Genomic DNA, 127,484 nt, shown 5'->3' with positions numbered 1-127,484 from the left:
AACACAATTACTGCGTATATATTAATATAGACGTTAACTTACGCGTATTTGCCTGAAAAGCTTAGGCTACGTTATTATTGTAGAAATATGATAAATTAATATAGAAATATTTAAAAAAACATGTAAGTACATATAGAAGTATTTATGTATGTTATATATATGTTGTTATGGGTATTAGACAACAGATAGCTGTTGTTTAATACCCATAACATCACCTCTTCGCAATGATGAATATGTAGATTTACGTCTAGAATTAAATAAACTAAAGCACATAGTATTAATGCCTTTGTCTTTATCTTCATCATTTGTCATAATAAATATTATTTATAACTTACTAATCTATTTAATCTTAATTCTATAATAAAATAATAAATATATAGCAGTCGCGTAGCTACTTGTTCATTATTACAGTTTATTAGTTCAGTGTTACTAACTATATACTTTATTAGGTTAGAGTAAATAATTGTCGACCAATTCGTCAATAACAAAACAAGAATTTTTATATTTCTGAAAGGGATTGGAGTCGTGTCGTATCAGCAACTAAAGAGATTTGATGGAAAATCGTGGAAAATAGCATGAGCTCCAACGACAAGCGCGGCTCCTAAATTATGAATGAACGAACGAACTAGCTGTGCCCGCGACTTCTGTATTTCAGCATGGAAAAAAAAAATTATTTCATATGAGACTATTGTTTCTTCATTATAAAATAAAATCAACAAAATAGTATTCGTATTATACATAATACTGGCTGTCGCGCGTGTAAAGATTCGTATTTAGTTGTGGGACGTTATATATCCTAAACCTTCCTCTTGAGTTACTCTGTCAATTCTGTCTCTTAAACAAAAACGCATCAAAATCTACGTAGTTTTTTTAAGATGAAAACATACATAGGTCTATCGTATCGTATCGTATCGTATGTTGGACTCTATTCTCCGCAATTAGCCTCACATTCGGGCCGTTGTGCGTGTAGAGCCAGACTACTAACGTAGCCAGCCAAGCTCCTCCCAAAAGCGCAGAAGACTCCTGGTGTCTTCGCAGGCTTCACGGAGCGACCTCACCGTTCCGAGGATTTGTTTTCGTTGTTGGGCCACTGCCGTGCACTCCAGGATTACGTGAGCCGCCGTTTCTTCAGCTTCAAAGCAGCCCCGACAAAGGGGGCTGTCTGTAGCATCAATTTTGTATAAGTGTTTGTTTAAGGAACAATGGCCCGTTATTATCCCTATCATTATTTTGAGGTTTTGTCTATCTAGATTAAGTAGACGTGTTGTTAACCGATGGTTCGTTTTTGGAATTGCCACTTTAGATTGTTTGCAATCAGTGGTTAGGTTCCATCTTTGGTTTTGTATTTCGGTGGATCTCTGGCGAATCCAGGTGCGAAATTGCGAGAATGGTATTGGCATAAGCGGGAGGGGGCCTGCAACCACCATACCGGATCCTACTCTCGCTAGTTCGTCCGCGGCGTCATTGCCATATGATCCGCTGTGCCCCTTTATCCACTGGATAATTACTCCGTTGTGCGTTGCAATTTTTTCCAGGGCGATGTGGCACTCGATTATTAGTTTGTTGTTGGATTTTCTGTTCTGTAGTGCTTTAAGCACGGCTGCACTGTCCGATATGAATTTAATGTTGAAATTGTTGACCCCTAACCTGTACACGGCTTTTGCTGCCTCGGTCAGGGCAACACATTCGCACTGAAAGATCGAACTGTGTTTGCCGAGCGGTATAGGTATAGCGGTATATACATAGGTCTATTACATAGAAGATATTTTAACCGGAAATTGGAGCCTTTTAAATGGTTTTGGCAGATCAGTTGAGATCATCTGTATTCTTAGTATATGAGCTAGTTGCCCAGCAGCCGTGGTCCGTGCCGGTGGTAATGGTCGCTACAATTAAATTGTCCTTCAATTCCTCAGTAAGCAGTCTCTGATGGGTTTACATTTCTCAAAATCATGATTGGATCATGCTTTTGAGAAATTCTTATTTTTTACCTCAAATCGTAGGTGGTAGCAGTCCGTAAGGGTTTAATAAAAATTCCTGTGGATAATGAACTGCGTTTTTGATATTAGTCACGCTGTCATTGATTTGTAATTTTTTATTTGTCCGGGAACTTTTAGACTATTGACTTTTTTAGAATAATCGGTTCCAACCCCCAAAATTGAAATGGTTTATTCATATGTTATTAGAGCAAACTTTTGCATATTTGATATTAAATATTAAGATTTTTCTCATGATATTTATTTGAAACTTTTGGAAATAAATAATATTTTACATACAACATATACATACACAATAAATATATACATAAATAATACAAAGTAATTATGCCATATGCTATTAACAAGAAGAAGAAGAGAGAAAGAATGAGAGAAAGAAGAATGACAGCAAAAAGCAAATATATATGGATCGTAGGGGGCTTATAGTTTTTTATTGAGTTCTTAAAAACATATACAGTAATTGGGCTACTACTATGTAACGATTATTATATTAAGCTTCGCCGTAAAAAAATAACATTTAGGCACATAAGATAAAAAGAATTAGAGTAAAGAAGACAGGGAATATGTCAGTCAGGACAGAGATCTGTAGGTAGGTACTAGATCAGCTTTTATAATATTAGTTTCGATACGCCACTAAGGGTATCTGTACATCTATAAAGAAATGTCTATATTGAATACATATTTTTTTATTTTATCATAATATTCTTTGACATATACTTTCTAATATATATCGCTGTCATACTAGTCGCATTTTATTTTATCCTCGTATTTTCCTCATTAAATCACTCATCAGAAACATTTGATACATCCGCTTCACAATCAGTTAATAAAAAAAATATATTATTAAATGACCCGTGTATCCACATACCCCCTCCGATCGAATCCCGTCCAATTCAAACAGGGATCGAAATTACGAGGCTCGAACTCCCAGCGGTGCCCTCAGACTAAAGTCGTATCGGTCAGGCAGGAATTGGCCTTCAGCCGCTCCATAAGTCCTTCCGCGGATTTGGAGTGCCATCTGCACTCGCCCCCTAACGTCCGGTGAACCTGTAAAGGCCAGCTGCGGCCAATAGTATTAGAGTACTCCGAAAAAAAAAACATTCTGCCCACCTTCATGAAGGACTACTGGCCGAAGACGGTGGTGTATCGGTGCTACCGTAGCAGATTGCCGTCGTCAGTGCTGTGACCACACAAACAATTTATATTTACATTTTACTAGTTTACCTCCCACAAATGTTGTTTTACCATATAGGTTAAAATCGCTATTAAAAATAGGGGTTGATGATAGAAGAATAAAAATTTAGGGTTGTATGTATTTTTTAATACCACATTACATAAAAAATAAATTTTGTACAACAAATAAAAAAAACAAAGGGTGGAACAACTCTTACAACTTAGGGTATGAAGACAAGTAGATGGTAAAGTTCTCAAAATGTGGGTAGTAGAGTGAAAATTTTGAGTGTATGTATTTTTTAATGTCGAATCACAAAAAAATTAAAAGAAATATATAAAGGTCATCCTTATCATTGAGGGGTATGAAAAATACATAGTAGCCGATACTCAGACCTGACTGACTGAATATGCATATAAAATTTCATAAAAATCGGTGCAGCCGTTTCGGAGTATGTTAACTAATATTGTGACTTAAGAATTTTATATATAAGATTATCATTTCATATGTATGTTAGTATATAAGGTATAACTTGGCCCATATTATCCCTTATAGACTAATGTACATATGATTACATTTTTGTGTATAAATAAATAAATGTTATCAGCGAATTCCATAACCAATTTCAGTTGAACAGTTCAGTTCAATGAATCGAATACATAAATTAACACGTAAATATAGGCAATTATACAATTTCGATAGCTACTTCCAACTAATTTAATATTAATAGGATGGATGGAAGAATGAATGTTTGTTTATCATTCCCGCAAAAACTACTAAACGTATTTTTATAAAATTTTACACTAATTATATTTATTCATCAAAAAAATAATACCATACTTACAAAAATACATTCAATCAATAAAAAACATTACACACATGTAATTCACAAATACACTAATATAAGTATTTTATATGGTCGAATATGGACCGCTGGACGACTACTAGTTTGAATAAATAGTTCTAAAATTATGACGTTGTTAAGAACCGCTCGTACGGGGTACAGAGTTCATTTAGGGAATTGTGACACGAGCGTAAGTAATATTAACAACGTTGTTGCCACAGCTACTTCGCGCTCTATGGACAAAATTAATTTTTACGCGCCTACATATCAGATGCACATACATATCAGAATATCTGAAAATCTGGAGATCATAAGACTAAATGATCTGAAGATCTGAGATATGAATGTCAGAAGATTGGAGATCTGAAGATCAATAGATCATAAGATTTGAAGATCAGAATAGTAGGTGATCAGAAGATCATTAATAAAAAAGTTTCGGCGGTGGCTAGTACATATACTAGTATAACAATTCACTTGTAATCAAGTGGAGTGAAGTTTTAGGTTTCATTCTTGAATCTAGAGTAAAATTCCGCTTCTGGTTAATATGTCCCGATGGCATATTCGTCAGGTAGAAGCTGATCTGCAGCTGCTCCGTAAGTCATTCTCCAAATTTGGAGTGCCCTCTCAATTTTTGGTGAAACTGTAAAGTCAGCTAAGGAAATCTTTATTAAAAGTTTCGAATATAAGTCTATTTCTAATATTTTTTTCCATTATTCCTACCATCTAGTTCAGTTAGTTTCTTCAGTTGCTTACATTAGAACTGACTCCAAAAGAAGACTTAGAACTTTTGGACTTAATTTGTTACCTGTAAATAACATCTAAATTGAATGATAAAGTAACTATTAGCATTAGTTTAGTTTAGTCGTACTTTTCTAATACGAAATATCAATAACACACGTTTCATTAGTCTCAGTTAGCGGCTATATCGAATTTTATTCTCGCCATTGACCTAGTTTTACTCACTTTTTGCTGCATTGTATCGCGTACGATAAAAACCTGTGGCCACAAAAAATATTGGAAACTCACATTTGACTACCTATAATGTATTTTCTATACAAACAAGGAGATATGTCTGCATGCCTAATATCCCTATAATAATCTTTTAATATACACTAATGGAATGGTGACCTCGACTGCGCTAGCAGTTTACGCTGGTGATTAGATGAGAATGAGATCTGGTCAGTTAGATTATTACAGGCTGATTAACTAATTCATCAGGAATTTATCGTGATGGTTTCCAGGGGGATCCGAGGGAAGATCAACCTGCTACAAATATACTATAATGCTGATAAAGGAGTTATTAGTCCACATTAAAAAGCAGGAAGAGTTTTTTAAGAGGGACAAGTGCCTTGACCAACGACCCACATAAAGCCAAAGTAGACTTATGGAAGTTAAATCATCCTGCTCCTTTGGACTTTATTCAACCAATCGAACACCTGCCCCTAGGTAGCGACCTGCAATGGCTCATTTGGAAATCGCTCAACAGACTACGAACCCAGATGGGCCGCTGCAGGTACAACTTGGTAAAGTGGGGTGCCGCTTCAAGGGAGGCTTGTGACTGCGGAGCGCCATCCCAGACTGTGGCACACCTGCTGGCTTGTCCTTTGTGCCCAGCAGTCTGCACAAGGGGGGACCTAAGGGATGCGACGGAGTGCGCAAGGGTTGTCGCGGCGTTCTGGGGAAAATATATTTAAATATATGTATTTGGTTGCCGTTGAAACGAAGAAGAAGAGTCCACATTACCAACGATCTCCTGCCTCCCAAACTACTAATCAACTTCTAACCTAGGGTATTCAAAAGGATTTACTAAAGACAAGCACTAGTCCATTCTTCCTAGCCTCGATTTAGCGGTTATATTTGATATAACCGTTTAGTGCTGTGCCATTATCACTTATATTTTGTATTTATGTTCCTTGGTATTAGCAACGGCAGGAATCGGAAGGAGAAGTGTAGAGATTAGTCATGGCTATTTGCATATGTATATTATACAAGTATAATTGCAAAACTTGAAAGTAGTTCTTATTAGGTCAAATAAATCAATTGTCACGCCAACGTCGTTTGATTCAAATGGTGCCAGGTGTGAAAATTCAGGAAAGTGAAACGATATTTGTGTTGTTAGTGCTTATGAATGTATTGTTTGTGAATAATAACAAGTGAAAAGCTGAGGTCAAGGTGAATAAACAGCGGGTGTACAGCGCGATACAAAAACCGATACCGATGCAACAAGACGAAAAAATGGCGACCAATCGGCGTGAATGGAAAAAGGCATTCGATTGTTTTTTAATTGCTTGTGGAAAATATACGCCGCGTCAAAGGAGAAATGTGCAGTTTTCATGCACGTTCGACCGTGAAATTTTTGTAGAACTAAATATAATGGGAACGTTACTTGATTTATTTAATATATAATATTATTAATGCAAAGATAATTATTTCAACAATTGTTCACTGCACTATCTATTATTGACTTAAGTGCGACAAATGTGCATTGAAATTAAATAAATAAATTATGCTAAATACAAATTTTGTTAACAGAACTCTCTAATCCAAAGGAAAATATACATGTAAAATAATAAATTAAACTAGGAACGATTATTAAATATATCAAGTTGAAGATAATAATACCTTAAAAAATTATCGGATTGCACAAATTGTTATTTCGTATTATTAAAAAATAGTTTAATAAATTTGTTTATTAAATTAATAAATCTGTTGATATGTTTAATAACAAATCTATAAGCTTGGATGAGGAAATACAGAGGAGTCGGATTGAATAAACTGCGGCAGGATGCGGACGATAACCCACAATGTGGAACAAGTGACGAGACAAAACGACGACAACTACAGCACAATGCCAGTGGTACAATGCAGACTCTAATGTCAGAACTCGTGGCTGTAATTAGAAACTTGCTCTTACCGTCCTCAATAAGTACATTGGAAGCAGTTACGTAGTAAGATAAAAGTCAAAGTCTCACAGTACCTGCGGAGAAAATGCCGCGGAGAAAATTGGAGAAAATTCAAAATGCATACTTGCAGCGCAATATACTAGATGTAGTACGCATGCATATTCGACCTTCTGAAACTTTATGAAGAGTCCATTACTTACAGTTTCTAGAGAACTTCGACACTAAGCTAAACATACAACTTAATTGGAAGCTCCACTAAAAGCGTACTGTACTCGAGCAATTAATTTCAAACGTGAAAGGATGGATTTTAGTTTTTAATTTAATTTACCTCAAAAAAATAACATTCTAAGTATCTGTATGAAAAGCGGTCCTACATACTATGTGGCCCACTATCATATTTTGGAATTACCTTCCAGCAATAGTATTTTCCAACCGATACTTACTACCGATTCTTAAAAACGCTGGCAACGCACTCGCAATTCCTCTGGTATTGCGGGTGCTCGTGGACAGAGGTAATCACTTACCATTAGGTATGATGTATAAAAAAACTTCGAAAGATACTAAAATTATGTTGCGATAGAATAACAAAGACAAGTTCAATTATTAAAATACGTTGATAAAAAATATAAAAAACTTAGATCCCAAAAGGTAGTCAATTTTAATCAGGTTAATCTGATTATAGCTGAAAAGGCTGATCGCAGATAGAAAAAAAAATTATCAGGCTTACAACTATAACGTATGTCTTTTTATATTTGTTTCATACTCTCCGGTGACATCAAGGAAAAACTGATTTAATGTGCAACGATGACGCTGTTCTCGATCAATGCTACTTTGAAATCAAATGAACCTAGCAACATCTACAGTTCACTATACTTCTGACTATTCGATCTCGAATAACAATCATCATCATCGTCATTATCACCGTCATCTTCGTCATCATCATCATCGTCGCCATCATAATCAACATCATCATAATGATCAGCCCTTACTAGCCCACTGCTGGCCCAGTCCTCTCCTAAGGCACGCTACAATATATAACAATGGTGAAGGTACTATTATTAGGTTAATACTTACTCAATCTTATGTTGTCACAGTGCCACTTCAAAGGTCAAAGGTCCCTACACGTGTATACGCAGTCACCTTTATGCATCTTGAAACTGTTTAACAACGAAAATAAATTTACACAGCATCACGTCCCACGTTACAATCGGCCGGTAGTATAGCGGTTTAGCATACCGCCTTTCCACCGATGGTGGCGTGTTCGATTCCTCGCATACATTCAAGTATTGGGTACACTATGACGTCGACAGTTGATAATATCTCTTACTAAGGTAGTCAGAGATAACAGCCGTTCATATATCTTATTAATATGTAAATAAGAAAGTTTATGATTATCGATGTATATTTGTTACACTTTCACGCAAAAACTACTGAACGGATTTTGATGAAACTTTACTGTAATATAGCTTATACAGAATAGAATATTATTATAAATATCACGCGGATGATATCGCCGGCACAGCTATTACGTCGTAATATTATTATTAAATTTGGTATTAATATATCAAACTTAAACATAGAGACAATAATATAAAATAATGTTCATCCATATACAGTAGGTAATACGCAAAAGTTTTAATTACTGAGACTGACCTTCCCCGTGCAAGCTCTATTGAAAATTGTGCGCCATTCGTGTACTGAATTAACTGTAGCTTTCAATATTTCAACGGGATGAATAGTAAATAACTACGCAAATACACTTTGATATATTAATGCGAATATTCACTCGTCTATATTTTTATGTTGTTAGTTTAATATTTCTAACAGATTTTTATGTAACGAGAAAACAAACTTTGCCCATCAAAATTAAAATCAAAAATCATTTACCTATACTTTTTAGACACTTATGAACGTAAAATTGTTTGTATTATATTTCTTTTCCCAAATTTGAATTTAAAATGAATCTGTATTATTGTTATACATACATATAACATTTATTTGAAAAGAATACGAGCTGAGTTTCTTGTCAGTTCATATCATCTCGAAATCGTTCCAAACTAACAGTAGATTTAACATATCATAAGAGTCTATAATAGACCTACATGAATAAAGATGTTTGAATTTTATTTTCACTACCGTTCACTTCAGTATACAGATTCGATTTAGAAGAACTGGCAAGATATTCAACAATTTTTTTTAAATATTCTATTTACGTTTACCTGTGTGTGGAGATGTCTGTCTAACTATAAATGAAAGTTCCGTGCATGAACAACTGTTGCCATGCACGCTCTGCATTCAAGCAATCATTCAATGAGGCTTTGCTTAGCTTTTGAATTTATTTAAAGACTAGCTATCCGCCCGCGGTTACGCCCGCGTGGACATAGAATATATAGGTTATCGGTCGTTTTAAGATCCGTGTTCAGTAGTTCGTCTTGAGTCACTCTATCTATTTTGTTTTTTAAACAAAAACGCATCAAAATCCGCGTAGTTTTTTAAGATCAACATGCATAGGTCTATTACATAGAAGATATTTTATCTGGAAATTGAAGCCATTTAAATGGTATTGGCAGATCAGTTGGGATCATCGATATTCTTGGTATATGAGCTAGTTGCCCGGGTGCCGTGGTCCGTGCCGCTGGTAATGGTCGCTACAATTAAATTGTCCTTCAATTCCTTAGTAAGCAGCCTCCGATGGGTTTACATTTCACAAAATCATCATTGGATCATGCTTTTAAGAAATTCAGATTTTTGACGACAAATCGTATGGTAGCAGTCCAAAACGGTTTAGTAAAAATTCCTGTCGATAATAAACTGCGTTTTCGATATTAGTCACGCTGTATTTTTTTATTTTTCCGAGAACTTATTGAATAACAGATTATTTCGTAGATTATATTTCGAGTCATATTTCGTAGATTTCGTCCTATATGGAACATCTATCAAAATTTCTAAATTATAGATGAATTGGCTAAGATTTTACCTTCTGATGTTAACATCATGTTCATCATATTTATGTATTATATATACATGAATAACAAAATGGACATTTCTGCAGTCCAACACATCAGTTGTCATTCAGGAGTCCTCCTGAATATCCTGTTCTCCTTTCCCTACAATTAAACTTCAATCAAATTATAGTATACAAAACAAGCTGTTTTACAGCTGGAATAGATCACGGAAGAACCTGTACTGAACTCTACTGTTGATGTACTAATTTTTTATTTATTTATTTATATACACACTATCATTACAGGCATATGCCCAATGTTGCAACACCGGTTTGGTAACATAGCATATAAAATACAATGCGGTCTTTGTGAATTAAGTTCCACTTTAAGGTATAAGATAAAATAGTGAAATTACATTAAAAATTATAACTTTATTCCATTCATATTTATTCTATTTTAAGTTATACATAATAATCTCAGGATAATTCACATAGCGCCATCTAGACACAATTAATCTAGCTAAAGCTTATGTTATGGGTACTGGATAACGGATACAAATACATTTTTTTTGTTCGTAAATACATAATAGTATATAATAATATTTCTGAAATGGCTGGACCGATATTGACGGGACTTTTTCTGGCAGGTAGCTGATGTAATACGGAGTAACTAAAGCTACTTTCAGTAAACTAAACTAAGTTCAGCAGTGGACGTCTTCCGGGCTGAGATGATGATGATGATGATGAAAGCTACTTTTATGTTTTAGATTTTTTTTATTTTAGAGAATAAAAGTATAAAAATAAATTCCACGCGGACGAAGTCGCGGGAACAGATAGTTTTATATATAAACTCAGACTGATACTAACATACTCATGAATACAAATGTTTGTGCCGTGCGAGGAATCGAACCCGCGACCATTGGATGTAGCCGCTAGACCACCGAAACCTTCGGATATATAACAAATAATATATACATGAACAGCAACAGATACTTTACGGAAATGCTGATGTTTATACGATTCATATTTAATTCATTTTCTATAAGGGAAGCTTGTTTTGTACTAATAGGGAATTAGCGCATATAAATATTAAAAAAAAATATATTTTAACATTTAAAAAACAATATAACGGTATCTTGCTAATATTGTAAATGCGAAAGGTTGTATGTATTAATAGACAGATGGATGATTGTTACTCTTTCACGCAAAAACTACTAAACCGATTTTATTGAAACTTTGCAAAAATATAGCTTATACATCAGAATAATACATATGCAATAAATTTGTAAAAGTGAAACCACAGGCACAGCTACTTTAAAATAATGTAAGACCAGATGCAATATTTAGATGCATCTACATTAGCAACTAGCATTATACATTCAAGAGATTAATATTGCAATTACATTAAAACGCCTTCAGTTGCTATCCCGTCTAATTTCAGTTCAATATGAAGATATTTTCTTTTAAAAGTACTATCTATATCAATGTAGTAATAAAATGTTTTAATTCTTTTTAATTTATTACAGAAATGTTTTTAGTGGACAGATTCAAAACAATTGTACATACATACATACATCAGAATACTATACTTATATATTTAAATAATATGAGACAATATATTAAATATCTAATCTCTGTACAATATTGTTTTTTTTAATTTTTTTTTCACATTTTGGCGTCAAAATATTTTTTCTTTTTACATGGACTTATGCACACTACGGAACATCCTATACAGCTATATTGATATTACAAAATCTTAATACTGTGTGATGATTATTTTTATTTATCAACTAGCTCTCTCGCTCCAGCTTCGCACAGATGTACATATATATAATAAAAAGTACATACATATATATAAACCTTCCTAGAATCACTTTATCTGTTTAAAATAACCGCTTTAATATCCATTGCGTAGTTTTAAAGATTTAAGCATACATAGGTACAGACATCGACAGTGACTTTATTTTATACTATGTAATGATGATATAGAAATCGTAAAAATATTTAACAAGCTGTGTATCTATTCTAAATCAACTTGAACTTGAATAAAATCCCATTCATGAGAAAACTGTTTACAATTTCAGTATTAGCTAAAGGGTATTGCCTCGATTTATTTCTGATTTTTCACTTGCATACTTAATAAGTTAACGACAGTAGCCGGAGTAAAGTTTTCACCACTTCGCAACTTTCCGTTTGTCGCGGTACAGAAATATTCATTGGACTTTGGTATTTCGTACTGCGACGTGAAACAATGTCGAAGTGTTTTATGTCACTCGAAGGGTAATTCACGCATGATTATATTAAAATTATTCTGCGGATATATTTCTTAAGAAAGAATATAACGAATGTAAGTATAACAATGGAAAAAAAAAGAAAATTTAGCTTTTGCTTTTATTTAGCTATTAATAAATAGGGGTTGATCGTAGAAAGGTGCAGTTTAGGGTTACATGTATTTTTAATGCCATATAATAAAAAATAAAAATTATAGTCGAAAAAGAGAAAAAAAAATTGTTGTGCTCACACTTAGTAGTATAAAAATTTGTTACAAACCTAATCTCAGACCTACTGAATATACATATAAAATTTCATAAAAATCGGTCAAGCAGTTTTGGTGGAGTATAAACACGAAACTTGTAACGAGAATTTTATATATTACATGAATAGCATAAAATCTAAAGTTGGACTATTTTATTTTATTTATTTAAATTTAAATACAATTTTTTTTAATTTACGCAATTGCGCGCTGACTTTAACGTCCTGAACTCACGACTACGCGCGCTGACTTTCCCGCACTGAACTCACGACTACGTGCGCTAACTTTCTTGCGCTCAAATCACGACTACGCGCACAGAACTCACGACTACGCGCGCTGACCTTCCCGCACTGAACTCTATACTACGCGCACTGACCTTCCCGCACTGAACTTAATACTACGTGCGCTGCCTTTCCCACCTTCAACTCACGACAACGCGCGCTGACTTTGCTGCGCTCAACTGATGACTACGCGCGCTGACTTTGCTGCGCCCAACTCACGACAACGCGCGCTGAACATCTCGCACTCAACTGACGACTATGCGCGCTGACTTACCTGCGCTCAAATCACGACTACGCGCATTGACTTTCCCGCGCTCAACTCATGACTACTCGCGCTGACTTTCCCGCGCGCACCTCACGACTATGCGCGCTGACCTTCCCGCACTGAACTCAATACTACGCGCGCTGACCTTCCCGCACTGAACTCAATACTAAGCGCGCTGATTTACCCGCGGTCAAATCACGACTACGTGCATTAACTTTCCCGCGCTCAACTCATGACTATGCGTGCAACTCACGACTATGCGCGCTGACCTTCCCGCACTGAACTCAATACAACGCGCTCTGACCTTCCCGCACTGTACTCAATACTAAGCGCGCTAATTTACCCGCGCTCAAATCACGACTACGTGCATTAACTTTCCGGCGCTCAACTCATGACTATGCGTGCAACTCACGACTATGAGCGCTGACCTTCCCACACTGAACTCAATACTACGCGCGCTGACCTTCCCGCACTGAACTCAATACTAAGCGCGCTGACTTACCCGCGCTCAAATCACGACTACGCGCATTGACTTTCCCGCGCTCAACTCATGATCACGCGCGCTGACTTTCCCGCGCTCAACTCATGACTACGCGCGCTGACTTTTCCGCGCTGAACTCATGACAACACGAATTGACTTTCGCGCGCTCATCTCATGACTACGCGCGTTGACTTTCCCGCACTCACCTTAGGACCACCCGCGCCAACTTTCCCACGCTCATCTCAAAACTACGCGCGCTGACTTTCCCGCGCTCAAGGTCACGACTACGCGCACTGAACTCGTAGTAGTGAGTTCAGTAGTAGTCGCAGTAGCGCATTGACTTTACCTCGCATATATTCCTCAAAAGAAATTAAGCTGATACATATATTTAATTCCTTAAAATAAATGACAGTCTACGCGTGGGAGGTTAAGCCTTAAAAAAAATTATGGATAGAATTATTTACTTCAAAGTGTAATTGCTTCTGCGCTTCAAAGTGAGGTTTATAAGTTACTAAGGTTGCCTACAAAGAGATCGCTTATAAACAATACAGCCCCCTATTCATAACTATTTGCCTTCTTATAACATAAATATTACTGCGTACTTCGCTAGCGCAGTTCGAATTAAAATAAAAAATAAAATGCTTTCATTAGAAAAAGCATTTATACAACTTCAGTCTCCACGTTTAAACTTGACCTAGACCTCGTATAAACCTTTACATTGAGCGGAACTACAGTTAACGAGATGTCGTGTTTACGATTGCAATGTCAAAGGAACCTTTTAGCGTTCATATTAAATTTTACTTTCATCTGGTTGAAAATTGAAAATGTAAAAGCCGGTATTAAAACTAGGTCGGGTGCTATACAGGAGCAAATAATATTGAGAAATATTGATAAAAGCGACGTCGAACGTATGTGGCGCAGTTTCCCTGCTGACATTGAAAAATTTTAAATTAACATTTTATGCAGTACGCCGGAGTTGAAGCATATTTATTTTATAAAAGTCTACGTACCGTGTATTGATTTTCGATATTGAAGGTCAGCTACATTGAATGTATTTCAATGTCACGATTTATTTTGTAACTTAACTTTTGCGCGTTGCTTCCTCCGTATAAATGAGATAAAAATGTCTATAGGCTAACTTTTTACCATCAGATGGGGCGTATGGTTGATTACTGGTTATGGACTGGTCTGTTCTAATCACCATGACTTATTTACTTTTATTTAAGCAGTTGGTAATATATTTAATATTATTATTCTCTCTATTTGAGTGTTTAATATAATTAGTGCTAGTTGGTAGTTTGTATTCACATGCTTCATCTTAAAATAGTAAAATAACAATAAAATTATTTAAAAGAGCAACACGCAAGTTTCTTATTCGTACTTCTTGTGATGAGACAGCTTTCCGAATGAGCAGTAGACTGAAAAAAATGTGATGACAATTCAAAAGTGTTACAATGTAAGTTTATTTGAATAAATGATTTTCTATTCTACTCTTCTATTATTTCACTACCAACGTGTAATAAAAGTGGTAGCCCATATTATTTTCTATCCCAAATAAAATACTATATATTATTTACCACAAGACTGAGCGCAAACTTTGTAACAGTGTGTACGACACTCAAATGATGTTCTGTAAAAGTGCTACAAACAAAATAACTAATATTCAGGTTTCCATTGTAGTTGGGAATAATGAGATATTAAATTGAATAAATATTGTTGTATTATTCACTATTCTGTATGTTATTTACAGTGGTGGCAGACGTGCTCTCAATAGAGAAAAGAAGCTCAGTTCGCATAATGAAAACAGCAATGCTATCACGTAGATTTAGTGGATAAAATCTTTGTTATTACATTTCGGATTACCTCAAGTAGTGGTGGATTTTGGGTTTTTAGCTGTGCCTACACAAAGAGATATTGAGTGCCTAGATTTAAAAATAACGAATATCTTACACAGATCGCGGCTCCACCGACAAGAGCGCGGATCTTAAATTCTGAATCAATTTCTTATACACACTAACCATCTGTTGAGGAGATTATTTTCCACCTTGCTGCTAACGATATTTTTTTATTTAGTCCTTAAACAGTTTGCACTTTATTTCTTGTTAGTTCTCCGCTCATACTACATTCGGTAATGGCGTATGACGGTAGATTTGATTTATCATAAGTGCCTGTTATTGATTTGTATGAACAAAGGTATTTCGAGTGATTGATTAATTACCTCCTACTATTGGTCGTGCAGTGTTAAAATTCGACCATAAACTAATTTAAATTTTAAATTTGAAAATTAATAATCTTCAAATTAGGTAGGTAGGTACTACCCAATGGACTTATATTATTTTGTTTAATACTTGTAGCGGAATTAAACAAAATATTATTGAGTACCATCGAGTAGTGGACTTCCGCAAAATAACACCTAATTCGATTAGATTATTAAGGTATTATATAAGACATTTGGGAAGAAAGAGTTGATATTCTGAAGTCATCTTTGACGCCCTCGGTGATCTTGCCACTGCCTTACTTCTGATGGTTCCGTTTCGATTCCTTGCGTGGGACTAATATCTGTATTCATGAGTATGATTGCTTGTATTGATCCGGGTGTTTTATATGTATATTATATAGGTCTTTACAAAAAAGTTGTCGATGTATGTATATCAGTTGTCTAGTTACACATAACACAAGCTCTGATTATTTTGGGACTAGATGGCGTTGTGTAAATTGTCCTGAGATATTATATTTTTATTATCATCTACATTATATATTATTATAATTATTTACCATATTTTATCTAACAACTGACGCCCTCGGTGGTATAGCGGTCTAGCACACCGCTTTACGTCCGATGATCACGGGTTCGATTCCTCGCACGGCACAAACATTTGTATTTATGAGTATGACTGTTTGTATCGGTCTGGGTGTTGTATGGGTATGTATAATATGTATGTATTTACGAAATTGAAAAAACGTATTTGTATCAGGTACCCATAATACAAGCTTTAGCTAGCTTAATTTGGGTCTAGATGGCGCTGTGCGAATTGTCCTGAAATTATTATTATTATATCATTTATATTGTATAATAATACATAAAAATATATTAGGCTATGAATAAAAACATTTGATGTGTTTAACTCGTATATACACATACGCTACTGAGTTATGAATAGTATATTCACATATATTATGTACTTCCTCCAGAATAATAACACATAACGATATGTTTTTTTATACAGCTCAAAGGAGCTAGCGGTCCATCTGATGGTGTCTGTCCATTGGATGTGATTACCACTGATTATGAGCACCCGCAAAGAGGGGGAATTGCAAGTGCGTTGCCGGCCTTTTAAGAAGGAATAAGATCTTTTCTCGAAGGTCTCAATATCGTATCGATACGGAAATATCCGTAACGTGTATCTAGAACGTATTTGAAGTGCTATTTATGTCTACAAATAATACTTCTCACCATCAGATTAGTCGACATCTTGCATTTTAATTACATAAAGAAAATAAGAAATGACTAACTTGCTTCTAAGAGTTATTAAAAATATATTGAGTACTAGCTATATATTGAGTATATACCCGCGACTTCGTCCGCGTGGAATTTAACTTTATTTTTCTAACATAAAAGTTGCCTAAATTACTCCTTCTTACATCAGCTACCTGCCAATAAAAGTCTCATTAAAATCGATCCAGCCATTTCAGAGATTAGCCGAAACAAACAGACAGACAGAAAAAAATGTAAAAATGTTATTTTGGTGTATGTACCGTATTTATACTCATATGCATGTAATAAAAAATGGTTATATCAATAGTACAAACAGACAATTCAATTTTATTTATATGTATATATAGTATAGTAGTAATAGTGTTACAGAATAGAATAGAATAGAAAATCATTTATTCAAATAAACTTAATTTAAGCACTTTTGAATAGTCAACATTTTTTTTAAATCTACCGCTTATTTGGAAATCTGTCTCATCACAAGAAGAATAAGCAAGAAACTTGTGTGTTGCTCTTTTAAACAATCCTTGTAAGTTCACATTTATTTAGGCTCAAATATAAAAACACAATAAGATTAAATCAGTCGTAGTGATAAGAGCCGACCAGTCCCTACAAGCAGCACTCGTTCACGAGTATGACGGATGAGCCAGCCATCACAGATATTAATAAGAGGAGTCTATTTGTGTTATGTTCACGCATAACTACAAAGGGGCGTCGTTAAAACAAATTCCTGTATAATGAATGTTTTTATTAACTTTATTGCTACATCCCTCTTTATTAAATTGAAAAAGTGCAGCACTATGGATGCCTGTTTTATAAGGCTTTGTCTTATTTTCGTAATGCCATCCCCTTTGCTACATTATTTAGATTATTTTAAAAGCATGCTGTGAGAACAATGTTAAATATTTAATATGTACGAGATATTTAGTTAAAAGCGCCGAGACTTAGTCCTTTATCTAGTTATACATTCTGATTCTGAGTGCATTACATACGTGGCTTTGAATGTATCGTGTATAAAAAAATGAAATTTTTATTCACATCTGTCTCTGGATGTGGACGTATCGGATATGAATATCCCGGATACGGACGTCCTGGATATCCCGGATATGGCTGTGTCATAAATAAACCAAATTATTCCGACAGACGACAGGTTCAACCCGATTGATATATTCCTAGCGAAATTTTGAACTGCGCTTTTTACGGATTACCCTCGCTAGAGTGCAGTTTTATTATTGTTTTTTTAATATATGTCCCTTGTTACCCGCTAATCTATGTCTGAATTTATATTGAAAATATCTTTAACAGTTTAATCTTCTACATAGAAAATATTTATTATTTACTAGCTGTCCCGGCAAACGTTGTTTTGCCATATAAATTAATAATGCTATAAAAAAATAGGGGTTGATGATAGAAGGGTGAAAATTTAGGATTGTATGTATTTTTGTATGTTATATCATAAAAAAATAGAAACTAAAATTTGTCTAAAAAATAAAATAAAAAAATTTAGAAGTGGACTACCCCTAACATTTAGCGGGATGAAAAATAGATGTTGTCCGATTCTCAGATACGCTCACAAAATTTCATGAGAACCGGTCAAGCCGTTTCGGAGGAGTATGGGAACGAAAAGTATGACATGAAAATTTTATATATAAGATGATATTACTAGCTGAGCCCGCGGTTTAACCCGCATGAAAATTATAGCCTATATATTATTCTAATGTATAAGCTATGTTACTGTAAAGTTTTATCAAAATTCATTCAGTTTTTGCGTGAAAGAGTAACAAATATTCATCCTTACTCACATAGTTTACCGTTTATAATATGAATAAGATTTATACAGATAATAAAGGAATGGAAACCTCCTATTTGTGTATGCTGTCGGGGCAGTAGTGAGATGATAGAATGAGATCAGGCCAATTATATCAGTGTCACAGATTCACTAGGGATTTATCATGGTAGCTCCAGGGTGCACCACGTGGTAGCCAACCTACCATATTACATTGAAAGCATCATCCGTCGTCAGTCTCAGTCATCAGTCTCCATTACTAACAGTTCCCATTTCCATCTTTTAATGATATTAGTTTAAACAAATAAGGTAACCAGTATTTGTTTTAAGAATACTAAACAATTGATATAAATGCTTGTGAAGACTGGTCTGTTTAAATTATGGACACTGATTAGACTATAAACAAAATTACAATAGTAATTGCTGGTGGTCACTATATTCTCCCAAATTTGAATTTAAAAATGAATCTGTATTTTTGTAAACAAGACTTATTTATAAAGATTAAGAGATAAACTTCCTTGACAGTTCCTCTTAGCTCGAAAGCATTCCAAACTGACCGTAGATTTGACATATAAAAGTCTATAATAGATGCAAATGAATAAAGATATACAGATTTTGATTGTAAATAAATAATATACATACAAAACACGCATACCAATAAAAAAGAATAAAACACGTTAATAAAAAAGTCTGCATCGTGCAAAGAATCGAATATGTAAATATCAGAAGTAAAGTCGTGCTAAAAAGGTAGACTACAGACGCCGTCAATACACGGGAACTTTCCAATAAACCTGTCTGCTGCAATATATAAACTTGTTTACGGATTTCAATGTTAGTAAACAGTTGCCGTAGGCAACGACCGCTGCACCGCCATGCGCCATAGATACTCGTAGCACGTGTGCACTTCCGACTGCATTCGGCTGTACCTCGGGTGAGGATCGTTAGTAATCGGGAGTACGGCATACATTGCTAGCTATGTTATATATATTGCTACCTATTTAGCATACCGCCAGCATGTTATATGTATATGACGGTCTGTGTTTTGGCGATTTAGCACGCTTTACTTACGATGATTGCGGTTTTGATTCCTCGCACAGTAAAATATTTGTATTATGTATGTCAAAAAAATATATCTATTTATATATATCGCGGTTAGTACCCATAACTAGCTCTACTTAGCATGAGACTTGACGGCGCTTTGTGTGTTGTCCGTAGTTATTAATCTGTATATTGTAATAACTATACAAAGAAACATTATAATATATACATATACATATATATATATACCATAACCTCATATTGTAGAGTGTTCTTTAAATAAGTCTTAACATTACATAATGTCACTGGTGTCCTTCCTAGGGTATTATAGTGGCCTGAGTTGCTTGTAGGAACTATTTTGCTCTAACCAGTTAGATACATAAAATCTTATTGTGGATATAATATTCTAACACTTATGAATTAGTAGTAGTCTATGTTTATACATTTCAACTGAAAAAAGTAAAGTGTGAACTATTATTTAAACGTTCAACACGGTTTCCTTTTCGTTCTTCTTGTGATGAAATGGTTTTCCGAATGAGTAGTAGATTAAAACAATTGGTAATTGGTCTTAAGAGCTTAAATTTTAATAAAGGATATTTTGTTCTTCTCCATTCTGTACTAAAAACAGGACATTCAGTTACATTCCCTAGTACAGACTATTGGTTCTAGATTAATTGCAAAATACAATAACTACTTGTGAATTTGCGTTCTAGATTAATTTCAAAATACAATAACTACTTGTGAATTTGCGTTCTAGATTAATTTCAAAATACAATAACTAATTGTGAATTTTCCGTTCTAGATTAATTTCAAAATACAATAACTACTTGTGAATTTGCGTTCTAGATTAATTTCAAAATACAATAACTACTTGTGAATTTGCGTTCTAGATTAATTTCAAAATACAATAACTACTTGTGAATTTGCGTTCTAGATTAATTTCAAAATACAATAACTACTTGTGAATTTGCGTTCTAGATTAATTTCAAAATACACTAACTACTTGTGAATTTGCGTTCTAGATTAATTTCAAAATACAATAACTACTTGTGAATTTGCGTTCTAGATTAATTTCAAAATACAATAACTACTTGTGAATTTGCGTTCTAGATTAATTTCAAAATACACTAACTACTTGTGAATTTGCGTTCTAGATTAATTTCAAAATACAATAACTACTTGTGAATTTGCGTTCTAGATTAATTGCAAAATACACTGTGAATTTGCGTTCTAGATTAATTTCAAAATACAATAACTACTTGTGAATTTGCGTTCTAGATTAATTTCAAAATACAATAACTACTTGTGAATTTGCGTTCTAGATTAATTTCAAAATACAATAACTACTTGTGAATTTGCGTTCTAGATTAATTTCAAAATACACTAACTACTTGTGAATTTGCGTTCTAGATTAATTTCAAAATACAATAACTACTTGTGAATTTGCCTGTGTATATAGTTTTATGATATTCGCATTCAAAGACATACACTCAACGAGTTGCATGATTGGTACTGCGCTACGAAATACAGAATCCCGATGCGGTAAAACATTACGACTGATTTATTCTTATTATTTGTTTAACCTGTTGGTTATATATTCAATATTTTTTCTATTTGAGTATTTAATTGAATTAGTACTAATTGGTAGTTTGTATTCACACACTTAAAGTTAAAAATGTAAAGTAAGAATAAAGTTATTTAAAACAGCAACACGCAAGTTTCTAGCTCGTTCTTCTTGTGATGAGACAGGTTTCCGAATGAGCGGTAGATTAAAAAAAAATGTGAAGACTATTCAAAAGTGTTTCAATGTAAGTTTATTAGAATAAATGATTTCTATTCTATTGTATAGGATTTAATATTCCGCTGATTTATGTGAGAGGTGTCACCTGTCGCCGTGTCCGTCTGTTTGTAACTGCAGTGGAGCACAAGCTGCGATAGTAAGTGTCCCATTGCTCGAGCATTGCATCTCTTGAACTCATTTTTGGGTAAGGTCCAAGATGCTGACGTCTACACAGAAGCATTGTCTTTCTTAATAAATAAAATTAGAACAAACTATATTTCACGTTTGTATTTTAAAATTGTTATATAAAGAAAGCTTTCTATATTTTAAAATATAAACGTGTTGACAATTAGCTGTATGTTTATATTTTACTAACTGTGCCCGATGCAAAGAATATTGTAGTAATTCACTGATTACAATCTATTTAAACTTTAAGAAAAGTTTCATCAAAATCTGTTCAGTGGTTTTTGCGGGAAAGAGTAAAAATCCTACTTTCACGTTTACAATATTATTAAGATTGATTTAATCCTCACTGAACCAACTCTGTCTGTCTGTCTGTCTCGCTTTCACGCCAAAACTACTGAACCGATTTAAATGAAATTTGGTACATAAATAGTCTAGATCCCAAAAAAGGCCTATTTTTATATAATAAGTAATATAATATTTCTTAAATAAATTACCTATTTTTATCTAAAAGCTTTATTCGCTATATTAGTTATTATTATACATTTAGTTCATAATTACATACATTTATATCTCAGTTATAGACATTTTAATAAGTCTATATATGTGGACAGATTTAGTCTTTTGTCAAATACTAGCTAGTAATGATACCCAATAACTATAATCCTGGCTCAATAACTTAAGTAACACAAATATATAACTCAGTAACTTAAATAACTAAAAAACTCAAATACCCAATAACTATAAGCGCTCATAAAGTGTTTGCTAGATCCAAACAAAATAAATATTGTGTTATATACACTGAAAGAAACGCATTTTCGTAAATGTATACATAATATACACAGGAAAATGCTTGGTAATAAATGGGGTGTCTCCCCGAAAATAACTCTCTGGCTATACACATCAGTAATAAGACCAATGCTGGTATATGGGGCCTTGGTTTGGTGGACAAGGTCGAAACTTACGACCACAGTCAACAAACTAAGATCTTTCCAAAGACTTGCGTGCTCCTCAGTTACTGGATGTATGAAAACAACCCCAACAATGGCAATGGAAATAGCCCTTAACATTACACCCCTTGACCTATACATACAGCAAGAAGCAGCTATAGCTGCCACAAGATTATACCATCTTGGTCTATGGGGCAAAAACCATTACAGTTCTCACACAACCATCCTGAACCAAGCAATCGAATATGAACCTTTGATTGCCGCTCCGTGTGACAGAACTCAAGCATACCACTCGTTTAACAGGAAATACCAAATACAATTGAAGGAGGAGGAAAGGGACCAATCTGCAGTAAATGAACTACGCATCTACACAGATGGCTCCAAAACACAGAACGGTTCAGGAGCTGGGGCACATTCCCTTGACCTCAACATGAACATATCTATACCGCTCGGCAAACACAGTTCGATCTTTCAGTGCGAATGTGTTGCTCTGACCGAGGCAGCAAAAGCTGTATACAGGTTAGGGGTCAACAATTTCAACATTAAATTCATATCGGACAGTGCAGCCGTGCTTAAAGCACTACAGAACAGAAAATCCAACAACAAACTAATAATCGAGTGCCACATCGCCCTGGAAAAAATTGCAACGCATAACGGAGTAATTATCCAGTGGATAAAGGGGCACAGCGGATCATATGGCAATGACGCCGCGGACGAACTAGCGAGAGTAGGATCCGGCATGGTGGTTGCAGGCCCCCTCCCGCTCATGCCAATACCATTCTCGCAATTTCGCACCTGGATTCGCCAGAGATCCACCGAAATACAAAACCAAAGATGGAACCTAACCACTGATTGCAAACAATCTAAAGTGGCAATTCCAAAAACGAGCCATCGGTTAACAACGCGTCTACTTAATCTAGATAGACAAAACCTCAAAATAATGATAGGGACAATAACGGGCCATTGTTCCTTAAACAAACACTTATACAAAATTGATGCTACAGACAGCCCCCTCTGTCGGGGCTGCTTTGAAGCTGAAGAAACGGCGGCTCACGTAATCCTGGAGTGCACGGCAGTGGCCGAACAACGAAAACAAATCCTCGGAACGGTGAGGTCGCTCCGTGAAGCCTGCGAAGACACCAGGAGTCTTCTGCGCTTTTGGGAGGAGCTTGGCTGGCTACGTTAGTAGTCTGGCTCTACACGCACAACGGCCCGAATGTGAGGCTAATTGCGGAGAATGGAGTCTAACATACCATACCATACCATACCATATACACAGAAGCTAGTTGCCGGCACTTTGCTACAGCCTATTGTGAAACAGAAATGTTTTTTCAAACACATTTTCCGGTGCAATACACTCGCCGCTTATTGTTATTTAATTGCCATACTACGACTCTAAACTTCGTCCAACCGCGGGAAAAAGTTTATTGCAGTGGTATGAACTGCATGATTGTGTATGAGAATACAAACAAATGTTGCTTTTAGAATAGAATAGAATAGAAAATCCTTTTATGCATTTAAACTTCATTTAAACACTTTAATGAAATGTTGGGAAAATGTTAGGACACTTGATACGGCACGATGATTTCATGAAAATTATTATTGAGGGGAAAATAGAAGGAAAGAGGGGGAGGGGAAGACCAAGGTATGTACAAGGTACTACATCAAACAAACTGAGGACAAAATGGGAGTAGTATCGTATCAAGAATTAAAGAGCATGATGGAAGATCGCGGAAAGTGGCAAGAGCTCCACCGACAAGAGCGTAGCTCTTAAATTATGAATGAATGAAACACTTTTCAATAGTCATATTTATTTTTTTAATTTAACGCTAATTCGGAAAGCCGTCTCATCACAAGATTATAGTGTCTACTCACGATATTAGGAAATTATCTGTTACAGTAATAATGTAAATTTTATTTAAAGAAAGAAGACTTTTTTCTGTATAAACTATTTTTTTTTTAATTTCAGAATTTAGAAGAGAATTAATTTACCTTGTACCCGATATTATTTATTATGTTACACAATTTTTACTAATCATATTAATACGTGATACTAATACTTACGTGAAAGTTTGTAAGTGCAAAACTAACAATTGCACTGCAAAACTACAGAATTTTTTGATTGGGTTTTAATGAAACTATAATAATAAAACTAAATAGCTGCTGAGTTTTAACACCGTACCACCCGCCAGAAACTGAAATACCATCCTGATCATCTGGATGAATGGCGGTCTTCCACAGTACGGTTTTCTGGAAACTTTTTGCCCAGCACAACCACATTGTGGAATCACGTTCCAGCAATGGTATTTCCGAACCGATACGATATTGAAACCTTCAAGAAAAGAGCTTATTCCTTTTTAAAAGGCCGACAACGTACTTGCAATTCCCCTGGTGTTGCGGGTGCTCATGGGCGGCGGTAATCACTTACCATCAGGTGAGCCGCATGCTCGTTTGTCCCCTGTGTTATAAAAAAAAAACTCATAATATAAAATCAAATAACAAATCGGAAGAGAAGACAAATTTCAGGCGGATAAACCGATGAAGGAGAGGATCAAACTATGGACATGAGGTCAGATCCAATTAGCCCGTTTTAACAAGACATGATGAACATGAGGTCATGTCAGTTAACCCATCTTGACAAATTACCCAGCGATTTATCGTGATTGTTTCCAGGAGGAACTGCGTGGAGGTCAACCTGACATGGTACATTACAAGTAACGTGGTCATTAGTCCACATTACAATCCCGTATACCCCTACTACTTACTGTTAGATAGGCCGTTAGGTAAGTTTTCCACAATATGCTAATAGAAAAAAATGCATAAAACCTACATTGTGTTAACCATTTTATCAAGGGGGATTGTTAGTAATAGGAACTAGTAACTCAACAAATTCTTGGTGAATTTGTCACGACTATCTGACCTGACCTCATGTTCATCTTATCTTCCTCCACTGGTGCCCCGCCAGCGTAAACCGTTAGGCAGGTGGACCATTCCATTATCATATACAAAAAGAAACATTTTATCATTGATCTAATAGTTTAGGACCTCGTTTTACTTCTGATGTTCACGGGCTCTATTCCTTGCACAGTGCAAACAAACAAACATTCATGACTATGATTATTCCTATCAGTCTGGATGTTTTATATGTATATTATGAATGCACTTTAAAAAAAGTATCTATTGTATGTATTTATATCATTAGTCTAGTACCCATAACTCAAGCTCTGCTTAACTTGGGACTAAATAATTCTGTGTGAATTGTCCAAGGTTATTAAGTATGAATACACTACTTTAAGAATTAAGGTACTAAAATTTCAGTGTTTAAAGACAAGTTCTCCTGAGGCAATGCCTGAGTTATGCTAGAGCAAATGCACGCCTTATTATTTGGTATTAGGCCTTATATTTAGGTGTATTTCACGTATCAGCCAATAATTACAACTTCAGATGAGTTAGAATGATTAATGGCAAATAAAGTTGCTATGTATCATAACAGGTACATAATCTCAAATAGCAATTTATATAACCTACATGATAATCCACATAAAAAGCTATGTTGTGTCCACTACGATGATGGCTATGAACCATATGGCCCATCTGATGGTAAACCGCACGTTTGAAACACCAGGAGTGTCACGTGCACACTACCTGCCCTTAATATACTTGAATACCCCATGCTGTAGTCCCTAGAGAAAACCTCCACAGGGAATCAAAATTCAATCAACTATCTAAGTGTACGTGGAACGAAGATATTCTGAAGGTGCACTTTCCGGGAACTCTTAGGTTCCTTGTGTGGTGGAATTCCCTGTTGATGGCGAGTGGTTCAATGTTAGGATATTGTCTAAAGAAAATCAAAGAGTCAAAAGCACCTTGTTTGACTATTTTTTTGGAGTAACGATCAGGATTTGTCTATTTAATTAGTATAACATGAATATGGCATTTTATAGTGTGAGGGGAGGAGATATTTTTATTAGTTTTTATTTTTTACAATGTCTTTATTACAGTTTTGTTCTCTATATTAAACTTTTCTACTTACTTTTAAATGTTTTGATTATTCCCGCGCTTTTCCCTCTCTCTGTCGCACACTTCCTCTTTCCCTTTCGCACACCGTTCCCTTACACGCAAATATCAATCAATGCACACATAAACATATTTCGCTATGAATAATCTTGTATATATATCCCTCTCTCTCTCGCACAACTTTCGCTTTCACATACCGTTCCATTACACGCTTCTGTCATTCAATGCAATCCATTCAATATATTTACGTTAGTGTAACCTTCAATTATTCCAATGTTTATTTACGTTCGTGGTATATAGTAGATATTGTATATACCTCCTGATAGAAAATTTTAACTGAAGGAATATGGAAATTGATGTTTATATTCATTTCTTCATGCTGATTTTCATTTAGGAACATTAGAAATTCCATTATAATGCCTTTAGCTTATCTCATTGGTATTTTAACAGTGTATTTTGAGGTTATGTCTACACATTCTGGAATTTAACCGCCATAACATCTCCAATTGGCAAAAAAGTCGGTTAGCAGAGGTAACAAGGCATAATTTTACAAATACCACTCTAATCTAAAACGACACTATAATAAGTTATAATAAAACTCCATAATTTCAGTCCCACAATATATAATGGCTTACGCGTTATAGTTGAATATGCTATTACAATTAAACATTTACTGTAAAAATAAATATATTTAATTCATGTTTCACAGCTCTATTCAGCTTTGTTGAGTCTATTTCCGCCTCAATAATGCTGATAATTACAATTGAAAATGCCTACATATGACATTAAATTTGGAGATAATATCGGTAGTGGGGCTACATTGGGATCTGCTTAAACTCGGGTGTACTATGTGAAATCGTTCCCGGCCCAGGTACCAGGCCCTCCAGAGTATTCCCCACTAGTACTTCCATATTATCACCGAGTTTAGTGTCATCTGTTGGCAGTTTAATATTTACAAATATAAGACACATTCATATTACAATGCGAAGTACGTAGATACAATATCATTTATTATTTAATATTACATTGCTTGGAGAATGTTCACACAAAAAAATAATACACTATTCACGCGTAATGTTCGCTACAGTAAGCCTAATTATTCTATTCATTATTCTTATTGCAAATATAATTTATATAAGAATATAATTATGTGTATATATTCTTAGATGTTTTGTGATCAATTAATTATCACTTACGAAATATTTACATATTTTCTGATAACATGAGGTCATTGTGGTGAGCCTTAGGTGGGTCTGATACAACTGTAAGATATGGATGGTAGATGTAAAGAGACATTCAAGTAAGAAAAAGGATATATAAATAAAAGAGAAAGAGATATGAAGGAGAAGATTAATAATAATAATATCAGGAAGAAGAAGTAAGAAGAAGAGATGAAGTCTAGATGGCGCTATATGAATTACACAGCGCCATCTAGACCCAAGTTAAGCCAGCTAAGCTTGTATTATGGAAAACACCCAGACCGACACAAATAATCATACTTCATGAATACAAATGTTTGTGCCGTGTGGGGAATCGAACTCGTGACTATCGGAAGTAAGGCAGTGTATTAAACCACTAGTCCACCGAGGCACCGATATATATATACCGACGTATATATATATCGAATCAGCTCATTCAAGATAAACCGGCCCATTCAAGCTACAAAACGATACGTAGCTCTACTTTAAAAAATATATTTTGTAAGTAATATTACAATTGACTTCTCCTTAAAAGAATACATGAACGTTTGTGTGAACAATCTCATTAATTGAGGCAAGCTTGAGGTAGATGTTTACAAAAACATTGAAGTGATACAATTATATTAAAATACTTATTTCGAATCGACTCTATGAAATATTTATTATTGGATTAAAATTGTTCATTTATACATATCACTAACTTTTTCCAAGGCTTCACCAGCTTTTAGAGAAACTATATTTTGTAAGACAAATATAATTTAAATTTGTTATATTGAATCTATTATAGTAATTATGCAGCACTTATTATAGTTTAATACGGAAAATGTTTGGAATATGAAATAATAGGTAAAAAGTTTAGAATAATAATAGGGACAATCACATTCTGCATTGTTCATTTGAATAATGAGGTTGCTTCGAAAAGCCTGCGAAGACATCAGGAAGCTTCTGCGCTTCGGAAGTGTGGCTAGATACTTTATTAGTCCCAACCCTACAGGCATAAATAATAATAATCACAAACGGCAGAGAAATGGACTCAATTTTATATTTACCACTAACAAAAAAAAATACTGTCAGAACTTTAACTATTGATAATAATCTAAATATGAAATTTAATCAGTTTTTTTAATTATTATTAGGTTCTGATTTTTTAAACAATTTTAATGGCTTTGGCTAACTGGCCTTTACAGCTTCACACAACTATAGGAGGCGAGTGCAGATGACACTCTAAACCCGCGGAAGGACTTACGGAGCGGCTGAAGGCCAACTCCTGCCTGACGGATGCAATGCCACTGAGAACAGTCTGAGGGCACCGCTAGATGTTCGATATTTGAAATGGATGAGGGGTCGATCGTAGGGGTCTGTGAAGAAAATAATTATAAAAATCAGCTACCGGTTTCTGACATATATACTACATTACAATTATTCAAATATTTGAATAGAATTCCTGGTATTTATAATGTAATAGATCAACGTACGACTATTGAGAGACTGTTTAACTGCGAAAGCCACTTATTATAAATAATATTATTAAAAAAATGGAATTATTTTGAATATTGTAATAATCATAATAAGTATTACGATAGTAATTAGTTTGTTCAGTAATAATCTATTAATTTTAAAGATTTGAAAATCTTGAAAAATGAATAGTTTAAAATTAAGATCAGTTTAAAATTACTGACGCTATACGGGTATAGTTTAAAAACTTGCTCTAAGAATTTTAACAGGCTATGGAAGTCTCACTGTTGGAATTTTCACCTTATTACTTCAATAAATAATGTTTAAATTTAAAAACATATAACATATTCGGATTAAAAATTTTAGAACATTATTAAAATAAAATTTTTGTATATACATGTCTAGAACAAACTTGCATTATATCATCGCAAAATGAATGTGACCTGTGTTAATTAAAATAACTATATATACATTATAAACTATAATAGTAATGATTAATTTAAGATACGGTATAGGCACAGAGGACTATGTATATTTGAAAATAGGTTTGAGCACTGATTCAATCTAATTAACTGTACTAGTTGTTTAAAAATTTAATTTGATAAACACGATATTACGGGTTACACCACTCTAATTAAACGTATTTATTTTATTGCATCATATAGTCCCCAGTGTTATAGGTACAATAACAAACATTGCATGTAAGCAATTATAACTAGTGTTTGCTTATCCATATAATATTAGTGCTGTGAGAAACTATAAATTTTATATACATAGTAACCATTTATTACAAAATTGAATACAACAATACTTCATTCCGAATCGAATGTTTAAAGAATCTTGCAATGAATAACAATTATGTAGTGTTGCAAGTATTATAAAGTACTTATAAATAATATTACCTACTACTTACATAGTTAGTACTGTATAAATATACACATAACCTACATACCTATATACTATAAAGATGTTAATGTATGTTTTCATTATTAAGAGTAAAAAAATAATAACAATTACATCTACAGCAGAATTCAACTGTTTTCATTATCACAGTATTTGAGAATCAATTTGTTATAACATCTCTATCACCACATTACGGATGGTAGTGATGAGATTGATACGTTTTGTGTATGAATAATATTTAATTCTTAATAATCACAGGTGGTAAACATGAATTACTAAACTACTATGAAGTATTAAATGAAACAATACTATTTGTTTATCGTAGATGCAACCACTAATTGTAATTAAAATAGTCTATACATCACACTAAAATCAGAGTCAATATTGGAGCGGTAGTGGTTGATGGATATACTTCAAGGACGATGCCACATATCAAATCAAATCAAATCAAATCAAAAATTATTGATTCTTGTCAATCATTTTAGCCACTTATGAACTTCAAACGTTTGTATAATAGTAATAAAAATAACATAATAACTAATATATATTATTAAAAGGAGTCCCTTTAGGCAAGGTTCCGAAGATACTGGCAGCGTTCCTTTTTGAATGGATAGACTAATTCTTTGTCCGAGGTAGCTGCCAGCTCTTCGGTCTTCTGTCAAACGTTTGCATTAATATTTTTTCCCTACCGTCTAGTTCAGTATACAGATTCAATTTAGAACTGGCAAGAAAATTAACAGATTTTTTTTAACAACCTATTTTTACATACTTATGTAGGTGTATATTTTTAACGTTAATTGAAAATCCCGTGCATGAACTATTATTGTCATTCAAGCAATCGTTTAGTGTGTAATAGGCTCTGTTTAATATGATTTAACAGATGTTTTGAATTCATTTAAAGGTAATTCCAGTATATCCTTGGGTATGTTATTGGAAATTTTCCCCACTTTTACTCCGATATTGCACCTGATTTTAGTATAGCGTGTAACCTTAATGCTTTATATACAGCGTATTCATTATAACCGTCAAGCAAGCTAATCTAGACCATTCCTGCACCATTTGTAACATAACGTATCTATTATTAATCGAATTATGATATTATTATGTCTAATATTAATATTATAATTAATAATAATAATAATTTCAGAATAAGTTCTTTTAGTATTGAGAGATTGAGATTATACCCAATGCTCAAGGATAGTGATATTTAAAATGTTCCTCATTAATATTATAATTAATTATATTGATTGTTTTTATGATTTTTAATCGTAACCGCGACTCTACAGCCGACAACGAGTTTAAGGATCTTAAATTGTAATATTAAATTCACTATGCTTAAATACTACGATAGAGGAACGATCGAGTTTTGTAAAAAAAGATCTAATATCTCTGATGTTAAGATTAATATTGTATTAGATCTATTCTATTAGATCAAGAAAAGTGGCAACGGGATGAAAGTACTAGGGAACATTACCTATAACAAAAATGGTATTGCAATTTATATACAAAATGTGCAAATTACGTAAGTATTGTAATTTTTAGACAGTTGTATCGAAATAAGTATATGTGTTAACTTTCTTACCTATGAATTGATTGTATTTAGAAAAAATACACTCAGAACATGTGTTAACGTTTAATCTATAAATTAATCAGATTTAGGAAAAAAACACAAAAAATTACATATCACTACTATATATTGATCAAAACCGCATTTAACTTGGTTAATCCATTCGTAAGATTATCTAGAATGCGCAACAACAGATGTTGGTCTGGAATTTCAAAAAAGTGTTCTCATTAAGAAAAAATATTAAAGACATAACTTCTAATAACTATTTTTAGCCTCTATGGTATGTAAAGATTATATTCAGTACAGAAATAATATTTCCCTTGTTACTGATGTTTTTTATTTAATATTCAATACAACAAAACCGTGTTGTTACCGATTACATTATTATCTAGTTATGATTTTGTTCAATCAATCAATTTAAAAAAATAATTACAATTTTATCAACATTTTTTTATTGCCCAATATGTACTAATTTTGTCTAATTCCGAGTAATTTAGTTGCTCAATATTAATAATATGTTATGATAAATATTAACTTTTATTAGCTTGAAATGAAATGAAATGAAATGAAATGAAATGAAATAAATTTGCGAATTCACTTTCAGGTAGGTAGTGTTCCCTCTTCTGTGCATGTTAATACCATTCTATTATAATGCATGAATATTTTGCTTTCTTAACTAGCAATAATGCTTTCTTACTAAAAGTAAACAATTGGAATATAATTAAAAACATATATAGTAAACAGACTGAAATAATTTAAATCGGAAACCAAAAAGCCTTTCGGTAACAGATCGCAATACATCAAACATATACTTTATTATTATTTTAATAAAACCTTCAGAGGCCTAAATAGGTGCACTCAAAAAAGTATATACTATAAAAAAATATAGACACCTAATGATTACCTAATTTCAAATAAATAAAACCCATTTATATGATATATATAATTAAAAAAATATATTTCTTGAAACAAGATATTTATGAACATAAATGATTATAACAAAATTAATTTTTAATCTATATTAAAGAAACACTAAAATCTCTTCGAGTATTATGATTGCGATTAGTAAATCGTTTCTGATTGATATTTTAACGTTTTACTAAAATTTGTAAGTGAAATGATTTCTATCAATAATAGCGCGCCTGTTCGAATATCGTTCCTATAATTTTCAGTCATTATGCATAGTGTTTATAACGAAAATAGATAATATTCTATTTATAATCACGTTTACGTATTGCTGTTTGTTTATTCTATGTAAATGTCCTCAATGGGATATGCTGTTTCTATGAATTTCTGATAAAACCTCTGGAACGCTCTCCTGTAACAAATTATTCACAATTAGAGATACAATGAAAAATAAATATGAATTAAATTCGTGATAAATTTATATACAAAACCTTTCCCGTTAAAATATATAATTTTTTTTTAAATAATAGATATTTTTCATAAATACTCGTATATAGAAAACACCCAGACCGAGACAATTATATATCAATCTAGAATATATATGTTTGTATGTGCGAGGAATCGAAACCCCGACCATCGGAAAAAAGCGGTGTACTAAACCACTAGACCACTGAGGTCGTACTTAATCTGCTTGTTCTTGTAGTGTTAATACAAATGTGGCATGATTGTACTACATTCATTAGTAAAATTACTTATTAGAAACGCGAACACTCAACGCGTATTTGTAATGGATACTGATTTTACCCTTAAGTTAAATATAAGTTATATGGGCATAAACAAATGGAAGGGTACCGAATGTTGGCAGAAATATTACAAATATATAGGCATAAGTATACATTTTAATTTAAGTTTAATGCACATAATTTAAAGTACATATAGCGGAGTTAACACCATGCAGTATTATTTACCAGTCAACCATGGGTGGTGCAGAAAATAATTGTTGACGGTGTATATATAATATATATATACTTAATATTATATACATATTTAATAATCTGACAATGAAATATCATGTGCTACAAATAAAGGAATAAAAAAATATATAAAAAAACAATGAGCAAACAGGACAGAGGAAAGGTTACAAGTTCAGATAATGCTCTCGTAATTTACGTTTGACAGAATATCTACTCGTGACGGTTTTGATATGAAGTGGTAAGACGTTCCAAAGTCTGATTACCTGAATAGTGGATTTAATCATTATTGTTGGCGACAAAATGTTAAAATCACAAGGTCCTAAGGGTACTATAAACCAAAACACTACACTCGTATGTATATAGTTTATTGGTCGGTTTCAAAATCAGGTACAAAAGATTTTTTTTCAGACTACTCTAATGCTGTTGGCCGCAGCTGGCCTTTACAGCTTCACCGGACGATAGGCGGCGAGTGCAGATGGCAGTCCAAACCCGAGGAACGACTTATGGAGCGGCTAAAGGGCAACTCCCGCCTGACGGATACAACTTTAGTTTTTGAGCACCGCTAGGGGTTCGAACCTCGGTTCAGGTTGTCGTAATAACGATCCCCGTTTGAATTGGACGGGAGATCGATCAAAGGGGACAAAAGATTTAATATTACATATAATATATGGGAAATCAATAAAACGAAACATTAGCGCGTTCTAATTTTGTTCAAGCGCCATCTATTGGCGTTGCATGCAAACAATTATATTTTATTGAATCTATCGTTAACTCTTACAGAAATATTGTCTTTATTACTTACCCAACAGCTTCTGCTACTGGTCTCGTGGACTCCTGACCCCTGAATACGTGGCACGCGAACCTTTGTAACGTCGGATGTTTCGTGATGAAGCCAAGATATCGGTGATCACGAGGATGGAAAGCGCAGAACGAGACGTTCTTCAGCGAATAGAAGTAGTCAATGCACGGACCACTTCGTGTTCTCTGAACAAAGTACACATAATTAATATAATAATAATAAAAACTCAGGACAATTCATACAGCGCCATCTAAACCCAAGTTAAGCTAGCTAAAGTTTGTGTTATGGGTACTAGATAACTGATACAAATACATAGATATTTTTATTGTAAATACATACATATTATACATAGAAAACACCTAGACCGATACAAACAATCATACTCATGAATACAAATGTTTGTGCCGTGCGAGGAATCGAACCCGCGACCATCGGTCGTAAAGCGGTGTGCTAGAATAGAATAGAATAGAATAGAAAATCATTTATTCAAATAAACTTAATTTAAGCACTTTTGAATAGTCATAACAATTTGTTTTTTATCTACCACTCTAGACCTAGACCGCTAGACCACCGAGGTCGTCAAATATTAATAATAATTAATAATTAATTTAATATTCATTAAGACTATAGATAAATAATAACAAAAGACAAACGATACTAGTCTACCATATACTCAATTTGACCACAGACTATAACTATAAACGAAAGAGTATATACGCGTGCGTGTGTCAAAGACATGGTAGTAGTGTAATGGTTTTTTATTGATCAAATATATTTTTATGCTTATTTAAAAAAAAATTAGCATATTGCACTCCTCTTTGTAAACTATAAGTGCCAGCATTTCTTACTCTTCCGTCGCATTTTTAAAATAAAGGGGATTATAAAGTTAACCTTAGGGTTAACTTATGACTATGGAGTTAGTCAAACACTAACACGTTAGTATCATTGTTTAATAGTAAACTTTATTTATTTTATAAAATCTCCGAATATGTCAACTTACTATCTAGAAGTGAGTTCTACCATTATATTAATGGACAAATTTATAGCAATAGTAATCATAAACGAACTTTTATTACTACTTTAAAATTTAAAACTAGAAGAACTAAATATCTTCATTTGACAATTGGCAATAAACTCTAACAGTAATTAATTGCAGGTTAAATATTTATTTTTTAAATCAACTATTTGACGGCCGAAATATTTTTTATTTGTTTTTATCTTCAAGGTGCAAAATATAAAATGTGCTTCTTCTTTACTGTACGTTGCAAATAAAGTATATTCTATCTATCTATCTATCTATAAATTTATTGAATTAAGAAATATCATCTCAAAGAGAACATGTGAATAAAAAAGAAATAGTAAAGAAAATATAAAATTCGCAATTTGAATCGTAATTGTATGTCATATAAGGTTTTATATAAAAGTAATATTTACATCTGGCTTCGACCGGTCGACCATACGTAGACCTTGATCTGACACCTCCAGGATGCAAGGCTGTACTCCTGGCTCTCCACTTGACTCACCAACAATCTTCTTTACAGCTTGGCAAACCACGCCTGTTCCTTTATGGGCCAACGTCTCTACTGATCCCATGTATCTGTACATACAAATGTTAAAACATAAAAAAAAGACTATATTAATTTATAGATAGATAGATAATAATTCATTTATTGCAAACATAATACACAAAATAAGAAATAAAACTTTAACAAAAAAGTTGGTAATAAGAGCTGGCTCAGCTGTTACTAATATAAGTACAACCTCACTGAGGTGCATATATACAACGCTGGTTGTTAGGCAGCCCCAATAACTCATTAAAACAGAAACTAATAGGTTTTTTAGTTAACAACTATAAACACATACGTATACATTTATGATTTTTGAGACAACAAAAATGCATTAAATAAGACCTGAGATATATACATAAATATAAATATGTATATATAAAATGTATTACAACATTCAACCCTCAGTTAAAAGAGAAATATAATAAAAATACACAATTTGAATTACTGTATAATACTAATAGAAATCACTGTACCATAAAAAACAAATAGACCTAAAGGCCATGCAATAAAAACTAATAAATAGTACGAACTAATAAAAGAATTAACGGAAAATTATTCTCTGATTCATTGATATGCAGTTGAAGTGGGAGCGAGAGGTATACCAGTGAAATCTCTGTACAATCTTCTAAAATAAACAAAATTTGTATTGTGAGCGAACGCGACTATCGGAAGTGAAGCAGTGTGATAAACCGCTAAACCACTGGGTGAACTAGTATTGAGAGCATCGTATTGTGTATATTTACATATACTGTACTGTACAAAGCCTATTGCTCACTAAACGATTACTTGAATAACGAGCGTGCATGGCAATAGTAGTTCATGCACGGGATTTTCATTTAATATTACACATAGACACCTATATAAATACATTGTAAATAAACTGGCTTTTAGAAAAAAAAGTAATTCAATTGAGTTTCTAAGACGGTAGTGAAAAAAAATAAAATTATAATGCAAAAAACTTGACGTTCATAAGTGGCTAAAATGTTCTACAGGAATAAATGATTTTTGAATTTGAATTTGTACTTGTATACTAAGTACTTAATTGATTTATATTACTTTGTTTAATTCCGCTAAAATTATCATATGGACAAATATTCAATGTGGAAACTTGACTACTTTAACGAACTTCTCTAATCGCGATCAAATTCCGGCGGTATAGAGTCTACATCCATATTGCTTGCGCTAATACATACAAATCAACATAGTGATTATGTGGTTTTGGTACGACATAACAACACAACAAATTTAGTAAAATTTATTATTATATTTTGTTTAATTTAATTTCACACACTTATTGCCCTATTCTATTGACTATTGTTATCTTCTTTTGTCATCCTAATACAGTATATCCCTGTACAGGACTTATTTTTAAATATTTATATTTTAGATCGGTTGCTGTGGTTTGGTTATTCCCTTTTTATTATTCCTTGTATTGCTCTTGCTTTCATGTAGTTTGTTACGACATATATTTTTATAATATACTATTCTTTTACATATTGCATCTTTAATTACCACCATCGTTAGCTGCACCGACCCAAGCGCGCTATACACAGTCCCACACAATCCCCACGACCAAGCTTATTAACATCCAAATTCAAATTCAAAAATCATTTATTCATGTAGGACATTTTAGCCGCTTATGAACGTCAAGTTTTACATTATAATTTTTTTCCCCACCGTCCAGTTCGGTATATAGATCAAATTGAGAAGAACTGGCAAGAAACTCAATTGAATTACTTTTTTATTTAAATCCAGTTTATTTACAATGCATTTATTTAGGTGTCTATATCTAACATTAAATGAAAATCCCGAACATGAAAACTATTGCCATGCACGCTCGTCATTCAAGTAATCCTTTAGTGAGTAATAGGCCTTGCTCAGTAAATATTATTTAACAGATGTTTTGAATTTATTTAAGGGTAATTCCAATATATCTTTTGGTATCTTATTGTAAATTTTTATACCTATTCCCATAAAAGATCTATTGACTTTTTCTAAACGATACTTGGGGACAGCAAGTTTGTCTTTAAATCTAGTATTAATATTATGAATATTATGAATATTGATTATATATAATATCCATTCAAGCATTTAGTACTTATAAGATAACAAAACCTTTTCTGTAGTGTTACAATAGTGTGATATAATATAAATAACTTACCCTAATAAATATCGCTCTCTTTTAACTTTGGCATTGGCAGGGTCGAAATCATTGTAGTCCATATCCACTGCGTAGGCTGACGGAAAAATTCCCTGTTGACCCGTTCTCAAATTGACACCTAAAATAATATACACACAATAAATATATACCTTTGCAAACACAAACACAAAATGAAATCGATTCCGCTGTTTGGTCGCTCAGATCTTTTAAATTACGAAACGGACTTTAATGTACTTATACTTACCCTATGATCCTAATAAATTAGTGCTAGTTGGTAGTTTGTGTTCACATGTCACACGACTTGAAAAATGTCTTGTAAGTTCACAAGGATTATTTAAAAGAGCAACACACAAGTTTCATAAACGTTATTTTGATATATAAATTAATGACGCTATAAAAAAATAGGGGTTGGTGATAGAAGGGTGAAAATTTAGGGTTGTATTTATTTTTTATGACACATAATAAAAAAATATCTATAAAATAAAAATAATGTTATGGGTGGACAAACCTTATCACTTAGGGTTATGAAAAATAGATAGTAGCCGATTCTCAGACTGAATATGCATATAAAATTTCATAAAAATCGGTAAAGCCGTTTCAGAGGAGTATGGTAACTGACATGGTGACACGAGAATTTTATATATAAATATATGTTTGCTACACTTGTATTGCGTATATCATAATCGTAAATGTGATAGTCAGAAGTGTAGTTGATAAATTGAATCCACCATGGATGCAAATGGTGTTCTGATAACTATGACTGATTTTTTGTTACTCAAGTAACTATTTATCTACTTACTATTGCTACTTGCTATTTGACAATTTGTGTTCACACAAAATTCTTAAAAGTTTATTGAACAACATTTATTTAAAAGAGCAACACGCAAGTTTCTCTCTCATTCTTCTTGTGATAAGTCTGCTTCCGGAATGAGTGGTAGAATAAAAAATGTGACTATTTTATATTTCTATTTCTTTATAATTTGTTTTGTTATTAATATTTTGTTCTTTACAAATATAAATACAAATGCTGTAGTTTTGACCTGTACGATATTAAAGGAGGTTTCTCCCGCATACATATATATTGTGGAATGAATTACTTGTCGAGGTTTTCTCGAAAGACTTGTGGTTTTTCAAGAAGGGTATATTAAGAATTAAGAGGCGGCAGTATCTACGTGACATCTCTGTTGGTTCATAGGCAACGACAACCGTTTACCATCAAATAGGTCGTACGATTGTTTACCGACGTTGTAGTAGACAATAATAGAATAGAATAGAAAATAATTTATTCAAATAAACTTACATTGAAACACTTTTGAATAGTCATCACATTTTTTTTTAATCTACCGCTCTTTCGCAAAGCTGTCTTATCACAAGAAGAACGAGCAAGAAACTTGCGTGTAGCTCTTTTAAATAATTTTATTGTTACTTTACATTTTTAAGTTTTAGTGTATGAATACAAACTACCAATTAGCACTATTTCAATAAAATACTCAAATAGAATATTAAGTATACAACCAACTGGTTACACAATTAATAAGAGAATTAGTCATAGTGATTAGAGCAGACTAGTCCATACAAGCAGCACCCGTTCACGAGTATGACGGATGAGCGACCCATCACTGTGCTCGACCATATTTTATTGAATATGTAATTATTAGTAAGAAAGATTACTAAACCTCTAGACCACTGTAATGTACCGACCTTCACACCATAGGTCGTCTGCCTCTTTTTGCACATATATAGGGTCACCTATTTCCACTTCAATCTCGTCGTGATGTCTGGGATTAAACTTATGTAGGCCTCTATGAGTAGCTTCCAGCATTTCCAGTTGACTATGTGGAACCGTGGTCATATTACCAGCAAAGTTTATTCCACTAATGCTACAGCTTGAAGATGGTGACACTGAAAATCAAGCATTTATAACATTTTTCTTTATATTCGTCACCTAATTTCTCGTTGAAACTTTATTATTTATTAGTAGATATAAATATAGAGGCATAATCCATATCAGACTAATATTAAAATGGAAAAACGTCTGTCGGTTTGCTACTGAAATAATTTAATATGAATTGACATATCGATACAGGTTATTTTATTTTAAAACAGCAGAGAATGTTTTGGATAATAATGCTCATCATCATCATCATCATCACATTCTTCCTTATCCCATTTATTTGGGGTTGACTTAATATCACGGGTAATAACACTACTGGTACTAAATGTGTAAACCATATAACTAAATGTGTACTAAAAAGTCATCCACAATATTACGTCTTTTATATTATTACGCATTGAATTTTAAATTACAATTAAATGTCCGAAGTATATATGTATTAATGAAATAAAAAAAAATCGAAAGAATTTATTGTACACAGAATGTAATAGTGACGCCATGGAATGTTCGAGAATAAGTGCAAAGAGTATATAAAGTGAAACAAAACAACATCAATGTTCCATTTGTGACGTTCCAAATTTGAATTTTATAATTTTATTTTTAAATATATTAAATGGCTATTTGCAATCGCAAACACATATGACTTAAAAATTAAATGGTACAATAGCGGACTTTTATATGATTGATTACGCATATGAATTTTAAATTACAATTAAATGTATATATGAATAAGAATTTAGAGACCAAATTGAAACTGCAACTATTACAGTATCGTATGCGATGTCATATGTTGCTTCTCTTTTATGTTTCTAAAAAACCAAAAGAAAGTTGTTATTATCACTTGAATATACTGATTTTCTTCTTGTTATTTTTTGGTTGCAGAATCCTGCTGGGAGATTGCGATCCCCATGGTAATCTTAATTCTTAATAGCGGTAGACTATTCTGAAATGAATTTGGATGAATCTAGTCGTAATCTGGAACAACTATCTTAGGTTCTTTAACTTGACATGCGGTATCTGCCTGTTGCTTGACTTTATTAATTTCAATTTATTATTCTTGGTTATTCTATTAAAACTGTTAAATTATTAAAAAAAAAAATTGTGAATGCGTAAAAGTAATATTACTCACTACTTTTTTTTTCTTTCCACAGACACAAAGTCCGTGCTCTTATTATGTTAATCTTTTACATTTCTGTTTGACTTAAATTGATTTATTTAAGTAAATCTATTTTGATCAGGCAACAATTTTATGGATGTCAATATAATATAAAATAAAACAATAATAAAAATTTACCAAAATTAAGTACAAATATGTCAAGTCGGAATTGTCTCGAAATCGGAATCGGAACCGTCACTACCAACTTCCATCCAATATATACTTATAAGTTTTGAAGGACTCACTATTCATTACTTTGAAGGCCTCACTACTTCGGATTACTTTCAATAGATGGCGTTCGAGGTCTAACACGAGAAAGACGTATACAAAACTATGATTATTATTGTTTGATGATTCGACGACCTCGGTGGTCTAACGGTTTAGCAAACCTCTTTACGTCCGTAGCGGGTTCGATTTTTCGCACGGCACAAACTCGTATTCATAAGTATGATTGTTTTTATCGGTCTGGGTGTTTTCTATGTATCTAAGTATAATATTTACAAAAAAATATCTATGCATTTGTATCAGTCTTCTAGTGCCCATAACACAAGCTTTAGCTAGCTTAACTTAGGCCTAGATGGCGCTGTGTGAATTGTCTTGATATTATTATTATTACAGCGAAGAATAATTATAATATAATAATACTTCGCTCAGCGCATTATTATTATATTATTATTAGATTTGCCTGTGATTACAGAATAAGAGGTATGACATCTTAGCCCTCTTAAATGACAAAGCATGAGGTATCACATGATAAGTCCGTAGAGCTGTTGCCATTTGTAATCAGTTAGTTTGCTAATTTCAAATTGCTTACATTACGGAGTAAGATGATTCAGTGAGTGTTCATGTATCCGGAAAATATAAAAGTAGATTTATTCTTATTACTTGTACTATATTTATTTTTATATTGCTTTGCGACGTGTATTTTTTTATTGCACTTATATCCACCACTTTACAGTACCTATCAGTCACTCAAAGGTTGACTGAAAGAAAAATTTTAGGAAAGTCCGCTATTGCACCATTTAATGTTTAAGTCATATGTGTTTGCGATTGCAAATAGCCATTAAATATATTTAAAAATAAAATTATAAAATTCAAATTTGGAACGTCACAAATGGAATATCGATGTTGTTTTGTTTCACTTTCTATACTCTTTGCACTTCTTCTCGAACATTCCATGGCGTCACTATTAAATTCTGTGTACAATAAATTCTTACATTTTTTTTATTTCAATAATACAACAAATTAAACATTGCATTATTCCTCCAGTAAACAGTATCCTTCTGATAATAATCTGTACAATAAATAATTACAAATAAATATAACTTACCGTTTTGTTGTAGCGGCGTTGGGGATATACTTTTGGGACCTGTATCGATTGGTGAATGCGCTGTGCTGTGACCACTATCGACATCGCCCAGGCTCTGCAGACGCTCCGAGTCTGGACTGGAATCCTCGTCCAGAAGGTACCCGCATTTCAGGACTAGTAGCGGTCGACCTTGACATCCAGGCCTGATTAGTAGTCCGGCCAGGGCTCCTAATTCATCAGCTAGTGATGCTGGTTGCCCATTAGCTAATATTGTTGCTGAAATATTTAATAAGATAGCTTAGAGTTACAGTTATTTTTTTCATTAATACCAATTTTAATACCAATTCAGTTATATTGATAATATCACAACTATCATATGATAGTTGTGATATTATCAATATAACAGAACTTTAAACAACTATTTTTATAGTCGTTGTCTGTGCTTGTATAATCACCAGCTTAACCTTATTGGTTGTAGTATTCAATAATTTATAAGAAAAACGAGTAAAACAAATTAATTGTATTAATTTACTAAAACTCTTACTTACATATATATTCATTTACATAAATATTATAATATTGTAATATATATGTATTTTATGATATATCTAAAATATATGTACATATAAATATATTATTATCACCATCATTGTCATTCTTTTAAACAATTTATTGGACTCTACGCAGTATGTTTTCATCCATCGATCTCTATTAGGCATCTCTATGCTTACTCTCCTTTTATGTATATCATCTTTCACACAGTCTATCCATCTTTCCTTCTTCGTTCTTCTGTCGTTCTTCTTCACATCCATCTACTTTCACATTAAAAACATTCTTTAATTCGTGGTCCTCATGTTACATCGTAATTTCTATATCCCGAGGACAACTTTATAAACGTGTTCTTACTTATATCTTACTATTATATTCCTGAATTCATGATAAAGATGCGAATGTTGAGATAGATAACTCGACACATCTATCTCAACATTCGCATCTTTATCATTAATTATTTAATTCATTTAAAATATATATATGGGACCACGAGTTTTCAAAATGAAAATTAGTTGCGTTGTATTACTGTTTTTAAAACTCTTCTTAGAATTATTAAAATATATACTACATTGCGAATGTTGAGATAGATGACTCCACACATCTATCTCAACATTCGCATCTTTATCATTAATTATTTAATTAATTTAAAATATATATATGGGACCAAGAGTTTTCAAAATGAAAATTAGTTGCTTTGTATTACTGTTTTTAAAACTCTTCTTAGAATTATTCAATAATAATAACGTTAACCATCTATTAAGAACAATGTAGCAAGAATGAATGTAATCTATTGTATCTAATTTTCTATCTGTGAATCTAACTCACTCATATTCATTCATTTTCATTAATTATACATTCCGTTACAACATATATTGAATACATAAAAATATTTCCTACATATTATTTGACGACCTCGGTGGTCTAGCGGTCTAGCACACCGCTTTACGTCCGATGGTCGCGGTATTTTCTATGTATAATATGTATGTATTTACGAAAAAAAAAATTATCTATGTATTTGTATCAGTTGTCTAGAACCCATAACACAAGCTTTAGCTAGCTTAACTTAGGTCTAGATGGCGCTGTGTGAATTGTCCTGAGATTATTTTTATTATCTATACATGTAAATAAAATTGGAGTGTTTGTTTGTAATATTTAAATAACCGTTTTTTACTACATGCATATGCATATAAATACGGTACATATACCAAAATAACATTTTTTACCGGCTAATTTCAGAAATGGCTGGACCGATTTTGACAGGCAGGTAGCTGATGTAATAAGGAGTAGCATACACTATTTTTTTTGGAATAAACTTTTGATTTAGAGAAATAAAGTTAAGTTCCACGATGTCGCGGAAACAGTTAGTTATATATATAACCTAAACATACACTTATTCTTGATCATAGGCAGTATGCTTTGGGATCACTCTTCAAGAATCGTTTCTTCATGCAACAATCGATAACGACCGCTTTACGACCGATGGTCGCGGGTTCGATTCCTCGCACGGCACAAACATTTGTATTCATGAGTATAATTGTTTGTATCGGTCTGGGTGTTTTCTATGTATAATATGTATGTATTTACAAAAAAAAAAATATCTATGTATATGTATCAGTTATCTAGTACCCATAACACAAGCTCTAGCTAGCTTAACTTGGGTCTAGATGGCGCTGTGTGAATTGTCCTGAGATTATTATTATTATTATTATAAACTAAGCCACTTGTATCTGTCTCCACCTAATAATTTACATACTTCTGGCATTCCATCTTATACATTTCACATGCTTTATAATATGTATAATAATTATTAAATTACATTATGATATAAAACAATGAAAATATATTTATTACTAGTATTTACATAACCTATTTGTAAGAACCTAAAATTAAAAAGCTTAAAATATATAATATGATGACTAAAATATATTATTAAAAGGGGTCCCTTTAGGTAAAGTTCCGAAGATACTGGCAGCGTTCCCTCTTTGAATGGCTAGACTAATTCTTTGTCCGAGGTAGCTGCCAGCTCTTCAGTCTTCTGTGATGTCGACTAACCTTTTCGTTATTTCTTTGAAAAGTCTTATAGCGCTAGGACCCCACGGACCATTATTAAATATATTTAATATTAGAAGTATATAATAGAATAATATATCTATGATCATTTAAATTAAGAATACTAAATATACTGTTATTTTTAATGTAATAATTAAAATAAATATTTTAACAATAAAAATAATATATATAATATGGTTTTATGTATACATGAAATGAACATGAAATATTAAAATAAAATATAATCTTATAGAACGTCATGTTACATATTTCATATTTTATATTGGTATAAATTAATTATGTCGCAAGTTGCAAAATATAAACTATAAATGTAAAAATTGTATAAACTATAAATACAATACCATAAAATAAATAAATAAATAAATAACCCTGGACAATTACCACAGCGCCATCTAGTCCCACGGTAAGCAGAACTTGTACTTACTTGTATTTAACTTAACTTGTATTACGGGTACTAGACACCTGATATAAATACGTACATATTTTATTTATAAATACATACATAATATAAATAGAAAACACTCAGACCGCTACAAACAATCATATTTGTGAATACGATTGGACCGTGCTAGGAATCGAACGTGTGAACACCGAAAATATATAGACGATATTATAAAAAAGTATAATTAAAAGGAGCTACCTCCTTGAGGGCTTTATTAGTGAATAAACTGAAATTATATTAACTGGAGGTAACACCAATCGAAACCGACGAAACTATATATGTACATTATAGTCACGGCTATTATAAGGAAGGGGGTAGACAGAATAGGGAGCTACTCTTGACGTGCACATTTCGCTAAATATATTTGAATAAAGAGAGGGAAGGGAAGCGAAACTACCACCGTTTCTCTTACTTATTCATTTATACTGAATATATTGTATACTGAAATATTATTGTATATAGTAATAGGTATGTACTCACCCATATTCGTGTGTAAGTCGCGGTAGAAAACCATAGAGTAGCTTGTAAACCATAGAGCTCTGGACGCTCTTATGAAATGAAACTAGAGCTGCAATTTTATGTCGATCGCATATCGGGTGTATGCATTTGAACTTTTATTGACATAATTACGTAAACAGGTTATATATAGACTGCAGCCCTTCGTAATCAATATTCTGTATCCTACTTCGGTATTCTGATACGTGTAGTGCATACAACATATATTTTTATTGTTATAAATGCTGAATATTTTTTTATTCATTAAATTTTCCAAGATACAGAAATTTGAATAAGGACGCCGGAACGTCAAAATTTCTTCCCTCTATGCATGAGTATTTTATTATTATAAATGCTAAGACCATATTTTATTATATTATACACTAGCTTTTACCCGCGGCTCCGCTCGCATAACTTCATTACTGACTGCTAGATGGCGCTGAAGGAGCACAATTTAGATTTTTCTTTTGTTATTTATAAAAAATATTTGTTTTTATTTCAATTACAGTATCCTACGTTCGTTCTAATACCTGCAAGAACATGTAAAATTTCATGATGATCGGTTCAGTAGTTTTTGCGTAACATACATACCTACTTTGACATTTATAATATTAGTAAGAAATAAATTTACTTAATGGTACAGAGACTTGTATAAAGATGCTGGAACGTCTAAATATTCCTGTCCTCTGACTCTGCTTTGAATAAAATTATACCTTCCGGACTGTTTTCTAACATGTTTTATAGAGTAGACGATGCTTGAGTATGGATTTAACGCTTGGTAGCAAGAACTGGATACTAGCTTAATGTATTGGATGCTTATTTGTGTGTACTGAAGGGAAAATACGTCTGGACGTGCCATGGATGCGTAGAGGTGTAAAACGTACGTACTCGACATGTGGTGCTGGCGCGAATTGTGAATTAAACTGCTCGTCAAACCAACATTTCCATAAATAGTTTAACTTTCTAGGTTACATTCTCTTTGACTGTGAAAATACTATTAAGTATTTTGGTCACATTAGTCGAAACTGAATGGAGCGTCTAAATATACAAAAGTTCATTTGAGGGACATCATTATGGGGACTACACCGCAGTCCATTCTGGAATGATCTTCAACAGTCATAAAGAAAATCTCACAGATAATAAATTCATATTACGATAAGAAGTACAAATACTCGCTCAAGAGAGTCCGACTTAAGAAGTAGAAATGCAGAACCAATTATACTAAATAATAAACATATATCGTTGATTACCTGACTTCGAACCCAACGGACGTGGGTACAAATCTGGCCGACATAAAGCACGTTGTCAATATACGCCTATATATGCCAATACATGCCTATCTCTCGGAGGATGAGAACGCTTAAAACAAATCAAATTAATTGTAGGCTTGTTCCAGAAAAGTGTTCGCTAAAAGTGGATAGGCTATATGTAGAGTTCACCAACAGATTGATGCTATCAAGTTAACGCCTAAAGAAGACAATGACTATACCAATCTGACTAACTCCACCTAGGATAGCAGTCGTGAAGATATTTTTTTTATTATACATATAGGTATAAATATCACAGTACTAATATGTATAATTCGGCGAAAGGGGTTGTTAGTAATGTGGACTGCTGATCCTATTGCTAGCAATGTACCATGTCAGGTTGACCCCCACGCGGTTGCCCCTGGAAAACATTGATAAATTCACCGTGAATTTATCACGATGGGCTAACTGACCTGACCTCATGCTCATCTTATTTTATCATCCTTCACTGGTGCCTCTCCAGTTTAAACCGTTAGGCGGGTGCACCATTCCATTATCATCCATAAAAAAAATATATGTATGGTTGGGAGAAGGGGATTGTTAGATGTATGTGGAACGATTACCCCATGTACAACATCAGGTTGGACTCCACGCGATTGCCCTTGGAAACCATTATGATAAATGGCTACTTGTCAAGTTGGAGTTATTGACCTGACTTCATGCTCATTTTATCAACTTCCACTGATGCTCTGCCAGGGTATATCAACAGATTATCATACACAAATAAAAATATGTATATTCATATACTATTTAAATACATAGTTATAACTTATATAAATATTCCATATAGAAAACAACACCAATATAAACGAAAAAATATATAAATGAAGATTATCATATAATTTAATATATACTTAAATGATAATTATATAATAAACTAATATATTACGTTATATAATAATAATATAAACAAAACAATATCTCCAAATAAGAAACTGAATGAAATAAAAATACGCTATCGTTCAAATATAGTTTTAGATCGCAATGTAAATTATTCTAAAGGTCAGATATAACAATGCCATCGCAAAAGTTAGATATAGCAATGCTAAATAGAGAAATATATTTTCGCCGAGCATAGTATTTATAAATAGTTCATTCATAGTTGATGCCAGATTTACGTTTACCGAGCACCATCTATTTTAACTTAACTAACAATAACAAAAACATTTTGTTATATAATCTGAAACTCTACTCACATTTCTTATTTTTTGGAATCTCTGGAAGCTTTCTTCTTCTTCTTTCTCCATTTGAAAATGTCTGGTGTCTGGGACTGCGTTGTGGCTCAGTTAAGTCAGGTTGTGGTGGTGATACGTCATCTTGTGCGGGGGCTGCACCGTCGCTGTCTGCAATGCAGCCTCTATCTTCCTCTGGAGTGTCTTCACTCTTCGATGACAGTGATTCATCATCCAAACCAACATTTGGCACTAACCTATACAACATAAAACTCTGATTACATTTCTTAAACTAACAATTAATTAATTAAAGTTTTCTCAAGTGTTCACGTGACAATAGACAGTAACAACATTCGAGCAACTGTTAGCGCAAGTAAATACAACAAGTAGAGTAACTTACGAATAGAATGGCGTTGGAGCCTTTACGTGTTGAGGCAGTCTGTCGAACACACGACGAAATTCTTCAAACTCGCTGTCGGCCATGTCGCTTTTCCACCTGATTGTTAAGTAAAGACAGAGAGCATGCGCTAGTCGGCTCTCTATGACGGTATCGACCGCTGTCGTACGGTTCTGATGAATTGGTGTCCTACTGCGCATGTGCGGTAAGGGTGCGCGCTCAACGGAATTATTAATACGCATGCGTACAATATCAACCCCACAATATGAACTATATGATGCATCACCGGGAAACCCACAAGAAACAAGTTGTTTTGTAACATGTGGACGTACTTTTGTAAACAATAACTTTGTATAAATATTTAATAATTTACACAAATATAATGATAATTTGATACGGTTTTAGATTTGATATATTGCATCAAATTAGTCTGCTGGTAATTTCAAACGACTTTGAAATAAAGTTAATATTTGACGATTTCTCAAAGTTACTTCACACAATAATATTTTTTTAAACTTTTAATAAACTTTTTTATTTTATCGTCACAAATAAATAAAAAAGTAAATCAACCTATATTAAGTTTTCTGAATTTTAAAAAGATTAAAAAAAAATGTATGTTGTACGTGTAATGCCTAATTTTTTTTTGTATGTGTTTAATGTACACTCACATATAGTATTTTGAATTCCTCGATGATAAAAATGAATAATGGTAAAATTAATTGCTTATCTTATAGAAATTAAAATGATAAAGGGAAAATATTTTTTTTCAATTCAAATCATATCGCGAATTTTTTTTTACTTATCAACTTTTAGTATATGTATGTATAATTGTAGCGCTTTTATAGTGTTTTCACGCCGAAACTACTATACCGATTTAAATGAAATTTGGTACACAGATAGTCTAGACCCTGAGAATAGACTGTGAAAGCTACTTTTTATTAAGATATAGGGGTTGTCAGGTGTTAAAATAAGTTTGTAAGGGGAGATGAAAGATTGTATGGCAATATCGTAATTTTTAAAGCTAGGAGCTTGAAACTTACGCGTTAGGCTGTTGATCATTACAAAGTATAAAAAGGTCGCTGTCTGTCCGTCCCTAAGTATGCTTAAATCTTTAAAACTACGCAACGGATTTTGAAACGGTTTTTTAATAGATATAGTGATTCAAGAGGAAGGTATATGTATTATATAATACATAAATATAACATTCAATGTATTTATAAATTTTACCCTTGAAAAACAAAATAGGGGACTACAGTTTATATGCAAAATTTGTTATTTTTGAAGCTAGAACTATGTAACTTTCTTCAAAAAACTTTTTGGGTTCAATTTTTCATCATCGTTTATTCTTTCTGACTCTTATTTCTACATGTACATGTATTTCTCAGGACAATTCACACAGCGCCATCTAGACCCAAGTTAAGCTAGCTAAAGCTTATGTTATGGGTACTAGATAACTGATACAAATACATAGATTTTTTTTTCGTAAATATACACCTATAATACATAGAAAACACCAAGACCGATACCAACAATCATACTCATGAATACAAATGTTTGTGCCGTGCTAGGAATCGAATCCGCGACCATCGGATGTAAAGCGGTGTGCTAGACCGCTAGACCACCGAGGTCGTCAAATAAACGATTGCATTTCATTTAGTACTGAATATTATAAACATTATTATATCTACCTTAAAATATTATTCCTTATATTTTACGAGATTTTTCATACAATTAAATGTATTTTTAAAGACATAGTTAACTTTATGCTACTTAACTTTTTTCTTCAATACTAGTCTATTTCCGATGCTTCGTGAAAATTGTGACTTATATTGAAGAGTCTTAGTATATTGACTGTGCACTTGAGACGTGCTTCAACTGGACTCCAGGGGATGAACAGTTACTGTCTTCAACAAATAACCTATTTTATTTTATGTTGGTTATTTTTAGAATCACTTCTAACCAGTTAATGACAAAGAAATCCTATTTACAACTATTTTAAGAAGTCGAATATAATCATTAATATAAATACTAGCTTTCCAAGAAAGATCCGTGTTCAGTAGTGGGACGTTATATATCTTAAACCTTTATCTTTATCTATTCTATCCATTAAATAAAAAAATCAAAACAAAATAAAGAATTATTGAATAATAATAAGTGTTAATACTATTATAGATAACTGATACAAATGCATGGTTACATTTATTGTATATGCATACATATAAATAATTATACTCATGAATAAAAAAAATTCCGTGCCTGAAATCGAAACCACGACCACCCGAACAAAAGCGGTGTGCTACATCGCTAGACCACCACAATACTACGGACTATATGTTATTCCCCTCCGATCGATCCCCCGTCCAATTTAAACGGGATCGATATTACGACGACCTAAGCCGAGGTTCGAACCCCTAGCGGTGCCCTCAGACTAAAGTCGTATCCGTCAGGCGAGAGTTGGCCTTCGTGGCCACTCGATAAGTCCTTTCGCGGGTTTGGAGCGCCATCTGCACTTGCCCCTAATCGTCAGGTGAAGCAGTAGAGGCCAGCTGCGGCCAACAGCATTGGAGTAATCCGAATTTTATATATGTATATATATATATCGCAGTTAACTTTTTATAGTCAACATTTGGTAAACTACCTGCTTTATAAATTATCTTTTCATTATTATCTCATTCATTATTACGCCGACCCCAAATAAATGGGATAAGGAAGAAGCAGATGATGATGATATTATCTCAGTCAGGTGGATATGAAAATAAAAAGTCATTACATTTCATTAATTTCAGGTGGATATGACAATGGAAATTCATTACATTTCATTAAAATCGTCAATAATATTCATTAAAATAATGATTCAATGATTGGAATGTTTCATTATTAATGCACTATAAAAAAATCAGTATAAATATTGCCTATAATGTTGTGGCTTTAATACAACGAATTTCTGACCGTATTAATTAATATAATATGAGTGTATATACATTTTTATTTTGATGCGCTCATAATTTATATAGGAATTTTACTACGGTTTATTTGTTGAGACTAGATATATCGGCAGTGTTAGTATCGCCATGATCAAGAATAAACTGATTGGCAGCGGTTAGATGGTAAATAAACAATATCATAGGCAGATATTTTTACCTTCTTCAAATTGCATCAGAAGCTTGAAAATTTATAATTTCAAATAATAATGAAACTTAAAACATCGAAACAATAAAATTTAAAAGAGCTATGGACCCCTATCATTCTGTTCTTTGTGCACATCTTTTGCACACGTAAAGATACTACATGCTATCGAATCTGCTATTTTTTTCAAAATTTTGTATAGTCCTTCTACGCAAAATCTTAAAAAAATATAGGTAACTTATACATAAAATTCTCGTGTCACAATGTTAGTTACCAATGTTACCATACTCCTCCCAAACGGCTTGATCGATTTTTATGAAATTTTATATGCATATTTAGTAGGTCTGAGAATCGGCTACTATCCATGTTTCGACTCCTAAGTGGTAAGGGATATCCACCCCTAAATATATACTTTATATTTTTATCGACATAATAATATATTATTATTTAGGATTGAAAAATACTTACAACCCTAAATTTTCATCCTTCTAGCATGAACTCCAATTTTTTAATAGCTATTTTAATTTATATAGCAAAATTTCATATTTGTTAATAATTGTACCTGTAACAGTCTTGGTTTTGTAAATATATATATAAAGAAACGACAGAATATTCTTCTAATTTTTATCTAAAGAAGCAGAAATTGCAGATCAAAGCTAGTATATTTGTAATTAGCTGAAAGAAGATGGAATCCTTTAAATGTATATGTACAGTTATAAATAGCAACCATAGTTTATTTGTACAACCATTTGGTATACGAGCTTTCATCCAGTCCTGGCATATTTCAACGTATAATGAGTTATTTTGTTTAAAGATACCAAACGCTGTAAATTTCCTTGACAATGAAGATCTATTTACTAGTTATACGTAATAAAAAATTGTGAATTTTAATCATACAATCTCTATATATAAATGTATATCTATATATAGGTATAATAAAGTAGAGGTCGAATTTCTGTACATAGAAATAAAACCCCAAAAAACAAAGTCAGAGGGATGTTACAAGAAACATAGAACTAATTTAGATTTTTTCAAATTTATTATTACTCTGTCTGTTTGTCTATTTGTACAGGGTAAATTCCGAAACTGTTAGACCAATTTAAATGAAATTTTGCATGGAATGCCCCCCCTATCGGGCATGCAGCAATTTACAACTGATGTGACATTATATCATAAATTAATAGAATAGAAAATCATTTATTCAAATAAACTTAATTTAAGCACTTTTGAATAGTCATAAAAAATTTTTTTCTACCGTTCGTTGGGAATGCTCACTAGAAAAACGAGCAAGAAACTTGAGTGTTGCTCTTTAAAATAACCCTTGTAAGTTTACATTTACAAGTAGAAAACGTGTGAATACAAACTACCAATCAACACTCATTTATTTGGGTCCAATATAAATATACAATAAGATTAAATCAGTCGTAGTGATAAGAGCAGACCAGTCTGTACAAGTAGCAGTTATTCACGAGTATGACGGATGACCCAGCCATCACTGCGCTGGACCATATTTTAGGGAACGTAATGACAAATAGTTTGTATTGGTCTGGGTGTTTCCTATGTATAATATATATTTATTTACAAAAAAAATCATCAATGTATTTATATCAGTTGTCTAGTATCCATAACACAAGCTCTGCTTAGCTTGGGAGTAGACAGCGTTGTTTGAATTATCCAGGGTTATTATTATTATTATTTAATAAGTGCATAAAATAGTCTCCATGGTGTCCTCAGCTTCAGCCAAGCAGCTTACTCTTCAAGCTGTTTTCCGAGAAGAACCGAACATTTGCCATCAAGTAATTTGAATTTTTAAGAAGTCATTTAAAACGTATCACCGTTCCAAATGACTTCATAAAAATGCAAAATATTGGGACAATCAATTATACGGATACGGTTTACCGTGCTTTTATCATTTATTAGTCTCGGATTAAATCGAATCGAGTGATCTCGACTCAGATAAAAAACGAAACTCCAAAAATTCCACAACTGTTCGTTTGTAAACTCTTCCTTCGAGTATCTATGCTGAGACGTAAAACAAAATCGTAGCGCGTTTTAACTTTACCAGCTGCACCATCTAGTGAGAGCTTTGCGTACATCATGTACACGTGTATTTATGTAAGTAACCCGGTAATACGCGAACTTAGGGCACCCCGCTTTACGTGAAAACGAATAAACTTATTAGAAATAATCTTTATTGAAATAATATCAATACAAGTACTTTTGGATAGTCAGATTTTCGTAGGAATTGTATTTTTTAAAGAATTAAAGAAATTATTTAAACCGAAAACAAAGTTTTAACACTAACATGTTAAACGTAAACAACTACATTAGTTTATAAACACTATCTTGTAGTTATTTGCGCCCATCTTCAGAGCATTGTATACAATTTAAATAAAAACAAATGAATATAAAAATATTATAGTTACAGAGACCAAGTCCAGTTTACACAGTAAACAGACAGATCTAATATTATTTTTGGTCATAATTTTAGTATATGTAAAATAAATAAATCAATACAGATCTTGATATATCATACTAAGTACACCTTGCTTTCCAGACAGTATTATTATGTTCTACACCGAAAGGAGGAACATAAGTATAAATATTATCTATAATGTTGTGGCTTTAATACAGCGTATTTCAAACGTTATTAATTAATATAATTTGAGTTAACACCAGTAATTATTAAATATGTTTAAATATTTTTATCTAAAGAAGCAGAAATCGCAGATCAAACTAGTATATTTATAATTAGCTGAAAGAAGATGGAATCCTTTAAATGTATATGTACAGTTATAAATAGCAACCATAGTTTGTTTGTACAACCGTTTGGTATACGAGCTTTCATCCAATCCTGGCATATTTCAACGTATAATGAGTTATTTTGTTTAAAGATACCAAACGCTGTAAATTTCATTGACAATGAAGATCTATTTACTAGTTATCATCATCATCATCATCGCAGCCCGGAAGACGTCCACTGCTGGACATAGGCCTCCCCCAAAGATCTCCACGACGATCAGTCCTGCGCTGCTCGCATCCAATGCCTTCCAGCGATCTTGACCAGATCGTCGGTCCACCTTGCTGGAGGCCTTCCCACGCTGCGTCTTCCGGTCCGTGGTCGCCACTCGAGGACTTTACTGCCCCAACGGCCATCTGTCCTACGAGCTATGTGCCCTGCCCATTGTCACTTCAAAGTCGCAATTCTTCGGGCTATGTCGGTCACTCTGGTTCTTCTGCGGATCTCCTCATTTCTGATTCGATCACGCAGAGTAACTCCGAGCATAGCCCTCTCCATTGCCCTCTGAGTGACTCTGAGCTTGTTATACGTAATAAAAAATTGTGAATTTTAATCATACAATCTCTATATATAAATGTATATCTATATATATGTATAATAAAGTAAAGCTCGAATTTCTGTACATAGAAAAAAAACCCCAAAAAATAAAGTCAGAGGGATGTTAGAAGAAACATAGAACACATTTAGATTTTTTCAAATTTATTATTCCTATGTCTATTTGTCTATTTGTACAGGCTAAATTCCGAAACTGTTAGATCGATTTAAATGAAATTTTGCATGGAATGCAAATCCCCTATCGGGCATGCAGCAATTTACAACTGATGTGATAACATTATATCATAAATTAATAGAATAGAAAATCATTTATTCAAATAAACTTAATTTAAGCACTTTTGAATAGTCATAACAAATTTTTTATCTACCGTTCGTTGGGAATGCTCACAAGAAAAACGAGCAAGAAACTTGAGTATTGCTCTTTAAAATAACCCTTGTAAGTTTACATTTACAAGTAGAAAACGTGTGAATACAAACTACCAATCAACACTCATTTATTTGGGTGCAATATAAATATACAATAAGATTAAATCAGTCGTAGTGATAAGAGCAGACCAGTCTCTACAAGTAGCAGTCGTTCACGAGTATGACGGATGAGCCAGCCATCACTGCACTCGACCATATTTTAGGGAACCCAATCACAAATAGTTTGTATCGATCTGGGTGTTTTCTATGTATAATATATATTTATTTACAAAAAAAATCATCCATGTATTTGTATCAGTTGTCTAGTATCCATAACACAAGCTCTGCTTAGCTTGGGACTAGACAGCGTTGTTTGAATTATCCAGGGTCATTATTATTATTATTTAATAAGTGCATAAAATAGTCTCCATGGTGTCCTCAGCTTCAGCCAAGCAGCTTACTCTTCAAGCTGTTTTCCAAGAAGGACCGAACATTTGCCATCAAGTAATTTGAATTTTTAAGAAGTCATTTAAAACGTATCACCGTTCCAAATAACTTCATAAAAATGCAAAATATTGGGACAATCAATTATACGGATACGGTTTACCGTGCTTTTATCATTTATTAGTCTCGGATTAAATCGAATCGAGTGATCTCGACTCAGATAAAAACCGAAACTCCAAAAATTCCACAACTGTTCGTTTGTAAACTCTTCCTTCGAGTATCTATGCTGAGACGTAAAACAAAATCGTAGCGCGTTTTAACTTTACCAGCCGCACCATCTAGTGAGAGCTTTGCGTACATCATGTACACGTGTATTTATGTAAGTAACCCGGTAATACGCGAACTTAGGGCACCCCGCTTTACGCGAAATCGAATAAACTTATTAGAAATAATCTTTATTGAAATAATATCAATACAAGTACTTTTGGATAGTCAGATTTTCGTAGGCTTTGTATTATTTAAAGAATTAAAGAAATTATTTAAACCGAAAACAAAGTTTTAACAATAACATGTTAAACGTAAACAACTACATTAGTTTATAAACACTGTCTTCTAGTTATTTGCGCCCATCTTCAGAGCATTGTATACAATTTAAATAAAAACAAATGAATATAAAAATATTATAGTTATAGAGACCAAGTCCAGTTTACATAGTAAACAGACAGATCTAATATTATTTTTAGTCATGATTTTAGTATATGTAAAATAAATAAATTAATACAGATCTTGATATATCATACTAAGTACACCTTGCTTTCCAGACAGTATTATTATGTTCTACACCGAAAGGAGGAACATAAGTATAAATATTATCTATAATGTTGTGGCTTTAATACAGCGTATTTCAAACGTTATTAATTAATATAATTTGAGTTAACACCAGTAATTATTAAATATGTTTAAATATTTTTATCTAAAGAAGCAGAAATCGCAGATCAAACTAGTATATTTATAATTAGCTGAAAGAAATAATGAGTTATTTTGTTTAAAGATACCAAACGCTGTAAATTTCCTTGACAATGAAGATCTATTTACTAGTTATACGTAATAAAAAATTATGAATTTTAATCATACAATCTCTATATATAAATGTATATCTATATATACGTATAATAAAGTAGATCTCGAATTTCTGTACATAAAAATAAAACCCCAAAGAATAAAGTCAGAGGGATGTTAGAAGAAACATAGAACACATTTAGATTTTTTCAACTTTATTATTCCTATGTCTATTTGTCTATTTGTACAGGCTAAATTCCGAAACTGTTAGATCGATTTAAATGAAATTTTGCATGGAATGCAAATCCCCTATCGGGCATGCAGCAATAATATGTTATAATATTAAATCACATCAGTTAGTATTATTGTTTTCTACACCGAAAGGAGGAACATAACTTGATCCAATTCTCGTATATCTAACCATGTCAATTTCCTGAGTTTAGCCGTGTTGTATAAGTCATATGTGAGACGACTGACCTCAGGAAATTGAGATTGATGAACTGTAATCATGTTTAAGTCAGAAAATCGAATTGGCCTGTTTCCCGCACCACAACAGAAATTGCATTTTCCTTGCACATATTACGAAGTGCATACACGTCGATGGATTTAGTCCATTGGAATTGATATAAAATATTATGTCATTGTATAATATGTTGTTTTTTTTATAACATTTGTTTATTTACAATATACCAAACAAAGGTAATATGTTTTTAAGAAGTGATAGATTAATTAATAGCGGTAGCTGACTGAATATTATCTGATTTCACTAAGAATGAGTGCGTAGCGTTTTCCATGTTGATATACACATATGGCAACACACAAGTTTCTTGCTCGTTCTTCATGTGATGAGTCTGTGTTCCGAATGAGTGATAGAATAAAAACTATGACTATTTAAAAGTGCTTCCATAGAGTTCATTTGAATAAAGACTTTATTACTTGACTTAATTTTATTTATGCAATAGATTCAAGCTACACATCAATTTCAATAAACAAAGTTTAATTCTGTTGAGTTTAATGCATAAAAGACACATTGTAAAATAATGAAAATGATAATAATGAATTGAATAATTACTTATAAACGCATGTTATTGTGGTTGGTTTCAGTTTTAGGTATACATTCGAAGGTAACAATCGTGTGTTAAAATTTTGTCGTTCATTATTATGAATATACGCTTTCCATTTTAACTTTATTACTGTCAGCTGCATACAAAACATATATAAGACCAGTTTCCGCGTCATTCTATATGAAATAATAGTATAATTAGTAAATCAAGGGATCTTACCACGTTTTATTTTTATTGAATTCCCGATATTTCGGCAGTGTTTCAACGGCCATGATCACGGGTAAACTGAAGAGCGGGTAGATGGTAAATAAATCTTTTATGGGCAGACTTATTCGTCTACCTTCACACGTCTTCGTTTGTTGCTACTATTGGAACTCGCTCGATATTTATCTCGGCAAACTATACTCACAGTATCTTCACGAACGGCAGTTGAAACACTGCCGAAATATCGGGAACTCAATAAAAGTAAAAAATTAAATAATAGTTTTTGTTGTGACTTAAGGTTAGCCTTCTCGTATTCAGGAAAATGATAGAGATGTCGCGTATATGGCAACCTAAATATCTACTTAGATGACAAAGACTCACTGACGGCTTGGGTTGTCTAGCAGTTTAGTATGCTTTACTTCCAATGATCTCCGGTTCGATTCTTTATAGTGTGTAAATATTTGTCCATGAGTATTTTTGTTTGCATCGGTCTGGGTGATTTCTATGAATATTAGGTATGTATTAATAAAAATATCTAAGTATGTCAGAGTCTAGTATACCTAATACAAACTCTGCTAAGCTTGGGACTAGATAGCACTAGATCTTTGAAATGTCCTGGATTGTATTATTATATTCAGTTTATTATGCTATCTATATCTTCTTAAATTTTTGGTCTATTTTTTAGTTGTAGTCTAGTCACTGACAGTCAACACTAGGCTTCCAAGCTATTTCCGAACTCTATTTATTGACTGATGATGCCTCATTCACAGGCGAAACACGCGTCGTAATATGAGTGTAGATCAAATAATGGTCTGAATTTGATCGCTGATATGGGAGGCTGATATTATTATGGTATATGAATGATATTACGGTAACCATTTACCATCAGATGGGTCGTACGCTTGATTGCCACCACCGTAGTATAAAAAAAAAGGCCGTGATGTTTCTGGTAGTGGTGGTCAGGTTTCCGCACTTAATATTTGTGGTCTCACATACAATAATAATAATAATCTCAGGACAATTCACACAGCGCCATCTAGTCCCAAGTCAAGCTATCTAAAGCTTGTGTTACGGGTACTAGATAACTGATACAAGTACATAAATATTTTTTTCTTAAATACATACATATTATACATAGAAAACACCCAGACCGATACAAACAATCATACTCATGAGTACAAATGTTTGTGCCGTGCGAGGAATCGAACCCGCGACCACCGAACGTAAAGCGGTATGCTAGACCGCTAGACCACCGAGGTCGTCGATACTAATGGTACTTAAATAAAATAATATAAATCTATTAAGTAAACAAATTGATTTCTGGAAAATAATACTAAATTCGATGAGACATATAAAAATATAAACTCTTGTATATAAATTGAAATACATTCATTAGTTTCACAATTATCATAAATATCCTCTGGGAGTTATTTGTTTCAATTACCAATATATCTATAATTATCTGTACGTTTATTTTGATACAGTAACCAGCACTGTTTAACGAGCTAATAGCTTCCCTGATTTAATCCAGGTACGCTTGATTTATATATCAATTAGTAAATTTCTATTTGAAAATCCAATTCTCCACAAAGAATTCGTAATTGATAATTTTATAGATTTAAAGAAATTAAGATATTAATTGTAACTGAATATACAAAAGATATAATTGAGTACAGTACTTTTTTTCTTTTTTTTCTTCCCGGATGTCAATTTCAAGGCTTTATACTTTTTGAGTACAGTAGTTCAGTTTTATCTGTCAAACCGAAACATTGTCTACCGAACAAACCAGTCCCCAGTTTGTTACGATTGGTCTGTCAGGTTACGAACACTGATTAGACTATTTCCTTTTGCAATAGCATATGCTTGTGATCACTCTAATCTTACAAATTTAAAAATGAATCTGTATTTTGTTTGTATTGGGTGATTTCTATGAATATTATGTATGTATATATAACTTTTAATTATTATAAACATGTTCCACTATTATTTGAAAAAAATACAAGCTGTCTTTCTTGTCAGTTCTTCTCATCTGGAAATCATTCTAAACTGATAGTAGATTTGACATATCATAAGAGTCTGTAATAGACATGAATAAAGATATTTTGAAATTAAATTTACAATACATGAAAGTTTTATTTTCTTTAATAGAGTAGAGATTTCTATAAATTTTTTTTATGGATTAATGGTGCACCCTTCTACGGTAGTACGCTGACGGGGCACCAGTGGAGGATGTTAAAATAAGCATTAGGTTAGGTTAGTTAGACCATTGTGGTAAAACACCATGAATATATCACGATGGTTTCTAGGGGGAACCATGTGGAGGCCAACCTGACATGGTACATTGTTAGCAATGAGATTATTATTCTACAATACTACCAATATCCTTCCCCATAATAGTTTTTAATATTTACTTCTCCACTGGTCCGAAGCTTGGATGTTATTTTGTTATATCAAAACGCCATCTAATCGTCATACTACTTATACTAAGTTATACTCGGCCTAAAGACATTTACTTCTCATATTTGATACCAGATGGCGTGAATTATAATATTTAATAATTGTATCACCTTTCTCAAATACTTGTCGGTATAAAAATTGGGTCCAGAAGATTTTTGTCTTGAACATCTCATCTATTGAGTAGTTTGTACATAGAAAAGTGCAGAATACTAATATTATTTGTTTATATAATCGTAAAAAATACATTTAATGCAATAAAAAAAAATTACTCTCAGAACCATGTATTTATTTATATTTATTGCTCTATTAAATTTATAAAAACTAATAATTGAATAATTGGATGAACTTAACAAGTGAAGTGTGATTATAATTTTATGAACGTTGATCTGAATTATAATGAAATAAGAGTATATAAAATTGGTATACTACACTGTCCTTTGAATACTATATATGGGACACAGTTACCTAGATACATCAAAATAATAATTGCATTTAATAATGCCTAGTAAGACAAATTCAATATTGTCTACTAAGAACTGCCGTGTCTAAACTGTGTCACCCCACCTTACATTTTCCTATTGATATTTAGTATATAACATCATTATTTCTATGTACATATTGTCAGTTTATTACCATCTGTAATATACATCGTCTCGACCAACAACATCGTATCATTTACCCGCAACACTATACTTTTAATACTATAACATATTTCTGATGAAAGCGAGAAAAATGCAATTAAGACAATAACCAGCAATGAAAGAGTAGAATCGAGAGATGTATGTGTCTCAAACAAGCATACGATTTTTATACAACCACATTGTGGAATCAGCTTCCAGCAATGGTATTTCCGAACCTATACGATATTGAAACCTTCAAGAAAAGATCTTATTCCTTTTTAAAAGGCCGACAACGTACTTGCATTTCCCCTGGTGTTGCGGGTGCTCATGGGCGGTGGTAATCACTTACCATCAGGTGAGCCGCATGCTCGTTTGTCCCCTGTGTTATAAAAAAAAAACGATATCTTATTACAGAAGACTAGCGTGAACATAGATTTAGAATTAGGCATTTCCAATTAAACGTGAATCAAACTATACAATGTCAGATAGTAATAAACTTTTGCAACATGTCGTTCACAGCCACAACACAAAGTCTACAAAACACCTCGACCAGACTGGAAAATGTTGGCGTCTGGCCAAATGACTTTTGTACCAGATTCTAGTGACAATATCTAGTAAATTAGAACTTTTTATAATAGACAAGAAATAGATTAGCTTTGGGAATATAAAAGAAATATGCGATTATCGTACCGTGACGCATGAATCTTTGAAAGATTTAATAATAGAAAAGAATAGTAATAAGAAAAAACAAAAGTGGTTAAATGTAAGTTTATTCAAATATACTTTTACATTTAAGCTCTTTTGCTTTTTAATCTACGACTTAAATAGAAAGCTGTCTCATCACATAAAGAACGTTAAAGAGACTTGTATGTTGCTCTTTTAAAAAATTTTAGTACATTTATATTTTTAAGTTGAAAAGTATGAATACATACTTCCGACTAGCACTAATTTATTAGGGTCAAATATAAAAACACAGTAAGATTAAATCAGTCGCAGTGATAAGATTCAGTCCCTACAAGCAGTAATCGTTCACGAGTATGACGGAATTCTAATAATGTTTGTACCGTGCTAGAAATCGAACCCGCGAACTAAAAGTGTGCTAAACTGCTAGACCACCGAGGCTGTTAAAATATATATAGTATGTACAAACTGTGTTTAAGTATTTAATAAATTAGTAATTAAATAGTACTGAACTATAATCACGCACCTGATGGTAAATGGTAACCGTCGCCTATGAACATGAACAGCGCATCGAACTACACATTATCAAGTAACATCTCTATTTAGACTAATGCCGTACCGCTGCTACGAACTAAGATGTTATTTATTTATTTATTGACATCAAGACTATGCGAGCCTAACAGCTTCGCAATATGGTCACTTAGGAAAAATATATATTAAAATATTAACAACGGATTATTTAGGTAATCCATTTTTAGTCTGCTAAACTTCAACAAGTCATATGAAAATATGTCGAGCTCAGGATATCGATTAACGAAACCGTTGAGCAGACACTGTGCAAAAGTAATGGGAGCTTGCTTGGTCAGCTCAGTTCTTCTCCAAGGAACATCAAATAAGTGCCTTCGACGTGCGTGTACATAATTATTGAGCGCTCGTATGGATACGTATATTGATGCTCCAGCTCAGTTCTTCTCCAAGGAACATCAAATAAGTGCCTTCGACGTGCGTGTACATAATTATTGAGCGCTCGTATGGATACGTATATTGATGCTCCAGCTCAGTTCTTCTCCAAGGAACATCAAATAAGTGCCTTCGACGTGCGTGTACATAATTATTGAGCGCTCGTATGGATACGTGTATTGATGCTCCAGCTCAGTTCTTCTCCAAGGAACATCAAATAAGTGCCTCCGACGTGCGTGTACATAATTATTGAGCGCTCGTATGGATACGTATATTGATGCTCCAGCTCAGTTCTTCTCCAAGGAACATCAAATAAGTGCCTTCGACGTGCGTGTACATAATTATTGAGCGCTCGTATGGATACGTATATTGATGCTCCAGCTCACTTCTTCTCCAAGGAACATCAAATAAGTGCCTTCGACGTGCGTGTACATAATTATTGAGCGCTCGTATGGATACGTATATTGATGCTCCAGCTCACTTCTTCTCCAAGGAACATCAAATAAGTGCCTTCGACGTGCGTGTACATAATTATTGAGCGCTCGTATGGATACGTATATTGATGCTCTGGATATTGATACTGTTATTATTCATTTTCGAAATCTAGAATTAAAATCTTAAATATTCACTTATGTTTTTAATTAGTAAATCTCTTACAGAAATAATTCTTATACTTATACACATATATACAAATATATAGTTAAAGATGCCTGCTTCTGCTTATTTTCATTTTTCTTTTTCTCTATATCTATGTATGTTAATGTATTATATATAAAAAGATTCACAATTTGAACAATTTAGTATAAGAACTATTTTATTTTCGAAATCTAGAATTAAAATCTTAAATATTTACTTATGTTTTTAATTAGAAAACTGTGATACGAGAATTTTATATATAATATAACATAATAATAATCTTTAATTATAAATATATGAGTACAACATATATTTATAATTAAAGATTATTATTATTATATAAGAATTAAAGCGTAAGGGTTCTAACTTACACAACCTACATAGATAAGAAAAAATCAGTAACACGGTTTAATATCAATATTAAATGAAACGAAGGGAGTTTTGACGATAAATAAACGGTTCATTCTTCTATATTAGGCGCATCACAGAAGCTTCGTTCCCCGAGGAAATTGAATTAAAAGCTCTCTTCCCCACACTGACGAAGTTTGTATACTCTGTTATATTTGTTGATTATTATTTGTCGTAGGCGTTTGAGTTGTTTTTAATAAATCAAATAATATAGCAACCCGTTTTCATTATGGAAATATATATTTTAGATTTTACAATACTTTATTTTGAAATGTAGTAAATAACGGTTATAGTTTGTATTGTACGTTTTAAGAGAAATGGTCCTATCAGAATTTGTACAGCTATCATTAGAGCCTTCAATGCTTTTAAGCGACTCCAAAAATCTAGAAGCTTCTTTATAACTCCGTCATTTATAAAATAGTTTTGATTTTTTTATATGAACGGGTATATGGTCCTTTTTTTAGAAGTTTTTGGAGATAGTTTTTTTTTTAATTTTTTATATCGTAGACTGGTCTTAGGCCTTTCTTGGTTCGGCTATATTTGTATTGGGGACATATATAAATAAGACAAAGTAATAATATGTAGCTTAAATGCCAACCATATTTTATATATAATTTTAGTCATTTCCCATTACATCCCATTACTAACTAAAGTGATTTATAGACTCAAAATTTTTTTTTATAATTAGCAAATAAAGTTTTATACATTCGTTCACTTACAACAAAACATTTGTTAGCAAGGAATGAACCCGCGGCAATTTTTGATTACACAATATGGTGTACCACTAAATCAATGTGGTCGTCCATGAATATAGCTATATCTGTTTGATTTATTTTATACGCATCACAATATGCAATGTAACGAGCCATGAACGAGACAATATGTGGAGATAGTGGGTTGCTTTGTGATAATTCACATGAGGGTCATATCAAAATCCTTTAGAACATATCTGTACAGACTACAACTATATAACATATACATGTAACATAGAGTAATGAGCAACAGTCTCTGCTCTGTTGCCCCAAAGATTTTGACAGACAGACAGAACAAAAACTTTTAATGTTTATATATTTAATACTAGCTTGCCCACGGTTTCACCTGCGTGAAATTGATAGCCTATGTGTTATTCTGATTTATGTTGTATATTACTGTAAAGTTACACCAAAATCTGTTTAGTAGTTTTTGTGTGAAAGAATAACAAACATCAATACTCACAAACATTTGCGTTCATAATAATATAATAATAATAAGATTGCCATTTTCCTTGTGATATATTTATTTATTTTACGGCCGTGGCGGTCTATCGATAAGTACACCGCCTTAGTTCCGATGATCGCGGGTTCGATTCGCCACACGGTGAAAAATATTCGTATTCATGAGTGTGATTGTTTGTATCGGTCTGGGTGTATTCAATGTATATTATGTATCTATTTACAAAAAACCCGTAACTGTTTACCGTGGGACTAGAGGGCGCTGTGCTAATTGTTAATGGTTTTAGAATAGAATAGAATAGAATAGAAAGTCATTTATTCAAATAAACTTAATTTAAGCACTTTTGAATAATAATAACACTTTCTTTTATCTACCGCTCGTTTAGAAAGCTGTCTCATCACAAGAAGAACGAGCAAGAAACTTGTGTGTTGCTCTTTTAAATAATCCTTGTATGTTTACATTTACAAGTCGAACGTGTGAATACAAACTACCAATCAACACTAATTTATTTGGGTCAAATATAAATATACAATAAGATTAAATCAGTCGTAGTGATAAGAGCAGACCGGTCCCTACAAGCAGCACTCGTTCACGAGTATGACGAGACAGCTATCACTGCGCTCGACCATGTTTTATTTTTATAGGTTATTTATTTATTTATTTATTTAAAGCTTCATCAGTGTACAGCATGATGCAGTTCTGACTCCAAAATTAGCGTGAGCTGTAACATTTATTATTATTATTATAAAAAACTACATAAAGTACATAGTATAAAGTACATCCACTACTAGATATATTACTATGTGAATATATATACGAGAATGTAAGAAGTATACGATTTTCTATTGAAACAAACAATCCTTATCATACCCGTATCATTTATTATGAAATTACTACCGGTAATTATACGCATTAATTATTCAATAATAATCCAAGATTATAATAATTATAAACACGCAATAAGTGTTACTATAATATCGTAATAATTAATAATATTTATAATACAATTATTACCAACTGGTATATTACAATAAAAAAATCATAGGAATAGTATGAACGCGAAAGGTTGCGAATATAGTTAATTAATTAGTACCTCCGATCGATCCCCCGTCCAATTCAAACGGGGATCGAAATTACGACGGCCTGAGCCGAGGTTCGAACCCCTAATGGTGCCCTCAGACTAAAGTCGTATCCGTCGGCAGGAGTTGGCCTTCAGCCGCTCCATAAGTCCTTCCGCGGGTTAGTGCCATCTGCACTCGCCCCCTAACGTCCGGTAAAGCTGTAAAGGCCAGCTGCGGCCAACAGCATTAGGGTAGTCCGAAAAAAAAAATAACGAATTAGTGTTTGGCTATCTCAATATTTATCTCTCTTTCTTATCTCAATAAGAACAGCTAAATTCTTTACACAGTTAAATGAAAAATTACTGAATTTCCCAAGCCAACACCATTCCTTGATTGAAAGTTAGCTTACCTTATCTTATACGTATAATTAGTAAAAATCACGGGATCTTACCACGTTTTATATTTATTTGCTGAGTTGAGTGAGATAGGGAACTCAGCAAATAAATATAAAACGTGGTAACATCGCTGATTTTTACTAATTATACGTATAAATAATGATCGCGTCAAATTTAAAATAGTATATATCTCTTATCTTAGTAATCTTAGAAAAGTGTAAGTTTGTGTATATAGATAGTTTTTTACTCTTTCACACTGTTATACCTACAATGATAGTCACTGGTAGTCATAGTTTTTATATTCTTTTTATCCATATTCAAAATATGATGTTCTATATATAATTTTTATTTTATATTAATTCTGTCTAATTAATTCTGCGCTCTGCAATAAAAGACGTCTATTCAAACATCTAACTTTTCTGTTAATTTCTACTCACACAATAACTTCTGAATGGATTTTAACGAAACTTTACAGTAATATAGCTTATATACCTACATCAAAATAACATATAGGGTATGAATTACATGCGAAACCGCGGGCACTACTAGTATAATATGTAATTAAAATCAATGCTCTTGATTGAAAGAAATAGTTAGCTTTTATATGCTTGTTTTCGCGTTTTCAATTCTTTTAAATATATGTCCAATAGTTAGATGGTATAGTATAACATACGGCATCAAGCTGCTTTCTTGATGATAGCGTAGCAGCTTTTGTATTGATTGCCGCATGCATCCTCATGTAAAGTGCGAATACTGTAACTACCATATAGTAATTTTTGTAGCTGTGACGTGGTCGAGTGGAATGAGTAGTCATGCTCACTAAAATGTCCAGACATGTGGCGGCGTGGTGGGCTAAGTCATTGGGCTCCCTAAAATATGGTAACTGATTTAAAAGATTAAATCAGTCGTAGTCGTAGCTATAAGAATAGCATATTTATATTTGACCCAAAAAATTAGTGCTTGTTGGTAGTTTGTATTCACACGTTTCGACTTGTAAATGTAAACTTACAAGGATTATTTAAAAGAGTAACACACAAGTTTCTTGCTCGTTCTTCTTGTGATGAGACAGCTTTCCGAACGAGTGGTAGATAAAAAACAAATTGTTATGACTATTCAAAAGTGCTTAAATTAAGTTTATTTGAATAAATGATTTTCTATTCTATTCTATTCTATTCAAGCGTAAGGCATACGGCCCTATGTAAAATATTTCATAATATTAATAGTAAAAAAAAATCTGAAAAATGCAACTAATATTAAAGAAATAAACAAACAGAATGTAATAATCAATAACTAAATGTCAAATTCAAAGACACAGTTATCGGGCAAAGTCAAAGGTGAAGTTCTAGTCAATTATAGTCAAAGTAATTGATATGTATTTACAACATTGAATTATAAATTATTTATATTGTTTGTATGTATATGTGTATTAGTTATAATGTTTTATTTTTTGAGGGAATTCATTCGACATTGGAGCGGTCCAAGGGTAACGAACAGGTACTAGAATCTACGTCCAGACTCTTGCCATCTAAAACTCCATTATCAACATTCACGTGTTCTCCCAAGAGAGATAGTTAATTATTGAAAAATTTGCGACGATAGACTGGCTGATTTCACCTGATCCATACTCAATATGAACCCCATTGATGCCCAGCAAACGAAAATCTTTAGCGCAGGCCATACCATATTCATCCATTAAAAAACCTTGACATTGCCTGATAATCATCTCATATAAGGATATTTTTAAATAATATACGTAAATCCATATTCAATGTCGTAGCTGTCATTAATTGGGAGAAGTAATGGAATTATTTTATTAGTCACTTTTATAAACAGAAATTCCTTATAATATTTGTTTACACAATTGTAATCCCCGAAATCAAGAAAAAACGGCAGATATGCAACAGATAGAACAAAATGGAAAATTATGCATGAGGCATTATAGAGAGAAGCGAGAGAATTCCCACAAAATATTGACTCTAAATAGTGATAAATTAATAAAATTTCCCATACCATCAAAAGGAATGATCAATCAAAGGGATTACCAAATAACGTTGTCGTGGAGATCACAACACCTGTTGCCGACATCTAACTCTGTATAATTGGACCAATATGGCAAGCCTTCGACATCTCTACGATAAATTTGGTTTATTCTAGAAATAATAAACATACACAGTTTTTTGTATCTTCCAAATTTAAAGATATAACAATTATTTAAAGGAGCAATAAACTGGTTTCTTGCTCGTTCTTCTTGTATTCAGCTTTCCGAATGAGCATTAGATAACACTTATTCGGAAAGTTGCTTCATCGCAAATCTTAAAAATAAGTATGCTTATCTTAAGTTTAATACGTCTCGTAAAATATATAAACATGCTTATTCAAAGATTTCTAAATTTAAGTATATTTCAATAGAGAATCTAATTTCATTCTATTAAACTCTCGACCTCTTAAATGTTCGTGGTAGTAAACCGTTAGGCAGAACACTAAATTTCCTAAAATAGTACTCATTGAATATTTCTGAAACCTTTTATTTTATTCGACCGCAAGGCAACTGAATAATGGCTGAGCACCCAGCTAGATAATGAATGATAGAGAATGCTCTTTCCTCTAAACAATGGTAATAAATACACTGACTACGCCGTTTAAGATCGTCAGCCAACGTCAGGAGGATTCTATATATATATGCTAGTCTACACTTACATAGCGAGCTGTCTATACGTCGCTGTAATGGCCCCTGCACATACGTGAGAACTTTACGTTTTTTTTTATAATTATAATTATAAATTTGATAACTATATGAACGTACCTTTAATTGGGGTAATAGAGGTATTGCAGTTTAACTTTATAAAAAAAACACAATCAAAAACCAGATATTGTCTATAGAGGATAAATGGATACAGAAGTATTGTCCGTTAACTTTATAAAAAAAAACTCTATATTCTGCAAATACATTATTTGATTTAGAAAACTAGTAATTAATAAACACCATAATTTTTTTAATAAGTCAGTCATAATAAAAATAATGTTATATTAACAATTTAATATATCGTTTACTTATGTATCGATTTAAAAATCAAATAAAACAGTACATCACTTGTCCAAAAATATAAAGAAAACTCATCGATTAATGAATTAAGGGAAAGTTAACATTACAATGTATTATTATATTTTAATAAATTATGCTATTTTAACATTATAATGATTATAGTATAAATAATACTTACGTTATAGATATATAGTTCTAAAAATAGCAAATTAACTTTCCATGATTCAATAGTCCTTCATTATAACTTCTCAATCACGAGTGCATGATATCTATAAAATTTACTGAAATAAACTTAACACCAGCAAAGTGTATCCGTGACTTTAGGACGTGAAAAGAGAACATTTTCCAAGTTACACCGAACACTTGATTCAGCCAATCAAATATACCCACCCTCCGACCAGTCTCCCGCGCCTCTTCTCTTTATAAACCGTACAGACCTCGACGATGGCACAGTATATCACCACGATTGCAACAGCGCATCCCTAATACGATCACCCTATATAAATTTCCAATATAATTTTAATCATTATCTATTATAATTTATATCTACAGTATTTTAATTATAAATTAAATATAGTGAGATAAGTTTTCTGTTATATTTCGTATTTAGAATTCCTAATTTAAAATTAATATTAATTAAATTAATATTATCTTCATTTATCGATTTTGAATTTCGAATACATCTAATGCGTAATGTTATTTTAATTTATCTTTAGAAATAAATATTATTATTTAATTTAATAATACTAAATTTATTTTATTGTCTATATTTCTACATAATGAGTGGTTCAGGAAAGGGTTTATTGGGTTTGTGGTTATATAGAAATGGTTCTGACTGGCAAGTAAAAAACGAGATTCCACATCATCCGAAATTGGCAGAAATACAAATGGCGGCTCAGCAGCGTGCAGCTTCGGAAGGGGAGAGGATTTCAGTGATATTTACTTTGAAGAACCAAGTCGGCGGATTGGTTCGAGCACTGACTGTATTCCAAGATTTGGGCATCAATGTCCTTCATATAGAATCTAGGAAATCTGTGACTGCCAACGCTGCGGTGAGTTGCAATTTTTTACCTTCAGCGACGGCAATGAATAACTGTCTATTTAGATAAATAGACATGCAATATTTTTTAACATACAAATTTAATTTAATAAACGTAATAATGCCTTGACTATTTTTAGTAAATAAGTAAATATTATATGTAAAGGCGTAACTTATGCATCCCGTCTATAGAAACAATTTGCTAATACAGCAAAATGTTTAGTGATTTAATTTATGTTACTTGTTTGTTTAATTTTTTTTATGTTAATTGCGGATGAAGCAAAAAAAATCTATCAATATACATATATAATAAGAAATTAAACAAAACAAAAGGGAAATAAATAAAATGAATATAAAATATTGAAAATATTTCTGTTTTTTATTCTGTCAAATTGCAGTTATTGCTATTGCATTTAATAAATGAATTTTATTTAGAAACACTTTACCCAGATCTTATAAATGAAAGGATTTCGTTTCATTCCTGATTTCAATTTCATTTTACTGTAATACAATAATAGTTGTTTGTTTTTATTTTTAATTTATGACTAATACGATAATAATTATATTAAATAGTGTTAAATATTATTATATTAACCGATTGTGATATTTCTTAAAAAATATAATCTTTCTTTAAAGCAACTTAATTTATTTATCAATAGTCCTTTATAGACTAAATCTTTTATTTAAATTATATAAATATATATATAAAATAGCAGAATTTTGTTATACATTTTATTTATATATAAATATCATTATTTTAAAATTTATTTTATATCAACTTGGAATGTTACTGTAAACCCAAAATGGATGTTCGCAGAGTATATTAATAGTGAACTACCTAACAATGAGTAAGTGGTATTGCGGTTTACTATTCGATTTGATTATTACACAGTTGCGGTTTTATTTACCATACAATCAAATTAAAATATCTTTATTCATGTTCGTTTATAGCAGCGTTTATGGTATGTCAAATCTACCGTCAGTACGGAGTGCTTTCGAGCTAAGAAGAACTGACAAGAAACTCATCACTTATTCTTTTCAAATGAGTATGATGTATATGTATGAGAATTCAATCAGGGAATAGTGACCACTGGCATATGCTATTTGCTTATGCGCCGGAATTATTCAGTCAGTGGCCGTAATGCTAATAGTACCCACATGCAGCACTCGTTCACGAGTATGGCGGATAAGCTGTCCGAATTTTGAACTTATAATTTATTCATCTAGAATCAACAGTTTAAACTTAATTTTCAGATTGGTATACATTACCTGGATGTCATTCATATATGCCATTATAATAGCCTAGTAAAGACACAAGTGCTGTGTAATATGCAGACCACAATAAAGAACATTATTTATTATAAAATCATATTGTGAAATTAAAAATTAACATTAATAACTATACTAAGAAATAAAATAATAATATTCCTATAATTGCACCAGTGATATTATGTAATGTCGAGACTTACATGAAAAACATATCATAAACTCATTAAGTATAATAGTAGTAACATAGTAGTTAAAATTGTAATAATTACACTAAGTAATATAATAATAATGATCTCATCTATAGATTATAATATGTTGTTTTGATGTAATAAATTTTATTTGACAAAAAAACAAGCTGGAAACCAATCGGTTTGGCGGCTGAAATAGGTGAGCAAATAGCAAATGACTTAGTATCAAGCATACCTAGGTATAAATGAAGGAAATTAGCAGCGAATCATATTCTGTATTTATTTATTATCACAAAAAAGAGATTACCATATGCATAAGTATTCGTATAGAAGCGTGTAGTTAATACAAATACTGGACTGTAGTCTAACACTATATAGCCTAGAAGTTAAATCATAGCGATGCATGCAATATATGCTAGATAATAAAGAGTAAAGTAAACAGAAAGTAGTATAGAACTACGTAATACTATAAATAATTTTGTAGTATTATGTAGTACGTAAGTAGATTTTTTTAATAAAAAATTATAAAAAAAAATACTACATTAAACTACTACTACTACTATACATAACTTCACTGTATTTTAATTTAACTGTTTACGAACTTTAACTGTCTTCGGAACTGATGCAGGGTTAAATAGAAAATATCCCTATTTGAGAAAAGACGCTCATTGTATTGGTGACTCGTTCGGAGTATTAGAATGTAATATAAAGTGTTTATTTGAGTAAATTTGGAGATAAATAGTTACAGATAGATACACAGATTTATATTTTTTTAAACTAGTGAGTTCGCAATAAAATGATTTTGCTAACCAGAATGGTTTACGTTTTAGTTTTTACGTTATTAACAGGCGGATATCCTGGTTGACGTTGAATGCGATCCACGACGAATGGAGCAGCTGCAGAGGATGTTGAAGCGCGAAGTCCAAGATTTCGAAGTGATATCACCACAGGTCGGTGAAGAGTTCCCTCCACCAACCCCGCTCTCTGCTGCAGCCAGCTTCGGTAAGTATGACATATGACAAAAATAATATAACAGAATATATATTTCATAAGAAATAATTATTAATACCAATTTACAAGGAAATACTTTAAAAACCTTTATTTATAGACAACAGTAAATTCTTGTTTATACGTTTTCGTTGTTATTTAAATTAACAATAAAATTCTTGTGAAATACAAAGACTAATCCCGAAACAGTTGTGGTATGGGGATTGAAATATTGATAGACATGTCTTAATATTATATCTTTTTTAAATGTACATATTAAAAATCTTGAAGAATACAAATACTCATTTTTAGTACTATACAGGGAATGAACCTCCGACTATCCCCAATTAAGACAGTAAGTTAAATTACTACGCCACTAAGATTAATTACTTATATTCTGGTTATACGAATCTAACTATTATATTTTTTATAGTTTTATTAAATAATAACAATAATAATCTCAGGACAATTTACACAGCGCCATCTAATCCCAAGTTAACCTATCTCAAATTCAAATTCAAAAAATCTTTATTCATGTAGGTCTATTACAGATTCTTATGATATATCAAATCTACCGTCAGTTCGGAATGATTTCGAGATGAGAAGAACTGACAAGAAACTATCTAAAGCTTATGTTACGGGTACGGGATAACTGATACAAGTACATAGAATTTATTTTTGTAATTATATACATAATATACATAGAAAACACCCAGACCGATACAAAGAATCATACTCATGACTACAAATATTTGTTCCGTGCGAGGAATCGAACCCGCAACCATCGGACGTCAGTTTTATTAGAGATATCGTTGTAAAAGATTATGAATATTAATAATAATATCTACAGAATATTATAATTTACTTGATAACATTTGCTATTATATAGTCAGTGGCTATTCTCAATTACGAGATTGCTATTTGCTATTTAAATTTCAGATTGTCCAACCGAATTTCGGATAGCATTTGCGATGTATAAATGAATGATTAATGAAAAAATTTCAATATAGATATTTTTTTCTTTAGCAAATATTATTTTTTTGTACACTTACTAAGTTTATTTTACAGTTTAGATATAACTATATGTTGTAAGTATTTTTATTATTTATTAGTTATTTGATTTCATTTAAATAGAAAAATCATTTAACATCTAATCAAATTTAATACAATTTTATTATCACAAGGCTATTTTTGTTTATTTATTTTAGCATTTCTTATTAATTTATCTTTATCTTATGTTATTATTATAAATTGTACGGAGATTTCTATTTATTTTATTTTTAGCTTTATTTTTTATTATTTTCTTTTATTTATGTTTCAGAAACTAAGAAATGTAAGTACCCATCTATTAATTTCGTTAAATTTATATCATTAAATTTATTACCCTCGACATTGTGATGTAACACTATATCCTGCGTACTTATACATATTTTAATATCAAATTGTGAATTGCTATAGTAATTAAAAGGTAAGAAATATATACACACTCATACAAATACTTAAATACATTTAAAAAGAAACCTGATTATACCCTTTTTTTGTTCTATTAAATTCCGAATTACAGTAGATTGAAATTAATTTATATATATAATTATATAATAATATTTATATTATATTCGTAACACAAAAAAGTGCATGCGCGTGATAGCAAAAATAAAGCCATTTGACAGTGTAGACCACACTTTCAAAAACTAAAAATATTAACTTGACCGTCTATTTATATATTGGAGATACCTATATTTGTTCATGAGCATCTATCATATTTTAATTTTAAATGTAATAATAGATTAAAAAGGCAACTGGCCCTACCAGAACCTAAAATAGAAATGTTTAGGGCAAGTCCGTATTACGTAATTTATTGTAATATATAACAAAATCGCGGAAACCATAAAACAAGAAGGTAAAATTAATTATATATATAAATTTATTTAAAAAAAGGCTTAAAGAATTACTGACCGACAAAGCTTACTATACAGTAAAATAATTTTTAACAGACGTACTATAGGAGCTAAGTGAACACTACAACAGATTTAAATTATAAATTTAATTTTGGGAATGAGTCATCTACGAAATTACCATACTCTTTAAACAGAGTCCATGTGTATTGTTTATTTATTACATGTAAATTTATGTATATGCATGTACAATTATAAAATAATATATAAATAGATAATTCGTTTCAGATTTCGGTGAAATGGTGTGGTTTCCTCGCAAAATATCCGATTTGGATAGAGCGCAGAATGTACTGATGTACGGTTCTGAGCTCGATGCCGATCATCCAGGCTTCAAGGATCCTATATATCGTAAAAGACGCGAACAATTCGCTGCTATTGCCAACAACTATAAATAGTAAGTGTCGTATATGATACATTGTTTATATTGTGTACTTTTTTTTTAATTGGTGATAATGATATGGTGCACCCACCTGCGCTAACGGTTTATGCTGGCGGGGTACCAGTGGATGATGGTAAGATGAAAATAAGGTCAGATCCGTCAGCCCATAGTGGAAAATTTACTGGGAATTTATCACGATGGTTTCCAGGAGGAACCGCATAACAGTAAATGATATGTACATCGCTAGCAATAAGATTATCAGTCTATATTCCTGACTGTCCTCTTCCCCCTTGCATTCTGTATTAAGTGTCCATAATATATCTATACGATAATATTAAAAGGTGCCGTCTAGTCCCACAGCAAAATTGAGCACAACAATGCATACAATCATACTCGTAAATACAAATCTATGTAACGGCCGGGGAATCGAACCCGCGACCATCAGAACTAAGGCGTTTTGCAAAACTGCTAGACCTCCGACGCCGTGTAGAACCTAATATATTGAATACTAATCAGTATTCTGATTTTTTTTAACATATAACCACAGAATATACATATACATCCAGTCTACAAATTATTATAGTTTCTTTAAGAAACTAGTTTCTTTAAGAAAACATTATTCCGCTTACTAAAATAATTAAGAATTAATCACATAATATAATTTAACATGATCACGTTTTGTTTCAATTATTATTCAAAATAATTACAAAATTACTTCTATGTTATGTAAATATATTAATTTATTGATTTGTTTAAAACATAATACTATATGTTTATATTACTATTCGAAAATTACTTCAATATTATATAAATAAGAGAGTATATATTTAATCTTTTGTTATGCAGTGGGCAACCGATTCCCAAGGTCCAGTACACGGATATTGAAATTAGGACTTGGTAAGTTTACAAATATTATTTATACCGTTGCTATATATTCAGAATTGCCTTGCATTTATTCCATTATATATATATTCTTTTAAATACAGTATTAAACATACTTATGTACAAAGTGGACTTATCTCTAAAAGAGATCTCTACCAGTCATCCAAACATGGAGGCATAGCTATTAGTGGGTAGGTAACATTATTTGTGGTCGGCGCAGTATGTCATCCCCACTGATCACTATCGTCCGTCATATCTGAGCATACCCCACTTTATTCATATCATCTTTCACCCAATCCATCGTTGCTAAATAATATCACTATATAGTATAAAACAAAGTAGCTGTCGCTGTCTGTCCGTCCCTATGTATGCTTAAATCTCTAAAACTACGCAACAGATTTTCAAGCGGTTTTTTTAATAGATAGAGTGATTCAAGAGGAAGGTTTATATGTATAATACATGTGCGAAATCGGGGCTAGTAGATAGTTTATTATACATAGTTTTCGCATGAAACTATGAGAGTTATACTTGTATAATTTGGTCCAGTTTTGGCAATGCGACTGATTATTTTTGTAGACTTATTAGTTTGTTTGACTTCATTATGTTGTGCTAATTATGAATATAAAATTTACACTATACTAGATGTGTTACTTTGCATCTTTTTAAAAGAATTGTAACCGAGATTGTTTTATAACTATATATACATATATAAGACTAAAGTGCTTAAAACTTATTATATTTAATGTGTATTATACTGTATATATACGTTTCATAACTTAGTTATTCTTTCATTAAATAGCTTGCGGTAGAAATTCGCACAAATCTGCGAATTATTTTGCATTGTGGTGTAAAAGCTACAGAAATATATTTTAAAATTTTCCTTGCAAAAATGCGAATCCTATACCCACGCTATATTGCAAAAGTTAATTCAATTAGTTTAAATATATACTTCTAATAATGCAATGTGAACTAATGTACTGTTGTAAAAAGAGAAGAGCAAAAATACGTTCATTTTGTTTTAAAAAAAATAATTTTGACATATTTCTACCTTCTTTATGAGTCTTTTTCTATCAATACCACAAAGGAAAATACTTGATAGTCAGAACTAGACTAGAACTAACTAACTACTTGATAGAGAAAACAGGCACTTCTCGAGTTTTTAAATCATAGCAAGCTTTAAACAATTTTTAAGCATACATATTATCGTATTGTACGTACGAGACAAATTTAAAACAAGTTTATGTTTCAAATATAGCTATTTATGGACTTCTATGGCTTCCAACAACCCTTCTACGGTCATCCTAGGATTAATGGAGTTTTGTATCAGTTGCAAGACAGTCAGGAAGTCATTCACTTAACTTTGAAACAGTAATTTTTAATTAAAAAAAAAACGGAGGCACGTGTCATGAGCACACGGACAAAAGGGCAGCGACTGTTTGAGCTTAGATGTCTGTTGTTTTGAGTTTAGTGCGAACGACTTTAGTTTTACAGTCTTTAAAGCAAATAACAATTATAAGTAATAATAAAGCATATATATTCACTTTATAATAAACTAGCCACTCGCCCGGGCTTCGCTCAGGTACAGTGTTATACTATACCTATATACTTTCCTCTTGAATCACTCTATCTATTAAAAAAAACGTACATAGCTATAAAGATTTAAGCATGCATAGGGCCAGACAAACAGCGACAGCGACTTTTATACTATGTAATGACTATTCAACCTATTTCAAATATAAATCCTATATGGTAAATTGGTATTGCTCTTTGGAATAGATGTTTTTTTTTAAATACCACTTCTGATCTAGAAGCAAGTTTCTTCTTCTTGTGATGAATCTGCGTTCCGAATGAGTGGTACAATCAAAAATATGACTATTCAAAAGTGCTTGTATTGAGTTTATTTGAATAGAGATTATTTCTATTTCGAATTTGCAGGGGAATTGTATTCCGTGAGCTTCATAAACTGTATCAGATGCACGCGTGCGAAGAGTATTTGGAGAACTGGCCACAACTCGTCAAGTACTGCGGCTACAGGGAGGACAATTTACCTCAGGTAATCTCTTGGGGTGATAGCTATTAAATTTTGAGTTTCAGTCAATACGCTTTCCAATGCATATGCTCGTTCGAAACTTTTAACTTCATGATTTTCAATGCCTTTAATGTTTTGTATGTAGTTTTCTTTATTTAGTTATAATCAACTAATATTAATGGCCGCGATAGGATAGCGGTTAATTACAACGCTTTACTTCCGATGGTCACCAGTTCGATTCCCCAACACGATGCAAACATTTGTATTTATGTGTATGATTATATGTAACGGTCTAGGTATATTCTAAGTGTATTATGCATGTATTTACAAAAAACAAAAAGACAAAATTATATATTTTTTAATTTGGCTTAAAAATACATATAAAAATATTACCACAGATAACATAATATGACATTACAGTCTCTACCACGTATTTGGCACATGTCAAATTTAGTATAGATTAATATTGTTAGTTTTTAACATTATTTATCTACAGTGTTACTGAATGTAAAACATCAGCATTATTTTAATGAATTGTACTTAAATTTCGAGCATTGGATGACTACTAGTTTAAAAAAAGTTGCTACATTTTTTCAAATAAATATAACGAATTACTTCATTTATATAATTAAGATATTTATTTATAGTTTATACCTTATCTATTCCCATCTTGCGGTAAGGCAGGTCCGATTTAACTGCGGAAATGCTAGTTAAAATACAGTGTCTCATATGTTCTCTTTGTAAAAGGTTCTGAATCCCGTATGGACTTGAATACGTACCGTCATTAGTTGATTAACTCTCTGTACATTACTGTAATGATACATATATTAAGCGACGAGAGCGGGAATTGAACTGGCTATAGAACTTTCAATGCTAAGTACTAATGAATGGTGAAACAGGACGGTGATATTATTCTATATGCGTATTCATTCGGTCAGGTTTATTTGTCTGTGTATCTTTTGATAGGGCGAGATATTTTGAACTGTTCCCCTCGCTTTGTCCTATTGTTTGAAAAGCTAGGGGTTGAATAATTGGGATTATTAGATCAAGGTCAGCGTCTATAAGTACGATGCTTGGTTTGGTGTAGATCAAATGTATATTACAGGAAATATGTGTCTATTTATATACATACATATATCTGTCAATTTAGTGCTGTATAAGTCATAATAGAATACTCGTAAATATAACTGAAATGTTCCTAATTATATTTGTCGTGAATATAGATATAAATAAACTATATTTTTTACTATGATAGTGGTAAACGAGCATATGGTCAATCTGATGGTAAATGGTGACCTAGCTTACGGACGCTTGAAACACCAGGAATATTACGTGCATTGTACCCTTAAGAAACCTTTTTAAACCCTTCTTAAAAACCCCTTGATGTGATCTCTCGAGAAAAACGCTCGTGGATCGATATATGTAGGTATTAACTGTTGGATCAACCTTGTGGCAAACAATCAGAAACATAAAAAAAAGTAATGAGTAAATATTAAACACTTTTTATTCTGAAAAAATATACGCTAATTACACATTTTAGATCCGATATTATTTTCACAAGCACTATTAGTCTTTGAATACGTAGTTACAATAATAATCTATTGGGGTGGAAGTAGATAGGACTAATTACCCTGTTGACAGCAATCTGCCATATCAGGTTGATTCTCCCTAGAAACAGTCATAGTTATTTTGTCAAGATGGGCTAAATGATCTAACTTCGTAATCATTTTATAATCTTCCACTGATAACCCCGCCATCGTAAACCGTTAGCAGGCGGGTACCTGATTCATTATTATCCATAACAACAAAATTACAAAGATGTATATGTATGAAGTGGTGAAATCAGTTTTCACTACTGACAATAATTTATCTAAAAAAAAGGATGTGAATTTCTTGTATTAGGTAATTTATTATGAAAGTATTGTTAATTTTTTTACAGCTGGAAGATGTGAGCGCTTTCTTGAAGCGGAAGACAGGCTTTCAGCTTCGTCCTGTTGCTGGTTATTTGTCACCTAGAGACTTCCTATCAGGTCTCGCTTTCCGAGTGTTCCACTGCACGCAGTATATTCGGCACTCTTCTGATCCATTCTACACTCCTGAACCGTGTGTATAAGTTTAATTTTTATTTTTATCATAATTGTAAATATTTATTTATTTATTTATTCTTTATTGCACTTTTAAAGATTGTACAATTTGGCGAGCTTAATGCCATATGGCATTCTCTACCAGCTAACCATTAGGTAAGAACAGAAAGCGGTTGATGGGCAGTGGTGGGAAAGGACTAACCTATAATTTTACCTAATATAGGTAAATAGGTTTTCTTAAAAATAATTACAAATATACATACATAAATATAAATATATACCTACTATAATACAATATGTATATATTTATGTATAATATGTATGTATGTTTACGCCTTTTAGTGAGAAGAGGGTCTTGATGGTGTAATCAAAATCGGAGATTCCAAGCTAGTTTTTTAATTACTTGAAAATAGGTTTACAGTGGTTGTGTGTGATAATGCGTATATGATCGTTAGCGAATTTCGAATATGAACTTCTAACCGTTAGCGTATTGTCTCCGGGCCGCTGAAATATCGACGTTCCAGAGTTGCTATGTTAAATAATATTAATATATTGGGCCAAATATAGTACAACCGCGCCTGAGCAATGTGTATATAATTAATATATTCGTTGTATTAAAAAGTAGGTTAATTGTATTAATACAAAATACACATAAATACATGTATTTATGTGTATTTTGTTTTTTTTTATTCTTTTAGCCGTTATCAAGTATATATGCACATCCCAAAGGTTGACTGGGAGAGAATGCATTAAGTCCATCTTTTGTACAAATTCTAGTGGTCAATAAAGCAAATAAACAAATGAAATAAATAAACAAACAATATCAATATGAAATAAATTATAAAATTTGTTTATTTATAATTTGACCCTGAATTCTATTAAATACTAGTTCAGAATTTGGCTAATTGAAGAATTAGAATTGTTTTTATACAATCAATAAATGTTTAGCTAAAACTTACGAGTCAACTAATTGATAAAGTTCTTGGTATATGTTTAAATAATGTTGATTTACAACTAACAAAAATAAATGTTGTTTCATTAATTTTACAAAGTATTAAAAGTTTGCAAGCCAAAACAATGGCGAAATATCTAGATAAAACAATGGCGAAATATATAGATATTTGTAAAGAATGTTAGTATTAATGAAATAGTCTAGACTATTTCATTAATACTAACATTCTTTACACGATCATACCATATTATAGGTATATAAATACATTTCTGTTGTTTTAAAATATCATAAATATAGTAAAACATAATGTACAAATATTTCTTTATTTACTTATCTGAGTGCATTCTTAGTTTGTATCTGTGATAAATCAAACAGTAAATTTATGATTTGTATAACTGGATTGTTCTATTGATTGACTGTTATGTAGGTAATATATATGCTTTAATAATAAACATACATTTTCATTCAGGGACTGTTGCCATGAATTGCTCGGGCACATGCCTTTGCTAGCGAATCCAAGTTTCGCACAGTTCTCTCAGGAGCTTGGTCTGGCATCTTTGGGTGCTACCGATGAAGATATCGATAAATTGGCTACGGTAGGTATTAATATATACATATAAATAAAATTGGAGTGTCTGTTTGTAATATTGAAAAAACCGTTTTTTACTACATGCATACGAATATAAATACGGTACATGTACCAAAATAACATTTTTTACAATTTTTGTCTGTCTGTCTGTTTGTTGCGGATAATCTATGAAATGGCTGGACCGATTTTGATGCGACTTTTATTGGCAGGTAGCCAATGTAATAAGGAGTAACTTAGGCTACTATTATTTTAGAAAAATAAAGTGATGTTGCAAAATTCCACGCGGACGAAGTCGCGGGTACAGCTAGTATCAAACAGTAGACAAAACAAAACAAAAGGCAATTTTTTTTAAAAAATGAGATACCAAAAATTACTGAACTACCTACCGTAGTTCATATTAAATATGACAAAAGAGAACGCAAGACTTTTCACGAGTGATATAACAAAAATGTTGACTAGAGAGTAACTAATATCAAAGCACATATATAAAGGACATACGGATAGCTAAATCCATTATATCTCCCGTTAGAAGCAATTCCTGAGGACTAGTGGATTATACTTATGTACACTAATTTTTTCACTGTCAAATCCTTTACAGTAAAGAAATATCGGTATAAATAGACGTCGTAAAAAACTAGCTAGCGATAAAAATAGGTAAGGTGATAAAAATTTCAAAAGCGTCATCCGTTATGTTCGAATGTTATTTTTTTTCATTGCAGCTCTGCTCCTATTATTTGACAGCCTCGGTGGTCTAGTGGTTTAGCACACCGCTTTACTATCCGCTGGTCGTGGGTTCGATTCCTCGCACGGTACAAACATCTGTATTCATGAGTATCATTGTATCGGTCTGGGTGTTTTCAATGTATATGAATTTATTTACAAAAAAAAATGTATCCATGTATTTATATCAGTTGTCTAGTACCCATAACACAAGCTCTGCTTAGCTTGGGACTAGATGGCGTTATGTGAATTGTCCTGAAATATTATTATTATTATTATACAATAAACAAATAGGAGCAATATTCTTCTAGCCTTGTTTGATAAGTGGTGTACCCAATATTACTTAAAAAAAACAATTGAGTTTCTTGCCAGTTCTTCTCAATTGGATCTATATACCGAGCTGGACGGTAGGGAAAAAAATAAAATTATAATGTAAAAACTTGACGTTCAGAAGTGGCTAAAATGTCCTATATGAATAAATGATTTTTGAATTTGTATACTAAGTACTTAATGGATTTATATTACTTTGTTTAATTCCGCTAAAATCATCATAACGCTAAAAATATCGTAAGAATGATTTTTGAATTTGAATTTACAAAAAAAATCTACTAATCTACATAAGTACCTTAGATTACTCGGAACATCCAAATTGGGATACTTGCCTTTGATATTATTAGTTTTTAGATTAGTTAGTCGCGCATATATTAAGTATAGAATACATGTGAATATCTAAGTGTAAAAGTTTCTATTTAGATAAATATGGATTTTATAAAATTTTTATCTTTATATATATACTAGAGTTTTCTTGATATCATCATTGCCTTGCCTTTATCCCATTATGATGAGTCAGCGTATATTCTTGATAAGGATAAAAAATATCTACAACAGATAAACAGAATAAAAATAGTTTTAATTCTAAAATGTACTTAGTATTATATACTTCAATATATTTTTAATTCTACGATATAACTTGTTAATACTCTTTTCTCTTCTTCTTAATTTCTTGTAGAATTGTTTACATAATAAAAGGAATGAACGTATTTCCTTGCATCTCTACTTCTTTACCGCTGAATTAGTCTGTGGCTTCAACCTAATGGTACCTTCGGGGTAATCTACATATATCTACAATAGATATACAGAATAAAAATAGTTTAATTCAGTTCTAATTCTACGATGTACTTAATATTATATACTTTAATATATTTTTAATTCTACGACATAACTTCTGAATACTCTTCTCTTTTCTTCTTCCTATCTTCTATATTATAAAACAAAAGAACATATTTCTTTGCAGCTCTACTTCTTTACCGTTGAGTTCGGTCTGTGTCGTCAGCCGGACGGTACCTTCCGAGTGTACGGTGCTGGTCTACTTTCTTCGGTGGCTGAACTTCAACATGCTCTGTGCACACCTGACAAGATTAAGCGGTTCGATCCTGACGTTACTGTTAATGAAGAATGTATTATCACATCTTATCAGAACGCTTATTACTACACCGATTCATTTGAAGAAGCTAAGGAGAAGATGAGGTACATAGATTTTTATAATAACAGATAGTCCTCTCCTTTCCATCTTCGTATTAGTAATATATACTTCGATAGTTCACACAACGCCATCTAGTCCCAAGCTACGCAGATCTTGTGTTATTTGTACGAGATAAGTCATTTATGTTGCTTAAATACATTTTTTTTGTAAATACATAAACAATATTAGCAGAAAACACCCAGGCCGATACAAACAATCATATTCATGAATATAAAAGTTTGTATATTTCGAGGAATCGAACTCGCGACCATCGGAAGTGTAGAGGTGTAATCCGCTAACTCTACTTAGCTTATGACTAGACGACGCATTGGTAATTTTCACGACATATTATTATTTACGATTGTAAAGAATAAATCAAATTAAAACCAAATACATTTATTTATTAAGTAGTTGTGCTTTAATTGAGGTAGATTTTTTATGCTATGTTTCGGTTAAGGTATGGAGGCATAAAAACTTAAGTACTTCTGAATTATATGACAGTACATGAAAAATACCATAGACTTCACATAATAACGTGGTTTTGTTCATGTAAAGTGCTGTCATTTAACTTCTGGTAGGCCTTTAGCTTATTTCCCAATTTAGGTACCAAATTTTCTTTTATATATTTTTTTCCTTGCGAAAAGTTGTTCAAACTAATACATACCTGCTATTATTAGTATACGTCATAGCGATTGTTTAGTTTTTACTAGCTACTTTAGTAGTATCTGCTCTAAAGGCATAACGTTCCAGATAAGACGCTAAACGCAGGCAATAGAGTTCATATTACATTACATTATATTACATTGTTTAGTTTTTTAACTATTTATAATTTCAGGGCTTTCGCTGATAGCATACAGCGTCCGTTTGGTGTCCGTTACAATCCATACACCCAGAGTGTTGAGGTTCTCAGCAATGCACAGAAAATAACAGCATTGGTTCGAGAGCTGAGGGGCGATATTTGCATCGTATCGTCAGCTATTAAGAAGATCTCGGCTCAAGATTCTACACTGGATGTTGAAACTATCGCCAATATGCTCCATACTGGGTTACAGGTATCTTCAACATCAAAATAAACCTTATGGCCTATAACTTTAAAGTTAATTTCTTGTGTACGAAATAAATGAACGGTCTATTACTCACTAGATGGTATTGTAAGTTGATATTGCTTTTAATGACCTACATTTATTAATAAAAATATACCTTATGTTACGCAACTGTAAAGTCTATTTCAGTTCGTGTTTAGGGTGTTGTATTTACATGTTCGTTACTTTAGGCCGTTTGTCTAGTGCCCAATAGATGGCACTGTAGTCAAATTAAATGGCGCTATTAAGATTTTTTGCATTTAAAGACCTGTATTTGGTACAGCGCCATCTAGTAGCTACTAGCCAACCTGTTAATCTTAAACAAGAACTGAAATTGCGTGAACCGAAAAGTGTCTAAAATTTTACATATATGCCACGATTCTTAATAAATATAATGACAAACAAATTAACACCCCACATAATGGTAAGGGGGTAATCGTATCTATGTCTAGAAACAGCACAATGGATGTAATTTTTTTTATTACATTTTATTTAAGCTACACACCTGAATCCTTCTTGAGAAATAAGAAAGTTGTCATGTCTCTTATTCTATAATTTCACTAGCTTATCTCAACCAAAGTCAATCATCAAGTCATCAATAAAATCCAAAACTATACTAGAGTTGCTTTGAATTAGTTTAAAACATCTTTAAAATCATGTTTTCTGTGCGAAACCCATTACTCACTATATGATTACTTAAATAACAAACGTGCATGAACAACTGTTGCTATAACAGTTGCTCATGCACGGAATTTTCATTTAATTTTAGATATAGACACCTATATAAGTACACAATATCTACAACCAGGCATCTAAAAAAAAAAGAAATTCAGTTGAGATTCTTGCCAGTTCTTCTCAACTAAATCTGTATACCATACTGAACTGTAGAAAACGAATATTAACCAAAAAACTTGACGTACATAAGCAAATTAAATATCATATATGAATAAATGATTTTTGATATGTTTTGAATCTTCAATCGAAACAGTTTACAAGTCAAGCTGCTTTACTAAAATAGATAAATATAGATAAGTACCCACTCAAACTACTTCAGTTAATTACAAAATTTCATACCTTGTTTATTACGTTCATACTTGTTCGTTCAACTGTATAATTGAAAACGTAGAGTTCAGTAGTTTTCATAATTCATGAATATTAAGTGCCTGTTAGATTAATAATAGCAGTATCTTTAGCCATTTCAGGCTGATAACACTTTTAATTTATACTAGAGAACTTGTACATAAACTATGAATGTATTTTTTTCATAAATTACAATCAATAATCAATATTTATACGGAAAATTAAAAAGAAAACACGATATTTTGGCACCGTTCAACCGCTATGCTAAACTAATATAAAGAAAAAGAGGTAAGATCCTGTGATTTTGTTCTAATTTCACGCAAAAATAATAAATAAATAAATAAATTCATTAAAAAATACTGTAATCAGTATGAACAGGTGTGATGGAAAGAGATTCTACAATTATAAAAATTATATCAATTTGTTATTCTATTTGCAATGAATCCTATAAAGTGTTTTATAAATTTACTAGCTACTTGCCCCGGCTTCGCCCGGGTGTACATGTATCATACATATAAACCTTCCTCTCGAATCACTCTATCTATTAAAAAAAATCGTTTTAGAATCCGTTGCGTAGTTTTAAAGATTTAAGCATACATAGATGCTAGACAGCGAAAGCGACTATGTTTTATACTATGTAATGGAAAAAAAAACAAAAACTAATTTGGTTGTGGGTATAATTTGTGTATTTATAAAAAAAATCTATTCCAGTATTTCTATCTGTTGCTTAGTGACTTTAGTGAAACTGTCTTTAGTTTTGCTCTATGAATTATCCTGAGTTTTTCTAATATACTTTAGAATAACTTTATTCTAGATTATATTAAAAAAACTCAGGATGGCGGCTTATTTATGAGTACGCTTAGATCTAATAAACTACGCAACAGATATTGAACACTTTACGTCAATAGGATGTTACGTTAGTATTATTATAAAGATAAATAATAATATCAAATAAATAACCCTGGACAATTAACACAGCGCTAGTCTGGTCCCACGGTAAACATAGCTTGTGTTATGGGACAACTGATATAAATACTGAAATATAAACATAATAAAAATCCAAACATGTTTAAACATACTCATAAATTAAAATTGCTTGCATCGTACAAGAAATCGAACCCTGACCATAGCAAGTAAAGGCGTGTTCTAAACCACTAAAAAAATGTAATGACTATTCAAAAGTGTTTCAATGTAATTTTATTTGAATAAATGATTTTCTATTCTATTCTAAACCACCGAGGCCGGTAATATATATAAAGAACTGAAAAATTATTTGTCTTTATAACATTAGTTCAGATCTTGTTCTTTCTAACAATGTGGTAATACAGAAAAATTGCTTGTTAGAACCCTTTGTGACAACTGCAAAGCATTCCACCCCGGGCCCGTCGAAGACCCGCAATGCGGAGTTTCGTATTTCCGGCACTATGTTATATATATATATATATATTCTTTATTGCACAGATAATAAAAAGATATTATAATTTAGAGACAATGTGAGCAAAGGTGGACTTATCCCTAGAAGAGATCTCTTCCAGTCAACCTAAAACAGTGGGATATGTGGTACTGAGTGGGTAATAATTGGTGCAAACAAAAAAAAAAATGTCAAAGGATAGATACTAAATAAAATTAAAATAACAAATTGTATAATCTAAAACAAAAGTAAAATACATAAATACGTATATACATAAATATAAATAGTAATACAAAAATATAGGAATAAACATACATATCATATAATACATAAATATATTCATCATAATAAACAAATACATAAATATGTTAAAAAGTAATTGATTTGTACGTAAGCCGCTGCAAAAACTGTCGCCTGTGTAGCGAATAAAACAATAAAGCCGCGATATATTGTTCCCATGGCTGGGATATGATAGCCACGTTCTGGAAATTTATGCCCTCTCTTGTTTATGTACACTACTCATATACCTTCACGAGGAAGGCCGAAAAAGAGATGGATGGACTGTGTGAAAGATGATATGGTAAGAAAGGATGTAAATAACGCGATGACTGCGAACAGGGATGAATGGAAGCGAAAAACATATTACGCCGACCCCAAATAAATGGGATAAGGAAGAAGCAGATGATGACTCATATACGTTCACGACTGCTATTCTAGTTGGGGTATTTTGATATTTATAACTTCAACTATCCAATACTGACACAACGATCGTGATTTCGTATATAGACCGAAGTAATAAATCTTTATGAATTAATTTATTTTCTGAATTTGCGGTATAAATAAAAAAAAAGGTCACCGAAGGACCAGATTTTGGTATAACCATTAAATTTGATAATATGAGAAACTTACTCTATTTGAAAGGCGACAGAGCGACGTATGCTATATATAGACGACCTCAGTGGTCTAGCGGTTTAGCACTTTGCCTTTCTTCCAATGGTCGTAAGTTCAATTCCTCGCACGGCACAGATATTTATATTCATTGACTATTTGTAGCTATCTGGATGTGTTCTTTGTATATTGCATGTATTAAAAAAATATGAAAATGTATTTATGGATTTATGACTATTATCTATTACACATAACACAAGCTCTTGCTTAGGTTGGGACTACAGCACTGTTTGAGTTGTCCTGAAATATTATTATTCTAATTGAAGTGGAAAATGTAGTGTAGGATGCCCCGCAGCTAGGTGGAGCGACGACATGTAGGGTTCTGTGTAATACCTGGAAGAGAAGGGATCAAGATCGTGCGCACTGGCATGCCTTGGGAGAAGCCTCTGTTCAGTCGTAAACTGCAATGTGTTGGTGATGATTATCATTATTATGATCCGATTCATATAATTATGAGCACCCGAAGGAAGCCAAGTGAGCCCACAGTCTATGTTATAGGTCGTGAAGTTATATAATTATGTAGCTGACCCGGCGAACTTTTTTTTTTTTTTGTATGATAATGGAATGGTTCACCGGAACGGTTTACGCTGGCGGGGCACCAGTAGAGGATGATAAGATGAGCATGAGGTCAGGTCAGTTAGCCCATCGTGACATTTATCAGGAATTTAACACAATGGTTTCCAGGGGGAACCGCGTGGAGGTCGACCTGACATGGTACATTGTACATTACTAACAAGCCCCTTCCCGGCGAACATCGTAACGCCTAACAGTCGATTCTTTATTTTTTTAGTTTATTCAATACTTACTCTACTATTCGGGACGCCAGGTCAGCTGGGATTACAGAAAAATGTTGTTTTTAGGTATTTTTAGGCAATTTCCTCGAAGAACCATCCTCGTACTACAATTCTAAAAAAAGATTTAGCGAAATCGGTTCAGTAGTTCTCGAGATTTGCGCTTACCAACACATGCAGCGATTCATTATTATATTATCTATAATATAAAAATGAATGAAATGAATGAATAAAATAAAATGAATGAATAAAAATGAAAATATGTCTGTTTTTTTTTATATTTCAGGTCAACGAAAGAAGTCCGCAAAGTACTTCTGGCAATAGCTCCCCAAATTCCGACAGGGGCATTTCACCAAAACCAGAACCTACTAAATAAATATGATCTCTACGATTTCCGTATAATATTAATGTTACCCATACTAGCTAGCTATGTATTACTAATATGTCCTCTTATTGTTATATACTTCTGTAATATGTATAACGTTATCACTGTACCCATAGTTGAATGAATAAATGAATCGTGAATCTAATAATGTTTAAATTTTCTATCCTATATGCATAAACTAATTTTGATACTCGGTGGTCTAGTGGTTTAACACGCCGCTTTACTATCCGATGGTCGCGGGTTCATTCCTCGCACGGTACAAACATTTTGTATTTATGAAAATGATTGTTTGAATCAGTCTGGGCGTCTTCTATGTATAATGTATTTATTTACAAAAAAAATGTATTCATGTATTTACATCAGTTGTCTAGTACCCATAACACAGCGCTGTATTAATTGTTCTGATATGTTATTTGATACTTTATCCCATTATTTGGGGTCGGCGCAGTATGTCATTCTCTTCCACTGCTCTCTATCGGTTGTCATATCTAAACTTACTCTTCTTTTATTCATATCATCTTTCACACAATCCATCCATCTTTTCTTAGGGCGTCCCCTCCCTTTACATCCATCCACATTCATATTATACACTTTCCATAAGACATGGTCCTCATTCCTCCGCATAACATGCCCATACCAGCTCAACTTTCAAACTTCCTGTTCTGATATGTTATTATTATTATAAAAAAAGACAGATAAAATCTTTATTTTTCAATTGTTATATAGTTTACAATTACTGTCTTGCAAAACTCCTATGGGTGTTTGTCTACATATTTATATATATTATTTTATATAGTAATTTTAACGCACTCTTAAAATACAGTATTCCGCTTTTATAATATTTATATATTACTTAATATTAAATTAGAAAAAGAATTTTTATATGTTTTTTAAGTTTCTGGGTATATGATGTATATATATCTAAAAACGTGTTTTTTATTAAGCAGCAATAGTATGCGATATTAATTATTAATATTATAGATTATATGTAGCTGGTGGACACTATGTTAAACCTAATTTAATTTAAAAATGATTATGTATTTTTTATTCACAACAAGCTCATTTGAAAACCTGAGTTTCTTGTCAGTTCTTCTTAGCTAAGAAGTACTCTGAATTGACGGTTGATTTGATACATCGTTAATGTCTGAAATAGACAAAAATAGAGATATTACAATTTTAATTTGTCGAATTGTATCATCATCTGTTTTTTTATAATCCCATTTGGGGTCAGCACATTATTATAAATGCGAAATTTTATATAACTTTCTTACCCAATTTATTTTAAGTAAACATGAATTCATAAACGTGAATATGGATATCCGGTTATCTTGTAATAATATTATGAATAGACATTGCTATTTCTCGGAACTAAGATGCCATTCTCTTTATCCTTTAATTTCAGTGTCTAATTTATTTTAATAAGGAAGAGTGTCTTTAAATGAAACTATGACCTCTTCTCATGAAGCGTTTATTGTAACAACTTAACGTTTTTGAATTACATAGGTGTGGAGTATCCACCCTTTTTATTGGTGCTCATATGTGTCGCGTGATGAGCAGTGCTTCTCACTGATCGATGATGTCCATGAGCAATGCCGTCATCGACGCAACGTTTGACGACCAGTGGTGGTAGAGGATGGCGCCTGTAAGTTCGAGCATTATACTGCTCACAGCAGAATTGCTACTACTGTTTTAACATATTTATTTATTTAACCTTTAATGCGTAAATATATATGGCGAACTTAACATCAAAGGGCATTCTCTGCAGACAAACAGAGAAATTAGTAAGCGGCGCATTATACGAGTAGTTTAAAAATATATCTACATGGTAAATTTTTATCATAATTCATAGACGTATCTAAAATATTACATTTAATTTATCAATAATACATATTATTTTATATACATACTTATATATAATACATAAGTATCGAAATCATATGAACCCAAACACATCTTACAAAGCGAGCTGTTTAGATGAAATAGGTGGGACTGTACACACGCTGGCAGCAATTCAAATTCAAAATATTTCTATTCAATATTTCTTTTCATGTAGGTCTATGAAGACTCTTATGACATGTCAAATCTACCGTCAGTTCGGAATGATTTCGAGATGAGAAGAACTGACAAGAAACTCTGCTCGTAATCTTTTCAAATAGGGTTCTACATGTTTACTATAATACAGATTCGTTTTTAAAATCAAAATTTCGAAGAATAGATTGACCACCAGTATATACTACTGCAAAAGCAAAGTCTAATCAGTGTTCGTAACCCGAACAGACCAGTCCAAATTTACAGTCTAAATAAGAATATAGAAACTATTAATGTAATCCATAAATCATATGTCCATATGATTGCTGATACAACTGAATCTGTAAAGATAAGAAGACTTTTTTAAACTATAATACCGTTGGCCTGAAAAACTCCATGCTACAGGCTCGGAAGAAAACCTCTCAACCTGTTTGGTGGTTGAAATAGGTAAAACCAAGGATGTTATGTATATGAAATTTCGGATACGGAAACGTTTCGGATAAACGAATGATTATTATACCGGATACGATTACGGATGCGGATATACAATTTCGGATTATCAGTTAGTTTCGGATAATATTTTTTATTAAGGAATTTTAAAAGTAAAATAAAAATGGCTAATAAAATGTTTACATGACGTTTCTCAATTAGGCCCCGCTATTATGCGAAACTTTTATTTCGGATTCGGTTCATCATCATCATCGCAGCCAGGAAGACGTCCACTGCTGGACATAGGCCTCCCCCAAAGATCTCCACGACGATCGGTCCTGCGCTGCTCGCATCCAATGCCTTCCAGCGATCTTGACCAGATCGTCGGTCCACCTTGCTGGAGGCCTTCCCACGCTACGTCTTCCGGTCCGTGGTCGCCACTCGAGGACTTTATTGCCCCAACGGCCATCTGTCCTACGAGCTATGTGCCCCATTGCCACTTCAGAGTCGCAATTCTTCGGGCTATGTCGGATTCGGTTACGGTTACGAATATTTTTTTATATCGGATATCCGATAGTTTCGGTTACGGTTAAGGAGGTCCCTAACATCCCTGTGTAAAACTTAGGTACTTATACAGACTACTTTTTGCGAAGTCTATATCTTTTTTAAAAATCTCTCTGAAATATGAAAGGCTATACTATACTATGTTAAGAAATAACATATCAAAATAACAATGATACCTTGACAAAGTGTATAATTATTCTCGATGTTTCTACAATCTTCGCCAGGAAAATTATAGTGGAATTGATCATGACCTATAAAACATTTTGAAATGTTTATCTAAAATTATAAATGGCGTACAAGTGCGTCGCTCACGAGATTATAAAATATTAATTTGGATTACACTCGACAAGCGTATAAGGTCGACCCTAAAATATTGACTAAAGATTATAAACTCTACATTAATCTAATTGTAAAACAATAAATCTCATTAATTATAATGAATTAAATATGATGAAGTAATAGAAAGTTGAAAGAAAAATATAATATAATATAGTGTATAGTATAATATGCGAATAAGTCAACAGTAAAGTAATGTGTAGACAAAACTAATAATAATAATAATAATCATAATCTCAGGACAATTCACACAGCGCCATCTAGACCCAAGTTAAGCTAGCTAAAGCTTGTGTTATAGGTACTAGATAACTGATACATATACATAGATATTTTTTTTTGTAAATACATATATATTATACATAGAAAACATCCAGACCGATACAAACAATCACACTCATGAATACAAATGTTTGTGCGAGGAATCGAACCCGCGACCATAGGTCGTAAAGCGGTGTGCCAGACCGCTAGACCACCGAGGTCGTCTATATTTATAAATTGAAATGACTCAAAATATTGACTAAAGAATTTAAAACTTTACGTTTATCTTTATACTAGCTGTGTCCGCGACTTTGTTCGCACGCACGCAACCGAAGCTCTCAAATATGAATTTTCTCCGTTTCCACTACATTTATCACTGATGCTTCGTTTCTATTGGTCGTAGCATCATATAGCATTAATTAATTATGTTTAATAGTTATGGTAATAGATAGTTGAAAGAAAAATATAATATAATATATGTAAAATAGAATAAGTCAACAGTAAAGTAATGTGTAAACAAAACTATTTTTACATGAAATGAAACAAAATATTGATTTGAAAGAATTAAAAAATGTACATTTATCTTTACATTAATCTAATTTTAAAACATTAAATCTCATTAATTATATCATTTTAATAAATTTCATTATACAAATAATTAATAATAATATCAATAAATTTCGTTCGGTAATTTATTTTAAAATCTAAACACATTAGTATATAAATTTCAGCATTAGTATAACTACGATTAATAACATTTATGATTAAATAAAATACACATTTTAAATTGAATAAATTTAACAACTTTCATAATTAGTTAAATAATATACTTAGTAAAGAAACTAATTACTGTACCTGTATAATTCACAGAGGCGTTTATTAACAATGTATAAATTTTAAAGAATAAAGACAATAATTAGGTTTGTGTTTCGATAAAGAGAATTACGCAAAGTCCATTTAAAATTGAAATCGTGTCAAATTATAGATCGTAATCCTAACTTTGTTGGTGATAGAAATAAATCGATAGTTTTATAACGTAAAATAAACAATTATTGGATCGATTCCAGCATTCGAATATGTAAATTATACGCACGAGAAAAATATACATGCCATCAGGGCAATTCGATTGCTATATAACGATCAGAATCATCAATCGATGCTCAATCCAAATCCGCCGATCTTTTAGATTAGTTTGGGCCGAGTGCCAAAATTCAGTATGCCATATTTTTTTTTTAATAAAATGACGCAACGACCACAGATTGTACAGTTCAATAAATGAACTGTGATGATATTATGCACACTTATTTTATAAATACACGACCCGAAGATGTTGCCGATCATTTGATTGTTATGTATGTACCTGTGAAGCGGAAGATGGTGCTATTACGCGAATATTAAATGCCAGTCCTTGGCAGTGCTTCTTGAATTTAATTATAACTACTTACGTATCTGTCAAAATCGTATGAAAGTTGGCAAGTGAGCGACACGAGTGGAGACAAAATTAACTCTTAACATTGAAATCGTGGATGTCACAGGTTTGGATATTTCTGAATTAACCCAGTTAAAGCTGTAATTTGGGAGTTCTATAATTTATTAGTCGTTGGTAGTGCCGCATGACGTTTACGGGCCGTTTCTTTTGTATGCTTTTCTATAATAATTGTAATTTCCACTGTTAATTAACGTATTCTCATTGTGTGATTAACACATAATTAATATATTTAGAATACGTTCTATCACGTGCCATCTTTATTATAAAAGATATTCATCAGATATTAATTAGATATTCATAATTTTTATCACTATCCCTACTTTCCAATTTGGCTAGATACATTATTTGAGACCTGCCAAGAAATTCAACAAGTAATTTTTTTATCAGTTTGTTCTTGTGCGATTAATACATGATTTTGAATAGATTATAATCAAATTCAATGACAAATATTCTTTATTCAAATAGAATACTTTCTATCACGTGCAATTTTTATTCATATTCATAATTTTTATGACTATCCTTACTCTCCAATTTGGCTAGATACATTATTTGAGACCTGCCAAAAAATTCAATAGGTAATTTTTTATCAGTTTGTCCTTGTGTGATTAATACATAATTTTGAATAGATTATAATCAAATTCAATTACAAATATTCTTTATTCAAATAGAATACTTTCTATCACGTGCCATTTTTATATAGATATTCACTACTTTCCAATTTGGCTAGATATATTATTTGAGACCTGCCAAAAATTTTTTTTCATATTTATAGAATATTTATAATATATAGAATACTTTCTGCCACCTGCCAATTTTACGGATATTCATCATTTTTATCACTATCCTTACTTTCCAATTTGGCTAGATATTTGAGAAGACGAGCCAATAAATTCAACAAATACATTATTATCAGTTTATCAGTTTTAATATTACTAATATTACAAATGCGAAAGTTTATGAGTATGGACGGATGTTTGTTATTCTTTCACGCAAAAATTACTGAACGGTTTTTTTTTAAACTTTACCGTATATAAGCTTATATATCAGAATGTAAAAATAACACATGGGTTATAAATTTCATGTAGGTGAATTGGCACTGATTTAGTTAGTTTTAACAGCTGGTGGCTGCTGCTATTAGTTACCCAATTTTTTTTTCCTTTTAATTATTTCAGGATGACTAACGGTGTAATTTTACAGCTTACTGATCATATTAAATTGTTACATGCCAATAAATAATCTTCACTAATGGTATTAGTAGTTATAAACAATTTACTTATAGTGTATAAAATAAGGTCATATTTTGTTTGTATGATTAAACTTTTAGGGAATGTGATTGACGCCATACTATAAGAGATAACATCTTGTACGTTATTCGATTTCTACGTTGATTATCGCATGCCTCTTACTTGTTATACTGTAATTATATATATAAAAAACATCTATTAAAAAGAGCAACACACAAGTTTCTTGCTCAATCTTCTTGTGATGAATCTGCATTGCGAAGTGCTTGTAATGAGTTTATTTGAATAAAGATTATTTCTATTTCTATTCAATTATCAGTTATCAATATTTAGCTGTTTCATACTTTTAAAGTAAATTATTTCATAGTTGGGTAGTTTAAAAATCTGTTATTGCTTTTTAATAAATTATAGTATACCTATGTGAATGGAGCAGGAACACAACTATTAATAAAACTCTTTAATAATTGTATTAAACATGTATATATCCCAAGAGCCCTCTTGGGAAGTGAATTAGTACTCAAAAGTGACATACAAAAAACTATTACAAAATTTATAAAAATAATTGTGGATACGCTGCCAGCAACAACCTATTTTTGATCATTTAAGTATTTAACTAAAACATTTAATAATAAAAACTCAGTGCAATTTACACAGCGTCATCTACTGCCAAGGTAAGCAGAGCGTGTGTTACGAGTACTAGACAGCTGATATAAATACACAAATACATTGTACATTCATAGAAAATACCAAGACCGATACAAATAATCATAGTAATGAATACAATGTGTATAAAATGCGAAGAATCCAACTGAGACTATTCAGTTCTGAGGTCCAACCAATTGTGATGGTAATAGTAAGTTGAAAAATCTATACTAATATTATAAAGCTTGTTTCTTAGTTTGTTTGAAAGCGCTAATCTCGGGAACTACTGATTCGAATTGAAAAACTATTGTGTTGGACAGTCCATTTGTCGAGAAACGCTTTGAGCTCTATATCATTACGCTACGACCAATATAAGCGAAGCATCGTAAGTGTGATGCAGACGAAGTTACGTGGGTCAGCTAGTATAATATAAAAACGAATAAGCCAACAGTAATGTAATGTAATAATAATAATAATCATAGCCTGAAACAATTAGAAATACAAAAAACACTTTACATCACCCTTCAAAAAGCTGCCATCTTAAATACCTGTCGTACAGTCCGAAAATTTCTCGAAATCGATGAAAATGATATAACACCAGTCACACCAGGCACACAATAAGTACACACACACTCACGCATACATACACGCGCACACACACATACACACACTCTGCACTTACTTGGTTTCGGCCCGTAAGTGTGGAGAAAACCAGCAATAGCTGAGAAAAAATAAAGAATAATAATAATAACCCTGGACAATTCACACAACGCCATCTAGTCCCAAGCTAAGCAGAGCTTGTGTTATGGGTACTAGACAACTGATATAAATACATGGATACATTTTTTTTTTTAAATAAACACATATTATACATAGAAAACACCCAAACCGATACAAACAATCATACTCATGAATACAAATGATTGTACCGTGCAAGGAATCGAACGCATGACCATCGGATAGTAAAGCGGTGCGCTAAACCACTAGACCACCGAGTCTGTCGTATGTGTAAACAATATTATGTTTGCAGAATGAAATGAATTTGATATGAAAATACAAACATTTAAATATTGATTGAATATAAATAAGCCAATTTATAGAGTCCTGAACTTAGATGACGGAATGGTCTAGTGGTTTAGCACACCGCTTTACTTCCGATGGTCGCGGTTCGATTCCTCGCGCGGCATAAATTTTACTATTCATTCATATGACTGTTTGTAACCATCTGGGTGTTTTCTATATATAATATATATGTATTTTCGAAAAAAAACTGAATATTTACACCCAGAACACAAGCTTTAGATAGCTTAACTTGGGGCTAGATGGCGTTGTGTGAATTGTTCTGATTATTATTATGATATATATATTTATGTACTTAGCTGGCATCGTGCCCTAGTTCTGTACCCAGAATTACACTCATAAGATCGTGAATTCAAATCTGGCTGAAAGTAAAAAAATATAGTGTGTCAATTTATAATTCTGCTTAATTGGAGAGTTACATTATTTCTCTAAAAATTTTCTGAGACACGGCGGCTTACCACCTTGCATGTTGGATACAAGCATACCCAGGGAAATGAACATGGCATATGTTTATGCGTATGAACGCATTCATACTAACAAAGACAATCGAAATTCTCAGAATAGGCTTAACAGTTATGACGAAAAAACGTAGAAGATAACATACTAGAATTTCATATCACATTTTATTGTGAGTTTGTATAAATCTTATTAATATTATAAACACGAAAGTTTGTATGTATGGATGGATGTTTGTTACTCTTTCAAGCAAAAACTTGATCGGATTTTGATGAATCTTTATAGTAATATAGCTTATATATCAGAATAACATATAGGCTATATATTTCACGGTGAAAGGGCTACCCCTTGGGACCGCGGGGGACCGCGTCACCTAGGGAAACAGCTAGTAAAAAATATATATATAAAAAATTCGGTACAGTAACGCTATGTATATGTATATATATATATATGTAGTAGAGTTCAGTACTATTGATACGTGAATAGCTGAAAATTAATATTCTATAATAATAATAATAATCTCAGGACAATTCACACAGCGCCATCTAGACCCAAGTTAAGATAGCTAAAGCTTGTGTTATGGGTACTGGATAACTGATACATATACATAGATATTTTTTTTATAAATACATACATATTATACACAGAAAACACCCAGACCGATACAAACAATCATACTCATGAATACAAATGTTTGTGCCGTGCGAGGAATCGAACCCGCGACCATCGGTTGTAAAACGGTGTGCTAGACCGCTAGACCACCGAGATCATCGAGTTATATATACATATTCAATCCAATGAGAGGGAATTCTTAAGTATATTGATAAAATCTAAGTACAGTGACCTCAGATTATGTCTGTACTATTTAAAATTCTAATTTTAACGCGTATAAATAGGAGAATAGAATCTTTGAAGTTAACTAGCGTTTGACCTAGGTAGATAAGGAAAACAATTCTTGCTTGTTGACGTACAGGATAAGAAAATAAGCCCCTAAATCTCTCTTCGGCATAATATCTATATCAGAGAAAACACATAGACTTCAAACAGATAATATTTCATATGTATTTCTTCGGCTTAATATCTATATCAGCGAAAACACATAGACTTCAAACAGATAATATTTCATATGTATTTCTTCGGCTTAATATCTATATCAGCGAAAACACATAGACTTCAAACAGATAATATTTCATATGTATTTCTTCGGCATAATATCTATATCAGCGAAAACACATAGACTTCAAACAGATAATATTTCATATGTATTTCTTCGGCTTAATATCTATATCAGTGAAAACACATAGACTTCAAACAGATAATATTTCATATGTATTTCTTCGGCATAATATCTATATCAGCGAAAACACATAGACTTCAAACAGATAATATTTCATATGTATTTCTTCGGCATAATATCTATATCAGCGAAAACACATAGACTTCAAACAGATAATATTTCATATGTATTTCTTCGGCATAATATCTATATCAGCGAAAACACATAGACTTCAAACAGATAATATTTCATATGTATTTCTTCGGCTTAATATCTATATCAGTGAAAACACATAGACTTCAAACAGATAATATTTCATATATATTTTCGAATTTGATGTTATTTTGCGGATGTCCATTTCATCACTAAATTGATTTTTATTTAAACGAACCACACGTGAATTTTTAGGTAATTTATTTGTGATGAGATTGCGTTCCGAATGAGGGGTACAATAAAAAATGTGACCATTCAAAAGCGGTTATATTACGTTTATTAATATGAATAAAATTTCTTTTTTTTAAACTTTCGTGTTTAATATACATTATTTAAATTATTAACCGGGTCTTAACACGAATAATTTTATGGCAAATAAAGGTATTTACCTCTCTCGACGTTTCGACTAGGAGAGAGGTAAATAACTTTATTTGCCATAAAATTATTCGTGTTAAGACCCGGTTAATAATTTAAATAATGAATAAAATTTCTATTATTTTATTTTATTTCGCTACTATTAGCATTTGTGAAAACACAAAAATTCAGCGCCGACTACCACGAACCACCGTTACGACTCTATTGAGTCAAATTCCAATCAAAATTCGATTATTGTGTCAAACTAGGTGATAGTGGAGTACTGAAAACAATCATGGTTTCAAGTAACTCCAGTACCATTTATATATATATAAAAACGTATTGATGTTCGTTCATATCGCTAAAACTCGACGGCTAAACCGATTTGGCTAATTTTAATCTTGAAATATTCGTGGATGTTCAGGGAAGATTTAAACGGAGATAAAATATGAAGATATTACATGTAAAATAATAAAAACAACAATCTTATTTTGCCATACAAACTCATACCTGTCAAACAGGGTGCGTTCAAAAATTTATTGCCTAACTAAACTTAAAAAACCTTTGACATACCTAATTTAGAGGTGGAACGGAGTTTGCGGGTCATCTAGCTTAGTATATTTAAATAAATAACCCTAGACAATTAACACAGCATCATCTAGTCCCACGATAAGCAGACCTTATGTTATGGGTACCAGATAACTGATTTTTTTTAAATACATGCTTAATATTTTGTAAATATATAGAAAACATAAGTATGACTGTTTGTATCGGTGTGGGTAGACCGATACAAATAGTCGAAACAAACATGTGAATACAAATATTTGCACCGTGCGAGGAATCGAACCCGGGACAATCGGAAGTAAAGCGGTGTGCTAAACCACTAGACCAACGAGGCAGTCGAATATATAATATTTCGAGAAAATATAGAATAGAAAAAATAATGTATCATTATCATTACATAGTATAAAACAAAGTCGCTGCCGCGGTCTGTCTCTATGTATGCTTAAATCTTTAAAACTACGCAACGGATTTCAGAGCGGTTTTTTCTAATAGATAGAGTGATTCCAGAGCATGATGCATATATATAATATATGTACACCCGTGCGAAGCAAGAGCGAGTAGCTAGTCAAAAATAAAAATAAGTTATAATGAAGAACCGATGGCAACATCCTGCATCATTATTATTAATATTAAAGTAATAAATTGAGAAGTTTTTAAAGTTATTTCCAAATCCTATTACGAAACGTGGATTTAATATTAACGGGAACAAATAAAGAAAGTAACTTCATAATACGTACTTTGTTATCTTCACAATGAAAATACCGACGTTCAAAACGAAAATTCAAATGAATTTTAAGATGAATTAACATAATACCTGAGAAGATAATAAATTTCTTTAACAATAAAATTATAGTCAATTTTTTCAAGGACTTCGTCCGCGTGGAAGTTTACTTTATTTTTCTAAAAGAAAAGTAGCCTAAGTTACTATTTATTACTATACATCAGCTGCCAATAAAAGTCCCGTCACAATCGGTCCAGCCATTTCAGAGATTAACCGGAAGAACAGACAGACTGTAAAAAAAGTTATTTTGGTGTTTGTATTGTAGTATTTATATATGCATGTAGTAAAAAACGGTTATTTCAATATTACAAACAGACACTACAATTTTATTTATATGTATACATTTTGTAAGATAAATTGAACATTGTTTTCTTTAAAATGTTAGTATTACAGTAATATTGGTTATACATGTTCACCTCATAACGAGGATTTTTTTGTAATTATTACATTACAATATAATAATAATCCTATATTTATGTTACTGGATCTACCCAAAGGTATTCTGGAAGGGATTACTTAGCTTTTTGTATCTTTTATATACCTACTATTACTTTCTATACCTAGTGCTCAAATAATATAAAAAAATACAAAATAATAATAACAAAGTGTTATATCAATTTTGTAAAATATTATATATTTTAGTTCCAATAAAAAAATATTACATTATTATAATTCTCGCAAAGAGTAACAGCTCTTTCCTACAAGCCATTTTTGTATTACTATTTTAAACCTATATAATATATAATATGATATATCTCAAATATATATAGGTAACTCAAAGGTGACTGACGTAGTGATCTAACAACGCACAGGCCAAACCTCTGAACGGATCGAGCTGAAATTTGGCATGCAGGTAGATGTTATGACGTAGGCATCCGCTAAGAAAGGATTTTGATAAATTCTACCCCTAAGGGGATAAATTAACGCGAGCGAAGCCGCGGGCAAAAGCTAGTATGATATATAAATAATAACCTACAATAATAACCTAAGGCTTCTCACGGGTGTACATGTATTATATATATAAACCTTCCTCTAGAATCACTCTATCTATTAAAACCGCTTCAAAATCCGTTGCGTAGTTTTAAAGATTTAACCATATAGAGGGACAGACAGCGACAGCGACTTTGTTTTATACTATGTAATGATAAACTTCGTATAACAAGAATATAAAAGCGTCCATTTTCCTGAAATTTTACAATATGCGGGATATCATCTGTCAATTTTCAAGAATATCTCAATATTATTCGAAGTCGAAATTATATCTAAACAATTTCCTTAAACGCTCTTTGTGAGTTTGAATTATAAAACATATTTCTCTATTGCTACGTTTTTTATTCTTCATAACAGAAAGTGTTCCTTAAATATAGATTTATCAAACAAAATTCAAAATTGTAAAGGATAATTCAACGAGAACATTCCAGACATAATATTTCATTTAGTACACAAGAGTTTTTGTATATATATTTGAGAAAATTAAATTATAATTAAAGAACATGATTTATCTTAAAAATGTATATATAATATGTTCTTTTGTCTACGACAATAAACACAATTAATATTATTGAATATTAATTCATATATATTAACTTACTATAAGTGTTGTATATGTTATAATGCGTTAGAAATGTCAATTAAGTCGCATTAATTTGTGCGTATTTAATGAAACTGTCTACCCTCAGCAAAAATAGGTCAGTAGGACATTGCGGAGGCAGAGGTGTGGACCTCGGATCTCAGCGGGATCGTATATCTTGTCATCCTAATAACTGGCCTATAATAAAGTATCTATTCGGTAAAAAAAAAATATTATTAAAAAAAAGTTAGTTTCAGTAACAGTTTTGTATGGGAATACTAAGATGGCACGTCTTTATCCAGCGTGTAAGCCCAGAGCGGCCGGCAGTTGCGTTGGGCATCCGTAGCGTAGTCACGTCGCCTCCGTCCGTTGCCGCCCTACATAAATCGATATTATCGTACCGCCGCATATAATATGCTTTTATAGCCACACAATAACATTACATTCCTGTTAAAAAATAAAAAACAAATTCAACGTAGCAACACCGTAACTTGTTGGATTCCACGTTTGAATACTGCCGCGTGAAAGTTCTGCGTTGTGTACAACCGATCCGATAAGTGAAAGTATCAGCTGTTACGGTCGAACAGCTGACCGTTTCATGAATAAACATCCATATGCGGTGTTTATTTTTAGTATGGCGTTTATTTTACCTGCGGTTCTCGAGTCTCGAGTAGAGATTATGGTATGGTAAATATCATAGCGGCTAGATGGCGCCTACGTGTAGTGCTCGTGCGTTGCGTGAAATATGCCGACGATCTGATTCGAAGGCCTCCATTTGCGTCGGCGCAGCGTCGCAGCGGGGGAGTTGGCAACCGGCGCGGGCGCGTCATCCGTGATGCTCAGAGAACGTCTGTTGTATACCTCGTCAGTACAACCTTGCTCTCCATGAGGACATGTCCGTATTATGGATTACCAATGCATCGTCGTGTATACAGTTATCAACATCGCGCCGCCGAAGCTCGCATCTACAGAGTTCTCAGATGGGTGCATTACATGGTTCAAAAATAAAATTAAACGGTTAGTAATATTTTATATATATTTAAAAAATATTTTTTCTGCAATTTTTAAAGTTGTAAATATTAACATTTTTTTTTCTATAAATTATCTAAACACATTTTGTTAATATGGAATATATAAAAAAAATGTTTAGATATTTTTCTAAATCAACCGTAATTTTTTTTTCTGTGCGTCTGTTATTTTCGAATCTGTATTATTAAAATATTCTTCAATTATACATAAGCCTAATTTAGCTGGTAAAAATTTTTGCATGAGTCTTTTTTAAATTTTTTTACTACGAACTGGTTATATTTAGGAAACTGCGAGTAGGTAGATTTGGTTAAATCTAATTAATACGTGACGTTGGATTGAAGACAAGCGAGTGAACCTCTTTCTGCTTCTGAAATATTCCTACTGTAAACGTCCTAAGAATATTTAACAATATTCTGTCGTTGCTATATTTAATTGCATTGGCGAATAATATTGTCATTGATTTTTTTCTATTTATGACGACTTGATTATTTTCTGTGCTCATTTTATACTATTTTCATGTTGCTACTTGATTTTAATAAGAAATAATATAATTTATTTCAATAATTAAAGTATTACGAGTTCATTTTGTGAGAGCTCTGCAAAATATGCATAATTCGACGTACCTATCACTAACACAAATATTTTAATATAAATTCATTTATTTATATCATAAATATAATAATTTCTTAGTGATAACAATCAAATAATTAAGTAGCATTAAAATTATGTTAGTATATAGATAATTCGATATATATAGATCGATAGAAAATTTATATATTGCTTTATAATAGCGAGGACATGTGAATTATCAATTACCTTCGAGAAGCTAATGGAATTATTGATTTTATGTATGAAACATTTACAGAACTACCTTTGATTATAATCGCTAATGACCATAGTCAAAATGAAAATAATATAACTCTATCGCTCTCGGTCTATATGTGCTCGGTATATTTTTGTCCCTACCGTTCAGAAAAAGAATGTCCAGAAAAGGTATGTCCAGTTGGAAATTTTGTGAAGAAAATTAACGTAATTAGTAAAAACGTGGAAAATAATTCTGGAACTGGGCTACGTTTATTTGATACAGAATAGGATCTAAGATTACCATTGAATGGTTTATATAATTAATTAGTAGGACGACTGTAATATAGATTAGTAGCCAGTGAAATGTAATTATATTATTAAGTAGTAATTTAGAAAATTAATCCTTTCAGTAGAATACAGGCTGTTGACAAAGTCAACCTTTTTGGTAGCTTGCTTATATATTTTGACGTCCTGTTTTATCAGAACGATTGTTTATGATACTTTTTTTTACTTTGAATCTGAATCTAAATACATTACACCTTACCAATTTGACGACGACTGACGTGGTCCTCGGACCTCGGTGGTCTAGCGGTCAAGCAGACCGCTTTACGACCGATGGTCGCGGGTTCGATTCCTCGCACGGCACAAACATTTGTATTCATGAGTATGATTGCTTGTATCGGTCTGGGTGTTTTCCATGTATAATATGTATGTATTTACAAAAAAAATATCTATGTATATGTATCAGTTATCTAGTACCCATAACACAAGCTTTAGCTGCCTTAACTTGGGTCTAGATGACACTGTGTGAATTGTCCTGAGATTATTATTATTATTACCAAGGAATGTGTGTCCATTAGTAACTACAGTACTCTGTCACACAAGAGATCCGTTCTATTCACTTCTTTATTAAAAATTAATATAAATAATATTAATATATGTAATATAAGGTTGCCAGTACACACAAATCTTCAGTAAAATACGAAATTTTAATTATATATTTTTTTTTTATATTCCTTCTACGGTGTAAGTAAATTAGTAATATAACGTAGATTCAGAGAAGTCATTTGTAACAAAGCCAGAAGAAGATACTGATCAGTTCTAGGGTTTGTTTGGGCTCTATAAACAGTTGGAACGTATAGAAAAGCACGATACGAGTATTACGACAACAATGTAATGAGTAATTATTATTATTCTAAGTTAGAACAAGAATAATAGAATAGTATGTCACTTATCAAACAATTTTTTTTTTATATTAAATATTGAGCGCGTTTGACCGCAATCTCACTTGATGTTAAGTGATGATGTGGTCTAAGCTGTTACACGCAAGCTCAAGTAATGCCTATTTACTCTTGACTTAAAAGACCCAATGTTGTAAGAGACAGGAAAAATAGACGCTGGTAGAGAGTTCCACTCCTTAGCTGCTTTCCAATTACAACTTTAAAAATATTGTTACCAAGTCTTTACAAAAATCGATAATTTAGGCAGTTTTTTGTCCATTTCATCAACAGAACATCAGGATACTGAAGTCGACTGACTAGTTATATCCAAAATCACATTACTAAGTTCAATCTTTACCTTGCTTCCTGATTTTAGAGATCCTAAATTAGATATAAATAACCATATGGATGTACTATAAATATTCCAAGGTTGTTTTAAACAAAATGTATTAAACCAGAAGGAATCCAGGCCAATAATTGAGCTGTAAATGTCTAAACCACTTGTACTATGCGATTCCTTCTTGAAATGCACATTTCAAGTATCAATGCAGTTACTGTGGTATTTACTACTCTATATTTACTCTACTCTTCTTAAGTGACTCTAAAGATAAGTAGTCTCAATTGTAACAGTTTTTAAACTCACAATCTTTTTATTTTGCTTGTACATGACGCATTATTTACGTCCATTAGTTGATTTCAATGTATACTATACTAATTTTTATCCGCGGTCCCGCTCGGAAAGTTATAAAAAATATTAAGTTTTTTTTAATAAAAAGTATCCTATGTTCATTCTAATACTTCTAAGAACATGTGTATAAAATTTCATTATGATCGGTTCAGTAGTTTTTGCGTGAAAGTCCAAGTGGTTCAGTAGTGTTTGTAACAAATGGGATGTTTCTACACACTAGACACTACTTTCACATTTATAATATTAATAAAAAAAAAATGTCATGTACATTCAAAAAGCTTAAATCAAGTTTACTTGATAAAAGATTTTCTATTCTATTCTATTAAGGACAAACGTGGATGGATGGAAAGTAAGAGGACGACCAAAAGATCGATTTTTTAATTATTTATTATTGTCAAAAACGTAAAAACGTATTATTTATAATTTTATGGTAATTAAGCTTGTAAGCTAAAATATAATTATATATTAAAAACATTACTGTATATGGTATCGTTAATAATGATTTTTAATAGCCTTATGTTTAAATTATTTATAATTCACAAAAGAATAAAAGAATATTATTTGTAAGCGTTACAACTTAGTCACTGTAATATAAATCTACTGTTACAATTAATATAACAATATTGGAAAGGACTCAGAACTTTTCCCGGAGCTTACAAGGCTACTATCTCATTATACAGAGAATTGCAATATTGCGATCTTTCGCAGTTTCTCATTATTTTTCTCATAGCAATATTTCATGCGCTTGCAAAATCTATTCTCCATTTACATGTAGAAAACAATTTTACCAGTTACATTATAATAGGGAACAATTTATATTGATGGTTGGTTAGTTTTATAACAATTCTATCATGCCATCAATATAAATATATATATTTATATTTCAGTTTAAGGTCAGAGTGAAACCAAAAAGCAGAACAATAATTATGGAATAGTAGTAAGACATTAGTTAAGCGTTATTTTGAAAAGGTTGAATTTTATAGTAGCACTATAAAACTCAACCTTACCCTAGTAATTTATTATATAGACCATCTACTCGCATTAATTTATAGTATTATAAGTCTCGGTCTAAATCTAAATCGAGGGGCCATCGATTTAAATAAGACCAAAACGTTCAAAAATTGCCATGGATAAAGCAAGAATTAAAATGTTCAAGGAGAGCTACAGAATGTTTTCTCGTCCGCTGAGGTCACTATTCGTGAAAATGAAACGATAGCGCGTTTTAATTTTAATGGTTATGCCATCTAGTGAGTCACAGTTACGTACGTGTTTATATCAACCCCAACTTACGCGAAATCGTTCAAATCCGGGGTATTACTGTAGGAACACGTATTTATTAATACCACAGAAAACTTGAATCGTCAATACAACTTTCTGAGGTTATCCTTCATCTATATTATTTTTCATCTAAGATATATCTACATATAACAAGCGAACCAACCCGAATTCTGTAACTGAAGAACAAAGTTTAAATAATATTTTACGGTTTAACAATATTTGTTTTAATAATAATTAATAACAATAATTAAATAATCGAGCTATTAAAAATTTAGCTCTAACCATTTATATAGACAATATAACTGTATGTTATTATTTTTGAATATATATTGAATATTTTTTTTTAGTTTAATTAAAATATATATTTTTTATAAAAACATACTTCAATGTTAGACATAGACACCTATATAAATATACATTGTTAATAAACTGGCTTAAAAAAATATTCAAAAATAATAACATACAGTTATGTATATTGTCCATATAAATGGTTAGATAATAATTTTTAATAGATCGATTTTTTATTTATTGTTATTAATTATTATTAAAACAAATATTGTTAAACCGTAAAATATTATTTAAAACTTTGTTGTTATTATTTTTGAATGTTCACTGTATATTCAAAAATAATAACATACAGTTATATCTTCTATATAAATGACTATTAATAGCTCGATTTTTTAATTATTTATTATTGTCAAAAACGGTAAAACGTATTATTTATAATTTTATAATAATTATTTAAATTTATGTTTTATAATAATAAATTTATATTATATTATAATTATAATATTTTTATGTATGTAAAATTTTTCAATCATAATTTAAGAGTTACGCTCTTGCCTTTTTCCAAGATCTTCCATCAGTCTTTTATGTAGATGTTTTATGTTGATACGACAGAATTCCAACCTTCTTCATTCCTTAACCTGCTTCATATAGCTGTATCTTGGTCTTCCCCTTCCTCTCTTTCCATCTATTTTATCTTCGATAACATTATTAACTAGCTATATCCGCAACTTCGTACGCGTGAATTTTAACTTTATTTTTAAAATAAAAGTATCCTAAGATACTCCTTATTACATCAGTTACCTGCCAAAAAAAGTACCGTTAAAATCGTCCCGCCATTTCAGAGATTAGCCGAAACAAACAGACAGACATAGAATAATTAAAAAAAATGTTATTATAGTGTATGTACCATATTTATATTCATATGCATGTAGTAAAAAACTGTTATTTCAATGTTACAAACAGATACTGCAATTTTATTTATATGTATAGATAAGTTCATAGTGCAATATGAAGTGCTCTAACGTTTTCCCCCGCCTATTCTTAATCATATATTTTATTTTAATAATCATCAGAAATTATTAATCCCAATGATACCATTATGACTGTACTGTAATCTTTACGATTTCAGGATGACAATCAAAAAGCGTGTTCATGAAATTATTTAATTGCAACTGAATTTGTATAAAAAATATATCTATTAAAAAGAGCAACACACAATTTCTTGCTCGTTCTTCTTGTAATGAATCTGCATTCCGAATGAGTGGTAGAATCAAAATATGACTATTCAAAAGTGCTTGTAATGAGTTTATTTGAATAAAGATTATTTCTATTTCAGTTGTCTAAACCTATCTTATTTGTGTAAAACTGATACATTTCAAACTTATACCCACACCGGGTAAGTTTAACTGTATCATTTTTAAATAACCAACTTAAATAATAATATAATATTAAATATAACTTCTTGATGTATCTATTATTGGCTTTACTATGTAAATCTATATATTGTGCATAAATTGTAAACAAGCTGTTGATTACCTAAAATAAATAGGTACTTGTGAATCGAGACATATTGGCGTGGTATGAATACGTCTCGATTCACAAGTACCTACACGAATACACATATAATATACATAGCATACCACAATCATTCAGTTAGGGTGACTAGTATTATTAATCGGTCTACACTGCCCACATTGTACATCACCGGTGTCTATATTCCTCTCCGATCGATCTCCCGTCCAATTCAAACGGGGATTGATATTACGACAGCCTGAGCCGAGATTCGAATCCCTAGTGATGCCCTACTAAAGTCGTATCCGTCAGGCAGGAGTTGGCCTTCAGCCGCTCCATAAGTCCTTCAGCGTGTTTGGAGTGCCATCTGCGCTCGCCCCCTAACGTCCGGTGAAGCTGTAAAGGCCAGCTGCGGCCAACAGCATTAGAGTAGTCCGAAAAAAAGTGTCTACATTGTAACCGTGCGAAACCGGGTTTGATCATTAGTTTCTTTACAATATAGTAGATGGCGTTATTTAGATGTTTTATAAATAGAATTAAAGTCAAAATTAAATTAGTCTTAAATTGATACTAGCTGTGGATTTGTAACTGCGAAAAACAGATTCGAAAATAAAACATGTTAATAATATATTCCACGTTAAATATTTTTAAATTGTTTTATTATTTTGATATTTAAATTTATTTTCATATATTATGATGAATGTACGATATTTCTATTATATTTGATACTGCATACTCTGTTGGTAGTTTTAATATAAAGTCTTCAATAGACACAAGCAATGAAGAAAACGATATAATATAACCATAAAGTAATTAAATAGTATGAAATATTCCTACTAGTAATTTGTCGATCTATGTCTAATTTTTTTACTAACATCCAAGCGGACGTAGTTGGGTCGAGTAAACATAATGAAAACCTTCTCATTTTGGTGAATAAATTTAAATACAATACAATGTTTTACTCTAAACTAATAAAATATATTGTAACACTGACCAATTCTATCAACTATTAACAAACAAATATTGTTAAACCGTAAAATATTATTTAAAACTTTGTTCTTTAGTTACAGAATTCGGGTTGGTTCGCTTGTTATATGTAGATATATCTTAGATGAAAAATAATATAGATGAAGGATAACTTCAGAAAGTTGTATTGACGATTCAAGTTTTCTGTGATATTAATAAATACGTGTTCCTACAGTAATACCCCGGATTTGAACGATTTCGCGTAAGTTGGGGTTGATATAAACACGTACGTAACTGTGACTCACTAGATGGCATAACCATTAAAATTAAAACGCGCTATCGTTTCATTTTCATGACTAGTGACCTCAGCGGACGAAAAATTGAAAATTTTAATTCTTGCTTAATCTATGACAATTTTTGAACGTTTTGGTCTTGTTTAAATCGTTGGCTTGTCGATTTAGATTTAGACCGAGACTTATAATACTATAAATTAATGCGAATAGATGGTCTATATAATAAATTACTAGGGTGAGTTTGAGTTTTATAGTGCAGCTATAAAATTCAAACTCTTTTCAATATAACGTTTAACTAATGTCTTACTACTATTCCGTTCTTATTTTTTCAGTGTGGTAGCAGTCTACTTGCAAACTCTAAAGTTGACACCCAACAATGGCATGATACACGGAAATCTAGCTTGCCTATACTACAAACAAGGCCTAATAGACTTAGCAATAGACACCTACAAACATGCCATAGAACTACAGCCCAATTTCCCAGACGCCTACTGCAATTTAGCTAATGCACTTAAAGAGAAAGGTCTTGTATCAGAAGCCGAGGAGTGTTATAATAAAGCATTACGATTATGTCCGTCGCATGTTGATACTCTAAACAATCTCGGCAACGTAAAAAGGGAACAAGGAAAAATCGAAGAGGCCACAACACTGTATATGAGAGCTTTAGAAGTGTTTCCTAATTTCGCAGCGACTCACAGTAATTTGGCGTCGCTTTTGCAACATCAAGGTTAGTAAAATATAATACTTGTATTCTTTTGTTTATGTTGAAACTTCATGGAAAATGTATTGAAATATTTATATCTAATGTATGCATTTATTTTTTGAGATTTAACACTTTTTTTAATGTAATTAATATGTGTCATAAATATTTTAGTTATGAATATTTAGAGTTTGCACCCGCCTACATGTATTATGTAAGTAAATCAATACGATACGATAGCAGTTATAAAAAAAATATTCTCGTTTGCAACCGTGAACTACTGCTAATTAGAAACAGCTAATTGTAGCCACTATTTATGTACATTTAACGACTAGCTAAAATGTTCAATGTAAACAAACATCGTAACAATGAGTAACCGTATCTGAAAATTTATAATCTAATTTCAGTTTTACAATCTTTATAATCTAACAATTACAGGGAAACTCCACGAAGCGTTGATGCATTACAGACAAGCTATAAATATTCAGCCCAAGTTCGCCGATGCTTACAGCAATATGGGAAATACTTTTAGAGAATTACAAGACATAACTGGAGCACTTGTTTGCTTTAAAAAGGCCATAGAAATAAACCCATCATTTGCTGATGCTCATTGCAATCTGGCCAGTATATACAAGGATATGGGAAATATTAGTGAAGCAATAGAGTATTATAGGAATGCATTGCGATATAAACCAGATTTTCCTGATGCGTACTGTAATCTGGTTCACTGTTTGCAAATAATATGTAATTGGCAAGATTATCATAAACGAATGTGTAATATTATAGAGATAGTAAACGACCAATTGAGAAGTGAAAAGTTAACTTCAGTACATCCACATCATTCTATACTATATCCATTAACGAATAAAGTGAGAAAAGAAATTGCCATTCGTCATGCTAATTTGTATACGGAGAAAGTTAAAATGCTAAACAATATTGTTTTTAAGTACAAATGTAAATCAGTTGATAGAATACGCATTGGGTACGTTAGTAGCGACTTTGGCAATCATCCTACATCACATTTGATGCAGTCCATTCCAGGTTTGCATGAACGATCGAAAGTAGAAGTTTATTGTTATGCTTTAAACCCAAACGATGGAACCACATTCCGTAGTAAGATAGAAAAAGAAGCAGAACATTTTGTTGATTTATCTAAAATAACTTGCAATTTTGAGGCGGCTAAAAGAATCAATAATGATGGTATACATATTTTAGTTAATTTGAATGGATACACAAAAGGTGCGAGAAACGAAATTTTTGCTCTAAAACCAGCGCCTATCCAAGTCATGTGGCTAGGTTATCCAGGTACAAGTGGCGCTGATTATATGGATTATATTATAACTGATGAAGTTTCATCCCCTATATCCTCAGTCTCTGATTTTAGTGAAAAATTTGCATATATGCCTCACACCTATTTTATTGGTGATCACAAACAAATGTTTCCACATTTGAAAAAGCAGTATAATGTTAAACTGTGTATAGACAATGAAATTGAAGTTAATAACGCCGTAATTAATTCATCTGAGAATGTTGACATTGAAAATATTTTTAGCGTAAATACATATGAAGAAATTGTACAATACGAAAGCTTAAAAGTTATAGATCAAACAAAAAGGATTATAGACATTCCAAACTATGTTATAGAAATGACAACAAATTCCAGAAGAGTTCAGGTATATTTTCTAAATGATATTTCTATTATAAGGGGTAATGTATTTAAACATTTAATACTAAATGAACATATGTTCTTTCAGGTATTAGTTAGTGGAATAGCAATAGATAATGGTATCTCAATAAATTATACAAACAAGAAGGTAGCATCAGGTGAAGAGGCGTTCAATAATATTATTTTTACATCAAGGAAACAATACGGTCTTCCAAACGATGCCATTGTTTATTGTAATTTTAATCAATTATATAAAACGGATCCATTTGTGATGGAGGCGTGGGTCCGTATTTTGAACCGAGTACCGAATAGCGTTTTATGGTTGTTGAGTTTTCCGGCTGCTGGAGAGCCGAATATACGAAATTATGCTCAAAATTTAGGTAACATGTATACTAATAATATATGTTATATCATTATTTATAATATGTATAAGGTGTAATAATTTCAAATGTGAAATTACAATTAGAGAAATCAATATTTCTTACTACGAATAACAATTTTCGTTAGTTATGTTATTCGGAAAAGCATATATGCGAATTATTACATTAAAGCAAATATAAAATCTACACGACTAATTTAAATTCTTGTGGATTATTCAATTTACTATTAATATACTTATATTTTAGGTTATAATATTTAAATCTTCGATCTGATATAAATCTATAATTTATTATTGCCTGTGATAATAATTAAAATTTTCGTATTCTTATGTCATTGCATTGGCAAACCATCTCCACATCTTGATATATAGTAACCATGAATAGCACTAAGAACTTTATTTTACCTTTTAAACATTAGACAGTAGACAAATTCGCGGATATGTCTTTTATAATTAGTAAGCCATCTCAACTTCGTCCGGAGGCATTACAAATCTTTAAATTTCTCCGATAATTCTATATCATAACACACATGTATTATACATACAAACCTTCCTCTTAAATATCTATCTATTACTGAAAACTGTATTAAAATCCGTTCCGTAATTTAAAAGATATAAGCGAACAGAGGCTACGGTGACTTCTTGTATACTATTTCAAGATAGCATACTAATTTTTTTAAATAAATTTTCATTGCAGGATTATCGCCCGATAGAATAGTGTTCTCTAGAATTGCATGTAAAGAAGAACATGTACGTAGAGGCCAGTTAGCTGATGTATGTTTGGATACACCTCTATGTAATGGTCATACAACGGCTATGGATGTCCTATGGGCTGGCACTCCAGTGGTTACACTACCAGGCGAAACCTTAGCATCTAGGTAAAATTATGTATACTTTCTAGAACATTCTCCACATCACTTGTTTTCATATTGAATTCTATCTGCTGTAAAAAATTAGCAAAACGCAAGTTTCTTGCTCGTTCTTCTTGTAATGGGAATCTTTGAGTCAGCTTTCGGAATGAGCGGTATATTAATAAAAAAAAGTTTATTAGAATAAAGGAGTTTCTATTCTTCTTTCTAATTTTTTTAACAGTAATCAACGTATTCGTTCAGTATTAGCTTAATCATTTTTTTATAATTCATTATCCAACGTAATAATAGAGTTTAGTTCAATCTTGATTGTATTTAATAAAAAACTGTACAAATCTGGATTGGGTTTAAAGCAACTTAAACTTAGTTTTGCTGATATTATCATAGATTATTAGCCAATAATTATAATAACTCTAAACTATTTCCATACACAGTTCCATCTAGTGGATACTATATATATCAGTTATTTAGTACTTACAACACAAATAGTATTTATCTAAATATACATAACTCAAAGGTGACTGACATAGTGATCTATCAACGCGCAGCCCAAACCACTGGGCGGATCAAACTGAAATTTGGCATGCAGATAGATGTTATGACGTAGGCATCCGTTAAGAAAGGATTTTGATTAATTCTACCACCTAGAGGATAAAATAGGGGATGAAAGTTTGTATGAAACTTTGTCAATTTTAAACCGATCGGGCTGAGATTTTGCATGCATAAAGCTACTATAATGTAGGCATCCCCATAGAATTTTGATATATTCCACCCCTAAGGGGATAAATTAAAGCGAGCGAAGCCGAGGGCATAAGCTAGTATATTTATATTTTTCATGCTCTGCGTACCATGTGACTAGATGGCGCTGTGTTAATTGTCCAGGGTTGTTTATTAGTAATATGAATAATTGTATTTGTAACTGGTTTGTGTGTTTATTTTCATTAATTATTTTCAGAGTGGCTGCATCTCAATTAAATACCCTTGGTTGCTCTGAGCTTATTGCCACATCTAGACAAAATTATGAAGATATTGCTATTAAACTTGGCACGAATGTGAATTAGTAAGTTTCAATAATACATCTTTTGTTTCCGAACCTGGAATTAATCCTTCAGTAGTTAAAAAATTTAAACACTATCTGCGTTCTTCGTATATCTCGCCATCTCCAAGAAATCATCTCTCCATCTCTCATCTATCTATCTCCGTCTCCAAGAAATTTGTAGCCTATGTGTTATTCGGTTGTATAAGGTATATTACTGTAAAGATTCATCAAAATCCGTTCATTAGTTTTTGCGGGATAGACTAACAAACATCCACCCATCTGTCCAGCCGTACTCATAAACTTCCGTCATTATAAAATTAGTTATTATTCAATATATTAAAATAGGTTCTTTTATCATTATTATGATGATGCATTCTTCATCATCATCATCAGCCCTGAAGACGTCTACTGGACATAAGCCTCCCCCAAAGATCTCATCACTTCATAGAAATTAAAGGAAATTTATTTGCGATAAAAGTGGTTCATATTGGATTGTACTGTTATTTAAGTTATGTAGCTTTTACTTTCAGTCTTTATAGACATGCGAGTACATATGCGAATTATTCTATTACTATGCTTTATATAATTTAATTGAATTGTTACATATTTAACGTGACGCCATCAGTAATCTGGTGCTTTCATTTACCACACTACCTTACCTTCTATATGTTCCATTGAACGATATGAACATTCCAATTTACTGTGTGAATTGTCGTAGAATATAATTTGTTATACCTACTTGAGGTAAACTGTAAAAAAGGAGTTTATGTAAACCTCATTTAAGGCCCGGCAACGCACTTGCAATTCCCCTTATATTGCAGGTGCTCATAGGCGGCGGTAATCACTTACCATTGGGTGAGGCGTTTGTCCCCTGTGCTATATAAAAAAAACTTTAGTTTATAATATACCCCCTCCGATCGATCCCCCGTCCAATTCAAATGGGGATCGAAATTACGACGGCCTGAGCCGAGGTTCGAACCCCTAATGGTGCCCTCAGACTAAAGTCGTATCCGTCAGGCAGGAGTTGGCCTTCAGCCGCTCCATAAGTCCTTCCGCGGGTTTGGAGTACCATCTGCACTCGCCCCATAACGTCCGGTGAAGCTGTAAAGGCCAGCTACGGCCAACAGCATTAGAGTACTCCGAAAAAAAAAAAAAATAAGATACAGATTAGGCAGAGAAGTTACAGGGTAAGAAGCATTACAATAATACTCTGGATTGGTAACGCCTGAATGGTATCGTGATTATCACAATCGATCTCCTGTCTGATTCAAACTGGGATTAAAATTATGACGGACTGACCCGAGGTTCGAACGTAAAGTCGTATCCATCTGGCGGGACTTGCCTTCAACCAATCCATAAGTCCTTCCGCAGATTTGTAGTACCATCTGGAGCTAGCTGTGGCCAACAGTAGTCCGAAAAAGAAATGACTGTTTCCGCTTACCATCAAGTGGTCTGCCATTTGGTTTGGCACTTCCATTTACATAAACATTATCTTTAATTTATGTAATTACTAAAATAATTGTATTTTATCTACAGCCGAAGATATATAAAAGCGAAGGTGTCAAAATCTCGCCTTGAGAGTACTCTGTACGACTGTCAACATTACACTCGGAGTTTGGAAATATTGTATGAAAAGATGTGGCACAGATACAAAAATGGAGAAAAACCAGAACACATAAAAGTTTCTTGAAACCGTAACTAAATTAATATGAATACAGTTCCGCTAAGTACCTAAACAAAATTTGTTTAGAAAGCTTATTAACTCCCCCTTTAAAAATGGAAGACTGATAAGTCTATCTGTGTACGACCTTGTATCTCCTCAACTTATTATGTATAACACATACATTCTTCTATAATTTTTGAGGATCTATTCAGGAGCTTGATGTATATCGATTGATTCTCTAGATAATATTTTTGTATTATAATTATTGTATAATTGTCCGTAGGTACATTATTATATTAAATAATAGTTTACCGCCCCGGTACTTCTCGGTGTTCATAACTTTGTTCTGTATATTTTATCACAATAAATAGACTATATCAGTCTGGAGTAATGTATAACACACTGCTTTACTTCCGATGATCGCGGGTTCGATTCATCACGATGTATTTTTGACTATAATTGTTTGTATTGCACTAAGTGTTTTCTATGTATAATATGTATTTCCAAAAAATGTATTTAAGTAATTATATCAGTCATATATCTATAAACACAAGCACTGCTTAGCTCGGGATTAGATGACGTTGTGTGAATTGTATTGTTATTATAATTATTATATTTCGACAGCCTGTGGTCTAGTGGTTTAGCATACCGCTTTACTATCCGGTGGTCGCGGGTTCGATTCCTCGCACGGTTAAACATTCTGTATTCATGAGTATAATTGTTTGTATCGGTCTGTTTTCTATGTATAATATGAATTTATTTACAAAAAAAAAATGCATCCATGTTTTTATATCAGTTGTCTAGTACCCATAACACAGGCTCTGCTTGGCTTGGGACTAGATGGCGCTGTGTGAATTGTCCTGAGATATTTTTTTTTTCTTAAATGTATGTATGGAAGGATAACTCAGGAACCATACGTTCCTGAGTTATCCTTCTCTAAAATAACTCCTCTCTGTATCTCTTTATTATTAGTATAGGTATGTAATATTATGTTATCTGTGGTATATATATTGACTGTTGAAACAATATACGTAGCTGAAATTTTGTACAAACTATTGACAACAGCTCTCCGTCCAAAGCTGTCCTTGATAAGTCCAGAATCGTAATTCCAAATAAATTTTATCCTAACGTGTGTTTTATAATTATTAAATAAGATATCATTATAAATTGTATTTAAAAATAAATTTACAATTGTCCCCACTGTTGTTAAAATAATATAAATATTTATTCTACTTTTTAATCTTTATACATTCTTTGGTAGATTAATAACTTTATCATGTATAATTATTAATGAAACTTTGAGATTATCGTTAATTTATAGTTATATTAAACACGATGGAACTATTACGGGTAATTTATTAGGAATAGTTAAAGAAAAATAAAGAATAAAAATTATACAAAAACAATATTGTTTACTTGAAAAATGATTTTATTTTTATTTTTCACTTTTTTTTTACATTATTAATAATAATCATTCGTAAGTACACAAATAACTACAGTGTATCTAATAATAATATAATATAAAACTGATTTCACGAAATACATTCTCGATAAGTTTCACAATATATTTTATTAAAATCCATAACATATTCCATTCAAATTGAAATCATATTGACTTGTTTATGATAGTCTATAATTATAAAGCGTATATGTTATGATGTTACAGACTTATATTGTTTACATTTTTTTTACGGTTTATTGTATTGCTTCCGTTGAGATATTTAGAATTCCTTTCGTCATTAGATTATTAAGGGTACTTTCACATTAATACTTTTGTCCGTCAAAGAGCACACAGTTATGACGCTTGGATAATTTTAAGGTCACATTTTCAAATCGGTTCTTTCCCAGAGTAAACATACTCGTACAATCCTATACCATATCTACAAATACATCCACCATATCATACTATTCGTGTAAATTATCTATACTGCTACAATAAACCTAATATTTGACTTTAATTTGTGTTTATTTTTAAATTAACAAATCGTCTGTAAGCGCAACATTTCTAAATTATTATGTTGTTATTACCGACAATAAATTCAATTGTTATGTTTGAGCTATTTCATTCAAGTATTTTTTTTTCTTAATACAATAAGTAAAGATAGGTGTGCTAATTTAACGATTAATATGTAATTATTAATCTGATTATATTGTGTTTATTTAATCGTTTAAAAAGAATATATATATTAATATATGTATTCATTTTAAATGATTATATATAACATTAAGAACTGCTAGATACCTGTCGAGAAACTATTGGTGTATAAGATAATATTAAGTAACGAGTAATAGTTAATTAGTTTTAAGATTCAATAGTGACAAATGTGTGTTGGTGTTAGTATAGATAGGAGAAAAATACTATTACTACGAGTATAATTACTTAGTAAAAATTGATGCAATATGACGTGAGAAAATAGATCCTTGATTGTGATATGTAGTTGCAAACAATTCTCGTTTCAACAATATATATCGACAGTTCTGCGATTACGTATATCTCATTTGGTAACAGTTTCCGTAACTACAAAATGGTATATACCTAACAGAAACTATCGATTCTGATGTGATTAGAATGAGAATTGTTATCAACTACACTACACAATGAAACGATTACAGATAGATTCATTGCAACGTTCGTTCTATGTAGTTCGCAACACTGCAGCGAAAGAATATAAAGGCGTATAGTTAACATTAATAACAAAACATACGAACTAGAATGTAGATAGGTTTACGTTTTTACAACACATTTTATTACACTACATAAACTTAAAGACTCACAAGACCGCGATCGGATCGCGAAAAGATAAATATATATTTGTAACTTAACATTTTAACATTGTTTCTATCGAACTCACACGACTCTCAAATCGGGCGCAATTCTAAGCATTGCTGAGTAGCATGCCATTTCGCTTACCAGACCGCCTCGTATATAGCGGTATTATAACCCAATACAAATTCATCAATAATATCCATGACTTTACTGTCGTGTGTACACTTGTATGTATAATAATTATTACATTGTTTAGACATTAATAACATATAAAAATGTATTACAATATCATTTATTGGTAAATAACCGTCCCGTAAATAAATTTATATAAATATTAATTATATGGCCAGTCTATTACCTAATATAATATCTGTGTATATTTTATATATCTGTTTATATTTTATATATTTCTATAAAGATAACAACTGCGGTTTGCATTACATTCAACAACGAACTTATACAAATTGACAATTCTAGTATCAGTAACTGAGAATATTGAATAAACTCAAAATTGTTGATAATATGACACAATAATCAAATAATTAACAATTTGTATTAATATTGAGAACAAAAAGACAACATTAGCGTAAAACCGGATTCTGTAGACATATAAAAGAAATATATTTATGTAAATATATTATTATTTATTTTATAATAATTTATTTATTTATATAAAATCTTATTATTTATTACTACGTATGGGCCGTTTTAAAACATGTAAGTAACTCGATCTTTTATTAACAATAGGTATTAAAATGGGATGTCTAGCGTCTAACTATGTTATAAGGGGATCTATATTATACATGTATATTATATTAATTAAGTGTTTTTTTTATTCTTATAAAATCGTACTTATACAAGGTTAGTTATATAGGATATACCAATGCGAAAGCTAACAATATTATTCACGAAACATTTTAATACTAAGTGTTCAGTTATGTGAATCAGTTTAGTATAAAAAGTTCAAATTTAATCGCACATTTCCGCTTTATTTCTTGCTGTAGATAAGTAGTTCAGTTTTATGAGTTGTATAAGAAATCTCGAAATACAATTATATCACTCACAGAACTGATTAATATAACTTTGTGAATATTTTAAAATATCATACTAAGTGTTCAGTCATTTGAACCAGTTTAGTACAGCAAGTTCAAATTTATTTGCACTTTGTGCGAGTAGCCTATCGTCCTTCTTTGTATATCCTGTATAACTAACCACGTATAATACTAAACTAAAATCTAAGCGCTCATTCTACTATATATTATTACTCAGAATATTTAATTATTGTATGTATGTTTATATATTGGTGAACATTGGTAATTATCAGCCGTTTTTTTAATGCTATTTGTTGCTATTAAAGCTAATATAAGACCATAATGCAGTATATACTTAATGCTATTGACATTGCGTGTGATATTTTATTGCTATAAGACATCTAACCCTGGCTTCATACTATTATGGCCAGTCGGACCATTGTCTTATGAGACTGTGAAGAGATATAAAGCCAAATGAGTCAATCAAATGATTGACTCATTTGACTTTATTAATCAAACGATTGACTCATTTGGCTTTATTAATCAAACGATTGACTCATTTGGCTTTATTAATCAAACGATTGACACATTTGGCTTTATACCTCGGCTGCTTCAAAAATGCTTTTTTTGACTACTCCAATGCTGTTATCCGCATGGCCTTTACAGCTTACTCGGACGATAGGGCGCGAGTGTTATGTTACTCCAAACCCACGGGAGTTATGGAGCGGCTGAAAACCAGCATGGCCTTTACAGCTTACTCGGACGATAGGGCGCGAGTGCAGATGGCACTCCAAATCCGCGGGTGGAGATATGGAGCGGCTGAAGGCAACTCCCGCCTGATACGACTTTAGTCTGGCGACATTGGAGTTCGTACCTCAGCTCAGGCTATCGTGATGTCAATCCCCCAATTGGACGGAGGATCGATCGGAGGGATTTATAATTGCGTTAATCTGAACTGAGTACACGGTCTGCTCGGCCCTTAAAGTTGTCGTCGATTATTAAACGATGATCTTGTCTAATTATAAATTATAATTAAAAATCCTAGTCGTCCATCATCGTATATGTCATGGCCGTGCGCACTCAACTGCTCTATCTGTCCTAATTACATGTCTTACTAGCTGTTCCCGCGACTTCGTCCGCGTTGATTTTATTTTTATGTTTTATTTTCTAAAATAAAAGTAGCTTATGTTACTCCTTATTACATCAGCTACCTGCCAAAAAAAGTCCCGTCAAAATCGGTCCGGCCATTTCAGAGATTAGCCGGAACAAACAGACAGACCAAAATTATAAAAAATGTTATTTTGGTATATGACCGTATATGTATTCGTATGCATGTAGTAAAAAATGGTTATTTCAATATTACAAACAGACACTCTAATTTTATTTATATTTATAGATGTATAGATAAGCGGCCAGTAAGCAGTCCTGTCAAAAAGGCTGCAACACATAAGAGACATTTGAGAATAGTCCGACTGAACCACTTAATGTGAATCCAGGTTAAGGCACCTTATTATAGTGGACTTCAATTCTATATGAATGTATATGTATCAATAATATAACAGTTAATATTAAGTCACCTTTGCTGTTTGTAAAAATATTATTATATGCATAACAAAAATATTCTATTACGTGTAACAATGAAAAAGCCTGTATGAATATAAATATATTCTTCATATAAAAGTAACTAAAATGTTCATCTATTTCATTGCAACCATCTACAACAACTGCGGACAAAATAATCCGTCGCTTAACATTATTATATATGTATATATTTCGGTGAGCATACGCATTTTACAGTGTTCTTCGACTTCCATCATCATAACCCTAATTACGGCTCTTTAGGGGATGTACTTAAGACGTGTACTTGTCTAAGATCCCTCAGAGCTACGTCCCGTACTTAGTTACTAAACACTAGGTAAATATTTTAGAATTTCGTTTCATAGACATAAAGTCCGTAGTATTTATTAACTACATTCAAACCTACTACCATCAAAACCTAAACCCTAACCTATCAATTTTGATAATTAGATAGGAATATAATAATCGCAATTAAATAAAAAGTGAGTACACAAATTACAAAGTGCCGTTATATCTGAGTGCAATTTATCATAAATATATTATGTAAATAATCTAAATTATTATAATATAGTACATTATTAGATATAATAATTCAAGACATCTAAAATTTACACTAATTTAGTTTATTACTAATAATAATAATTACGGTACTAATTTACAATAATTTTGATAAGATAGTAACTATAGATATTAGGCTATAAAAATGGTAACAGACATTCGGTTAATCGTCGTGTTTCATAAATCGATTAATATCGTTAATCGCCAATAGAATCGTTAAAATAAACGTTTCTGTTGGCGTATTAGTTTGCTGTCTCCAAACATGTCGACGGAATAATCATAGTAGTAAACACCAATCTGATGTAATTTGAATAACGTTTATATTCAGGGAATCTGATACTGAACGACTGTCTGTTACCATCCTAACACCGAAGTTCTTGAATGATAGAAACAACTGGTAAACATACACTTGTAAAACTCAGAATATAACATTTTATAGATTCTATACCATCAAGAAAAATCCTTCATTCATGTATATGATAAATTATATGCAATTGTATATTATATAATTATCTCACTATATATAAAATGTCTATGGATAATATATTTTTATTGCGTTAATACTTTTTTCTTTTTTTTGATGGTTTTGTTATTTTATTTATCGTAAAAAATTCTCTTACCGACTATATATGTATATTATTTGAATAAAGGATAATTCAAACGTCAAAAATTATACTCGTTTCTTTAACGTAAGGCATTATTTGTCAATTGCTAACAATGTTTTTAAAAATCTGTCACTAAAAAGCTAGCATTGTCTATCGGACTATAGAATTAAAACTTTTATACTCAGTTATAATATTCTTAAAATTACATCAATCCTATATCTAGTCTCGCTATTCGGTTCCACGGCAGTACTATCGGTATAGCTTTAGTTGTATTCTTCTTACCCACTCACAGATAATGTAAATTACACATTATCCTATTCTGGTGAATATTAAAGAATTCACTTTTATAAATACTTCAATAATAACACTTGTGGTCGTAGCTGATGACAGGAATCCTGCGTGTCGGATAATTGAGGGCATATTTCGGTTGTTAAAGAAGGAAATATAATTCTTTCGCAAAATCACGTGTAGTATAATGCTTTAGAATCACTTTCCCACTTTGACAACAACTGTCCAATGCTCAATATTATGCATTTCAAGTACTAGAGATTTAGTAGACAATACGAGCTAGGTAAAAAAAGCTAATTTATCTAAATCGAACTAATTTAGGAAAGCGCATTACATGGTCTACGGTGCGGCTAGACTATAAGATAGCGAATGTAGAAAATGGTCAATGAACTCTATTATTTTTGTCTACAATAATATTAAATGCAAGGGCATTAAACTGTTTTTTGTTGATAGTAATTATATAATTATTATTCTATATAGAGAATGGAAGGAAGGAAAGAAAAACTATCGAATGAAATTCTTAATTTATAAAATGTAAATGTTTATCTAGAGTTGCCAGTGTACCACGCCATGCCACAGATAAACATATTCTTATGATGTTATAGTATGAAATTAATTTTATTTGATAAATACTAATTTTTAGGTAACAATGATATTTTAGTTCTAGCTGCTATTATAAATATCAAAACGTGCAAAATCACAGATAACGGATAGTGTGGAGAAGAAAAAAGGAAATATATTGTTACGTATTTTGCGTCTTCTCGTCCAAAAACTTTTACATATTCTCTATGTGATATATTTATTGTATGTAAAATATTGTCGTATTTTGTATTATAAAATGTATTTACTTATGAAATCCTATTTCAGCCATAAATGGAAATATAAATGCGATATTACAAGTTTAGTAGTAGAAAGGAGAATCATTTATTACTTTTTTCTAATGATTTTTTTATAACTATAATCACTGACTATGTTAAAAAAATTAATTAAAGTGGTTTATATAAACTTCTGACATTATTATAGTATGTTGTCTGTTTATATGTATAATAAAAAATAACTTCTAAATTTATTAAATAAAAGAACATAAGAAATAAAGAAAAGAGTGGATTTAGCGTACGTTAGCCTCTACCTTGGGAACAAAATTAATATAACATTTGGCACAATCTCTAAGATTGTCAAAAGAAATTTATGTCAGCTATATATTATTTTATAAATGCTCTTAACAACGCTTATTATTTATAAATATTATTAATAGTTACATATAATAACAGTCACAATTTCATGCGGGAAAGATCCCGCTACATCATACATTATCTTCAGCCAGTACTCAAACGTCTGCCAGAAAAGAATTAATATTTCAGTAAAGCTAATTATTGTTATCATTTTTATTTAATTTAATTATCTTGAGCATACGTGACTTTTTTATTTTATTTAATCATATAATAAAATAATTATAAGAAAATTTCTCAAAATCCACTTTTCTACCACTAAAAAAATTATTGAGTTTTTTTGTACAACGATTACACATTATTATTTATTTTGATAAATTTTATTTCTAGTAGCGACGTATTTATATTTAATTATTAAACTATGCTGTTATATCGAATTTCGTTTTGTTCGACGAGTCTAAATTATCAATATTACTTCTAATCTACTTCCTTATGATATTATAGCTACTTTTTTTTTATTCTACCACTTACACTCTGTGGATGCTCATTTCTCTGACATCATGAACGTATAACGTATCAATTAAAAAAAAATACAAAGGCGAAATAATGTAATTATGAATCTTAATGTACTACTGTAATGATATTCTTATTATCAATAATTAAGGCATAATAGAGATGAGAAGAATGAACTGTAAGCTTTATCTCATATAAACGTTGGATATTTAATAATAAAGTTAGGAACATACATGCTGGAGGTTTAGAATTCTGACATTTCAACTTCGCGCATGCATGCCTCTAATGGATTCAATACTATGATAAATATAAAAACAAGAATAAAACCAATATATATAAAGTTTCCGAATATTTACCTGTTCCACATTCCGTAGTAGGAACTCAATTTACCAAAATGTCGATTCAGACTGTCTCACAATTATTTACAATTGTACACATTATAAAATGGGATATTTACCATAAATCTGTTTCATGAGTTCCCGATATTTCTATATTATAAGAAATGCTTAAATAAGAGAGGTAAGAAATGCTTTCTTACCTCTCATCGATGCTGGTGGCATCGGAATATCGGAATCTCAAAATTACGGCAAATGTCCTGTATATAATGCAATAGAAATGTTGATTTCAGACATCGTTATTACTACTGATAGGTCCAACTACAATATATCCATAATTATAAATAAAATAGATTCCAATGTCAAAAACTCAGCATGCGTTTGTTGATGAAAAGCGAAATTAGTCTTAGATACATTCATCAATTATTTTTACAAAATACAAACATAAAGCAACGGTATGTAAATAATAGTCCAGGGTCATTTGCAATGGTCAGCAACTACTCACGAAAAAAAATCCTAAACAATTTAGTCACAACAATAGAATTAGCAAAGTA

General features: G+C 31.9%; 3 protein-coding genes across 3 annotated transcripts; 2 read left to right on the top strand and 1 right to left on the bottom strand.

Annotated features, from left to right (window-relative positions):
- Positions 1-33,023: 33,023 nt before the first annotated feature.
- Positions 33,024-49,099, bottom strand: LOC131851191 (JNK-interacting protein 1). Its single transcript, XM_059201644.1, has 8 exons — positions 48,993-49,099; positions 48,617-48,849; positions 42,576-42,830; positions 39,897-40,097; positions 38,196-38,313; positions 35,901-36,063; positions 34,470-34,651; positions 33,024-33,105 (listed from the first exon to the last, which is right to left on the bottom strand). Exons 1-8 carry the CDS (start codon positions 49,073-49,075, stop codon positions 33,033-33,035), a joined length of 1,308 nt encoding a protein of 435 aa, XP_059057627.1. The 5' UTR covers positions 49,076-49,099; the 3' UTR covers positions 33,024-33,032.
- A 21,799-nt stretch (positions 49,100-70,898) lies between these two features.
- On the top strand, positions 70,899-90,449 carry LOC131851094 (tryptophan 5-hydroxylase 1). The gene is made up of 10 exons (XM_059201525.1): positions 70,899-71,171; positions 73,464-73,617; positions 75,786-75,951; positions 76,783-76,833; positions 78,754-78,871; positions 80,787-80,950; positions 82,353-82,479; positions 84,487-84,719; positions 85,550-85,766; positions 90,313-90,449. The coding sequence occupies exons 1-10, from the start codon at positions 70,899-70,901 to the stop codon at positions 90,400-90,402; spliced, it is 1,593 nt and encodes a 530-aa protein (XP_059057508.1). The 3' UTR covers positions 90,403-90,449.
- Positions 90,450-104,596: 14,147 nt separating this feature from the next.
- On the top strand, positions 104,597-118,255 carry LOC131851161 (UDP-N-acetylglucosamine--peptide N-acetylglucosaminyltransferase 110 kDa subunit-like). Its single transcript, XM_059201605.1, has 7 exons — positions 104,597-104,709; positions 112,103-112,497; positions 112,909-114,143; positions 114,225-114,516; positions 115,213-115,393; positions 116,340-116,444; positions 117,960-118,255. Exons 1-7 carry the CDS (start codon positions 104,597-104,599, stop codon positions 118,111-118,113), a joined length of 2,475 nt encoding a protein of 824 aa, XP_059057588.1. The 3' UTR covers positions 118,114-118,255.
- Positions 118,256-127,484: the final 9,229 nt, after the last annotated feature.

This window comes from Achroia grisella, unplaced genomic scaffold, assembly GCF_030625045.1.
Source record: "Achroia grisella isolate CSIRO2021 unplaced genomic scaffold, CSIRO_AGI_Agris_v1 utg1173, whole genome shotgun sequence".
NCBI lineage: Eukaryota > Metazoa > Arthropoda > Insecta > Lepidoptera > Pyralidae > Achroia > Achroia grisella.
This window is presented reverse-complemented; position numbering and strand designations above follow the sequence as displayed.

Bases quoted from the DNA above. Each gene is read 5' to 3' on its own strand.
- LOC131851191 (XM_059201644.1), bottom strand. From the start codon at position 49,075: ATGGCCGACAGCGAGTTTGAAGAATTTCGTCGTGTGTTCGACAGACTG. The intron at 48,850-48,992 runs GTAAGTTACTCT...TATGTTGTATAG, and splicing joins GCTCCAACGCCATTCTATTC to GTTAGTGCCAAATGTTGGTT. The intron at 33,106-34,469 runs GTAAGTAATAAA...AATTTGTTACAG, and splicing joins CCAGTAGCAGAAGCTGTTGG to GAGAGCGTTCCAGAGGTTTT.
- LOC131851094 (XM_059201525.1), top strand. From the start codon at position 70,899: ATGAGTGGTTCAGGAAAGGGTTTATTGGGTTTGTGGTTATATAGAAAT. The intron at 80,951-82,352 runs GTGTGTATAAGT...ATTTTCATTCAG, and splicing joins CCATTCTACACTCCTGAACC to GGACTGTTGCCATGAATTGC. The intron at 84,720-85,549 runs GTACATAGATTT...TTATAATTTCAG, and splicing joins GAAGCTAAGGAGAAGATGAG to GGCTTTCGCTGATAGCATAC.
- LOC131851161 (XM_059201605.1), top strand. From the start codon at position 104,597: ATGGATTACCAATGCATCGTCGTGTATACAGTTATCAACATCGCGCCG. The intron at 114,517-115,212 runs GTAACATGTATA...TTTTCATTGCAG, and splicing joins AAATTATGCTCAAAATTTAG to GATTATCGCCCGATAGAATA. The intron at 116,445-117,959 runs GTAAGTTTCAAT...TTTTATCTACAG, and splicing joins CTTGGCACGAATGTGAATTA to CCGAAGATATATAAAAGCGA.